Source organism: Geotrypetes seraphini, chromosome 16 (assembly GCF_902459505.1).
Source record: "Geotrypetes seraphini chromosome 16, aGeoSer1.1, whole genome shotgun sequence".
Lineage (NCBI taxonomy): Eukaryota > Metazoa > Chordata > Amphibia > Gymnophiona > Dermophiidae > Geotrypetes > Geotrypetes seraphini.
In genome coordinates this window covers 19,692,931-19,837,109 of record NC_047099.1, presented here as the reverse complement: position 1 = coordinate 19,837,109, position 144,179 = coordinate 19,692,931, and the positions used below count along the sequence as shown (strand labels likewise).

The 144,179-nt window shown below is 44.0% G+C and overlaps 1 protein-coding gene across 3 annotated transcripts; it reads right to left on the bottom strand.

The window, feature by feature from the left end:
- Positions 1-39,394: 39,394 nt before the first annotated feature.
- LOC117350154 (serine-rich adhesin for platelets-like) lies at positions 39,395-129,807 on the bottom strand. 3 transcript variants are annotated; one of them, XM_033924209.1, is made up of 12 exons: positions 117,521-129,807; positions 115,491-116,125; positions 113,770-113,958; positions 76,837-76,955; positions 72,328-72,386; positions 68,716-68,858; positions 59,400-59,462; positions 56,031-56,193; positions 54,213-54,380; positions 52,605-52,702; positions 47,258-47,334; positions 39,395-40,135 (listed from the first exon to the last, which is right to left on the bottom strand). In XM_033924209.1, the coding sequence occupies exons 1-12, from the start codon at positions 129,799-129,801 to the stop codon at positions 40,100-40,102; spliced, it is 14,031 nt and encodes a 4,676-aa protein (XP_033780100.1). In that variant the 5' UTR covers positions 129,802-129,807; the 3' UTR covers positions 39,395-40,099. The 3 variants fall into 3 exon arrangements, with proteins under 3 accessions (XP_033780100.1, XP_033780099.1, XP_033780098.1); XM_033924208.1 differs by having other exon boundaries at positions 115,491-117,704; positions 117,840-129,807; XM_033924207.1 differs by having other exon boundaries at positions 115,491-129,807.
- Positions 129,808-144,179: the final 14,372 nt, after the last annotated feature.

Below are 144,179 nucleotides of genomic sequence, written 5' to 3'. Positions count from 1 at the left end.
TTTTTTGTACACAAAAGTTCTTCAAACCAAATGCATGACCTTGCATTTCTTAGCAAATCTCTCGCTTGTGAATTCAGTCTAGCTAGTCTGAAAAAAGCAAGCACGTATTTGTGGAATGTGAGGATCCTCCCCTAAAATTCCCTCTCACAATCCTGGCAGACTCCTTGAGCTTGAATTTGTTTATTTTGTCCAGACTTGACAAAGATCGATCCAGATGGGCTAGATGGAGCTTCAATAGCTGGTCTCCCGCTTTCAGTAGATGGTGCTGAAAGTTAGGTGCCATTAGAAAAAAGAAGACTTCAGATAATCCAAAACACTGCAATAAAACTCATTCATAAAGCAAAAAAATTTGATCACGTTACACCGCTATTGATTAAGTCCCATTGGCTACCTATTAGCCACCGAATTACTTTTAAAATATTATTCTTGGTTTTTAAAGTTCTAGCTGCCAATGAGCCTCAATTCATGTCTAGAATGCTCATTCCTTATTATGCCCCTCGTTCTCTACGATCATCATCACATCATTATCATCATTAACTGTCCCTTCCTTAAAAATTGTGGGTAAAAGAAGAAATGACATGTTTTCTGTTACAGCTCCACAAACGTGGAACGCATTGCCACTTTACATCAGAAAAGAAAAAGATCTTATCTCTTTTAAAAAAACTTTTAAAAACTTTTTTATTTAACGATGCTTTTATCAAATAAACTACGAGACCCTTTATTAATTAAATGCAGAACTTAAAATTTTTTTTACCCTTCCCCGGGTTCTTTCCTCTTTATGTTTTTCTACCTGAGAGAATTGCAACTTTACCCCCCTTTTCCTTCTATATCATGTCTGTCTTTAAGCTACACGGATGAAGAAATTTATAATGTGTTATAAGTATTTTAACTTTTTACTTGTGTCTTAAAACTGTTTGTCTTCTAAAAAGTTGTTTTTTTAAAATTGTTCATCGCTTAGAACGTTTGTATAGGCGATTCATCAAATAATAATAAACTTGAAAACTTGAAACTTGATTATGATTCACGCTAAGATGGAATTCTGCTCAGTGTCCCTTCACAGAATACTAGCATGACAGGCTTCTCACGTCCAACATTGGGTGCGAGTTTTATGCCTGCCAAAAGCCGGATTAAATGCTTGTGCCCAACCGATGGCAGTTAGGGTCACAAATACTTATATTCTATAACATTGCAACTCTTTTCTGGGAACACCTAGACCCTTCCACCTCCTGTAGCCACATCCCCTTTTGAGTTGTAACCCCGTTTATTTGGGTATTAAACAGGGTACTCTAGATCGACGACAGTGGATACAGAATAAAGCGGCTAAACTTATAATTAGAAAGAGAAAGTTCGACCATGTATCCCCATTATTGAAAAAGCTTCATTGGCTTCCAGTCCATCATAGGATACAGTTTAAGTGTGCGTATGTTGTCTTTAAATTCCTCTATGGAATATTCGATCCTTCAATCCCTCTATGTTGGAATGCTATTAGATCCTGTCACACAAGGACTTCAACAATTTATAAACTATCATTTCCATCTTCTAGAGGACTTAAATGTGCCGGGAAGCTTAGTAAATCTATGGCATTTAAACTGGTGGAAATTTGTAATAAACTCCCAGATTCTTTGTTAGGTCAGTTACATCAATTTCGGAAAAATTTCAAAACATGGCTGTTTACGCAATAGTTTCCAACACAAAGTATATTTTATTTTTCAGTTTTTAAATATTTATCTAATCTTAACTAATAGCACTCTCTCCACATGTACTTGGAGAGACCTCCCAGGAAAGAGACTTGGGAGTTATGATCGACAAGTCGATGAAGGCGTCCATGTAATGTGTGGCGGCGGCGAAAAGGGCGAACAGAATGCTAGGAATGATAAAGAAGGGGATCACGAACAGATCGGAGAAGGTTATCATGCTGCTGTACCGGGCCATGGTGCCCCCTCATCTGGAGTACTGCGTCCAGCACTGGTCACAGTACATGAAGAAGGACATGGTACTACTCGAAAGGGTCCAGAGAAGAGTGACTAAGATGGTTAAGGGGCTGGAGGAGTTATCATACAGTGAAAGAGTAGAGAAACTGGGCCTCTTCTCCCTCAAACAGAGGGGATATGATCGAAACAGTCAAGATAATGAAGGGAATAGACTTAGTAGATAAGGACAGGTTGTTCACCCTCTCCAAGGTAGAGAGAACGAAAGGGCACTCTCTAAAATTAAAAGGGGATTGATTCCGTACAAACGTTCTTCACCCAGAGAGTGGTGGAAATCTGGAACGCTCTTCCGGAGGCTGTCATAGGGGAAAACACCCTCCAGGGATTCAAGACAAAGTTAGACAAGTTCCTGCTGAACCAGAACGTACGCAGGTAGGGCTAGTCTCAGTTAGGGCGCTGATCAGAGGGCCGCCACGTCCGCGGACTGCTGGGCACGATGGACCACTGGTCTGACCCAGCAGCGGCAATTCTTATGTTCTTATGGCCTATTATTATGTCACTTTCTTTTTTAATGAACTGTGACCGAATCGAGTTCCTTCGGGAAATGATCTGGTATATAAACTGAAGATTAGATTAGATTAGTTGTGTTCTGTGAAATTCTAAAATTAAGGTGTGGATGTTACAGAATAGGACACAGGACACATCCCTATATAACTATAAATTATTGCCATTTATATGATTGTTAACACCAGTTGTTGATCCGTGGCCAAAGACATCCAGTCTGCCCAATAGTCGCACGCATTATAAATTAATGATTAAGTTGTCTTTTTCTTTTTGACATTTTGGGGACATAGATTGTAGAAGTTTGCCCAGTATCGTCCCTAGGTTCCAGCTATTGGAGTTGCTGTCGAAACTCACTCCAGCCTATCTAGACCATCTCATCATTTACTGCTACAATTCCCCCCTCCGAAGTTGCGGTTTCAGTACCCGCGGATTCGGTTATTCGCAAATTTTTATTTTTTTTTTTTTTAATCAAAAAACTCTGTATCGGACCTTCCCCAGACCTTACCTGGTGGTCGAGCCGCGACGCGGGGCAGAAGCGTAGGAAAATCGATCCTGCCCTGCATCACCGCTAGTCCACCAGGTAAGGTCTGGGGAAGGTCTGGGACACAAGAGGGAGGCAGGGGTGGGTCAGAGCCAGCCCTAAAAATTATCCGGTTTTTCAATATTCGCAGTCCAGCTCAGTCCCTAACTCCCGCGAATATTGAGGTTCTGCTGTACTACTACTATTTATCATATCTATAGCACTGCTAGACGTACACAGTGGTGTATATTAAAACATTCGAGAGACAGTCCCTGCTTAGTAGAGCTTACAATCTAATCAAGCAAGCAAACAGGACAAGTAGGGGGGGTCAAGAAGTTTCTCAGGCTTGGGTGCTTTACAAGTAAGTGAGGGATACAGACCATAAAAGTCTGCCCAACATCGTTCTCACGTTCCAAATTAGTGGAATTCCCGTCAAAGCCCTTAACAGCCCATCCTAAACCAAACTGGTATATACAGGACACAGACCGACCTTAGTTCTTCAATTTATACCATTCATTTTCTAATTAGTGCAGAAAAAAGGTCTTAATCCAAAATGCATTAAAGAATGTTGCCGTATTTTGCCTGTTAGCATACGCTACACAGCACATTAGCTATTTTTCTGCAATATTTTTCCACGGGACAAGTCATGAGCAGAAAACATAAGGACATAAGAAGTGCCATCTCCGGATCAGACCTTCGGTCCATCAAGTCCAGCGATCCGCACATGCGGAGGCCCTACTAGGCGTACACCTGGCATAAATTGGCATATTTAGTCACCTAAATCCTTCTATGCCTCTCGTAAGGAGATGTGCATCTAGTTTGCTTTTGAATCCTAGGACGGTCGATTCTGCAATAACCTCCTCTGGGAGAGCATTTCAGGTGTCAACCACTCTCTGTATGAAGCAGAATTTCCTGATATTTGTCCTGAACCTGTCCCCCCCCTTAGCTTCATTCCGTGTCCTCTTGTCCATGTCAAATTGGACAATGTAAATAGTTTTTTCTGCTCTATTTTGTTGATTCCTTTCAGTATTGTGAAGGTCTCGATCATATCCCCTCGCAGTCTCCTTTTCTCAAGGGAGAACAGTCCCAGTCTCTTCAGTCGATCCTCGTATTCCAGTTTCTCCATACCTTTTACTAGTTTCGTTGCTCGTCTCTGCACCCTCTCCAGCAGTTTTATATCCTTCTTTAGGTTGGGAGACCAATGTTGGGTGCAGTATTCCATGTGGGGTCTGACCATTGCTCTATAAAGCGGCATTCTGACCCTCTCCGATCTACTCGTGATTCCCTTCTTTATCATGCCCAACATTCTATTTGCTTTCTTTGCCGCTGCCGCGCATTGTGCCGACGGTTTCAGGGTCCTATCTATCAGTACTCCCAGGTCTTTTTCTTGTTTGCTCTTACCCAGAGTTGCACCTGACATTCTATACTCGTGTTCCTTATTCTTAACATAAGAACATAAGAACATAAGAAGCGCCATCTCCGGATCAGACCTTCGGTCCATCAAGTCCGGCGATCCGCACATGCAGAGGCCCTGCTAGGTATACACCTGGCTTATTTTATAGCCAAAAATATCCAAAAAATCAAGAAAAGGATGCCCAAAATAAATCACAAAAAATTGCACCCTCCAAAATACAGGACAAAAAAGTCACCTTTCTTTACAAAAAGGGAGAAAAGACCTCAGTGTCTAATAGGGGCTCTTTAAGCTTCCCATATAGACAGGCTAGTTTTAAACAGAATTTAATCCTAGCAGACACATCCTTGGTCAGAAAAACTCCCAATTAGTAAGTGAACCTCTATTCTAATTTTCTAATAGTTTTATATATTTTCTACACCTGAATATCGAAGTGCTCAGATAAGTGACTTCTATTTTTGACAATTGTTGTTTGAAGAAAAGTTTTAAAAAATATATAAAACTATAAGAAAATATATAAAACTATTAGAAAATTAAAATAGAGGTTCACTTACTAATTGGGAGTTTTTCTGACCAAGGATGTGTCTGCTAGGATTAAATTCTGTTTAAAACTAGCCTGTCTATATGGGAAGCTTAAAGAGCCCCTATTAGACACTGAGGTCTTTTCTCCCTTTTTGTAAAGAAAGGTGACTTTTTTGTCCTGTATTTTGGAGGGTGCAATTTTTTGTGATTTATTTTATAGCCAACCATATCTTTATATGCCTCTCTCAAGGAGATATGCATCTAGTTTGCTTTTGAAGCCTAGGACTGTCGATTCCGCAATAATCTCCCCTGGGAGAGTATTCCAGATGTCAACCACTCTCTGTGTGAAGCAGAACTTCCTGATATTAGTCCTGAACTTACCCCCCCCCCCCCCCCTTAGCTTCATTTCATGTCCTCTTGTCCGTGTCAAATTGGACAATGTAAATAATCCTCTCTGCTCTATTTTGTCGATTCCTTTCAGTATTTTGAAGGTCTCGATCATATCCCCACGCAGTCTCCTTTTCTCAAAGGAGAACTTTCTGCCTAAATGCATTACTTTGCATTTCTCCACATTAAACTTCATCTGCCATTTCTCTGCCCATTTCTCTAACTGACACAAATCACTCTGGAGTTCCTCGCTATCCTTTGGGGATCTGATTGTCCGGCATAGCTTTGTGTTGGCTGCGGGCTTGGAACTATTAGCTAGCTAGTGGGTTCAAATTAGTACGCACTAAACCCCAAATTCTGTATCTAATGCCACACAGTGCATGCACAAATCGGTGTGTACAGCTAATTTGTGCACCCCACTTGTTTAACAAGACCAATTGATAAAATTGCTTTTCAAAAGTATTTCCCTGTAACTTCATTGGGTGTCCCCCGGTCTTTGTCGTTTTTGATGGAGTAAAAATTAAATTTACTTAGAAACATAGAAACGTGGAGTATGATGGCAGAAAAGGGCCGGCGGCCCAACAAGTCTGCCCACTCAAGAACCCTCCCTCAGCAAATTTGCCTACTATAGAGTAGAGAGTTGTGCGGGGACAGAAATCCCACCCGTCCCCGTCAAAGTCCCACCTGTCCCCGTGAGGAATCCCACCCGTCCCCACCCATCCCCGTGAGGAATCCCTCCATCCCCACCCTTTCCCGTGAGGAATCCCCTCAGTCCCCACCCGTCCCCACGAGGAATCTCCTCCATCCCCGCCCGTCCCTATAAACTTCAGAAATAGTTATTTCATTTAATTATGCTACTGAATTAAAGGCTCTGGTAGAAACCCATTTACAAATAAGCAAAGAGACTTTATTAATTTGGAAATATTAATTGGGAAGAATACATACTTTGTAAACGGGTTTCTACCAGAGCCTCTAATGTTTATAAATTTTTATCAGCACAACTAATAGTATAGGAACAATAGTATAGCCTCTCCTATTGTTTATTGTTTACTATATTAAAAAAAAAAAGAGGAAGATGGGGGGGGTTATTTGTGGTTTAGAAACAATAGTATAACCTACTGTTTACTATAAAACCTATTACTAAACAGAAACTACCTAGTTCCCTATTGCTCTGAAAATATAGCCTATTATTAAAAAAAATAATAATAAATAAATAAATAAAATAATAATAAATAAATAAAAAGAGGACCAAGTATGGCAGTGAAGACAAAGAGCACCAAGGCTGCAATCAAGATCAACCCCCTCGACTACAGAAGAGATACAGATGAAAGCCACAGTCTCCGTGCAAACTGAGGAAAATCCCCACCCCCGATGGACAGCGGAGATCTCTATACAGACCGAAGTTGAACCCCACACGATCTAAGTCTCTGTGCAGATGGAAGAGGACGACCAGCAACAGCTCAACGGTGACATCCTACAAGAACTGACAAGCCTGAGGGAAGAAGTGCAGCGGCTAAGAAGTATCCGAGAGAGTGAGGCTTTCATCGATGGAGCCCTCCTAGAACTATCCCAGGTCTCTGAGCAAGGGCAAGATGTCAGGCTCACAGCACTGGAAATATAGGCTGGGGTACAAGAATAGACTAGAGACGAGGACACTTGGCAACTAGTCACCTCAGCTAGTAATGAAAAAGAGTCTCGAGACAAGGATACCTGGCAACTAATCACCTCGGCAAGCAAACTCCTCTAGATTAATGTCTTCAATCAAGCACAACAACATCCTTACATCATCTTCAAGCAAGCGCAACAACAACCTTACATCAACTCCGCAAATCACCCTGAGCAACAGATATCAGCTCCTACAGGAAAGTCCCGCCAGCAGAACTCAAGAGAACATTCAGGAAGACATCCAGGAAACCCAGCAGATGGCCCCAAATCATGAAATAACAAAACAACACCCCCTCAAGAAGCGCAGAGTAGTTGTCATTGGGGACTCTATGCTGCGGGGAACTGAGGGACCGGTATGTAGACCTGATCTACAAGCTAGAGAGGTCTGCTGTCTACCAGGGGCCAAGATCCAGGATGTGAATACCTGCATAGGCAAAATAATCAAGCTCCAAGACCACTATCCAATGCTACTCATCCACGTTGGGACAAATGACACCGCCAGGAACTCCCAGGAGCAGATACAGGAAGACTTCAGAGCCCTAGGAGACAAACTGAAGCTACTGAAAGCGCAAGTGGTCTTCTCCTCCATCCTACCGGTGAGAAACAAGGGGATAGCCAGAGAGGAACGGATCATGAGGCCTAACGAGTGGCTAAGGGGTTGGTGCAGAGAGATGAACTTTGGCTTCCTGTACCATGGAGGGGCACTTCAAGGACTGCAGGGGCCTGATGGCCTGCACCTGACCAGTAGAGGGAAAAACGTCCTGGGATGATGCCTGGCTCACTTACTTCATAGAGCTTTAAACTAGGTGAGCCGGGGGAGGGGACCCACACTATCACAAGCTGGGAAAGTAACTCGAAGGCAAGAAACCGCGCCAATACCAAAGGAGATGGAGGGAAGGAAGAAGGAAGAGTGGAAGACAAGGACCTAGTATCTGGGGTAAGCAATAAAGTGGGTAGAATGGGGGAAAAAGGAAAAGACGGAGTCTCCTTCTTGGAGTCAGTGGGGAGAACTCACATGGACAGGACGTCAGGGGGGAGAAATCGCTTAGACACTGAAGGAGACCGAGACATCAGAAGGGGCGACAAAGGCACGACTGAAGGGGACAAACTATCTCTACCAGAAAACACTCCATACAAAAAGGAAGAATGGACAGCCATGTATGCTAATGCCTGTAGCTTAGGCAACAAAATACTAGAACTGGAAACAGAAATGAGAAACGCTGACCTTGATGTAGTAGCGATATCAGAAACCTGGTTCTCGGAGTCCCACGGATGGGATATGGTCATACCAGGTTATAATCTACTCCGTCGAGACAGAGAGGGCAAATCAGGAGGAGGGATAGCTCTATACGTTAAAGAAAACATCAAAGTTACTAAAATCACAGACATCAAGTATACATGAGAGTCCCTCTGGGTGAACCTGGCCAGGGGCAATAACAAATGCCTGTATCTTGGTGTTGTATATAGACCGTCTAAACAAAAGGAGCAAGCAGACGATGAGCTAATGGATGACATCGAGACCATAACACTGTGTGGAGATACAGTGCTAGTGGGAGATTTCAATATCAAGGAGCATGCCTAAAGCAGATGGTACTGGAACCCACTAGGGGTCAGGCGACACTGGACCTAGTGCTCACCAATGGGGACAGCGTCACAAAGGTATCGGTGGGAGACACCTTGGCATCCAGCGATCACAACATGGTGTGGTTCCACCTCAAGAAAGGAAACCCTAGGTCAAATACGTCGACTAAGGTACTAAATTTCAAAGGAACTAATTTTCAAGGCATGGGGGACTACATCTACAACATGCTGCATAATCAAAGCACAACAGACAACGTAGAGGACCTATGGTCAACTCTGAAAGCTACACTGCTGGAAGTAACCAACATATACATAAAAACCGTGAGCAAACGAAGCAGGAACAACAAACCACAGTGGTTCACCGCAGAGATATCAGAGCTAGTAAAACAACAAAAAAAAAGCATTTGCTACCTACAAACAATCGCAGCAAATTGAAGCTAAAGAATCCTATATGGCAAAATCCAGAATAGTTAAAACGACAGTCAGAGAAGCCAAACTCCGGATGGAAGAAAGCATAGCTAGGCAGGTAAAGAAGGGGGAGAAATCCTTTTTCAAATATGTTAGTGACAGGAAGAAGAACACGAGCGACATTGGGCACCTAAAGAAACCTGACGGTAACTTTACAGACTCAGATGCAGACAAAGCTGAAATACTCAATAACAACTTCTGCTTGGTCTTCACCTGCGAAGCGCCAGAATCCGGTCCTCAGCTACAGCCAAGGGGGGGGGGGGGCTTGAAAGACCCATTCCAGGACATGGAATTCACTGCAAGCGAAGTCTACCATGAGCTATCAAAAATAAACGTGAACAAAGCTATGGGCCCAGACAATCTATACCCTAGAGTACTTCGAGAATTGAGTGATATACTGGCAGAGCCAATGGCCATGCTCTTCAATCATTCCCTAAGCAAGGGAAAAGTACCCCTAGACTGGAAAATTGCAAACGTTATCCCGCTCCACAAAAAGGGAGGTAGGTCGGAGCCTGAAAATTATAGACCGGTGAGTCTCACATCAATAGTGAGTAAACTCATGGAAAAATTGATTAAGAACAGATTAGACGCGTTCATGGATGATGAACGATAAAGAGATCCCCACCAGCATGGCTTTACAACGGGTAGGTCCTGTCAATCTAATCTGATAAGCTTCTTTGATTGGGTAACAAAAAAACTGGATGAAGGCGAATCCCTGAACATAGTGTATTTGGACTTTAGTAAGGCTTTCGATAGTGTTCCACACCGAAGGTTATTAAACAAGATGAACTCACTAGGACTAGGAGAAACACTAACAGCATGGGTGCAAGACTTGCTAAGCGGAAGATCTCAAAGAGTGGTGGTAAATGGTATCCCCTCAAAAACGTCAAGATGTGACTCAGGGGCTCCGAGGCAAAATTACACTATTTGCCGACGACGCTAAACTATGCAGCGTTGTGGGCAGGGCCTCAGAACCTGATAGTGCATCAAGGCCCAACACTATGGAGCAAGACCTGCTTGTATTGGAAAAATGGTCCAGTACTTGGCAACTAAACTTTAATACCAAGAAATGTAAAATGATGCACCTTGGGAGTGGAAATCCATGCAAAACATACACCTTAAACGGCGAAAACTTAACATGAACTACTGCAGAAAGGGACTTGGGAGTTCTCATCCGGGATGATATGAAAGCTGCAAATCAGGTGGAGAAAGCTTCAGCGAAGGCCAGACAAATGCTGGGTTGCATCAGAAGGAGCTTTATCAGCAGGAAACCGGAAGTAATACTGCCATTATACAGATCCATGGTGAGACCTCACCTGGAGTACTGTGTCCAATTTTGGAGACCACATTATCAAGGGTGAGTCGATACAGAGAATGGCCACTAAGATGGTCTCAAGACTTAAAGGCATCCCATATGAAGAACGTCTGATCAAACTGCGCTTATATTCTCTTGAAGAACGCAGAGAAAGGGGGGACATGATAGAAACATTTAAATACATCATGGGCCACATCAAAGTGGAGGAGGAAATCTTTTTTCTAAAGGGTCCCACGGCGACAAGAGGGCATCCACTAAGACTTAAGGGAGGAAGATTTCATGGTGATACCAGGAAATACTTCTTCATTGAACAGGTAATTGATCGATGGAATGATCTTCCCCAGCAGGTGGTCAAAGCCAGTAACGTGCTCGACTTCAAGAGTCGATGGGACAAACAGGTGGGAGTATTACGGAGTTATGCTTAATCAATAGATACTCCAGGAAAGAAGGGTCCTTGAGCAAGCAGACTAGTTGGAAGGAGGGTTCTTGAGTGGGCAGACTTGTTGGGCCATTGGCCCTTTTCTGCCATCATGCTCTATGATTCTATGTTTCTAATATACTACTTTATCCTGAAGCAAAAAAAGAAAAAAAGAAATAGAATTTTTTTCCTACCTTTGTTGCCTGGTTTCTGCTTTCCTCATGTTCTCATTCAATTCCTTCCATCCACTATCTCTCTTCTCTCTGCGTCTTCCATTTGCTCTGTTACTGTGCCTCTCCCTTTCTCCCCCCTTCCAAATTGGTCTGGCACCCATCTTCTTCCCTCCACTCCCCCCAGAGTCTGGCATATCTGTCTTCTTCTCTGCCAGCGTCTTCGCCCCACTCTCTCTTCCCCATTTCCCTTCAGCATCTTCTCCCCACTCTCTCTCTTCCCCATTTCCCTTAAGCATCTTCGACCCACTCTCTCTTCCCCATTTCCCTTCAGCGTCTTCTCCCCACTCTCTCTTCCCCATTTCCCTTCAGCATCTTCTCCCCACTCTCTTCCCCATTTCCTTTCAGCGTCCTTCTCCCCCATCTTCCCCATGTCCTGTCAGCGTCCTTCTCCTCCCTCTGTCTTCCCCATGTGCTTTCAGTATCCTTCTCCCCCTCTGTCTTCCCCATGTCCTTTCAGCGTCCTTCTCCCCCCGTCTTCCCCATGTCCTTTCAGCATCCTTCTCCCCCCCCTCTGTCTTCCCCAGTGCTTTCAGCGTCCTTCTCCCCCCTCAGTTTTACCCATTTCCCTTAAGCATCTTTTCCTCTCCACTCCACCTTTCCTCCCTTTCTCCCTCCCTGCCCCTTACCTTTGTGGCGCTTCCCCTTGACCGACAACAGAACAGGCCCGATCCGACAAACCTCCCTGCCCTGAATCCAGCTGCTGTAAGAAGGTAATTTAGATTTGCGGCTACAGAGCAGGGAGGTTTGTCGGACCGGGCCTGTTGGTGGTTGGTCCGGGGAAAGCGCCATGAAGGTAAGGGGATCTGGCTGGCTCTGCACCCCCCCTAAGGCTGCCCCGGGGCAGACCTCCCCCACCCACCTCCCCCTTGATATGCCACTGCCTTGAATTTTTCCTACCTGCCCTGCCGCAGCACACAACCGACCGGAAGTCTTCCCGATGTCAGCGCTGACGTTGGAGGGAGGGAGGACTTTGTTTAAGCCCTCCCTCTGACGTCAGCACTGACATCGTGGAAGACTTCCAGTCGACTGTGTGCTGCGGCAGGACAGGTAGGGAAAAGAAGACGAGCAGGAACCCCGTGACCCTAGGGGGCATCCCCACGGGATCCCCGTGATCCGAAGGGGGAACCCATAGGATCCCCGCGGGTCCCGCGGGATTCCCGTCATCCCCATTCCCGTGCAGCTCTCTACTCTAGAGTCCCCTCTCCCACGAGTCTGTCTTTTAAGCATGACTCTGTAGTGGACTGTCCCAACGTATCTTGAAGTCGAGCACGTTACTGGCCTCGACCACTTGGCGTGGAAGACCATTCCATCGATATCATTCTACAGCACTCAGGATTTTGTAGACTTCAATCATATCACCCCTCAGCTATATGATTGTGTTCATGTCCTGAAAATTCGTCGTGGATGGGAAGGAAAGTCAACGTGATTTTAGTGGGCTACAACTGTGGACGCTTATTCATTGGGCAAATTGAATGGACCGTTCAGGTCTTTATCTGCTGTCATTTACTATGTTATTATGTTTGAATGCATACGTCCTTGAAACCCTTCCCTTTGTGATCTTCATAGAACTCCTAGACATGATCTAAAACTGTGCATATGTTTATTCATGTTTATTCCAATAAAATAATCTCTCAGAATGTTCTAGAAAAGTTGGTATTGATCAAAGGTAAAACAAAATAAACACACAGACATATACTGTGATCGCACAAGCCTCTCTCTTTTAAAAAAAAAATAAGCTAGATGTCTTTATTTATTTAAAAAAATTATCAACCGCCTATATCTATTTATTTTAAAATTTTATGTACCGTTTAAAACTAAACGGTTTAAAACTAAATGTAAACTGTTTAAAACTAAACGGTTTACATAATTTACATACACAATATTAAAGTGAAGACAAAATAAAAGCAAATGCATGATAAAATACACATGTAATAAAATGAATATACAAACAATCCTCAGGGAAATCCCATAATGTGGATAGTAGAGATCATAGATAATTCATCAATTTTAGCTGAAGTAACTAAAAAAAGGCATCTACAAATAGCTGCGTCTTTAATCATTTTCTGAACTTACCCTTTCCACAGCAATTTCGTATCTGACCCACTTCCATAACCTAACTCCTGCACAACAGAAAGTCCTTTTACCAGTTACTCAAGAGGGTTCAGAGCAGAGCGACACGTTGGATAGAAAACCTTTCATACGCTGAGAGATTGGAGAAGAGGAGACTTAGAGGGGATATGATAGAGACTTACAAGATCATGAAGGGCATAGAGAGAGTAGAGAGGGACAGATTCTTCAAACTTTCGAAAAATAAAAGAACCAGAGGGCATTCGGAAAAGTTGAAAGGGGACAGATTCAAAACGAATGCTAGGAAGTTCTTCTTTACCCAACGTGTGGTAGACACCTGGAATGCGCTTTCAGAGGACGTAATAGGGCAGAGTACGGTACTGGGGTTTAAGAAAGGATTGGACAGTTTTCTCCTGGAAAAGGGGATAGAAGGGTATTAATAGAGGATTACTGCACAGGTCCTGGACCTGTTGGGCCGCCGCGTGAGCAGACTGCTGGGCACGATGGACCTCAGGTCTGACACAGCAGAGGCATTGCTTATGTTCTTATGAGTCTTGGATTCACGGACATCTAGGCGGCATTACAATAATAACATGCACAGAATCTAACAAATAAGACTTTTACAAACATCTTAGATTACAGATGAATAATCGCATCTTAAATAGATCTTCAAAGTACAGTTCACCTTAATACCAGCATTCAATGTTTCAGCTTTATTGAAATGCTTCTAAAAATAATGTAGTCTTAAGAATTTTTTTAAAAGCGCTCTTAGTGGTCCAGTTAATCTGTTCCACTGTGTTACCCCCATGATAGAAATAGCAGATGTTCTTGTGTTCTCATAATGTATTTTATGCAGGAGAGGGTGGGAAGATAAAGCAACCTACTGTAGAGCTGATTCAGAATAAAAATAGCTTTTATGGCCCACACTATCTCAGATAAGTTGCTATTTTATGTATTACCGCTTATCTCCAAGTCAAATCCTTTCCTCAGTCCTCATATCTAAAGACGTACATAGGTTCTCCAGAGGCTCTACTCATTCCTCCCAGTCTCTGCTTGCATAAGAATTACTGTGAAGAAGAGGCCTCTTTCCTTATGGAGCACAGAACCAAAGGGCAAGGGGTGGGACAGGGATACTGAAGGCTTCATCATATCGATAAAGAAACTGTAGAATGCAATTATGACTCTAGTTGAGATTTTGCTGGCGTCACTGTCTTTGAACTCTGCTCTCCAGGTTACAGCACCTAGCAATCACAGCACTCTCCCTCCTTACGTCATCAATTGGGAATAAGAGCGAGGGAAATTGTCACCATCTCAGGCTTACCATATAGAAACATAGAAAAATGATGGCAGAAAAGAGCCAAAGCCCATCAAGTCTGCCCACTCCAGTGACCCTTCTCCCTGAGTTTGCTCACCAACCTCCTGCCCTTACCTCGTTAGAGATCCCACATGAATATCCCATTTATTTTTGAAATCTGCCACGCTGTTGGCCTCAATCACCTGCCGTGGGAGTTCATTCCAATGATCGACCACCCTCTCAGTGAAGAAATACTTTCTGGAGTCACCATGGCTCCAGAAAAAGGAGAACGGATCGAGACATCCAGGTTTTGCTTCCAAGGACATTAGTTAGATTGTGAGCCCACTGGGACAGACAGGGAACAATGTTTGAGTGCCTGAATAAATTCATGTAAACCATTCTGAGCTCCCTGGGGAAAACGGTATAGAAAACTGATTAAATACACGTCTCGATCTGTCCTCCTTTTTCTGGAGCCTACGGTAACCCTAGACAGGTGCCACACCAGTTTTCCCAGTTCTGTTTCCATGGGTTAACCTGGGACTCCCTGAGTGATGTATGCGCAGGGTGGCATGTTGGAGCCACCCTCGCCCCTACCAAACTTTTATATGCCATCAAACTGGGAAACTCAGCTCTGCACATGGCGTTGTCTGTAGCAGGCAGAAAAGAGGCCTAGACAATGGAGAAACTGATGCCGGTGGGGCCCAAAAATCAAACTCTGCGCCTGCTCCTTCTTTTCCACGGCTGCTGATGCTATCTGGGACAAACCTTTGCTAGGAGAAGAACTAAACAGACCAAAGTACAGTACATAAAGGTCCACTAGAAACAGGACGGAAGGAAAAAGAGGAAGACGGATTGAGACATCTGGGTTTTATTTCCATTGAAAGCAATGGAAGTAAAGCCCAAATGTCTCAATCTTTCCTCTTTTTTTCTGGAGCCATATGGTAACCCTAGAAAGAATTTGTTTAACTAGTTTGGTGAAACCACTGAAACACATTAGAGAGCTGCACAGGATCGGGGACGAAAGGAATCCCTCGGGTCCCCCCTTCAGGTCGTGGGGATCCCATGGAGACGCCCTCTCTGGTCTCAGGGATCCCGTGGGGACCCCTCTTGTGGTTGCGGCGATCCCACGGGGTTGGAGGCAGCTTGAGCTGAGTGGCTCGTCTTCTTTTCCTGCCCTCCTGCAGCGTGCAGCGCTCCCAGCACGCCACACGTAGCCGACCCGGAAGTCTTCCCCCGACGTCAGAGCTGACGTCGGAGGAAGGCTTCACGTCAGCCACATGCAGCGTGCAGGGCCCACTGCTCTGTGATTGTGAAGAAGTGATGCTCTGAGGCTGATGTCGGGAGAGGTTGTGAGATAGTTCTGTCGTGCGCACTCTCAGCTCTTGCGCCTTGCGTGCCACATCGCAGAGGAGTGGAAGGAAGGAAGCAGTGAGTCTTGCGGGAGGGGGGCAGAAAGGGCACTCATGTGTTGTAATTAGGAGGAAGCAGTTGGGACGTGGGAGGGGCCCAAACGCGGGACACAGGAGGGAGGGAGGGAGGGAGTGTGTTTTTGCTTTTTTGAACACATAAAGCAGGGAAAAGATTCCTAGTTAGCACTTTCTTTGAGAGGAGCAACATTAATGGAAAGAGGATAGATTGGCTACTTGAGTTGGGATTTTTTTTTTTTTGGAGAGGGGGTGTTCCTGTACATTGTACAACGAGGCAGGGAAGAAAGGTAAACTGTCTACAGACCTTTGCTTTTTATAGTTAGCTAGTTTTGACGTCCTTAACTTGTTGAATGGCATAAACCTGGGAGAGAGGACGGAGGAAGGGAGGGAAAGAGATGTTGAGGTGGAGAAGGGAATAGAAAGAGGAGAATTGGGTGTGAGTGTGCTAGTTAGAGGGAAAGAGAGATGGTGTACACAGGGAATGGAAGAAAGAGGAAAATTTTTGGTCTTAGGGAGGGAGGTACAAATGAGAGGGAAGAAAAAGATGAGAGGGAGAAATGTTGTGGTGGAGAGAGAACAGTGGGACAGATTGAAAGGGATGCAGGAGGGAGGAATGCTGGACATAGTGGTGAAGGGAATGAAGGGAGAGATGTGGCATGGTGCTGGAGAGGGGGTGATAGGAGAAATGTTGGGCGTGGGGCTGGTGGGCAGGGCGAAAGATGCTGCACATGGTCTGGGGGATGAGAGAGGGATAAATGCTGGACCATGGTAGGAGGAACCAATGGACAGCAACAGAAGAATTTGCAGAAGATGTGAAAGCAGAAAAAAGAAACTGTGACCAACTTGATGGAAAAATAAGTCTCCAGACAACAAAGAAAAAAACCAGAATTTATTGACTAAAATACGTTAGCTTTGGGAAATGTATATAGCAGATGTCTTTGTACTGTGTTCAAAAGAAAAGGAAATGCATTTCTGGTTTTATTTCTACAGTGTTGAAGTACTTGCGGTGGCTGGTGGGGTTCCCCAAGCCCTGCCAGCGGAGGACCTCCTCTAGAGACGGCCAGAACTCTCCTTCACCAAGCGCAGCCATTGCTGGCAGCATCTATGAGCCACTGAGGTGCCAGCATCTGTGACTCAGGGACGCTACTGCTGCCTGCCAAGCTTGGCAAAGGGACCCCCCAGACAACTGCAGAGGAAGTCCTCAGCTGACAGCATGGGGGTCCTCATCAGCTGAGTATTTATATTTTATAATTACATTAGAGCAGGGGTAGGGAACTCCGGTCCTTGAGAGCCATATTCCAGTCGGGTTTTCAGGATTTCCCCAATGAATATGCATGAGATCTATTTGCATGCACTGCTTCCAATGCATATTCATTGGGGAAATCCTGAAAACCCGACTGGAATATGGCTCTCGAGGACCGGAGTTCCCTACCCCTGCATTAGAGGCTCTGGTAGAAACACGTTTATAAAGTATGTATTCTTCCCAATTAATATTTCCAAATTAATAAAGTGTCTTTGCGCATTTGTAAATGGGTCTCTACCAAAGCCTTTAATTCAGTAGCATAATTAAATGAAATCACTACTTCTGAAGTTTATAGGGATGGGCGGGGATGGATTTGTTTCCACCGGGGACGGGCGGGGATGGATTTGATTCAAGTGGGGAGGGGCAAGGACGGGTTTGACTCCTGGCAGGGATGAGCAGGGACAGGTTTGACTCCTAGCAGGGGGGGACGGGTTTAATTCTACCGGGGACGGGTTTGATTTCTGTCCCCGCGCAACTCTCTAAAACACACCTTTCTGGTATTAAATGCCCCTGATGCAGCCCAGTTAGTGGGTAAAAAGTTGTGGCCACGTTGGGTGATTTATTTATTACACCCTCAAGTGTTGTTGAATTTTGGACCTCTCTGGTTTGCTTATTTCTTCTGCTGCTTTAGCAGCTGCAAACTGCCTGCCCTGTGCTGTTTTTAAACATTTGGTAAGGCCATGGCTCCTGTGGCCCATCCCTTTTAACTACTTGTCTGTGTTTTATATCTCTGCAATATAATTTGCTCAGGTATTTATTGCTTACATTGTGTAAATAGGGATTTGGGTGCTGGCAGTGTGTGGTAGAGGAGCACTAAAACATAAAGAAAGAACATTAATCTGCAGGGGGTTTTTTGCAACAGGGGAGCGGATTCTGATATTGGCTGAGTGTCAGTGTCTTGACCAGCAGTGATTTCAACCCCCCTCCCCATTTAAACCCCTGGATGGCCCTCTCTGAAGATCAGGTAGAAGGAGGTGTGTGTTGGGGGAGTGGTTAGAATGGATGGGTTTGAAGGCTCAGATAAACTTGTCGGGTTTTCAGAGTTTTTCTGAAAGATTGGTATGATGGGGAATGCAGGAGAAGGGGGCTTAGGGTGTTGCTCCAGATGGCTGCCTGAAAGGACAGTGTCCTGTCTAGGAACTGTTTTGTATCGACATCCCTTGGGAGAGGGGAGTGAGAATAGAAGTGTTTTGCGGGAGGGGCGGGGAATGTCCTGTAGAACGAAGTGATTCATGAGGTAGGTGGGCGAGATGCCAAATAGTGTCTTGTAGCAGAGGCAGCCGAATTTGAAGATAATTCTGGATCTCCCCACCCCCACCCCACACATACACTTGTGTGAAAGTAAAACTGGGTACAAACGCTGCTCAGTCTCCTGCGTTGATACGCTTCAAGTATAATAAAACCTCTATGAAGTTCTTAATCTGCTCTCCCAAAGAATCCTGTTTCCTTCACTGGCACAGTTTATCTGATATCTCTGAAGAGACGCTATAATTCTTATTGACTTCTTAATGCTTTATGATGTTCTCTACCCACAGGTTATTACTCATAATAAAATAGATTTAGGTGTCATAATTCCTTTTTAATCTGGAACATTCGCTATTAAAAGTACCAGATTGGCAGCTCCATAAACTGAAGTGCTAGTCTGGTGTGGGAATACCCAGCCAATTAGGTTTTCAGGATATCCACAGTGAATATGCATGAGGTAGGTTTGCATACAATGGAGGCGGTGTATGCAAATTAAGTTTATGCATATTCATTGTGGATATCCTGAAAACCTGACTGGCTGGGTATGTCCTGGGGACGGGGTTGAAAACCACGGCCTTTTAGTAGGAAGATTTTCAACTTTCACGCTTTATCGCCCATCTCCAGATTTTGTAGTTTCATAGAGAATGGCACGGAGACAGAATTTGTCCCTGTCCCCGCGGATAACCATGAGAAACCATCTCGTGCCATTCTTTAGTGTCTAACTCAACCTTGGTCGTTCTGCACCAGCATTCTTCAATGCAAGGCTTGAGGGTCAGTGGCTGAGCCCATTCATACTCTGATTCTTCCCTTTCCCCTTAAAGAATGACAAGAGGATGGTTTCCTGCAGTTAACCGTGGGAATGAGGACAACTGTCCCCACGTCATTCTCTTTGGCAATTCTTATGTTTTTATGTGAGTCAATTATAGGATAATGAAACCACTGTGGCATCACTGATGAAGTTGACTCTTAAGCATTTGTGGAAAAAGGCATTATGACATCACAATCTCAGCTCTGGAATGTTGCTACTCTTTGGGTTTCTGCCAGATACTTGTGACATAGATTGACCAATGTTGGAAACAGAATACTAGGCTTGATGGACCTTCAGAGAATAACATGGGGACAGAATGTGTCCTTGTCCCCACGGATAATGACGGGAAACCATCCCTTATCATTTTTTAGTGTTTATCTCAACCTCAGTCCTTCTACACCATCATTCTTCAATGCAAGGCTTGAGGATCAGTAGATGTGCCCATTCGTACTCTGATTCTTCTCTCTCTCCTTAAAGAATGATACGGGGATGGATTCCCGTGGTTAACCACAGGGACAGGGACAAATTCTGTTCCCATGTCATTCACTTTTGGAGGTCATAGAGAACAGTGGAAGCAGAGGCTAAAGTTGAGTGTGCTGCCTCTTGACTCCAATGCAGTACCCTGTCCAAACCAATATCTGCTACTATTAGGGTTACCATATAGCTCCAGAAAAAGGAGAACGGATTGAAACATCTGGGTTTTACTTCCATTGCTTTCAGTGGAAGTAAAACCTGGATATCTCAATCTGTCCTCCTTTTTATGGAGCCAAATGGTAAAACTAGCACCCATTATCATCCTGAACTGACCCATTATCATCCTGAACTGAAGCAACCTAGGTCAATGTGAATGCCTGTCCACTGGCTTGAGGTCATCAGGCACAGTCTGAGCTAGTCCTGGTTTTGTTTCTAGTTCCTCAGCTGGTCCATTGGTATCCTTGGGAGAGCTGGCATGAACTTTCAGATGTCAGAGACTTTGGTCACGGTTTGCTTTAATAGACTTGAAAGTCTATTGACTAGTGACACTATTTATATAGCACTAATAGATGTGCTTTCTCTGCCCCTAGTGGGCTCACAATTTAAATTTTTGTGCCTGAGGTAATAGAGTGTTAGGTCAATGGTTCCCAACCCTGTCCTGGAGGACCCCCAGGCTAATCAGGTTTTCAGGATAGCCCTAATGAATATCTGTGAAAGAGATCTGCATATAATGGAGGTGCCAGGCATGTAAATCTGTTCCATGCATATTCATTAGGGCTATCCTGAAAACCCGACTGGCCTGGTGGTCCTCCAGGACAGGGTTGGGAACCAATATTTTAGGTGATTTGCCCAGGGTCACAGAGAGCAGCAGTGAGATTTGACCCCAGTTCCCCAGGATCTCAGACTGCTGCATTAACTAGGCTGCTTCTCCACTCCCCTCCTGAGGGTGACAGAATTAAACTCTGAATATTCCCTTTCTTGTCAGTGAGTGGCTCTGAGTGCTAAGAATGAGGAAGACAGATTTAAAACGTCTTCCCCTCCCCCCCCCTGCTTTGGAAGATATTTGCCTTCTTCTTGAGAAGCTGCAGTTTATGTTCCAATAACCTCATCCTGAAGCTAGTTGGTAGACTTACCTGTAGTTGTGAGTCACTGGGTTTTGAGTGTTGATAGATGTTTAACTTAAGACATTTTCCAGTCTTCATGACTGCAGTATTACTAACATTTATTTTTTTCATCAAAAGGGGACATCTATTAATTGTCAGTCCCGCCCCCAATCCCGCCCTAGCCCTGCCCCAATCCCACCCTAGCCCCACCCCCCCAATCCTGCTCCCAATTTCTTCCATTCTTTTTCATGTACACATAATATCTTATTAATTCATAATGGGGGGCGCGAGAGCTATGGTGCTGAACGGTCACTGACTTGTTCAGCTCCTCCGCTGACTTCTGCTCTACTTCATTAAAAATCTACCTGAAACAGTTCAATCGGTAGATATAAGTGTTAGAACATCGTGCTGAATGAATTGAGAGAGGAAAAAGATATTATGGCGTCTAAATCCATGCGAAAAGAGAAGGATAAACTCAGAGGTGGGGAGAGTAAAATGGCGGAGGATTCAGCATCGGCTTCATCTTCATCTCAGTCGGGAAGTGCATGGACGGCTGCGGAGATCATGGTGGAGATTTCTGCTATTGTAGAGACATCCTTAGATCTTAAATTAAAGCCCTTCTGGATAAAATTATTGAAGTCGGGGATCGGGTTGCAATATTAAATCGGGACATGGTGGCAATAGGACAGCGCATTGATATACTGGAGACAGATGTATCTCAGACAAAGTTGGAGAACCAGAGACTAACAAAGATTTGTAAACAACTTGAAGAAAAAGTGGATGATTTTGAAAATAGGAGCAGGAGAAGAAATTTAAGATTAATAGGCTTACCGGAGTCTATTTTGGACAAAGATTTGCGGGGGTTCCTGGAAACCTGGCTGACTACTCAGCTGGAATTGCCCCAGGTTGCCTGCCCTTTCAGAGTGGAAAGGGCTCACAGATTGAGGGCACAGAGGGAGGTGAATCAACGGTCTCGAGTGGTCATTTTATGTTTAATGCACACTATTGTCTATTTTCTGTAAATCGCTTAGAATCCTAACGGAGTTTAGCGGTATATAAGAAATAAATTACATTACATTACATTACTTAATTATAACCACAAAGAAATGATAATGAGAACACTTTGGTCCGTTAAGAAATTGGAGTATCAGTCACAACGTGTTTTGTGTTTTCAAGACTATTCGAGTACGGTGGGATCTCAAAGTAAATCTTTTCATCAATTTGTTCACGTCTCGCTCGGCTAAAATTCAATTTGCATTACTGTATCCGGCTAAATTGCGATTAAATTATCTGGGCAAGCAACATTTTTTTGTCACACCATCGGATGCACTTAAATTTATTTATTTACATCGTATTTTAAAAGAAGAGGATTCGCAGAACAAAGATGGTCGTTAATGCTAATATTGATGAATTAAGCCGGTACATTTAACATATTTTGTGATGAAAATGAATTTTATTAGGTACTGAAGACGGTTGGAAGTTTTAATTCAAATATGACATTTGGAATGTTCCCATTTACAGCGCTGGGGCCATTGAGGCCACGGTTATTGCTGGTAGCTTGGTTGTACGCTGAGGAGAATGGCTTCTAGGCGTAATTGGTCAGCTACTAAACGAAAGCAGGCTGGAAATGACAGTTCTAAAATGGATTTCCTGAAGAACAAAACAGTGATTACTCTTTTCTCACTGTGTGCATGTTATTTCAAGAATGAATTTTATTCAGGGAGTTTTAATGGAGTGTAGCTGATTATGAAACCTTTGAGAGAGAAGGAAATGCAATGCTTGATCAAGCGTTTGTAGCTGTGCCCAAGGCAAAATGGAAACCATTTGCTCCCGGATATACACAAGTTGTTAACGGATAGGCGGGACTTGCTTTTGTTTGACTTCCTGAAGTACCTGTTACAGCTCTCAAGGATATTGGTGACCATTTGACTACCTTGTGTAGTACGGAAGCTCTGATTTTTGCAGATTGGCAAATATCGCCTAAAACAATTACTGAGACACTACAGATATCCAGGGAACATGTTGGGTGTATATTCCAAGAGCATCTGGGTATGCAGAAGTTGTCAGCCAAGTGGCTTCCAAGTTAATTTTGCAACATTTTCAGCTAGCTGGTGCCAATGTTTTGGAACGACTAGTTACTGTTGATGAAACATGTTTACACCACTATGATCTTGAGACAAGACAACAGTCCATGAAATGGCAGCACCAGTGGCGTACCAAGGGGGGGGGGGGCAGTCCGCCACGGGTGCACACTCCAAGGGGGTGCACAGGCAGTCAGGTCCAGAACCTTCCGCGCTGCTCTAAACGGCATCTCAGCGCAGCTGCTGTATTTATTCCAGAGCAGAGTTGGCAGCCGCATTGAAGTGCATGAAGGTCCCATGATGACTGCGTCTACCACCTCTTCTCCGGAAGAGGTAAGTGACGACGGAGGGGGTGGACCGGCAGCTGCAGTCATCGTGGGACCTTGCCACAATTCCCTACATCTGCCAGCCCCCCCCCTCCGACGTCACTTACCTCTTCCAGAGCAGAGGCAGCAGAAGCAGTCATCGTGGGACCTTGCTGATTTGGATAGAGAGAGAAAGGAGCATAGCAGGGTGGTGGAAGGAGAAAAAGGGAGTCAGGGTGGTATGGAAGGGTGGTGAAGGGTGAGAAAAGAGGTCAGGGTGGTATGGAAAGGTGGTGAAGGGTGAAAATGGGGGGTGAGGGTGGTATGGAAGGGTGGTGGAGTGTGTGAAAGGGGGTCAAGGTGATATGGAAAGGTATGGAGGGTGAGAAAGGGGGTCAGGGTGGTATGGAAGGGTGGTGGAGGAAGAGAAAGGAGGCAGATGCTGATGGGATTGGTATGCAGGGAAAGGGGAAATAGACATAAGGGGGAAGGATACTGCATGGAATTGGGTTGGAGGGAAAGAAAGGGGGCAGATGCTGATGGAAGTGGGGGGAAGGGAGAGGAGAGAGTGAAATGCCAGACCATGGGGGTGTGAGATAGGGAAGGAGAGGAGAGAGATGCCAGACCATTGGAGGATGGAAGGGAAGAAGATGGATGCCAGACCAATGGGGGTGAAGGGAGAGATAGAAGGGGGAGGCATAAAGTTTCTGGAAGGGGAATAGGAGAGAAGATACTATATAGAAGGGGCAGAGAGAGGGTAGACAGTGGATGAAAGGAAGAGAGTGACAACAAGATGAGGAAAGCAGAAACCAGAGAAGACAAGGTAGAAAAAAAAAAATTCTTTTTTTTTTTTTTTTTTTTGCTTTAGGGGAGATGCATCGCTAAGGTGACCATACATCCCGTTTTGAACAGGACAGTCCCTTTTTCAGATCCCCTGTCCCGTTGTCCCCACTCACAGCCAAAATGTCCCGTTTTCAGAGAGGGCATCTCGAAGCTGTGAGTAGGGACAAAGGGACAGGGGATCGCAGCCTGGATTCGGGCCCCGTTGACCCTCCTATCTGTCCCTCGCTGGCGAACCCTGCTGATCCTCCCAGCGAGATGTCCGAGCAGCAAACCTCCTTCCAGCAGCATTGGCAGCCACAGCACGCTAAACAGGCTGCTTTGCGGCTTTCTCCTGCCAGCGAGTCCCTCTGCCGCATCACTGATGATGTCATCAGTGATGCTTCACCGGCGGGAGAAAGCCGTGAAGCAGCCTGTTTAGCGTGCTGTGGCTGCCAACGCTGCTGGAAGGAGGTTTGCTGCTCGGACATCTCGCTGGGATGATCGGCAGGGTTCACAAGGGAGGGAGAGATAGGAGGGTCAGCGGGGGTTCAGCTGGGAGGGGAGAGAAGCGGTCTGCCTCGGATGCTCCAAGGCCTGGCGCCATGACCTTCTTTGGGCATCAGCAGCTTCAGGCCTTCCTCTCTGCCGGGTCCTGCCTACTTCCTGTTTTCATGAAGACAGGACCCGACAGAGAGGAAAGCCTGAAGCCGGCAACAGCAGTGAATTGTAAACACTGCTGCTTCCCAATGAAGTTCAGGACACCAGGCCTTGGGTGACAGGCAGTGGTGGTAACAGCTCCAACACTCAGAACTCTATGAGCGTCTGAGCTGTTACCACCGTGGCTAAAAACTGCACTATAGTTTTGTAAAAGGGGGAGGGGTTAGTTTGTGATTACATATTCCATACTAGGTGAAGGTGTGTTCTGTGTGTTCAAAAGACATGGTTTTCTGTTAGGATTGACTGTGTAGGATTGATCTGTAATAGTCTGGCTTGTTTAGTTTTACAATGTTGTACTGCTCACTGCAATATGTAAGATGCTGCTTTTTCCTAGGTACACTCTTGTGTGACATGTAGATTGTTACTAAAAATCATGTTTTTCATTCAGATGGGAGGGGGTGTCAAAAAATGATGGGCCCCGGGTGTCACATATGCTAAGTACGCCACTGGGCAGCACTCAGGTTCTCCAAGGCCAAGGAAATTCAAGACCCAAAAGTCAGCAGGAAAGGTCATGGCCACAGTGTTTTGGGTTTAGGAAGGTATTTTAATGATTGACTTTCTTACAATGGGACAAACTGTTAATGCAAAATACTACTGTAACTTTCTGTGCTGATTAAAGGAGGCATTGAAAGAAAAAAAGGAGAGGAAAGCTATAGAAAGTTATCTTTTTGCAAAACAATGCACCTGCTCACAAGGCTGGCAAAACGATGGATGTTCTGATGCTGTTGGGGTTTCAGTGCATAGACCATCCACCCTACTCACCAGATCTTGCTCCATCTGGCTATTTTCTGTTTCCAAACCTTAAAAAGAGTTTGAAAGGGCAACAATTTTTGAGTGATTCAGTGGTGATTGCAGCAGCGAAGCAGTATTTCAGTGACCAGATAGAGCAGTGTTTTTCAGCCTGGTGTGCCGCAGGGCCGCCATCAGGGCAGTACTACCAGTCCTGCATTCAGGGGCCCGGAGCTGACAGGGGGCCCGAGGCAGGGGCGCCAGTAGCTCGCCAAGGCAAAGTGAGTCGATCACCCAGGACTCACTTTGTCTTGACGATCTAATCTATCGAGCCGATAAGTCTTCTTCTCCCCGACGTCAATTCTGCAGTCGGAGAGGAAGTTCAGGCCAGCCAATCGCTGCCTGGCTGGGCGGAACTTCCTCTCCGATTGCAGAATTGACGTCAGGGAGAGCATGCGTCGGCGTCGGCTTTGGGGCCTGTTATCCATTGGTGGGTCCTGTTCCCCGATGGCAGCTGCAGTGGCAGTGGCTTGGGGAATGGCAGGGAGAAAGAAAGAAAGGGGGCAGGCAGGGAAACAGAAGGAAAGAAGAGAAACAGAAAAAAAGAAAGAAAGGTCAGGGAGAGAGGAAGAAAAAGTTGGGGGAGGGAATGAGGTGTGGAGGAGAGAAAGCATACAGGCTGATAGAAGGGAAGAAAGATTGGATGCACAGTCAGAAGAAGAAAGTGCAACCAGAAATCACCAGACAAGGTAGGAAAAATGATTTTATTTTAAATTTAGCAAAGTGGAGGCAGTATTACCACAGTTTTCAAAGGAATTTGCCCAAATAACTTAATAGTTAACTGGGTAAATTCCCAGAGATGAAAACTTCCCTTCACTTACTATGCACAGTTCTGAATTTATATCTGCTGTCTATATTTTACAATATGGTCACCTTTTACTAAACCGCAATAGTGGTTTTTAGCGCAGGGAGCCTATGAGCGTCAAGAGCAGCGCTGGGCATTCAGCGCAGCTCCCTGCGCTAAAAACTGCTATTGTGGTTTAATAAAAAGGATGCTATAAAAACCAAATACAGAGAGAGACTGAGAGCTGTTGACGAAGAGCTACGTGTGTGTCTTTCTTCGATTCCAGCCAGAATATCAGCTTTGTGTTCAGCCAAACAGGCACAGGTTTCGCACTGAATAAAGTATTTTATAATTTTTCACTATTCTGTTTACTTAATATTTCATAATAAAGTAATTATAAAATACTTTCTTTGTGTTTATTTGATTCCTATTCAAGAGAATTACTTTATATATAGTCAATATAGGCACAGAGTTAAATTTTTTAACATTTTCTAATGGTGGTGTGCCTCGTGATTTTTTTCATGAAACAAGTGTGCCTTTGCCCAAAAAAGGTTGAAAAACACTGAGATAGAGTACTTTTTGGAAGGGTTACAGAAACTTCAGACATGATGTGCCAAGTGTGTTGAACTTAGGGGTGAATATATGGAATAACTTTTAAGTTTCATGATGCCATGTCATTCCCTTCTTGGTTGAGCTGAAAACTTCTCAGCACCTCCTACTCAATGTATTGTAAACTACTCTGGGTGAATCTCTTCATGAGAAGGCGATTAATACATCCAAACAATAAATAAATATATAACCACTGACTGAATAGTTTACCCCTCAGTTTCCAGGGCAAGAACTGACCCTCCTGCATGAGTGACAGTAGTGAGAGGAGAAATACTTTGGAGCAGTGGCGTAGTAAAGGGAGGGGCACTGGCAGCTGTTCTCCTCTCCACTCCTTCTCCTCCCCCCCGCCCCAAACTACCGTGCACGCCCCTTCCCTTCCCCCATACCTCCTTAACATTCCTGACACGAGCAGCAACCCCCAACCTGCTGTTCGCACCAGTGTCAGTTCTTCCTCTGACATCACTTCCTGGACCCGTACCTAGGAAGTGACATCAGAGGAAGAGCCAAAGCTGGCGCAATCAGTAGACTGGGGTTGCTGCTCATGCCAGGCACGTTAAAGAGGTACGGGGAAAGGAAAAGGGGGGCGGGCATTGTAGGAGGTGGCGGGAAAGGAGTGGATGGGGATGCGGGGGAGGAGCATCACCATTTTGGAGAGAAATTTGGAGGTGGTATAAATACCAAATTCCAAGGCAGAGATGTTTGTCTTGGCTCTTTGCTCCCCTGGTAACTGCAGCATTTTGTAATGGGGAGTTTGTGCCTCACTAATAAGGAGCCCTAGAGCTTGTCTCGAAGGGCGTATGGTAACACGGGGCTGGGAGGCCTCGTGTTGCCAGAAAGGCAAGGTGGGGGGGGGGGGGAATAGGACCGTTAGTTAGGGAAACTTAGTAAAAGGAATTGGGGAGGGGTTACCGCCAAAAGACAGGGCTAGGATAGGGTGAAGTGAGTTGGAGGGGTGGGGCAGAGGGAATGAGTAGACCGGGACCCTGGAGGACTCGGTTCTTTCAGGTCCTCCAGGGCGGTTTTTCTCCCTCCCACCCTCCCGCGGTGGTGGCCTTGGTAGCTCAGGTAGGCGGGTCTCCCGAGCTACTGGGTGCTGGGGCTCATCAGGCGATGAGCGGGGGGCCGGCTGGGAGCCACGTCTTGGGGTCAGGTGACCCGGGTTAAAGGGGCATGAGGTCATGCCACCCCTCGGACGCTTGCTGTTTGTGGCGGGGTCGGGGGCAAAGGTTAATGGTTACATAGGGGTAGCTCGGGAGGAGCTTGCTGATGTGGTTTGTTAATAGAGGGTCAATATGTTTATGAGGTTATGTTATTCATGTTAATTTATTGTTATGGTGGATTTAATAAAGAGCTGCGGCTATATATTCCATAATGAAGTGTGCTGGTCTCATTTGGGGGTGGGTTATTGGAAAAAGGGAGTTGATGGGTAGCAATAGAGACTATCCAGATCCCGCTGTTACAGCCAGTACACAGGGGAAGTGAAGGAGTGTGGAGTCAACAACTGAGTCACTTAAAGATGTTGCACTGAGTCCAGGTGGAGGCTGGAACAGAAGCTAGATCATCTGCACTGCCTTCACAGGAGAAAAGAAGGAGCGGTAAGAACAGCCTGGAGGAGCTGGAAGGGACTGTACCTGCAACACGGATACCGAAAAGTCCCATGTCAGGAGAACCCCTACTGTACTAGATAGAACTTACAAAAAGCTGAGCTGCTGAGGAGTGACATCCCAGATAGTAGACAGCTGGAAACGAGACTCTGTTTGGAATGATATCCACCCAGAGGGTGCTCGGAACGGTCTACTAAAACAGTGTTTCTCAGCTTGGTCTTGGAGTACCCTCTTGCCAGTCAGGTTTTCAGGATATCCACGATGAATAAGCATAGACTTGATTTGCATATACCGCATACATTATAAATACATATTCATCGTGGATGAAAACCTCACTGGCAAGCAAGTACTCCAGGACCAAGTTGAGACACACTGTACTAAAAGATTGTGTGTTAAAAACATTATTTTTCACTTCACTAGACTTGTACATATTTACTGTGGACTCTTCTTCCAAACTGTGCTTGAAAATGCAAAGGTCCAGTAAATGTTTTGGTTTAGAATTTGCATACTGGCCTAGACGACCTTATCAAGAGAAAGGAGGGTGCTGAGTGAGTAGATTTACAGTGTCTTTCCACCTCCCAGTTTACCAGTCCTAGGGTGACAAGGTTACCCATTCCAGAAGGGAGACTTTTTGGCCAGTCCTGGATTTCTGCCAACCTCAACCAACCTGGTGCATTATGGGACAGAACAGAACAAGTTATTTCTATACCACATAACCGATAAGTTCGATGCAGTTTACAAAATTTAACAAATAATACAATCTAAAGAAAATTGATTAATTTGCAAACAAATGTGTCTTCAGTTGCTTTCAACTTCAAATACTACACTGCTTTGAGATGTAATTTTAAAACCAGGACAGGTCATAAAGTCTCCCTTCTGGAATGGATAATCTGGTCACCCTAACTGGTCCCAACCATAACCTCAAACCAGTGCAAAAATACATACAGTAAGCTGCCCTGATGTTCACTGGGCAAGTATAACTAATGTGACCATTTATTTTTTTCATCAAAAGGGGACATCTATTAATTGTCAGTCCCACCCCCAATCCCGCCCTAGCCCTGCCCCAATCCTGCCCTAGCTCCACCCCAATCCCACCCTAGCCCCGCCCCAATCCCACCCCCAATTTTTTCCATTCATTTTTCATGTACACATAATATCTTATTAATTAATAATGGTAACCATAAAATTTTTAAAAACTACAAAGCACACTATACGGAGAAAATGTTAATTATCATTTATATTTGGGGGGTTTCAAAGATGTCAAGGCAGATGACTTTAAAATATGCACTAAAAGAACAAACACTTTCAACAATGATGATGATAATGTCCAATAATATTAAGTGAGAATAGCATAGGCTATAAATTCAATCAAAAAAATGAAGGAAAAAGCCTCAGAAAGGGCCCTCCAATCTCAACCAAATGGTTTTTCAAAGAAGTGGTCGAGCGGTCACGTCACTGGCAAAAAACCTTCAATATGTATTAAAGCCTTATGCTGTGTTCTACTTCGCTGATGAAAATTAAGTGATAGAAGAAAAATTATCTACTTATCTTTGCTGATCGGTACACCGACGATGGCCAGCGTTTCACAAATATATATGCTGCCTCAGAGTGTATCCCGACCGATCAGACTTCTAAAACACAATAAAAAATGATGTGAATAAATAACAGTCTCTTTCTCTCTTTCTAAAGTGTCCTAGACAGTTTAAAGATTATATAGCATAGGTAGAGAGGACATACCTTTCAAAAGGAGTACGCCTAAGCGTCTCACGCATCCAAAATGGCTTTCACAGGAAGACTCTGGATTTGAATAGTCCCGGTGGTGAAACGTCAGCACCGGAAGTGCGTCAACAGTGGTGCTATTCGCTGAGACTGAAGAATGCTGTCAGTGTGTCATTGAATCATTAAAGGGGACGGGACAAACAAAAAATCTTTCAAAACTGTAAATAATACATCAAGCAAACAGCTTCAGTGTTAGTAAAACGCACTCCAATCTAATTTCTGGTTCAGACCCACAGGCTCCTCACTGTTTAAAAGATGAATCCAAAGTTGTTCAGCTTGTAATAAACGTAGCGGTCTATTAGCATCTTCCTTAATATAGAAACATAGAAGATGACGGCAGAAAAGGGCTACAGCCCATCAAGTCTGCCCACTCTGCTTACCCACCCCCTGTCTATGACACAACAGCGTAAATCACTGAAATGATGGTTGTGCTCCAAGCAGTGAACCACAAGTGGAGCTTGAATTTTATTGTTGTGTAGACAACTTTTGTGTTCCATCATATGTCTTCTAAGTGAGTGTGTGGTCTGTCCAACATAAATCTTTAAGCACGGGCAGATAATTACATAAACAACAAAAGTGGTTATGCAGGACGTCAGATGTTTAAGACCAAAATTTTGACCTGTGCCAGGATGTATAAAGTTGTTGGTTAACTCAATGGTTACTTCACAAGTCATGCATGCTCCACACTTGGAGTGCCCAGTTAATGGGTTGGTGGTCTTAGAAGAGCTTGCTTGTGTAAAACTTAAAATCTCCTTGAAGTTTTTCTGACGTGTAAATGCAATCCTAAAATGTGATTCCTTAAACAAAGGATGCAACTCCATGATCTCCCAATGTCTCCGTAAGATTTTCAGGATTGCATTCATTCTGGGAGAATATTGTAAAATACATGTGACTACATCATCGTTAATATCTTTAACTCTTGGAGTGAATAAGCGGTCCCTATTGAGAAACTTCGCCCTTTTATAGGCCTTCTTAAGTATTGGACCAGGATAACCTCTTGTTTTTAATCTTGCATATAGATGTTTACTCTTAGATCTGTAATCATTAAAATCTGAACGCAGGGGGCGATATCTGGAAAACTGAGAAGTTGGAAGGCTGCGTTTCAAAGGCAGTGGATGGTTGCTGGAAAAATCAAGAAACGTATTCCTATCTGTGGTCTTTCTAAATATCGTGGTCTTGATCATCCCTTCCTTCTTGGTGACTATTACATCCAAAAAAGATATCTGACTAGGGTGACAGGTCATACAAAACTCAACCGTTGGATATCTAGAGTTCAACCATATATGAAATGACTCGAGATCCTCTCTCGTGCCCATCCAAATGACAAATATATCATCTATGAAATGCAGCCATGTTAAAACCCGCGAGACGACTGACAAACCTCCTGGCTCCAGCCGCATCAGCAGCCGCAGCCCGTGATTCCCTCTGCTGCGTCACTGATGATGTCATCAGGGATGCAGCAGAGGAAATCATGGCAGTAGAAGGCCGCGAAGCAGCGTATTTATAGTGCTGTGGACGCTGCTGGAGCCAGGAGGTTTGTGGTCATCTCACGGTGGGAGGGCCGGATGGGAGGGTCAACGGGGGTTCGGGGGCGTCGGGAGGGGTGCCGGGGGGGTGCCGACGATGAACACGATGCTGCTGCCTAAAGCACCACACCAGCGTGCCAAGGGAGGCTTTTTTTTTTCACGGCAGGGACAGGAAGCAATCATTGTCCCCGCGCACAGTTTTGGGACACTGTCCCTGAAAACGGGACATTTCGGCATCCCGAAGCTGTGTGTGGGAACAACGGGACAGGGGATCTAAAAACAGGACGGTCCCATTCAAAACAGGACATATGGTCACCTTAAGTATTACTCACATAGTAACATAACAGAGTAACATAGTAGATGACGGCAGAAAAAGACCCGAATGGTCCATCCAGTCTGCCCAACCTGATTCAATTTAAATGTTTTAATTTTTTCTTCTTAGCTATTTCTGGGCAAGAATTCAAAGCTTTACCCTGTACTGTGCTTGGGTTCCAACTGCCGAAATCTCTGTTAAAACTTACTCTAGCCCATCTACACCCTCCCAGCCATTGAAGCCCTCCCCAGCCCATCCTCCACCAAACGGCCATATACAGACATAGACCGTGCAAGTCTGCCCAGTACTGGCCTTAGAAAACAAGGGAGCCATGGTTACACTGAAAGATATCCAGCTAACTCTATGATCCTTTGTAAGATTATTGGGGGCAGTGTTGCACCTCTATAGTTGTAATTTTTGCAAACCATAATAAAGATATATTTTTTAAGTCAACTGTTCACTTGCTAGCAGTTGAGTTAAATTTCAATTGCTGTTTGACTTTTTGGGCTCTTAATGGAATGTGAATGAAATATCTGGCTAATAGGATGCCTAGGCATTTGTTACATTTCCAGGATCATGGTAATTTGGTACCACCTGCTTCACAAGACTTTAATTTGCTAAGGGATCATTGTACTATGAAATGAGCTTAGTGCATCTTAAAGTGGGGCATTTCCACACACCAACTAGGGAATTCTATAAAGACACCTAAAGTTAGACGTTAATGGGGCACCCGACTTTCAGCACGGAATGCATTCTAATGGACGTGAGGTGCCAAACTGGGCCTGAAATGGCAGATTGCCGTGCGAACACACTTAAGCACCCAGTTATAGAATAGCATCTAAGGGCTCCTTTTACGAAGGCGTGTTAGGGCCTTTCAAATACTTTTTAAATGTATCCCGCGCTGAAATAAGTGGTAATTTTGGAAAGTTGGTCATCCGAAGATTGCTTCTTCTAATCATATTTTCCAACATTTCGACCTTAAAATTAAGGTTTCCACTATCTCTTACCCAGACCGAAGCCTGGGATTCTACTGTCTTTATTCTAATTTCATGTCCATCCACTTTAGTTTCCACACTGGATAATCTATTTTTCAATTCCAGATTTTCAGACACAACAGAAGTGTAACGTGTAGTAAGTTGCTGCATTTGAGTCCCCAAAGAGATTTGCAAACTAGATATTGCTTCCCAAATTGTTTCCATATTGAAAACCTTGGGCCTCTGCATTGGTGTCAGTTCAGAACCCAGACCCTCTGATGAACTTAAAAGTACCTGGAACTTCAACTGGAGACGAATTCAATATAAGGAAATCCTGAGGCAATTTCTGTTTCAACTCCTCCGAGTGCTCTGATATTGGAATTGGCTTCACAACTCCTCCTGCTGATTCGACTCCCGAACTCAGCCGGTCAGGAGAGGGAACACCCCGGGATATTTTCTCCTCCATCGACTGCTCAAACGTTCCTGTGTTGACCCCACATTAACCGATTAGAACACACCCATGTGAATGTGCTAGCTGGTTAGTGCATCCACACCCATTCCCAACCCATGCCACATCCCCTCCCAAAAAATAATTTGAAAAAATAAATAGTGCTCACTCAAACATAGAAATTACTGAAAGATGCTTTAAGTCGTCCTGTGACAAGCCCTTTTTTGCTCACTAAGCCCATTAATCCTCTAACATTTTTATAGCGTTTTTTTAGCAGTGTGCTGCCCACTTTCTGGAACAGTTTATCTGTGTTTTAGAAGGACATCTGAAAACCTGGCTTTATAGGTGCCAGCGAGCAAAGTGCAGATGGTTCCTTTTTTCAATTGGTTCATATGTTCATTATTTTATCTGGTTTCCCTTGCTGTTATATTTTCTTGATGCCTATAATCCCCCTTGAACTCTGAGAGGAGGGAAAAGGTAGAACATAAATGTTATCAAATTAAGTTAGAAGACAGAAAGGATGAAGCCAAAACATAAATCAAGATTCCACCAAGGACTAAATAACCTAAGTTGTTTATACAGTAAATATTTAAAGTACATTACATATGTATGTTTATTAATAAAGTCTTGAGACACAGACACACCACCAGAAAACAGCCATGTTGGGTCATCGTAACCTACTAAATGATTATGACCAATAAAGATTTTAGATTCTTGGTGAACTCTTGGTTTATGTTTTGGCTTCCTCTCATCGCTGATCCTTTCCTGTCGTGATCTTGTTGCTGCAGTTTTTGCTTTGTTTTAAATTCAATTATTCAGCCACCTTTTCTGGTTGAATTTTGGACAGCCATTTATGTACATAAAGCTAACTGAATCGTGCAAAATATTTGTGCTATTTTGTTAAAATATTGATACCAACCCCCCAACACACACCTTACCCTCATTATGCCTCCTGCCTTCCTCCAGTTATCAGATAACTTCTGGTTGGACATCAAGATGGCCACCCCAAAACTGTCCATTCAGATTATCAAAATTCTTTTACTAAGCTGCAGGAAATACTGGCTTTACAAGAAGGTGCTGAAAAGTTCTCAGTCCACCCAAGAAGGGAATGACATGGAGCCATGAATCTTACAAGCTATTCCACATATTCACCCCTAAGTTCAACACACTTGGCACGTTGTGTCTGAAGTTTCTTTAAACCTTCCAAAAATACTCTGATGTCTGGTGACTGAAATACTGCTCCCGCAATCACCTTCGAATCACTCAAAAATTGTCACCCCTTCAAACTCTTTCTATGGTTTGAAAATAGAAAATAGTCAGACGGAACAAGATCTGGTGAGTAGGGTGGATGGTCTATGCACTGAAACCCCAACTGCATCAAAATATCCATCGTTTTGCTAGTCTTGTGAGCAGCTTCCCTTTCCTTTCTTCTTTCAATGCCTCCTTTAATCGGCACAGCAAGTTACAGTAGAATTCTGCATTAACTGTTTGGCCCTTTGGAAGATAATCAGTCATTACAACACCTTCCTGATCCCAAAGCACTGTGGTCATGACTTTTCCTGCTAACTTTTGGGTCTTGAATTTCCTTGGCCTTGGAGAAGCTGAGTGCTGCCATTGCATGGACTGTTGTTTTGTCTCAGAATCATAGTGGTGTTGCCATGTTTCATCAATAGTAACTAGTCATTCCAAAATGTTGGCACCAGCTCACTGAAAATGCTGCAAAATCAACTTGAAAGTGTCCACGCAATGTCGTTTCTCATCGACATTCAAACATTTGGGCACTCACTTGGCTGACAGTTTCTGCTCATGAATTATAGTCAAATATATTTTATTGAGCAAACAAAAATGGAACAGTACAAGCAACAAAGTACAAAACCAGCTCAACAGATTTTGAAATGCCCCCGAAAGAACCCCCCATTCCCAACCCAAACCCCTCCCCCCACCTTCCCACCCCCAGGTCCTCCTTCCAAAACACAGTAACCAAGGATTAAAAGAGAATTAATACAGTAAACAAAGAAAAAGGAAAAATACAAAAGAAGAATCAGCAGTTAAGTATCCGGCTACGAGCCAGGGGGGTCAAGGTAGTCTAAAAAAGTTCCAAAGTACTCTGAAAAAAGCGGCCCTGGCGAGAAGACAGATCTTTCAAATCCCTCCTCTCCCACATCAGGAGAGAAATCATGCGACACCTCCACAGGGAATAGTCCGGAGCTTCAGCCTCAAGCCATTTCAACAATATGCATTTCAGAGCAATCAGGACAGTCCACTTGAGGAAAGTTGCAACTCCTTTAGAACGGGGGAAATAATGAGGAACAGTCCCAAACAAAAGCAGAGGTGAGCTGCGAATGGTAATGTGCCAAAGGTGCTCTACAAAAGTAAAGATAGCAGTCCAGAAAAGCTGAACCCTAGGGCAGGTCCAAAACATGTGTCCCAATCCCGCTTCCGGAGCCTGGCAACGTAGGCAGGCAGCGTTAAGACGGAAATGGGACAAATAAGCCCTTTTAGGAGAAATGTATAAACGAAAAATCAATTTAAAATGTTGTTCCCAAAAGGTAGTATATTTGCGAAAAGCAGGCAATCGACGGACAGCCTGAAGGAGCACATCCGAGGGCAAGTCAACAGCAAGATCGCGAGACCAAGCCTCTCGCATCTGCTCATGAATTATAAACCCAACACGTTCCCTGGATATCTGTAATGTCTCAGCAATTGTTTTAGCTGATATTCGCCAATCTACCAAAATCAGGTCATGGACAAGGTCAACAATTTCAGGAGTTGACACTGTTTAAGGCCTTGCTGCATCTTTGGACTAGAAATCTCCACCCTGAAAGTTTGCACACCATTTCTTCACTGTGGAGTATGATGGGCATTTGTCACTCAATGTTTGCATCATACAGTCATGGATTTCCTTTGGAGTTTTCTTCTGCAGGAATAGGAACTTTATAATGGCTCGGAGTTCCACACTTGAAAATTCCACACTTTTCATTGACATGGTTCAATCAATGTTCTGACAATGTCAGAATATAACATTATGATTCTGCAAATTGGTACTTTGCAGAATAAAATAACACTCTTTTCAGCTAGAGTAGCAAAATAACACTCAGAATTTAGAAAGTTAGTTGGGCTGAGAACTTTTCAGCACCTCCTCATAGTGCACCGCATCGGTACAAAGGCTGATTTTCTATTTTTTGGAATTAATGGCCATACGTTAATGTTAATTTAACAAAAGGGCAGAGAGGACCTGGTTTTCAAGCCAAATCAATCTTTAATAGAAACCACGAAAATAACATCAGGACTTGACACTGACCATGTTTCGTCTGGAAAGCCTTTTTTAAGAGTCCTATAATATACAATAAATAAAACATTCACAAAAATATATAAAACGTAATATACATAAAAACTATGAGACTTTGATTATGTATAAAATGTGAACACAAGGGTATAATGACATATGAAACTAAGAAACATATAAACTCATGTATGATCAAAAAGTGCATACCTGTAAACCATCCACTAAATAACTTGTGCAAAAGATGCCTATAAAAGTTAAAATGAAGAAAAGTTGAATAAAAATAGGCCAAAGTGAACCTGAAGGGAAACTATCTGTTATAGACTTGAGTCTAGACCTGAAAATGAAGAAAAAAAAGTATACGCTAAAAAAATAAACCATTTAGGTAAACGTAAATTGCACAATAACATATGGAAATTCTTATGACCCAAAATATTGAACATCGGAAAATCATCCGCATATAGAATACATGATAACTGAAATGGGAATCTGAATGACTAAAATATAAATGGCTGACCAAAATAAGCATAAGAGTGTATAAAAAAAGGCTAAAAGCAAAGATGCAATAAAAAGTGAATATCCCAAAATCTTAACTGTATTAAATCTCAAGACATCTCAATCAATCGTGTACACCGTTAAACACACATCGTTTTGTGGGTCTTCACTCTGTTTACAGGAATAGAGCGGACTTCAGCTGCGTTTACACAATGACAGCAAATGATATGAACAAGAACCAAGCAGGTGTGACATGTGCATCTCTCGATTTATCAAGGTATATGTATCTGCACTAAATATAAGCATGATAAAAAGGGTATTGAAGTCATAAGCAGTGCATAATTGAGCTGTAGAAACTCATGCTGAAGGATGTAGTCAAGGTCACCAATATAGCAGAATTCAAAAGAAAACTGGACAAATTCCTGGAGGAAAAGTCCATAAAAACTTATTAGATAGATAAACTCAGGAGAATATAAGCATGATAAAAAGGGTATTGAAGCCATAAGCAGTGCATAATTGAGCTGTTGAAACTCATGCTGAAGAATGTGGTCAAGGTCACCAATATAGCAGAATTCAAAAGAAAACTGGACAAATTTCTGGAGGAAAAGTCCATAAAAACTTATTAGATAGATAAACCGGGAGAACCTTTGTTCTATGAGAAATCCAATCTACTGTCTGGGATCTGCTGGATGACTGACATGAAGTGGCCACTTTCAAAGGCAGGATGCTGGGCTTGATGGGCCTTGGTGTGACTCATCATGGCTTTTCTTATGTTCTTATCACAAGGTTCCTAGGTCTCTGGTTCAGATCCATTGACACTAGGAATCAAGTCATGAAATGCTAAGAAGGAGATCCCTTTTCTCCAACCCAGCTGATGAGTGATTACTCAAGGACAATTTTCAAAATCACTTCTGTGGGCCTTGGAGCGAATTGCCAAAGAGAACTTCCCCATGGAGATTCCCTTGGAAAATCTAGGCGACGCGGAAGGGGAGGGGGAAGCAGGTACATTTCTACCCACGTGTTTTGCAGGTGTGAAATCACCACAGGTGCTTTACTGTCTGTGCCTCTAGCTCTTACCCTTTCCAGCATGGGTAGAAACGTGTACACTGTTACACGCTGCATACGTATTCAATAGTATAATGAGAAGCAATGTGAAAGCTTGTTTTATGCAATGAGCCATGTTAAATATTTTCAAAATTGCCCATTAAACAAGAAAATAATGGCCCTCTTTTACTCAGCTGCGGTAGAAGTTTCTACTAAGGCCCGGGGCGCTAAATGCTCCAATTCTGCTCTGACGCTCATAGGAATTCTTTTTTTTTTTTTTTTTTTTAATCTGCTAGAATGCATTTTATTTTGCTTTTCTTTTAATTTTATGTTTAATTTTCTTCTTGTTAAGGTATTAATAGATTCTCTTCAGGTCTTGGCTGGATTGAGAGGATCCTTGCCCTGATGATTACAAAGTCACTCTTTACCTGGGTCTTCTCTAAGGAACGGTTGGTAGCACTTTCGCTGTAGCTAGCACCAGCCAATACTTTCGCAACCAGCATTTCCAATATTATCCCCGCCACATGGACGTCTCAGTATCTTGCTGGTCCAACACCCAAAAACTCCATCTTGGGATCTGGCATCAAGTTACTTGAGTGCAATGCAGGAGTCGAGGACATGCTGCAGGCTCCTGATGACCTTTACTACGCACAGACAAAGGAGCTCAAGACTGGAGCTTTCTCCTTAGAGATTTCCAAAGACAGTCTTGCATCTTTCCTCCAGGCAGCTCATAGAGGAGGATAGAGTCGGTTCAGCGAACGGCCACCAGGATGGTCTTGGGGGCTCAAGGATCTCACGTATGAAGAAAGACTTAAAAAATTGCGGCTGTACTCACTTGAGGAAAGAAGAGAACGGGGAGACATGATTGAAACATATAAGTACATCACGGGACGTATCGAGTCGGAAGATGATATCTTCTGGCTCATGGGACCCTCGACCATCAGAGGGCATCCGCTGAAAATCAGGGGAGGGAAGTTTCATGGCGACTCCAGGAAGTACTTCTTCACCGAGAGAGTGGTGGATCATTGGAACAGACTCCCACTACAGGTGATTGAGGCCAGCAGCGTGACGGATTTTAAGAGAAAATGGGATACTCAAGTGGGATCTTTAAGGGAGTGAATTCATGGGGGGGGATACTTGGAATGGGCAGACTTGGTGGGCTATAGCCCTTTTCTGCCGCTTTTTTTCTATGTTTCTATGTTTCTACAGTGAAGCCAGCTAAGGTGTCTGGTTTTCATTCTCCAGCAAAGAACACGCTTCTCCACTCATAGGAATTCTATGGGCGTCAGAGCAGCGTTGGATAATTTAGAGCTCCAGGCCTTAGTAAAAACCTCTATTGTGCCTTAGTATAAGACAGGGGGAGGGGGGGAATATTAGTAAATGATAAAATGAGAGCTGCAGAGCTACCAAAAGTCTCAAAAGCTGTTGACACATTTAAGAAGACCAGGACTGAAGCTGGTTAGAGCGTCCTGCTGTGGAAATTTAGCATGTTCAGGCACTTTTCATCTTCAGCTCTCGCTTTTCCCTTCAGCGAGTCATTGCTAGAGAAGTCTTTCAGGCTCCGCCCCCCCTGACATCATCCAGACATCTGTCAGTCCATCGCCAAGCTATGAGTTTCCACCTTTCTCTGTTCTCTCATCCCATGAGGAGTTCCTGGGCTGCACTTGACAACTCCAACAAAGATGGATCCCCAGCAGAAGCTCCCTCCTACCATCACGGTCAAAATAATCTCAGGCAGAGACAGCAAAATCTCTCCACAAATCAGCAGCTGGATTTATCCTTCTCTCCGGCTTTCATAGGTTTGCCGCTTGGGGTCTTCCAAGCTTAATCTATAAACAAGGAAAAAAAAAAAATGAATAAGTAAATATTGGAGAAATAGCCATATCCGGAGAGTTTCTCGGAGGCCATGTTTCTATAACTCCTAACTTAATAGATTAATAGGCTTAATCAGTGTTTATATCGGTGTTTATACCAGTGTTATTAATTGGACTTAATTGAAAGTTAGGCGTTTAACTCTAAAAACCTGATTCTGTAAAAAGTAGGCGGCTAGCCCAAACCACCTACATTAATATGGGCATGGTTAGGGGCGGACGCAAAGGAGTGGAAAAGTCCAAAGAAGATTGGCGAACTCAAAGTATTTCACAAACACTCTTTATTTCTTCAATGAAACATTCAATGACTCGACATGTACAAGTTTCAGCCCAAAGGGCCTGCCTCAGGAGTCTCACAAATCTGTGTTGGAGTGAAAATGTTCACTTCAGATGACCCCATTCAACCTTGCACTAATAATTTGAAAAACTGGATTATGCTGTGAAAAAACGCCACCATCCACAAATGGGTACGACGAAAAAAAAAACATAGTTAGGAGCGGATCATGAGTGTGTTTTTCGAGTTAGGCGCCTCTTTGTGAATTAGATGCCTTTAGGCTTCGACATCAGCATCAAACTTTTGGTGAAGAAAACCCTGCCATAAATATGGCACACCTAAATGTTAGGATGCCGAGCACTGCCTAAGCACACTTTGGCAGCGCTAGACGTGATTCTAAAATGGATGTCTAAGATTTATATAATCACTACTACTTATCACTTATTGTATATAGCGCTGAAAGGTGTATGCAGCACTGTACATTTTGACATTTATAGACGGTGCCTGCTCTGAAGAGCTTACAATCTAACTTGGACAGAGAGACATGACATATAGGGTTGGGGATGCAGAACCCAAGGTGAGAGGAGTTAGGAGTCGAAAGCTCTCTCAAAGAGGTGAGCCTTTAACTGGGCCTTGAACATTGTCAGACGGATTCCGCCATAGGGATTCGGGCAGCTTGTTCCAAGCATACGGCGCAACACGGCAGAAAGGACAGAGTCTGGACTTGGCAGTTGAAGGAAGGGCACAGATAGGAGAGACTTACCAGCTGAGCAGAGCTCACGGGGGAGATCATAGGGGGAGATAAGTGAAGAGAGATAGTGAGGGGCAGCTGAGTGAGTACATTTGTAAGTCAGCCAGAGGAGTTTGAATTGTATTTGGAAATGGATTGGAAGGCCAAAAAAGTGACTTTAAGAGAGCGGCTCTCATGGAATACGAGTCATACAGCTGAATTCTGGATCTATTGGAAGGGAGCGAGATGGCAAAGCAGAAGGCCTGAGAGTAGTGAGTTGCAGTAGTATAAGCGCGAGGTGATGAGGGCGTGGATAAGGATTTTGGTAGTGTGCTTAGAGAGGAAGGGTCAGATTTTGGTATTATTATAGAGGAAGAAGCGGCAGGTTTTAGCGATATGTTGTATCTGGGTGGTGAAGGAGAGAGAGGAGTCAAAGATGACCCCGAGATTACAAGCAGACAAAACAGGAAGGATGAGAGTGTTGTCCACAGAGACGGAGAACGAGGGAAGCGGAGAGGTAGGTTTAGGCAGGAAGATGAGCAACTCAGGCCCGGATTCTTAAAATGGTGCCCGAACAGTGCCTAAGTTATGTGTTTTAATTGGAAATTAATTGTGCAGTACAGCTCTCCCTCCGTATTTGCGGGGGTTAGGTGCAGAGCTGGCCTGCGAATTGCCAAAAATCGCAAATAAGTTTTTTGAACGGCTCTGACCCTCCCCCGCCTCCCTCCTGCGTCCCCGGATCTTACCTGGTGGTCTAATGGTGACGCAGGGCAGGAGCGATCTTCCTATGCTCCTGCCCCATGCAGAGCCATCTTCAAAATGGCTGCCGTGAGTTCTCGTTGTAGTCTCGAGACTACAACGGGAACTCACGGCAGCTATTTTGATGACGGCTCTCCATGGGGCAGTAGCATAGGAAGATCGCTCCTGCCTCGCGTCACCGCTAGACCACTAGGTAAGATCCAGGAAGCTCGGACAGCCTAAAAATATAGGAAAACTCTTAGACAAAAAAAAAAAAAATCGCGAATAACCGAATCCGTGGATACTGAAACCATGGATACGGAGGGAGAAGTGTAATTGACCGCGCCATTAAAAACTAATTAGGAAAAAAATTAGGCGATGCAAGAAGCCTACAAAAAAAAGCACCTGAATCATATCTGCACAGATGCTTACCGGCACCAAATGTCAAAAGAGGCATGGTGAAGGGCAGGGTTGGTGTTCGACGCCACTAAGCATGATTCAGCGATGAAGGTAGGTGTTGGAAATGTAGACCTGTAAAACCTCTCCTACATTTCCAGCACCTATCTTCAATGCAGACTGCGATTCCCAAAACGACGCCTTAGATTGAGTGATGTGCAACCGGCGCCATTTTTTTCAGGCGCTGGCCGATTTCAGCACTGTTTTGAGAATCCGGGCTTCATTTTAGGTGGACTTTATAGAATCAGGCCCAGAATGTGTATATGTGTACCACTGTTCAGTGTCTCACAATAGGCGTGTGTTTGTCTTGGAATTTGGTTGGGTAACAATTATTAATTTGGGGTTTAAGTCACATCTTTTTCAGTAGCAGCTCAAGGAAGGACGAACAATAGATAACTTTTGTTCAGGCCTTTCTCATATCATATCAATTGCAACGTTTATGTCGGACCACAAAAATCCACATTATGTAGTTTGCAAATCCTTCATTGTGCTGCTCGCTTTCTTCATTGTGCTAAAAAATAGGATGGTCTTCTCACGTCTTCTATTTTCCCTTCATTGGTTTCCTGTTCAATACTGTATTCAGTTTAAAATTCTGTGTTTTGACATTCAAGGTGTTTGACACAGATATCGGTGGCCACCTATGAAGCAGCAGCAAGTCAATCATGCATTAGCATGCTATTCAGAATCATGTCTGTACACTCCCGGACAGACGCCTTAAATGTAGGTCCTTTTGCAGGCCTACATTTAAGGCATCTGATTCACGTCTAAGGAAATGCATACTGACGCTTAAGCCTGCCCAAGGCCATTTCCGATCGAAGCCATGCCCACACCCCATCTTGGGCGTGCTTAAGTGTGGTTAATCATCTGCATAGACACGCTACAGAGGCCTACAATGTAGGCATCCTGTTTTGAACACTTTAAAAACAAAAAAAAGTGTGTGCCAATTGGCTGCCACACAGCGATAGGATGCCTACTGCCACCTGTAATTGGGACGCACGTTTTGATAATCAGGCCCTGTCATAGCCTACCACTTTGGTTTTCCAGCCTATTTGTCTTTAGTAATTATCTATTATAGCTCCTCCCACTCTCTGCGATCTTTTGATAGGCAATCGCTTACTTCTCCCTGATCCAAACCTCCTTTCCCCCCATGAATCTATGCAAAAATCAGCTTTCTTTTTTTCCAGGCCCTTCCTGCCTACATAAGGTCTGAACTATCATTTACACCAGTGTTTTTCAACCGCTGTTCCGCGGCACACCTGGTGTGCCGCCATCAGGGCAGTACCACCAGTCTAGGGAGAGGGGCGGTCCGCCCCACGTGGACAGGAGAGAGCTGGACGGGGGACCCGCGGAGTTCAATACATCTCGAGCCGCGAGGCTCATCTTCTGTTCCTGCCTGCCCTGCAGCTAACATATAGCCGATCGCAAGCGTTCCCCGATGTCAGCGCTGACGTTGGAGGGAGGGCTTAAGCAAAGCCTGCCCTCCGACGTCAGCGCTGACGTCGGAGAATACTTCCGTTCGGCTATTTGTGCGCGGCAGTGCAGGCAGGAAGCAGAAGACAAGCCTCGCGGCTTGAGCTTCGTTTTGCTGAGAAAGTTGCAAAGATGGGCTGGGAGGCAAACACGGAACACAAAAGGGGGGAGGGAGTGCGTTTTGGACACAAGGCATGAACCTGGGAGAGAGGAAGGGAGGGAAAGAGATGCTGAGGTGGGGGAGGGAATGCGTTTTTGGACACAGAAGAAATGGACTTGGGAGAGAGGAAGGGAGGGAAAGAGTTGCTGAGGTGGGGGAGGGAATGCGTTTTTGGACACAGAAGAAATGGACTTGGGAGAGAGGAAGGGAGGGAAAGAGATGCTGAGGTGGGGGAGGGAATGCGTTTTTGGACACAGAAGAAATGGACTTGGGAGAGAGGAAGGGAGGGAAAGAGATGGTTGTGTACACGGGGAATAGAAGAAAGGATAATTTTTGGTCATAGGGAGGGAGTGAGGTACAGATAGTGGCATACCAGGGTGGGGGGGTGCGGTCTGCCCCAAGGGGGTGCACAGCTGGCCACCCTCCAGTGTTGTCCCTAGGCCGGCAAACTGCGGCTCTTTAGCCACTTGAGTGCCACCGCCGCCAACGGTGTTGTTGGCGATGGCAGCATTATAAAATACTTTCTCTGTGTTTATTTGATTCCTATTCAAGAGAATTACTTTATATATAGTCAATATAGGCACAGAGTTAAATTTTTTAACATTTTCTAATGGTGGTGTGCCTCGTGATTTTTTTCATGAAACAAGTGTGCCTTTGCCCAAAAAAGGTTGAAAAACACTGATTTACACAATTCAAGACCTGGTTTCAGTTGGTGTAACTCTTTGCGACCAAAGCTGAGTGCAGATCCCAGCACTAAGCACATAGCATGTATTGCCCAGATTAAGCTAAATAAATTATTGAATAGTTAAATAAAAATGGATATTAGAAAAAAAAGAGGAGATTTATGACTAATGATAGCTCTTAAAAAGTGAAACAAGGTAAGAAAAATCTAAACCCTGTTTCTTTGATCACTTGAAGTCTTTTCCTCCTTTATTAAATATTGCTTAAATTAGTGAATAGCCAATGTGATTTGTGTGGTTTAGTCATATTTGATAGAGAATTTAAGTATATATTACAGAGGCTTTTAATTCAATAGCGTGCCAATCCCAGAATGGCCATTATAGAATACCATTTAATGCTAATTTGGGGGGATTATGAGCGCCATTTTTACTCCACTGACTAGGATACCAGCGTAGGGGGGTCTCTGACCTTGTAAATAGTGCACCTTAATAGCTAAAGTCTGCAAGTAAAATACCATTGAGTTGTGTCAAATGCAAAGCAGCTCATTATTATGCAAAATAATTCAGCTGAATTATTCATGGAAAGTTAATAACAGCTCCAGAGGTGGTGCTAACTTTCTGCTGGGAGTAAGTTTAAAGGTCTCTGGTGAATTTTAAAATAACTGCTAATCTGTCCTGTTCCCTTGATCCATTAACAGCCCCTTCAGTCACACCCTTTTCCCCATTCCCAGTCCTATTTTCAAATAGCAGCCCCTCTCCCCACAAGAACATCTTCTTTGGAAGCCTGACCCCCTGGTGGTAGTGTCGTCAGATTTCTGCTTGGGGGTCTTCATACTCCAATTTTGCAAAAAGACAGGAGGATCGGGGAGGGGGGGTTCTGTTGCTTCCAAATTACCAATTTAAAAGATTTGGGCTTGAGCTGCGACCAGAAGCACACAAGAGCTGATTTTCAGACGTCCATAGGTAGACTAGCTACCTCCTGTGGATGGCAGCATACCTGAACATTCACTGTTGGGGTCATATCAGGTGACCGGTATTGAATTTTCAGTCTATGTTCGGCCGCTTTTGAAATAGCAGGCCAAAACCGATATTCATCAGTTATAGCAGCCAAAGATAGACCGTTGAAAGGGCTAGCTGCTGAATCTTAGCGATTAGCTGGCTTGGTTCTATTTAGCAGGACAGGAACTGTTCCTAGCCAACTAAATAACATTGAATATTTAGTGGTCAGCGAGGGTATTTATTTATTCAATTTTTTATACCATTCTCCCAGGGGAGCTCAGAACGGTTTACATGAATTTATTCAGGTACTCAAGCATTTTTCCGTCTGTCCCGACGGGCTCACACTCTAGGAGGCACCTGGGGTGGTGGCGCCCCCTATACCCTCCTCTCCAGCCCCCACCCCCACCCACATCAATCCCCCGCGCCCTCCTATCCGCCCCATGCTCCCTTCCGAGCCCCCATGCCACACTTGCGCTCTCCCTTCCCACCCCATACCTCTTTAAATCTTTGCCAGTGCGAGCAGATTCTCCAGCCTGCTGCCCGTGCTGGCATTGGCTTTCCCTCTGATGTCACTTCCTGGCTCTGTGATCCAGAAATGATTTCAGAGGGTACCAGGCTAGAGTAGTTGCTCGTGCTGGCAAAGATTTTAAAAAGATATGGGGGGAAGGGAGGACACGTGCATGGCTTGGGGGGGGGTGGAGAGATGCTGGCGCCCCCACCAAGATGGTGCCCAGGGCGGTGTACCCCCCTGCCCCCCCCTAGTCCACCACTGGGTCAGTGTTTCAAGTCACTTCCTCCTCTGCATGTAAATGTGGCTCATTAATTATCATTGTGGCTATCTGAAAACTTCACTAGCTCAGGTACTTCCAGGCCAGGGTTGGGAAGCACTGAGCAATCTATGATTCATTAACACATGATACTGAGGTATTGTAGGTTCATGCAGTAGCATAGCGAGGATGAGAGGCACCTGGGATGGTGGTGCCACTCCCCTGCCCTCATCTCATCTCCGCCCCCCTGCTCCTTTCCCACTCCTCAATGCTGTGCACACCTGCCCCCTCCCCTTTCCTTTAGTTAATGTTGTTCCTCATGGCAGTCAACCACGTGCTCCTCGCGACCCCCATCGGCTCTCCCTCTGACATCATTTCCTGTGCGTGACCTCAGCGGGAGAGCTGACGGGGTCGCGAGGAGCACGCGTTTGACCGCTGCGAGCCACAACTTCAACTAAAAGTACAGGGAAAAGGGAAGGGGGCATGCACGAGGGGAGGAGGCGAGAGAGCGGAGAGGAGGAGGGGTGCTGGCACCCCTACCCACATGACAGATGAGGCGGACCCCCCCCCCCCCCCATTACTATGCCACTGGGTTTGTGAAACATCTGAGTCACTTTTCACAATCTCGAGAATCAGGTGTGAGAAAACGCCTGATTCTTCCAAGGTTAAGAATTCCAAATTGCGGATGTCCCCCCTCCCTCCCCCATCATGACCTCAGATAAGGGCAGGCTGGTCATTTACCTACTGCAGCCATACGGCTTATGGTAATCATGCTTGATTTATATTTGGTGAAAAGGTTTGTATACCTGTGCAGAAGTGTCAACCTTATCCAGGGCTGGCCTCAAGAACTCTCTGCTGGAAGAGGATCCGCCACTCTCTGACCCTGCAAAATCCCCAACAGAGATACTCATTTAAAAAAATGTACTAACTGCGTCCCCGGATTGAAGCTGGCCCCATCTAAAGCAGAATGCATCCTAGGGGGGAAAAAGTGCACATTATCTCTTGGACTCTATGCAGGTCAGTGAAGGTTTGGCACTGGAATTTGCACGTGCAATTTAATGAGGGCATGAGCATCGATTGGCCATTTCATTCGTGCTAACTGGCGCTTGACTGAAGTCGCGCACGGATTCTATAGCTTGACCCCCTATCTTTTCCCACACACAACTCAAAAGGGGATGTGGCCAGAGGAGGGGCATAAGTGGGTTCTTGGGCATTCCCCAAAGTTAAGCGCAAGGTTACGGAACAGTGCTGATTTGTGCCTAACTTTGAGCACTGGATTTACACCTGTTTCTATCAGACGTAAATCCGGCACTCAAAACAAAAGAATTTGCCGCTGCTGGGTCAGACCAGTGGTCCATCGTATCCGGCAATCCGCTCCTGCGGCGGCCCTTAGGTCAAAGACCAGCGCCCTGAGACTAGCCTTACCTGCGTACGTTCCGATTCAGCAGGAACTTGTCTAACTTTGCCTTGAATCCCTGGAGGGTGTTTTCCCCTATAACAGACTCCGGAAGAGCGTTCTAGTTTTCCACCACTCTCTGGGTGAAGAAGAACTTCCTTACGTTTGTACGGAATCTATCTAGAGCTCAGATTGTGATGTCATAATGCCTCATTCCACCAATGCCTAAGCTCTGTCCTCATCTGCACAAGCCTCAAACGCTTTAAAATCATAAGTAGCAACATAGGATCATAAGAATTGCCGCTGCTGGGTCAGACCAGTGGTCCATCGTGTCCAGCAGTCCGCTCCCGCGGCAGCCCCTAGGTCAAAAACCAGTGCCCTCACTGAGACCAGCCCTACCTGCGTACATTCCGGTTCAGCAGGAACTTGTCCAACTTTGTCTTGAATCCCTGGAGGGTGTTTTCCCCTATAGCAGCCTCCGGAAGAGCGTTCCAGTTTTCTACCACTCTCTGGGTATGCCAGTATTCTACAAAGATTGGGCATCCTTTTATAGAAGAGGGGCTCAGGTGGATTTTATGGGGTGCCTAATTTTCAGCATTATATATAGAACTCCCCCTAGATGCACATAGGGCCTGATTCTATAAAAGATGACTTCAGTTAGGTGCCTAGGTCAGTGCGCCTAGCCAATCTAGGCACCTAACTTAATATTTGAACAGCGCCATGGCCCCCTGACATGTCCTCGAATCCGCTGCTGCATTCCGATGAGGATGGCTGCTGGAGGAAGATTCTCGGGCCTCACTTCTCTTCATGAAGTCTCTCAGTGCCCTCTTCCTTAGCTTGCGTGCACGTGGTGACATGTGCGCACAATGCAAGCCACACGGAAACCTTGAGCGCCGGATCCAATCAGTGGGCGCACAATTCATGAGGATCCAGTGCGTTCATCCTTCTCCTGCATCCCAGTCGTTTCTTTAGATGATTCAGGCATCTTCAAGGTGATGAGTAGAAAAGTTGTAATGGAGAGCTGTAGAAAATCCGACCAATGGGAACGGGCGGAAATTAAAGACTGGGAATTAGGGGAAAGCAGGGGGAAATGGGTAGGGCTCGGGCATGCCCAGTGGGGCCCGGGCACTGCACGTGCTCAGAGAAAAAAAAAAAATCTCTCTGAGCTATTGGAGAGCTTATCCGCAAATTGGGAGCTGTTGGGACAACACCCATAAGAACATAAGAACATATGCAATGCCTCCACTGGGTCAGACCCAAGGTCCATCGTGCCCAGCAGTCTGCTCACGCGGCGGCCCAACAGATCCAGGACCTGTGCAGTAGCCCTCTATCTATACCCCTCTATCCCTTTTTCCAGCAGGAAATTGTCCAATCCTTTCTTGAACTCCAGTACCGTACTCTGTCCTATTACGTCCTCTGGAAGCACATTCCAGGTGTCCACCACATGCTGGGTAAAGAAAAACTTCCTAGCATTCGTTTTGAATCTGTCTCCTTCCAACTTTTCCGAATGACCTCTTGTTCTTTTATGTTTTGAAAGTTTGAAAAATCTGTCCCTGTCTATTCTCTCTATGCTCTTCATGATCTTGTAGGTCTCTATCATGTCTCCTCTGAGTCTCCGCTTTTCCAGGGAGAAGAGCCCCAATCTCTCCAATCTTTCAGTGTATGAAAGGTTTTCCATGCCCTTAATCATTTGTGTCGCTCTCCTCTGGACCCTCTCAAGTATTGCCATATCCTTCTTAAGGTACGGTGACCAATACTGAACACAGTACTCCAGGTGCGGGCGCACCATTGCCCGATACAACGGCAGAATGACTTCTCTCGTTCTGGTCGTAATACCATTTTTAATAATACCCAACATTCTGTTTGCCTTCTTCGCGGCTGCTGCACATTGTGCTGTTGACTTCATTGTTGTGTCCACCAGTACACCCAAATCTCTTTCAAGGTTACTTCCCTCTAATACTAATCCCCCCATTTGGTAGCTGAACATCGGGTTCTTTCTCCCTATATGCATGACCTTGCATTTCCCTACATTGAAGTCCATCTGCCATTTATTCACCCACTCCTCCAGTTTGTTTAGGTCCCTTTGTAGGTCCTCACACTCTTCCGCATTTCTAACCCTTCTACAGAGTTTAGTGTCATCTGCAAATTTGATAACTTTACACTTCGTCCCCGTTTCCAGGTCATTTATAAATACATTGAACAGCAGCGGTCCGAGTACAGACCCCTGCAGAACTCCGCTCGTGACTTTCCTCCAGCCTGAGTAGTGACCCTTCACTCCAACCCTCTGTCTTCTGCCTACCAACCAGTGTTTGACCCATCTGTGTACGTCCCCTTCCACCCCGTGGTTCCACAGCTTCCTAAGTAGCCGCTCATGGGGTACCTTGTCAAAGGCCTTTTTGAAGTCGAGGTAAATGATGTCTACGGGTTCCCCTTTGTCCAACTGACTGTTTACCCCCTCAAAGAAGTGCAGTAAGTTTGTTTGGCATGATCTTCCCTTGCAGAAGCCATGTTGGCTCGCTTTCATCAGTGCTCACAGATGCTGTCCTTTATCAGTGCTTCTACCATCTTGCCCGGAACCGATGTCAAACTAACCGGCCTATAGTTTCCCGGGTCTCCTCTTGACCCCTTTTTAAAGATAGGTGTAACATTTGCTATCTTCCAGTCCTCCGGGATCTCTCCAGTTTTCAAGGATAGTTTGCAAACTCGTTGGAGTATTCCCGCTATCTCATTTCTTAGTTCTTTTAGTACCCTAGGGTGGATACCATCCGGGCCTAGCGATTTGTCGCTTTTCAATCTATCTATCTGTTGGAGGACATCCTCAAGGCTCACCTCTATTGTTGACAGTTTTTCTTCTTGGTCTCCATGGAAGATCACGTCGGGTTCTGGTACACCGGATGTGTCCTCGCTTGTGAAGACTGACGAGAAAAATTTGTTTAACCTGTTGGCTACCTCTTTTTCCTCCTTTATCACTCCCTTTCTGTCTCCATCATCCAAAGGTCCTCCCTTGCCGGTTGCTTCCCTTTAACATATCTGAAGAATGATTTGAAGTTTTTTGCCTCCCTGGCCAGCCTCTCTTCGTATTCTCTTTTCGCTCTCCTAACCACTTGATGACTTTTCCTTTTTGGCTTTTCCTGTGTTCTTTCCAGTTCTCCTCAGTTTGGTCCTTTTTCCATTTCCGGAATGATTTTTTCTTGTCTCCTATCGCTTTCTTCACCTCATTGTTTATCCATGTGGGATCTTTTGCTCGGTTTTTTTTGCACCCTTTTCTAAATCTGAGGATGTACATATGTTGCGCTTCTTGCACTGTGCACTTGAATAGAGACCAGGCTTGCTCTACGGTTTCTGCTTTTCTTGAGCTTTTTCTGAGTTTTTTCCTTACCATTTCTCTCATAGCATCATAGTTCCCTTTCTTGAAGTTGAACGTTGTCGCTGTGGTTCTTTTCCCTTTTGCTGTACCTACTTCTAATTTGTGGTTGACTCATCCTGCTTGTCCTAGGAGAATCCAGACGTAACCCTAATCTGGTCATACCAGACTACCTGAAAGTCTGTTGCACAAATGCATAGCTCGGTCTACACAGCAGTTTTATTCTGTCATCCAGCTTGCGACTAATGTTTCTAACTTGTGGTGTGGTGTGGTGTGGTGTGGTGTGTCCTTGCGCTCCGTCTTGTTGGCCTCGCCAACATGTCACTGAGTTAGAATTACCGGACGTCCGGATTTACCCGGCCATGTCCTCTTTTTAGAGGACTGTCTGGGAGTCAGGGTGGCTTTTCAAAACCCTGTACTTTGTCCGGGTTTTGAAAAGCTTCCCGCGTCGGGAGGGCCTCTGCACGTGGGTGGGATGTCACTGCGTCACATCCGCGCATGCGCACATGCCCTCCCGACGCAGCTCCAAGCATGAGAAGAGGTTGGAGGTGGGGCTGGGGCAGAATGGGGCGTGGCTTGGACGGAACCGGGCAGGGCTGGGTGGAGCTGGGCAGGCCTGGGGGATTTTACAATCGTAAAATCTGGAAACTATACACCGAGTCCTTGTTACAACCCACTGTGTGTTCCAAACATTGCAACTGAATTCTCTCATTCGCCCTAGTTCAGAAGTCGTTTTGTGCTTATATGCTTTCTTTACATGCTTTCTCGCTGGAAAAGCGACGACTTAGAGGAGACATGATAGAAACCTTCAAGATCATGAAGGGCATAGAAAAAGTGGACATGGACAGATTTTTCAAACTATGGGGAACCACAGGTACAAGGGGGCACTCAGTGAAATTGAGAGGGGAAAGGTTTAGAACAAACGCCAGGAAGTTCTTTTTCACCCAGAGGGTGGTGGATACATGGAACGCGCTACCGGAGGATGTGATAAGCAGAAGCACGCTACAGGGCTTCAAAGAAGGTCTGGACAGGTACCTGGAGGACAAAGGGATTGAGGGGTACAGATAAGAGTAGAGGTAAGGTTATAGGGATAGGATTAGAGGTAAATGGTAAAATTAGTCAGAGACCACTGTTCAGGCAGTGGGCCTGATGGGCGAGATGGACCTCTGGTCTAACTCAGCGGAGGCAACTTCTTATGTTCTTACTTCATATCTCATAGAACACTGTCCAGCTTTGTTATACATTGGAAGCCACTGATAATGGTTCATGTCATAATTTATCAGAACATTGGCTATAATGTCCATAAAGCATTTAGAATAGTTATGATGTCATTTGTGCTCAGGGGATTTTGCTTTTCTGGGGTCAAAAGTCTAAAGTACGGAGCAGGCCTTACCTCCCAAGGTGACTGCGTGCGGATTTCTCACTGTGAAGCCTTGGGGTACATTTGATTCCCATTCCTCCTGGTACCACCTTTCTTCTAGGTCTGGCACACTGAAAAAGCAAACATCAACACAACCCCAGTTATATATGAACATAAGAACATAAGCATTGATGTACTGGGACAGAGTGACGGTCCATCAAGCTCAATATCCTATTTTCAACAGTGGCCAATGCAGGTCGCAAGTATCTGGCAAGATCCCAAAGGAGTAAAACAGATTTTATACTGCTTATTCTAAAAATATGCAGTGGATTTCCCCAAATTAATAAAGACTTATGGACTCTTAGGAAATTAGCCAACCCTTTTTTAAACTCTGTTAAGCTAACTGCTTTTACCACATTCTCTAGCAAAGAATTCCAAAGTTTAATTATATGTTGAGTGAAGAAATATTTTCTCCAACTTGTTTTAAATTTAATACACAGTAGCTTCATTGGGCGCCCCCTAGTCCTTGCATTTTTTGGAAAGAGTAAACAAGCTATTCATGTCTAACTGTTCTACTCCACTCAAGGTATTATAGATCTTCCCCTCAGTCGCCTCTTCTCCAAGCTAAAGAGCCCTAACCTCTTTAGCCTTTCCTCAAGGGAGGTCAAGCCATCCCCTTTATCATTTTCATCGCCCTTCTTTGCACCTTGTCTAATTCTGCTAGAACCTTTTTGTGAGATACGGTGGCCAGAAATGGACACAATATTCAAGGTGCAGTTGCACCATGCAGCGATACAAAGACACTATCATGTTCTTGGTTTTGTTCTCCATTCCTTTCCTAATAATTCCTAACATTCTACTTTTCTTAGCTGCCATTAGAGCATGACACGGTGGATGTTACCCACAGCTAGCTGCGAGTAGCCACGGGTAACCTGCCAAAATGGTGGAGGGGGAAAGGTGCTCACCACAGGTACGGGGACAAGGCCATCCACCGCCCCGTGGAGCGGTGAATGGCCTTGTCCACGCAGTTAAGGGAGGGAACGCGCGCGGCCCCCCTCCCTCCTTCCTACCTACCCACCCGAATCTATCTATCTCCCTCCCTCCCCCTTACCTTCGCGGCGTGTTTTAAGGTTTCTGATTTGTTGAAAGCCGCCGGAGCATACGTGCAGTTGCGTGCGTGTGTGGGCAGAAGCTTCTCCTCTGACGCAACTCCCACTGAATACTGCTGAATACCTGGTTAGTTGCCACTTAACTGGCCAGGCCGTGGCCTGTTAAATGGTTTTAAATATTGGGTGATCAGTGTTAGCAATGACTCTTTGGTGTCGTGGCATGCCCAAGCATCCTGGCATACAAGAAATGTGACCATCGATGCTTGGAGAAGATCCCTCTGTAACCTCTGGCATTAGAAGATTTATCTGACAATTTCTGGCCTAGCAATAACGCTGTCTTTTAGCTCTGTAGACTGTGGCCAGCTCGAAGGCTTGGCAGCTGTCCAAAGAGGCTCAGAACCTTTCCATTGCAGGACGAACGTCAGTGATTTAATAGAAACCACCAAAACAGCTCCTTCACTTATTTAATTTCCATAAATTATCATACAGCTTATAAAAAAAGATACCACAAGATCGATAGTCCACCACTTACGGGTGACTTTGGTTCCTGTTCTTATTTCTGTACGCGAAAATGGCGAGGATGACGATGATAATCAGCAGAACAGCCAAGCCTACTGCGACCCCACCGTACACCCCCCTCTTGTTAATCACCACCTGACATCGGTCACCAGTGTACCAGTACAGATCTGAATACTCGCAGCTGAGGAAGAGAGAGGAGGAAGCATCAAAAGAATGACGACAAACAGTGACATCTGTATAAGATAGCATTAAACACATTTCACAGTCTCAACTAGTGCTGCCTGATTTTTCGATTTGATTCAATTCGATTCAGCCGGTTGAATTGATTTTTTGATTCGATTCAATTTCCTGCCCAATCAGACTGCTGCTTTTTTTTTTTTTCACAAACGTCCTGGCAGGTTTATTTTGTAGTCTTTCCACTCCCCCCCCCCCCCCCTTTTGCCCTCTCCAACCCCACGCTGGCGCTGTGGCATAAACAAAATAAACAAAAAATACTTTTCCTCTCTCTGTTAGGTCCTAGCTCACGCTCGCTGTCTAACACCAGTTCTGGCAGGATACACATTTCAAATCTGACATATTGTAATCACAAAATAGGAAATACAGTACAATTATTTTTTTCTACCTTCCACTGCCACATCCAACATTTGTTTCTTTCCCATCTCTCCCCCTCCCCTACCTGCTTTGTTCCTTGGGTCAAACCTCTCTATTCCCCTACATGCAGTATCCCTCCTTTCCTCCCCTTCATTATCATGTGCAACATTTCTTTCTCTCTCCACCTGTACCATCGCTCCTTGCCCTCCGCCCTATGTCCAACATTTCTCCCTCTCTCTTCTCCATGCATATCACCCTCCCCTCCATCTTATGAAGGATTTCTCCCTCTCACTTCTTTCTACCTCTTTGTTTCATCTTTCCCTTCTTCTCTTCCACCCCAACAATTCTTCCTCTTTCCTTTCTCTCCCCATGTGCAGCATCTTTCCTCCCCTCCCATCCCCCTGAGCAGCAGCTTTCCATCCTTCCCTCCCCATCCTCGTGTGCAGCAGCACCCCACTGACCCTCCCACCGCGAGACCTGACACACCTCCGAGGCCTCCTAAAGTGGTGGTGCTCTGAACGGGCTGCTTCATGGCCTGCCCCGCTAGGGCTTCCTTCTGCCCTGTCACTGATGATGATGTCATCAATGACACAGCAGAGGGAAGGCCCTGGCGGGTCTATTCAGAGCGCTGCTATTGCTGCTATTTTAGGAGGCTTCGGTGGTATGTCATACCTCACCAGTGTGGAGGTTGCTGAATCGGTGAGTCCGATTTTTTCATTCAACAAATTAGCAGCTGCCAGTAGTCTTAAGAGAGAGAAAGGTACTTAATCAGGCCTGTAAAAGTTACTTTGTAGATCTGAGAGAGAAAAGTAGGGTTACCAGATTTTTTTCTAAAAAAAAATGACATGTGGCTCCGCCCCATCCCACCCGGTCCCACCTACAACTTCACCTTATTCTGCCACAGCCCCACCCCCAAATCTTGGTTCCTCACAAACCTCATCTCTTCGGGACTTTGTCTAGAGGACATCTGCGCACGCACGAATGCGACGCAATGACATCACACGCATGCTTGTGACATCATCGCATCACATCTGCACATGTGCAAATGCCCTCCAGACGTGGCCCCGAGCTCAGTGGTTTTCAAAACCTGGACAAACTGCCGGGTTTTGAAAACCCATCCAGATGCCTGGACTCTCCTCTAGAAAGAGGACAAGTCCTGGTAAATCTGGACATATGGTAACCCTACGCAGATGGACACTCACACACATCACCATTAGCAGAAGAAATCTGTCTGACTTACAAGCATGTGGGTCCCTGGGCTACGACTAAGCACTCTCCTTGGTGGCAGTCGTAATGGTGCTTGCTGGTGTTGCTACAGTTGGAGACACAACTGAAGACATTGGACTCATTCAAAGCAACATAATATTGACTGTATCCAACCGGAACAACATGTGAACAGGCCCCTAAATGAATCCCAAAAGAGCCAAGATATCAATACATTCCATCCAAGCTAGATTGCAGATCAAGCCTACCTTCCTCCTCTGCTACGAATGGAAGGGAGCAAGAGCAATGCATCAAAAGCTTTCAAAGTGAAAACATAGCAAGACCGAGTGGCTCAATTTCAGAACCTGCCTATGAGCTGGGTTACAATAAGGCTCCACAAAAAGGCTTCATAGACAAAACCGCCGAAGACAAAGGCGCGTGCCGACAACTGAGCGCAAGACGGAAGCGCGCACCGAAGAAAAATAGTTTTATAGGGGCTCCGACGGGGGGTTTTGTTGGGGCGGCGGTGGCATTGTGGGGGGTTGTAACCGCCCTCATTATACTGGAAACTTAACTGTTTCCCTGTTTTTTAGGGAAAAAGTGAAGTTTCCAGTAAAATGTGGGGGGTTACAACCCCCCAAACCCCCCCACACCACCCCACAACACGGTGCAATCTGTATAAAGTAAAGTGGGGGGGGGTTCCCCCCACACCCCCCGTCGGAGCCCTTTAAACCAGTCATTTTCTTCAGCGCGCACCTCCACGTTGCGCTCAGTTGTCTGCGCGTGCCTTTGTCCCAGCGCGCTTTTGACCTGACACCCACAAAAAGGATGGATTGAGACATCCAGATTTTCTTCCACAATTTCAATGGTAGTAAAACCCGGATGCCTCAATCCGTCCTCCTTAGGATAACCATAGGATAGCCATAGGGTAACCCTGATTAAGAAACTCTTTAAGCTGCTTTTAGGATTAGACAGTAGAAAGGAAAATACAATCCCACATGTGACAGAACAAAACACAAGAAGTGGGGAAGGGACTTTATACATAACGTGACCATATGTCCCGTTATGAACGGGACCATCCCATTTGTAGGTAGCCTATCCCGTTGTCCCCAAGCACACCTTTGGGATGCCGAAATGTCCCGTTTTCAGAAAGAGAGTAACCCACTGTAATAATTTCAAAAAAGGCACTGTGCCTGGGGACAACGGGATGCGACTTTATAAGCGGCGGGCCCACAAGTCTCTCCCCTCCCCCGACATCAATTCTGACGTTGGAGAGGAAGTTCCGGACCAGCCAGTCACTGCCTGGCTGGCCCGGAACTTCCTCTCTGATGTCAGAATTGACGTTTGGGGGGGAGGCTTCTGGGCCCGCTGCTTGTAAAGTCGCTGTACGCACCTGGCCTGTTGCTGTGTTGGCATCGGGAAAGCAGGAAGAAATCGACGGCGGTGGCTTGGAGAAATCGGGGGGGGGGCAGGGAGAGAGAAAGAAAGGGAAGGGAAGGGGGCAGGGAGAGAGAAAGAAAGGGAAGGGGAGGGGGGCAGGGAGAGAGAAAGAAAGGGAAGGGGAGGGGGGTAGGTAGAGAGAAAGAAAGAGAAATAGCTACAATGTTATTACCTAAAAATTAGTAGATGTCCCGTTTTGAGGAAAAAAATAAATGGTCACGTTATGTATACATCAGCCTTTGGAACAATTGTAAATTTATTGAAAAAATTTAAACCATTAAAACATACAGTATACATAAAATGATTCAAGCCTAATAATGAGTCCTTAGTCCTTTCTAGGAGGACCCTGACACGGTCCGTGTTTTGGCTTCTAAATGAAAGCCTTCATCAGGGGTGTACTTGTAATCACCAGTGGATGGCGCTGGTGTAATGGAAATGTTAAAAGGATTGCTCTAGCCTTTTATGACCAACTAACTATCTCGCAATAAAACCCCCAAAATTCTCAGTCCCATATGCTGCTGGGACCGAGCATGGATTCTGGAATCTCTTGTTACTCTTTGGGATTTCAGAATCTTGCTATTCAGGATTCTGAATGGCATGTTGCTACTCTGGGTTTTTGCCAGGTACTTTTGACCCGTATTGGCCACCGTGAAGACGGGCTACTGGGCAAGATGGACCATTGGTCTAAACCAGTAAGGCTATTCTTATGACCTTAAGTGTGTGCAAAATCCACAACTGCAAGAAGGCATGGACCTGGGAGGGGCATAAGCAGGTCAGGGGCATGCCTAGCATTCAGGTTCTAGAATGCTAGCAGTTATCTGCCTGTCTCCCTACAGTTATGTGTGAGCATTTACACTGGCTTTTGAGCTAGTATAGGTGCTCACACAAAGTTACATGAACATATCGGGACAGACTGAAGGTCCATCAAACCCAAAATCCTGTTTCCAGCAGTGGTCAACCGAGGTCGCAATTACCTAGCAGAAACCCAAAGAGTAGCAACATTCCAGAGCTGAGACTGTGATGTCATAATGCCTTATTCCACCAATGCCTAAGAGCCAACCTCATCAGTGATGTCACAATGGCTTGATTGTCCTATACTCGGCTCACTTAAGAACATAAGAGTTGTCATACTGGGATAGATCAAAGGTCCATCCTGTGGCCAACCCAAGCAAGATCCCAAGGAGTAAAACAGATTTTGTTCTGCTTATCCTAGGAATAAGCAGTGGATTTCCCCAAATAAATCTTAATAATGGCTTTTTGGACTTTTGTTTTAGGAAATTAGCCAAACCTTTTCTAAATCCTGCTAAGCTAACTACTTTCAACACATTCTCCAGCAGCAGATTCGAGTTCAATTACACGTTGAATGAAGAAAAAATTTCCTCCGGTTTCTTTTAAATTTACTGCTTAGTAGATTCATCGCATGCTTCCTAGTCCTAGTATTATTGGAGGCAAAGAAGTGATTCATGTCTACCTGTTCTACTCCATTCAAGATTTTATAGATCTCTAACATATCTCCCCTCATTCATCTCTTCTCCAAGCTAGCCTTTCCTCATAGGGGGGGGGGGGGGGGGTTGAGCCATCCCTTTTATCATTTTCATTGCCCTTCTGTATACTTTTTCTAATTCTGTTATATCTTTTGTGAGATGTGGTGACCAGAATTGCACACAATATTCAAGGTGCTGCCACACCATGGAGCAATACAAGGGCATCATAACATTCTCATCTTTGTTTTCCATTCCATTCCCGATAATTCCTAACTGCAGACTTTACGCTAGTGTTCTATAATTGCACTTGTGTATAACACTGCCATCATCCTGGTGTCCAACCTTAGTCGTCCATTTGAGAATGACCCTACAGCAGCTTCCTGCCTACTCCCTGCACAGAACAAACGCATGCTGTGAGATCCTAAGCTGTGGGAAGAATTGCTAGTGGCACAAAACCACACCAAATAGATTCTCAGTCTTACCTGTTAAGTCTGGGGTGGACGAGTTGTAGACTTTGGTTAAAGTCTGGTTAAAGCACAGCTGTTCTAGAAGAGAAACATAGAAGAGCTTCATTACACTTTATAATTTTACTATAAGAATTTTATTTCTCTTGCCTTTGTGTCCAGTGGTGGGTGAGAAGCATCCAGGGCAGTGGTGCTCCTCCCCCGTCCTCTTCTCCACTCCCCCTCGCCTTCCCCCCCCCTCCCCGCCGCATGCGTCCACCCCTTCCCTACCTCTTTTAACTTCTCCAGCACGAGCAGCATCCCCAACTTTTTTTCACTCCGTCAAAAATTACAGAGACTAGGAGGCACTCGAGAATAGTTAAGCTCTGGAACGCAGTGCCAGAGGTTGTGGTAAGAGCGGATAGCGTAGCTAGTTTTAAGAAAGATTTGGACAATTTCCCGGAGGAAAAGTCCATAGTCTGTTATGGAGAAAGACATGGGGGAAGCCACTGCTAGCCCTGGAGCGGTAGCATGGAATGTTGCTACTCCTTGGGTTTTAGCCAGGTACTAGAGACCTGGATTAGCCAAGTTTCCAAGTTTATTTAATCTTTGATATACCGTTTATCAAGTATATACCTAGACGATTACCAATTATCAACGTTATTTTTTTTTAAAAAAAGAGTAAACGGGTTACTGGGCTTGATGGACCTTTGGTCTGATCCAGTACAAAGAACGCCTCGGAAAACTGGGATTGTTCACCCTCGAGAAGAGAAGACTGCGAGGAGACATGATAGGGACTTTTAAAATAGTAAAAGGATTTGACAAAATAGAGCGAGAAACATCGTTATTCACATTGTCAAATGTGACTCGGACAAGAGGTCATGGACTGAAACTGAGGGGCACCAGGCCCAGGACAAATATTAGGAAGTTCTGTTTCGCACAACGAGTGGTGGATGCTTGGAACGCTCTCCCTGAGGAGGTCGTGATGGAGACCAGCATTCTGGGATTCAAGAGCAAGTTGGATGCACACCTTCTTGCAAATCACATTGGGGGATACGAGTAAACAAGGTTTCTCAGCAGGGAACACCTGGCTTGGCCTCCGCGGGTGCGGGTCGCCGGACTGGATGGACCTAGAGTCTGATCTGGCGAAGCCATTTCTTATGTTCTTATATTTTAACTTGCAGTCCATGTCGAGTCAGCTCTCCCTCTGACATCGCATATTAGATGCAGAACCTGGAAATGATGTCAGAGGGTTGGTGTTGCTGCTCGCTCCAGCGAAGAGATAAGAGGGTGGGGGGTGGGGAGGGAGAAGTAAAGGTGCATGTGGTGGGGGAGAGGAATGGAAAGGAGCAGGGGGGGCAGAGAGGAGAAGGGGTGCTGACAACAGTGCCTGGGATGAACTGTCCCCCTACGCCCCCCCCCCCTCCACACACACACACACACACTATTTCTGTCTGATTTCTCCCTGTTGTGTTGTGACAGGATGAAATGGCTTGCAGAGATGGTGCTAAGGCTAAGGACAGCATCTTCTATGACTGTGCACCATACCTGTGTTTAGTAGGTGCTTGTGCACACACATATGTGCACTGGATTTGTTCCTTGGTGTTGTCAGATTGTATTTATGGGAATTTATCAGAAGGCTGACATGTATGACCTAAGGATTTAGAGTACTTGTCTTTTTGTGGTCTAACTCCATGATAGTGGCCAAATAAAACTGTGTGACCCCAGGAGGTAGGGTTACTAGATTTTCGGAAGTAGAAGCCTGGACACATGGTCCCAAGTCCCTTGTTGTTCAACCCCCCAGTCCCTCCTTGTTCCGCCTCCGGACCCGCCCTATTACGCCTCTGGCCCCAGCCCCACAAAGTCTCATCTTTCTTCTCCGACCACCGGGCCGCATATGAAGGGCCTCCAAACAGGTGCAGGCGCGTGTGATGTCATCCGTGCAGGCACAGAGGCCCTCCAGACAAGGCCGGAGGTCGGGGCTTTCCAAAGCCCAGACAAACTACCAGGTTTTGGAAAGTCCATCCAGACACCCAGACCTAAAAAGTCTGGGTTTTCCCAGACCTCTGTCAATCCTACCTGGAGGTGCAAAATAATGATGCACCTATGGAGAGCAGACCCAGGTCATGACCCAAAATGTGGGTTTTGTGACCCCTTTTGGGGTCCCAACCCACGTTTGGAAAGCTCTGATTTAGAAGGACCTTGTTGTATGCACTTCCATTAGCTGCTATGCCAGAATCTAGCTTTAGGGGTTAGCCAGAGTGGAAACTAGCCAGAAAATGCATCTTGAGCCATACTTTGGAGTTCTATAGTCCTAAAACTCTTTTCCTTCTCTAGCTAGCTTCTTGTTTCTTTCATATAAATTGAGTATAGTTGGGCGCTAGGATAGAGACTGAGAGGGGAGAGTGAGGAAAATCTTGGCTTGCTGCTGCAGTTCTTTCCCTGCCTTACATCTCTGATTGGCTCAGTCTGCTGTCTAGAACCAATCGACAGCAAAGGGCGGGGAAACACTTTATTGACTCCGGGACTAACTCCAAGGATCTGAACCCAACCTGAGCACCAGGATTTATATCAGGTTTCAGTTGACATAAGGCCTCATGCCCAGAGTTGGGCGCAAGAATCCACTGTAAGGGCATTCAGCCTGGAGCACCTGTTAGAGAATAGCATTTAGTGCCGATTTTTCCTGGCACTATGAATAGAATTTACCCCGAAGCATATTTGCCAGATTCTATAAAAGCACCTAAATTTGGTAGGTGCCTAGAAAATCAGCACCTACTACTTGTCAATCAAAATCATCACCTACTACGATGTGTAGAATCACGCCTAGTGGCACCTAAATTGTCTTAGATGCCAGTAGACGCATACTCCTAAGGCAACGGCATATTAAACCAATGATTTCTTGACCTAAAATATCAGCATCTAACTCAACCCACACCCAAAGTCTGACCCCCAACCATACCTACTTGCCAATATGCGCCAGTAAGCGCTTCGGTGTAGATGACTACATCAACATGGTAGACGCCTACTGAATTAGATGCCTACAAGCTAATTCGAGGGTTCTTAACCTGTGGTCCATGGATGGACCCCCTAGGGGGTCCATTGATTGTTTCAGGGATCCATGAGGGTCAGATAAAAATTAACATTTATATTCACCATACAGCCCGGTTATTACACGTTATGGAAATTGCGTACCATTAGACCCTATTTTGAGTTTTCTGCTTTTAAACCTCTGGTACAATCTTTGTTACTGAGTCTTTTGGATTATTGAAACACTATAAACGTAACAATCCCCAAGAAAGACATGGTCAGACTTACATTGATTCAGAATACAGCGGTTAGAATGATCTATGCTCTTAAAAAGTATGACCATGTAACTCCATTTGATAGAGAATTTCGATTGTTATTGCTCGGAGCTTGTTCTTATAAACATTTCAGAACCCAATTGAAAACTCATCTTTTCTCAAAATACTTGGTCAAATAATTTTCCTGCCATCATCAAATTGTCTTTAGTTTATAATCTTTTGTAAACCGCATAGAACTTATGGTTACGTGGTTAAGAAGTACGATGTTATGTTATGTATTGTTGATTTTTCTCACAGATAACGAGAGAATAGATGTAGTAGTAGTAGTAGCAATGGTAGTAGGAAACGTAGTAGTAGTAGATTTGTTTTAATTTGCACAAGAGGATTGTATTTCATAATTATAACGAAGGAGTGTTTTAAACCCTTCTAGATTGTTTACTTTAAAGTTTAAATAATACTTTGTGTATGTCATATATACATGAGACAATCAAATCTCGATAAATAAAGTACATTATATTCATTGCATGCAAAGTTGTGTTTATGTGACTATTTCTGGGGAAGGGAGTCCATAGCTTTCATCAGATTCTTAAAGGGGTCCGTAACCCAAAAAAGTTTAAGAATCACTGAGCTAATTTATTTTTCAGTTAAGTCTTTAAAGATGCTTTCAATTATAAGAACATAAGAACATAAGAATTTGCCGCTGCTGGATCAGACCAGTGGTCCATCGTGCCCAGCAGTCCGCTCACTATCAGGGAAGCAAGAATCCAAGGAAGACTATCTGGCCAAGTCAAAAGCGGTCAAAATGGTAGTCAGGGAGGCCAAACTCCAAATGAAGGAGAACCTTGCGAACAACATCAAGTAGGGCGATAAATCCTTCTTCCGGTATATTAGTGACAGAAAAAGAAACACAGATGGGATAGTACGCCTTAGGAAACCCGATGGGAACTATGTATAATCGGACTCCAACAAAGCCAAACTTTTAAATGAATACTTCTGCTCGGCCAAACTTTTAAATGAATACTTCTGCTCGGGATCCAGCCCTCAGCTGCCGATGAGGGAAAACTCAAAATTTTGAGTTTATGCCCAGCAGTGTCTACATGGAGCTATCAAGACTCAAGGTGAACAAAGCTATGGGACCGGACAAACTACACCCCAGGGTGCTCAGGGAGTTCAGTGACGCCCTGGGGAACCGTTATCCGCGCTCTTCAATCTTTCCCTAAGTACAGGAAGAGTCCCGTTGGATTGGAAAATGGCTAACGTCATTCCACTCCACTAAAAGGGATGCAGGACAGAGGCTGAGAATTATAGACCGGTGAGTCTCACATCGATAGTGAGTAAACTTATGGAAACATTAATCAAACGCCAATTGGATACGATCCTGAACGAGGAGAATCTACGAGATCCCCATCAACATGGTTTTACGAAGGGAAGGTCCTGCCAATCAAATCTGATCAGCTTCTTTGACTGGGTAACAAGAAAGCTGGATATAGAGGAGTCCCCGGACGTCGTGTACTTGGACTTCAGCAAAGCATTTGATAGCGTCCCACACCGCAGGTTATTGAGCAAGATGGGTTCGATGGGACTGGGTGAAACATTAACCACATGGCTTAGAGGTAGACTTCAGAGGGTAGTGGTAAACGGTACCCTCTCCGATATGACGGAGGTGATCAGCGGAGTACCGCAGGGCTCGGTCTTGGGCCCAATCCTTTTTAACATCTTTGTAAGAGACTTGGCTGAGAGGCTTCAAGGTAAAATTACATTATTCTCCGATGATGCCAAATTATGCAACATAGTAGGCAACCGCACAACAGATGAAAGCACAGTGCCCGACAAAAGCTCAATGCCCGACAGTATGACGCAGGACCTACTCCTGCTGGAGCATTGGTCAAAGACTTGGCAACTAAGTTTCAATGCCAAAAAATGCAAGGTCATGCACCTTGGCGGCAAAAATCCATGCAGGACTTACACCCTAAATGGTGAGATCCTAGCAAGGACTGTAGCAGAACGTGACTTGGGGGTGATTATTAGCGAAGACATGAAGACTGCCAATCAAGTGGAGAAAGCTTCATCCAGGGCTAGACAAATCATGGGCTGTATCCGTATAAGTTTCGTCAGCCGTAAGCCCGAGGTCATAATGCCGTTGTACAGATCCATGGTGAGACCCCATCTGGAATACTAAACTAAACTAAACCTTAGGTTTGTATACTGCGCCATCTCCGCAAGCGTAGAGCTCAGCACGGTTTACAGAGTTAGGATAGAAAGGAACTCCAATGAAGGGTTATAGGAAAGGAACTAAGAGGGTATAGAGGGGCCAGGGTACCAGAGAGGGGGGAGGTGTTACATTTTTGAAAAGAGCCAAGTTTTCAGGTGTTTGCGGAAAAGTTGGAGGGAGCTTGAATTTCTGAGCAGGGATGTAAGGTTGTTCTAGAGTTCTGTGGTTCTAAAGGGGAGGGATGTTCCTAGTTTTCCTGCGCGGAATATACCTTTTGTAGGAGGGAATGATAGTTTTAATTTTTGGGTGGATCTGGTGGAATTAGGGTTTGAGAAATTCCAAAAGAGTGGAATAACGGGAGGAAGGATGCCGTGTAGGATCTTAAACGCTAAGCAGGCACATTTAAAGAGGACCCTGGAGGGTACTTGAAGCCAGTGAAGCTTGGACAGTTGTGGAGAGACATGGTCAAATTTGCTTTTTGCGAAAATAAGCTTAGCCACGGCATTCTGAATTTGCTGAAGTCTATGGAGGTTTTTCTTAGTTAGGCTTATATAGATGGAGTTGCAATAATCCAATCTAGAGAGGATGGTGGATTGAACAAGGACGGCGAAGTGAAATTGATGACAGCAGGATCTCACTTTCCTCAGCATATGAAGGCTAAAGAAGCATTTTTTTACCAAGGAGTTGAGGTGGTCATTGAAGGAAAGAGAAGAGTCTATGATGATGCCCAGGACTTTGCTTGAAAACTCAAGCTGAAGAGTGGGACCGGAAGGCAATGGGATGGAGGTGGGTAAATGATCTAATATTGGGCCGAGCCAAAGTAATTTTGTTTTGGACTCATTCAGTTTCATTTGTACAGATTGGGCCCAGGATTGGAGATTCATTATACATGCAGATATGTTCTCAGCGAGGTTAGTTAGGTTCGAGTCGGTCTCGAGGAGGATAAGGATGTCGTCGGCATAGGTGTAGAGAGTTTCTAGGGGGGATAGTTGGAGGATTAGAGTGTACAATTCTGGAAGCTGCATTATCAAAAAGATGTGCGGAGAGTTGAGTCGGTTCAGCAAATGGCCACCAGGATGGTCTCAGGACTCAAGGATCTCCCGTATGAGGAATGATTGGGTAAGTTGCAGCTGTACTCACTCGAGGAACGCAGAGAGAGGGGAGACATGATCGAGACTTTCAAATATGTCACGGGCTGTATCGAGGTGGAAGAGGATCTCTTTTTCCTTAAAGGACCCACGTCAACAAGAGAGCATCTATTGAAAATCAGGGGTGGGAAATTTCATGGTGACATCAGAAAATATTTCTTCACCGAAAGGGTGGTTGACCGCTGGAATAATCTTCCACAAGTAATTGAGGCCAGCAGCGTGCCAGATTTTAAGAAAAGATGGGATTGGCATGTGGGATCTCTTCATGGAGGTAGTTAGGGGGTGGGCCATTAGTGTGGGCAGACTAGATGGGCTGTGGCCCTTTTCTGCCGTCATTTTCTATATTTCTATGTTCTATGTTTCTATGTTACCACTCTCTGCTTGAAGAAGAACTTCCTTACGTTTGTACGGAATCTATCCCCTTTCAAGTTTAGAGAGTGACCTCTTGTTCTCTCTACCTTGGAGAGGGTGAACAATCTTTTTTTATCTGCTAAGTCTATTTCCTTCAGTATTTTGAATGTTTCGATCATGTCTCCTCTTTTCAAGGGAGAAGAGGCCCAGTTTCTCCAATCTCTCACTGTACAGCAACTCCTCCAGCCCCTTAACCATTTTAGTTGCTCTTCTCTGGACCCTTTCAAGAAGTACCATGTTCTTCTTCATGTATGGCTACTAGTGCTGGACGCAGTACTCCAGATGAGGGCGCACCATGGCCCGGTACAGCGGCATGATAAACCTCTCTGATCTGTTCGTGATCCCCTTCTTTATCATTCCTAGCATTCTGTTCGCCCTTTTCGCCACCGCTGCACATTGCGTGGATGGCTTCATCGACTTGTCAATCAGAACTCCCAAGTCTCTTTCCTGGGAGGTCTCTCTCCAAGTACCACCCTCGACATCCTGTATTTGTGCATGAGATTTTTGTTACCAACATGCCTCACTTTACACTTATCCATGTTGAACCTCATTTGCCATGTCGATGCCCATTTCTCAAGCTTGATTATATTACAGTGCAGATCTTCGCAATCTCCCTGTGTCTTCACTACTCTGAATAACTTCGTATCGTCCGCCAATTAAGCCAATTAAAAAAATTAAATTAGGTGCCTGAATCTTTTCTGTAAGGGTTCTCAGAGAATTTCAGCACCTTCATATTTTGGCGGGAAATGGACGAGGCGGGAGAAATGGTTACAGGACATGTCATAGAATGTCATGGGACTAGTCAGTCAAGCAAGCCGGCTCACCTGTGGAAAAGTGATGTAATTCGCTTCGAAGATGCTTAAAAAAAGAAAATTATGGAAACATTTTGAAGATCCCTTGTAGAATCAGGGCCTTTGTGCATATAATAAAAATATGCACCAGGTAATCATGAGCTCATTATAGAATGGGGCCATATACCCCCACCAGTGCTGATTTAGGATAACATTCAGGTCAGTGGTGTAGTAAGGGGGGGACAGTCCACCCTGGGCACCATGTTGGTGGGGGCGCCAGCACCCCTCCTCCTCTCCACCCCATACCTCTTCCCACTCCTCTCCTCACCATGCGCGCGCCCCCCTTCCCTTCCCCGTTCCCTCTCGTTGTTCACCACTGCGAGCAACCACTTCAACGTGCTCCTCGCAACCACGTCATCTATCCCACTGATGTCACTTCCAGTGCCGCACATGGGATGGGACGTCAGGGGGAGAGCCGACGGGGGTCGCGAAGAGCACGTTGAAGTTCTCGTTGCTCACGGCGGTGAACTAGAGGTAAACATAGAAACATAGAAATAGACGGCAGATAAGGGCCCACGGCCCATCTAGTCTGCCCACCTTAATGTCCCTCCCCTACCTTTGCCCTGTGAATAGATCCCATGTGCCGATCCCATTTGGCCTTAAAATCAGGCACGCTGCTGGCCTCAATCACCTGTAGTGGAAGACTATTCCAGCGATCAACCACTCTTTCAGTGAAAAAGAATTTCCTGGTGTCACCTCGTAGTTTCCCGCCCCTGATTTTCAACGGATGCCCTCTTGTTGTCGTGGGTCCCTTGAAAAAGAAGATATCTTCCTCCGCCTCGATGCGGCCCGTAAGATACTTGAACGTCTCGATCATGTCCCCCCTCTCTCTGCGCTCCTCGAGCGAGTATAGCTGTAATTTGTCAAGCCGTTTTTCGTACGGTAGATCCTTGAGTCCCGAGACCATCCGGGTGGCCATTCTTTGCACCGACTCCAGTCTCAGCACATCCTTGCGATAATGCGGCCTCCAGAATTGCACACAGTATTCCAGGTGGGGCCTCACCATGGATCTATACAATGGCATAATGACTTCCGCCTTACGACTGACGAAACCCCTTCGTATGCAGCCCATGATTTGTCTTGCCTTGGACGAAGCCTGCTCCACTTGATTGGCAGACTTCATGTCCTCACTGACGATTACCCCCAAGTCTCGTTCTGCTACCGTTTTTGCTAGGATCTCGCCATTAAGGGTATAAGACTTGCATGGATTCTGGCTGCCCAGGTGCATAACTTGGGAAAGGGAAAGGGGGTGCGCGTGGCAGGGGAGGATGGGGAGGGAGCGGGGGGGGGGGGAAACGGAGGTGAGTGTGGGGGAGGGGTGCCACTGCCCCCGATTACCTCTCGCCACTGATTCAGGTGACTCACAGCAAATGAAGATCTGTCATCACGTGTCCCAGAAATTGTGGTGAACCTCTGTCACAACAGACATACCTGACGTGTTGTCGTTGGTGCAATTTTTTTGATGAATGTTTTCATTGATATGATTGTAAATCACTCCTAAGTCATTCTCATTGGTATAATTTGATAATGGCACTTGTATGATGACTCTGTGGTTCACGATGATACTGCCTGGCCTGGAAGGAAGAGAAAAGAAAGAGGTCAATGTCTGTCTCAAGTAAAATCAGAAGTAGATGGGGCCACCACTGCTGATATTTCCAACATCTGGATCCATGCAGAATAAGAAAATGATCTAGAACATTTAAAATATGTGAGTAATATCAGATTGATTTAAATCTTGCCCGAATGCTTCTTTTTTTAAAAAAAACTGTTTTTTAACATAATTTTGAAAGATTTTAAATTTGCCTCTAATCTCAAAGCTCGTGGCATCGGGTTCCATAAGTTTGGAACTGCAAAGTAGAACGCTTTATTTCGAGTAGACTCCCACCTAGCTCTATGAACAGAGGGTATTACCATTCTATTATCTTGAATAGATCTCAAGATTCTTAGTGGCGAGTAAGGAATGTAAATAAGCAGGCTGTAGAGAATAGAAAACTCAATGCACAAGAAATAGAGCTTTAAATTGGATTCTATAGCGAATGGGTAGCCAGTGATATTGCAAATAAAGAGGTGTTACCCTATCAAATTTTTCCCTGAAGCCTAGAACTTTATTGCACTGCAGACAGCAATTACATCAGGCTCCAGTCAGCTGCCCTGAAGCTTTCCCTCTGCTGCGTTCTTCCCACATGGCAACAGGAAGCTGCAACAGAGGGAAGCATGGAATATTGTTACTCCTTGGGTTTGGGCCAGGTACTGGTGACCTGGATTGGCCACCGTGAGAACAGGCCACTGGGCTTGATGGACCATTGGTCTGACCCAGTAAGGCTATTCCTTGTTAATACTAGGAATTGTTATCGATTCTTCACTTACATTTTAAGGACCAACTAAACTCGCTTATTAAAAAGTGTTTTTTCAGTCTCCGTGCCCTAAGAGTGACAGCACTTTTTCACCAACACTTCTCTGTATTGGTTCAATCAATCATTTTGTCAAGGCTGGATAATTGCAATGCAGTGTATTTGGGTCTTTCAAAGGTCAGTCTGCAGAGACTTCCATTAATACAGAACACTGAAGCTAAATTTATCTTCGGTAAGAGTAAATTTGATCACATAACCCCTTTGCTCAAGGAATTACATTGGCTTCCAGTGTATCTCGGAATTCAATTTAAGTGCATTTGTATTGCATTTAAAATCTTGTTTGGCCTTTTTGCCACTTTGATTCCTTTAAACTGGAATGTTCATAGATCTCATTTTGCCAGAAGTTCTCACAAATTAAAACTTACATTTCCCTCTCTCAGTGGTAAAAAAAAAAAAAAGAACCTTTAAGAGATTTAGTCATTCTTTTGCTGTTAAATTAACCAAATTCTGGAATGCTTTACCGCTTACATTAAGAAGTTTAGGTTTTTTTGCTTTATTCTGGAAAGTTCTGAAAACTTTTTTGTTTGCTAAACATTTTGGAAATTAACTATTTCAGTCTACTTTTCCTTGTCAAATTTATGTATTATGTTTACATTATTGTAAACCAAGTTGAGCTCCTCTTGGTTGATGACTCGGTCTATAAAACTAAGTTTTAGTTTAGTTTAGTTTATTCTTATGTTCTTATGTAAGTGACTTCAGAGAGAGAGCCAAGGCCAGTGCTAGCACCAGGTTAGAGATGCTACTCGCGCTGGTGAACAGTTAGAGATAAGGGGGGGGAGGGGAGGCGTGTACGCAGCGGGGCAGAGGTGGGAAGGCGTGGAGGGCAGAGAGGAGGAGAGGTGCTGGTGCCTCCATCAAGACGGTGCATGGGGCGGTCCGCCTGGCCCCTCCCCCCCACTCCTTACTGCGCCACTGCAAAAGACCACTTTTTTGAGGCAGCTTATAACTTCTATCTTCCACTCACTTGTAAAGTACCTGTATCTGCTTTATTATACCATAAGAAATTCCCTAACCCCTATTTGTCCTGTTTTAATTAGACTGTAAGCTCTACTGAGCAGGGATTGTCTCTTAAGTGTTTAATGTACAATTCTGCATACATCTAGCAGTGCTATAGAAATTATAAGTAGTAGTAGCATCCCGACTCTGAAAGATATAAAATGTAAGTCATCTCACAAGCAAATCTTTCTGCTACCAAATTGCAAAAGTGTGGAACTCACTTCCTATCAAAATACACACTGTTTCGCCATAACCTAAAATATGTTTTTCTTTTAAAGGACTCCCTACTAGGGGCTCAAAGAAGCACCGACTAATAATACAAAATACTTGGAATAAAGACAATGTTAATAATCAGCTGCTATTTTGATGTATTTATCTTATACAGTACTGCCTGTATACTTGATAACTACACTCATGCCAGCCCTCTCCTTAAATCACTTCCCTATCTGCCTTTGCATACAAGTCAAGCTCCTGTTGATTCTGCTGCCCCTCAGTATCTCTCCTCTCTCCTTATACACCTCCCAGAGAACTCTCTGTTCCTCAGATAAGCCGCTCTTAACTGTACCCTTCTCCTCCACTGCCAATTCCAGACTTCCTATGACTGGAATAAATTACTCAAGTTTGTCCACCAAGCCCCTTCCCTTGTTTGAAAGCAGACTGAAAACCCACCTTTTTGATATAGCCTTCAATCCATAACCCCCTGCCCTCCAACCCAGCCCGCTGATTAACCATTCCCCTTAACATAACTTCCAACACTTTATCCTGAATTTCTTCCTCACACTAGGTATCCACATTCCCTGTCTGCTAAAAATCCCTTTTTCATAATTGTATCATGATATTTCGCTGATGTTAGAATATTTTCAATTGTAAAATAGTTATTTATACATTACTTGTTGGAATATTCATATTTATCTCTATCTCTCTCTTTATATTTTTATCTTTACTTTTCATTAATTGTTTCTTCAGGTACTTTAGTTAGATTGTGAGCCTTTGGGACAGTTAGGGAAATTTCCAAGTACCTATCTTATTTATTTCTATTTATTGTATCTTTTTAATGCATCATTTTTGTAAACCGCTTAGAAACCTCACGGTTATTAGCGGTATATAAGAATTAAATTAAATTAAAATTAAATTAACTAAGGTTACCAGATTTAACTATTGTAAAACCTGCTATATAACTTGTTTAACCTGAAACAGAAATCTACATAATAATGCTGCTTGTAACCCACCTAGAACTCAGATTTATGAGGATTTGCCAGGCAATTGTCTTTTTCAAATCTGTGTTCAAGGTGAGTTGCCGATCAAGTACTCTAGGGCAGTGGTTCCCAACCCTGTCCTGGAGGACCACCAGACCAATCGGATTTTCAGGCTAGCCCTACTGAATATGCATGGAGCAGGTTTGCATGCCTGTCACTTCCATTATATGCAAATCTCTCTCATGCATATTCATTAGGGCTATCTTGAAAACCCAATTGGCCTGGCGGTCCTCCAGGACAGGGTTGGGAACCATTTTTCTAGGGTATTCCCCTGACCTCGTGGACATTTTAACGTTGTATCTGAGGCAAAGGTGAGTGAAGAGACTTGCAGAAGGTCACAAGAAGTGTTAATGGAAGAAAAAGGATTTAAAGATGCTCACCTCAACGAAATAATCTGCACACCTTGATATCCAGGAATGCCATGGTACACTAAGTTCATCTAGAAGAGAGCAGTCATAAAATTTGATGGAAAACCTTGTGTTTTTGTACTGTCTTCAGAAAATGACAGTTCCAAGGAAGCCCTTTGCATCAGGTTCCACTCTATACCCTGGGGAGAGACTGGGTTGATGTGACTGTGGGGATTGTGTGGCACTGCCCCATGTCCCTTCAGCTGAGGAGCTCAGCATTGAACTTCACAGATGTCGCAGCTCCCAGCCAGGTCCCATATTCAGCTTCTCTCATTCCCAACCACTTTCCCCATGTACAGCCAGTGACATAGGAAGAGCGGGGGGCCATCCACCCCGGGCACTCTCTTGGTGAAGGTACAGGCACCTGTCCTCCTTGTGGCCCTCCCCCCCCGCTCCTTCCCCGCTCCCCCATTGCCACACTTGCGCACAACCTCCCATCCACCATACCTCTGTAATGTTCCTGGCGTGAGCAGAAACCCCCAAACTGTTGTCATGCCAGCATTGGCTCTTCCTATGATGTTACTTCCTGGACCCACATCCAGGAAGTGACATCAGAGGAAGAGCCGACGCTGGTGCAACAGCAGCTTTGGGTTGCTGCTTGCGCCAGGAACATTACAGAGGTACAGGGGAAGGGAAGTGGTGCATATAGGGCAGGAGGGGGTGCGGAAGGAACGTGTAGAGGTGGGGGGTGAAGAGGGTGGGGAAGGGTGCCACTGCCCCAGGTGCCTCTCACCTTCACAACGCCACTGAGTACAGCACATTTTTTTTGAAACAATTTTTTATCAGGAGATTTAATCTTCCTGTATTGTCATGGTAATAATAATAATAAATTTTATTATTATATACCGCCCCTACCGCAAAGTTCTAGGCGGTTCACAACAAAGAGAACTGGACAATCAGTGAGAATACAAATCATATGGAAAAAAAGGATCAGATTACTATCAGTTAATAAATTTTTCAAATAAATGTGTTTTCAATAATTTCCTAAACAGATAGTATGGTGATGGAGCTAGCTTGGGAGTTAGGGGGTCTATAGACCAGAAGGATTCCTATGTTGTTTTGTGTGGAATTAGTCTTATCTTCCAGTTTGCAAGCAATGTATTCCAGATTGGTGTGAGAACTTGAGTCTATTTCCAAAATGACATAGACTTTTTTGTGAATAATTGCTAGTCCGCCTCCCCATTTGAGTTTTCTCGGGATATTGAATATGTTGTATCCTAGGGGGCAGAGGTGGGGGAGTTCTGGGCTACCTTGGTCTTTTAACCATGTTTCCGTAATAAATACTAGATCTATATCCTTGGTGGAGATCAGATCATGTATGAGGAATAGCTTATTGACCACTGATCTTGCATTCATGTACATGCACCCATTTCTCCAAACTATTTACTAGAGTATTATTTCTCAACCAGTCCTTGGGACACCCCCAGGCACTCAGGTTTACAGCATATCCACAGTGAACCAAAACCAGGAAATCAGACCAGTGGTTTGATAATGAATTGCTCCAACTCAAAAGACAGTGTAGAAGATTAGAAAGAAAATGGAGAAAAACTAACCTAGATCAAACAAAAACCGACTGGAAAAAAATCAACAAACAATACAAAAATCTACTAAAGGACAAGAGGAAAACCCACTACACTAATCTCATAGGCACGGAAACCCAAGATTCCAAAAAACTATTCCAAATCCTGAAAGATCTAACAGACACCAAACCCTACACAACCACCAATAACACCCCCCCTCCCTCAGCCATCCTCTTAGCAGAACACTTCAAGAACAAAATTACCAACACCAGAGCCACTTTCAACCTTACCCCACCCCATCAAAATACAATCACAATCCACCCTTCAGAAAAAGAGTCAACTGCAGCAGACAGAACATGGTCACAGTTCCCCAACACACAATGGTCCGAACTCAATAAATTCTACAAAAAATACAGCCATGCCTCCTGTGACCTCAACCACTGCCCCTCATATCTCCTTACTACCTCCAGTGTAAAATTCCGCACCATACTTCTACAATGGATTCAATCCACGCTCACAGAAGGCATTTTCCCTGATGACCTCAGTGAAATCGTCATCACCCCAATCCAAAAAGACCCAAAAGTACCACAAAACCACCCATCTAACTTTAGACCTATTGCCTCCATTCCGCTATTTGTCAAAATTATAGAAGGCCTAGTAGCCAAACTCCTCAACAACTACCTAGATGACCATAACCTACTCCACCCCATGCAATCAGGCTTCAGAACCAACTTCAGCACAGAGACACTACTAGGCTCCCTTATGGACACTGTCAGACAACACCTTAGTACAGGGAAAAAAATGCTTCTCATACAACTGGACCTAACTGCTGCATTCGATTTAGTAGATCACAACATCCTTCTACAGATCATAGATGCAATAGGCATCTCAGATAAAGTATACTCTTGGTTTGAAGGCTTCCTAAAATCTAGAACCTACAGTGTAAAATCAAACAAAGAAAAATCAGAACCTTGGTCAAACCCCTGTGGCGTACCACAAGGATCTCCACTATCCCCTACCCTCTTCAACCTTTACACTGCTTCTCTAGGAACACATCTGGACAATCTAGGCATAACCACATATAGTTATGCAGATGACATCACCATCCTCATCCCATATGATCATTCTAAACCTACCATGACAGACACACTTCACCGAACACTTGAAACAGTCACAACCTGGATGAAAGATCACAAACTTAAACTCAACCCAGACAAAACCAAATTCATCCTTCTCGAAAATGACAAGGTCCAAACCACAACCAACTTAGAACTCAACGCAACCAACTATCCCATCCAAACCACCATAAAACTACTTGGCATGACCATAGACAGATACTGCACCATGCAACCGCAAATAAACAAAACAATCCAGAAATCCTTCGCAATCATGAGAAATCTGAGACTAGTCCGGAAATTCTTTGAAAGAACACAATTCCAACTTATAGTACAATCCCTAATACTAGGTCTACTGGACTACTGCAATATCCTCTTCCTTCCTTGCCCTGTTACAATGATTAAACAACTTCAAACAATCCAAAACACAGCATTGAGACTCATCTACTCATTGAGAAAACATGACCATATCACAGAAGCCTACATCAACTCACATTGGCTTCCAATCCAAGAAAGAATCTAATTTAAATTCTACTGCATGTTATCTAAAACCCTAAACGGAGACAGCCCATCTTACTTGAACAACTGCCTCATCCAAGCACCCACTACCAGACACAGAAAAACGCACTCCCCATTCATACCTCCCCCAATCAAAGAAGTAAAACGATCAAAACTACACGACGGCCTCCTAGCCACTCAAGCCGCAAGACTGGATAACCAGATTTCCAACCTTCTGACGTCCACCCCAGACTACAAGACATTCAGAAAAGAAATAAAAACTATACTTTTCAAGAAATTCCTGAAGCAGCCATAACATCACGCACTCTTAATAACTCTAAAACTGACAATTGATCTACCCTTTACTTCACTAGTAATAACAACAGAGCTTCCATTGTGACCCACTTCTTAATTCTTTTGCAACCCGACTTATCCTTAACAACCTGTGAAATGTTTAAAAGATCTACTACTTACCTCTCTAGCTAATCAATAGTTCTCCCATTGTAACAACATTTTTATTAATCTTTTGTAATCTGCCTTGAACCGCAAGGTAATGGCGGAATAGAAATCCCTAATGTAATGTAATGTAATGTAATATGCATAAGAGAGAGTAACATAAAATAAAGCTATGCATTAAAGTCTATCTCAGTGTCCCTCAAAATTTTTGTAGTTTCGGTACACTAAACTCGGAGTCGCGGCTGGAGGCCATCCGGAAATACACAGATGTTGATGCGATAATGTCACATGCATGTGTGATGTCATCACATCAATGTCCACACATGTGCAGAGGCCCTCCAGATGGAGCCCTGAGCCTGCTATCACTATGCCGATGGGGGGGAAGCAGGAGGAGAGGTGATGGCACAGGCTGACTGACTACAGGATGTGCCTCTCACCTCAAGAGGCACGTCATGTAAGGCTGCGCCTCTACTCCTCGCTGGTGTCTTACATGGAATCTCGCCACAGCACACCATTTGCAATACACTGGTCTATCACAAGCATATTCACTGTGGATATCTTGTAAAGCAGAATGGCTGGGTTGAGATCCCACTGCTCTAGAAGATTCAATCCAGCAGGCTAGACTTATCTGCTACCTATCACTTCTATTGTAAGATCCAAAGGAATTTATAATTACAATTAAATACAATGCTTATCATTTATCTAGTGAAGCAATCCTCTTCTCCTCCCTGTCTACCTACCCCTCACCACATACAACCCACTCGATGAAGACAGGCAATACTGATCTCTTACAATGGATTCTACACTCATGGAACTTCCTCAAACTGGAAGTTTCTACTCTTCATGACGAAGTTCTATCCAATCTTACATAAATTATAAAGTTTTTCTCTTACCTGTTTGTGAAATCGTATTGAAAAAGTTCTGTACTCTATGGAAGAATGAACTTCCAGGTTCGAGCTAAAATTTTCATTCAGTACCTCCACCGTGACCTGTATAGTGATGTTAATATTTTCTGTGAAAAAGAAAATATGCCAGAATGATTACCTGGAGTTGATTATCAGACCAATAGGGTTGGAGAGGGGATTTGATACACAGTCTTTCTGTAGTTATAATTAAAGCAGTTTATCTTATTTTGGACATGGGGGAATAGAGGGTTAAGGGGCTTGCCCACAGTCACAAATTGCTGTAAAGGGTACTTTTCCTGTGTGTGGTTACAATCAAAGCAGTTTACATATTTTAGACAGATACTTATTTGGCAATGAGGAGTTAAGTGAGTTGCTCAGAGTCACAAGGAGCTGAACTCACAACCTCACGGTGCTGAGACAGCTGCTGTAATCACTAGTTCTTTTCTCTATTCCAAGAGTTTGCCTTGTCTTGGGTTCACAATTTCAGAAGGATTTGCATTCTGGGAGCTCATTAGTGGCTTGGAGGGGAAGCATTTCAATTACTTCTTTTAATTTGTTCGCTGTGCTACTGACAGGAATAAAGCTGAGCTGTTCCCGGAATAAATTTGTCTGGTTTAAAGCTGTAGAAAGCTGTGTTGTTAGGTGCCATCAATTTAGGGTTACCAGATTTTCTAGAACAAAAATCTGGACCATTGGCCCCGCCCCCAGGCCTGTCCAGTTCCACCTGGCCCCACCCTGTTATGCCCAAGTCATGCCCCATTAGGCCCCCAGCCCCACCCCCTCAACCTGTTCGCATGACGTCACCACGTTGCATTTGTGAATGTGCAAATGCCGTCCCAAATGTCGCTGCTAGCTGGAAGCTTTTCAAAACCAGGAGAAAGTGCCGGGTTTTGAAAAGCCGTCTGAACCCTCGGGCATGTCCTCGAAAAGGAGGACATGTCCGGGAAAAAGAGGACATCTGGTAACCCTACATCAACTCATGTTTGAGTCCTAGTGACTTGATGAATTACAGATCATAAGTACATAAGAATTACCAAACTGGGACAGATTGAAGGTTCATGAAGCCCAGTATCCTGTTTCCAACAGTGGCCAATCCAGGTCACAAGGACCTGGTAAGATCCCAAAGAGTAGAACAGATTTTATGTTGCTTATCGTAGGAACAGGCAGTGAATTTCCCCAAGCCATCTCAACAGTATATTCCATGGAATACATGATTCATTCTACTATTAAAATATTGGGTGTTACCCTTGATCAACATTTAACAATGAAAAATCAAGTCGATGCTGTGGTCTGCAAGGGTTTCTTCATGTTATGGAAATTGGGTACGCTTAGAGCTTACTTCGATGCTTTGGCATTCAAATCGCTGGTTCAGTCCCTGATTCTGAGCCAGCTTGATTATTGTAAAATAATACTGTATATCTTGTGAGTATGAAGAAAAATATCTTAAGACTGCGTATTATTCAGAATACTGCAATCAAACTCATACACAATCAGAAGAAATATGACCATGTCACCCCTTTGTACCGAAATTTACACTGGCTTCCTGTAGAAGCGCGTGCTATTTTTAAACTGGACTGCTTCTACTACAAAGTTGGTACTGGTTAAGCACCACAGTATTTGACAGACTTATTTGCTTTCCTGTTTCAACTTCACCACTGAGACACTACTAGGATCCCTTCTGGACACAGCTAGACAACACCTCAGCACAGGCAAAAAAATGCTGCTTATTCAACTAGATCTCACTGCAGCATTTGACCTGCTAGACCACGACATCCTGTTACAAATACTAGATACAATAGGAATCACAGGCAAAGTACACACATGGTTTCAAGGATTCCTACAATCCAGGACCAACAGAGTAAAGACAAACAAAGAAAAATCAGAACTATGGTCCAACCCCTGTGGCGTACCCCAAGGATCACCATTATCCCCAACACTTTTCAATCTCTACATTGCATTCCTTGGCACCTGCCTAGACAAAATAGGCTTAACCTCCTTTAGCGATGCAGACGACATCGCCATTCTCCTTCCTTTTGATCAGCCAACGCCCACCAGGACAGACACTTTACACAGAACTCTAGAAAGAGTAGCAATATGGAAACTAAAACTGAATCCAAACAAAACAAAATTCATACTTCTCAAAAAAAATAAAACCCCAACCATAACAAACCTAGTAATAAACTCAATCACAAACCCCATTCAACCCACTCTAAAACTTCTGGGAATGACGATAGACAGATGTTGCACCATGCAACCACAAATCAACAAAACAATACAGAAATCGTTTGCAGTCATGAGAAACCTAAAGCAAGTTCAAAAATTATTTGACAGAAAACAATTCCAGCTCATGGTCCAGTCCCTAGTCCTAGGTCTCCTTGACTACTGCAACATCCTATATCTCCCCTGCCCTGCAACAATGATAAAACAACTACAAACAGTACAAAACACAGCCCTGAGACTAATCTATTCACTAAGAAAGCACGACCACATCACCAAGGCATACCTCGACTCATACTGGCTCCCAATTCAAGCAAGAATACTATTTAAATTCTACTGTCTATTATTTAAAACCATAAATGATGACAGCCCAGCCTACTTGAACAACCGCCTAATCCAAACTACCACAACCAGACACAGGAGAACCCAGACACCATTCACATACCCTCCAATCAGAGACATTAAACAGAAAAAACTACGATGGTCTACTAGCCACACAGGTAGCAAAACTAGACAACCAACTCTCCAATCTACTAATCGCGACCCCAGACTACAAAACTTTCAGAAAAGAAATAAAAACCCTGCTATTCAAAAAATCCATGAAGACTAACACCGTATGAAACATTTCAATCCTCTGAAGCAACCCGCTCTACTCTGTAACACCTCTGGACATGTCCAGAAATCCTCTTCTGTAATTCTGAAATCCTCTTCTGTAATCTGCCTTGAACTACAAGGTAATAGTGAATAAGGACAGGTTGTTCACCCTCTCCAAGGTAGGGAGAATGAGAGGGCACTCTCTAAAATTGAAAGGGGACAGATTAAGTACGAACGTAAGGAAGTTCTTCTTCACCCAGAGAGTGGTAGAAAACTGGAACGCTCTTCCAGAGTCTGTCATAGGGGAAAACACCTTCCAGGGTTTCAAGACAAAGTTATATAAGTTCCTGCTGAACCGGAACATACTCAGGTAACATAGTAACATAGTAGATGACGGCAGATAAAGACCCGAAAGGTCCATCCAGTCTGCCCAACCTGATTTAAAATTTTTTAAAATTTTTCTTGTTAGCTATTTCTGGGCAAGAATCCAAAGTTATACGCAGTACTGTGCTTGGGTTCCAACTGCCGAAATCTCCGTCAAAACCTACTCCAGCCCATCTACACCCTCCCAGCCATTGAAGCCCTCTCCAGCCCATCCTCCCCCAAATGGCCATATACAGACACAGACCGTGTACATCGGCCCAGTACTGGCCTTAGTTCAATATTTAATATTATTTTCTGATTCTAGATCCTCTGTGTTCATCCCAAGCTTCTTTGAACTCAGTCACCGTTTCCTCTCTACCACCTTCCTCGGGAGCGCATTCCAGGCATCCACCACCCTCTCCGTAAAGTAGAATTTCCTAACATTACTCTTGAATCTACCACCCCTCAACCTCAAATTATGTCCTCTGATTTCACCATTTTCCTTTCTCTGGAAAAGATTTTGTTCTATGTTAATACCCTTCAAGTATTTGAACGTAGAACAAAATCTTTTCCAGAGAAAGGAAAATGGTGAAATCAGAGGACATAATTTGAGGTTGAGGGGTGGTAGATTCAAGAGCAATGTAAGGAAATTCTACTTTACGGAGAGGGTGGTGGATGCCCGGAATGTGCTCCCGAGGGAGGTGGTGGAGAGGAAACCAGTGACTGAGTTCAAAGAAGCAAGGGATGAACACAGAGGATCTAGAATCAGAAAATAGGGTTAGTCTCAGTTAGGGCGCTGGTCTTTGACCAGAGGGCCGCCACGTGAGTGGACTGCTGGGCACGATGGACCACTGGGCTGATCCAGCACCGTAAATTCTTATGTTCTAGAAACATAGAAACATAGAAATTGACGGCAGAAAAGGGCCTTAGCCCATCAAGTCTGCCCACACCAATAACCCACTCCCTGACTTTTATTCCCCTAGAGATCCCACGTGAATATCCCATTTTCTCTTAAAATCTGACACGTTGTTGGCCTCAATCACCTGCTGAGGTAGCTCGTTCCAATGATCGATTACCCTTTCGGTGAAGAAGTACTTCCTGGTATCACCATGAAATTTCCCTCCCCTGACTTTCAGCGAGTGCCCTCTTGTAACCGAGGGCCCTGTAAGACAGAAGATAGCATCTTTGACCTCTATACGTCCCGTAATATACTTAAAGGTCTCAATCATGTCTCCCCTCTCTCTTCGTTCTTCCAGCGAGTACATCCGCAGTTTTTTTAGCCTTTCTTCGTACGTGAGTTCCCTGAGCCCCAAGACCATCCTGGTAGCCATTCGCTGAACCGACTCAATTCTCAACACATCTTTCCGGTAGTGCGGTCTCCAGAATTGAACACAATACTCCAGATGAGGTCTCACCATGGATCTGTACAACGGCATTATGACTTCAGGTTTTCTGCTGACAAAACCCCTACGGATGCAGCCCATCATTTGTCTTGCCTTGGACGAAGCCTTCTCCACCTGATTGGCAGCCTTCATATCATCACTAATGATCACTCCTAAATCACGTTCTGCCTTGGTCCTGGACAAGGTTTCACCATTTAGTGTGTAAGTTCTGTGTGGATTTTTTTTACCTAGGTGCATCACTTTACATTTTTTAGCATTGAAGCTTAGCTGCCAAGTTGATGACCACTGTTCCAGCTGCCGTAGGTCCTGCGTCATAATGTCAGGCACTCTGCTTTTACCTACTATGTTGCATAGTTTGGCGCCGTCGGCAAACAGTGATACTTTTCCTCTAAGCCCTTGGGTCATATTTCCTATGAATAAATTGAATAGAATCGGCCCTAAGACGGAGCCCTGTGGTACTCCACTTGTCACTGCTGACGTTTTGGAGGGGGTACCGTTTACCATCACCCTTTGAAGCCTACCGCTTAGCCAATCCCTAACCCATGTAGTGAGTGTATCCCCTAATCCCACAGATTTTAGTTTGTTTAACAGCCTGCGGTGTGGGACGCTATCAAAAACTTTGCTGAAGTCCAAATAAATCACGTCTAATGTAATGTTTCAGAGGAACCTCAGAAAAACTCATGCTTTCTTTGTCTTTCCACCAGCTAATGGCTGCAAATACAAAAAATATCATGAGCGCTTGCTCTCTTTCCAAGCTGCTACGCATGATAGTGATCTCAGGTACTTGTTCGCTATATCCCATTCTTATCTTCATTTTAGAAGGCAATTAAAAACTCAACTTTTTAATAAGTTTATTGGTAATTAGTCCTGTCTCACTGTTCATACTACTCTTTTGTAAACCACATTGAACTGTTTGGTTATGAGGTCTAGAAATTGGTTTATTGTATTGTACTGTAATAATGGCCTATGGACTTCTCTTTTAGTAAATTATCCAAACCTTTTTAAAATCCTGTTAAGCTAACTGTTTTCACCACATTTTCTGGCAATGAATTGCAGACTTTAATTACATAAGAACATAAGTAATGCTTCTGCTGGGTCAGACCAGAGGACCATCATGCCCAGCAGTCCGCTCACACGACGGCCCATCAGGTCCAGGATCTGTATAGTAATCCTCTATCTATACCCTTCTATCCTCTTTTCCTTCAGGAAATCATCCAATCCCTTCTTGAATCCCAAAACCGTACTCTGTTCTATCACGCCCTCTGAAAGCGCATTCCAGGTGTCCACCACCCTCTGAGTGAAGAACTTCCTAGCATTGGTTCTGAATCTGTCCCCTTTTAATTTTTCCGAATGCCCTCTCGTTCTTGTAGTTTTCGAAAGTTTGACAAATCTGTCCCTCTCCACTTTTTCTATGCCCTTCATGATCTTGTAAGTCTCTATCATATCCCCTCTAAGTCTCCGCTTCTCCAGGGAAAAGAGCCCCAGTTTCTCCAGTCTTTCAGCGTATGAAAGGTTTTCCATACCTTTTATCAAGCGTGTCGCTTTCCTCTGAACCCTCTCAAGTATCGCCATATCCTTCTTTAGGTATGGCAACCAATATTGGACACAGTACTCCAGATGCAGGCGTACCATCGCCCAATACAACGGCAGGATAACTTATTTTGTTCTGGTTGTAATACGCTTCTTGATTATACTTAGCATTCTATTTGCTTTCTTAGCGGCCGCTGTGCACTGTGCCGACGGCTTCCTTGTCTTGTCCACTATTACCCCCAAGTCCCTTTCTTGGGTATTCTCACTCTCACTCAATGACAGTCCTCCCATGGTGTAGCTGTACCTCGGGTTTCTGTTTCCTACATGCAAGACTTTACATTTCTCTACATTAAACTTCATCTGCCATCTCGTCGCCCACTCCCCTAGTTTCTTCAGGTCCCTTTGTAAATCTTCGCAGTCTTCTATAGTCCTAGCCCCATTAAAGAGTTTGGTGTTGTCTGCAAATTTTATTACTTCACACTTTGTCCCTGTTTCTAGATCATTTATAAATATATTGAATACCAGCGGTCCAAGCACCGACCCCTGCGGAACACCACTCGTGACCCTCCTCCAGTCCGAGTAGTGGCCCTTCACTCCTACCCTCTGCAAAAATATATGATCACGCAACTTCAAATATATCAGCCCAGCAACTTCGGGCAGCGTGGGAGCCCTGCTCCGCCCCCGAATCTCCTGCGAGTTTCACCATTTCTTTCTCTCCAGGAGCAGCCCTCTGCCATCGGGTGCTGCTCCTCACTTCAACCCGAGACTCGGGCCGCGTGGGAGCCCTGCTCCGCCCCCGAATCTCCTGCTGACTTCACCGGATTTCTTCAGGAGCAGCCCTCTGCCATCGGGTGCTGCTCCTCACTTCAACCAGAGACTCGGGCCGCGTGGGAGCCCTGCTCCGCCCCCGAAACCCTACAGTTTCGCCTGACCTCCTCGGGAGCAGCTCCCCTGCCTTCGGGTGCTGCTCCTCACTCTCAGCCCAGCAACTTCGGGCAGCGTGGGAGCCCTGCTCCGCCCCCGAATCTCCTGCGAGTTTCACCATTTTTTTCTCTCCAGGAGCAGCCCTCTGCCATCGGGTGCTGCTCCTCACTTCAACCCGAGACTCGGGCCGCGTGGGAGCCCTGCTCCGCCCCCGAATCTCCTGCTGACTTCACCGGATTTCTTCAGGAGCAGCCCTCTGCCATCGGGTGCTGCTCCTCACTTCCCAGCCAGACAACTTCGGGCAGCTGCCCGTACCCAACTTTCTAACTGGCAACCTGTACATTTAACCTGACCCCCCTGGTCGGCAAATCCCTCCCCAAAAAAAAAAAAAAAAAAAAAATTAATAACCAAAAAAAAAAAAAATAATAAATTTATTATATACAAAAAAAAAACTAAAAAAAACTATTTATAACCGACCCCTGGACACACTCCTTGTCTTATCTTTAACTGCACTGCCTGTTTCTTTCAACTCTCTCTTCCCCTTCCCCTCCTCCTGGCAAATTCTCTAACCCCTTCATATTGGCCCACCTGACCCCAACCATGAAGCCTTCACTCTGGCCCCTCATCCTCCTTCTCCTCTCCCTCACAAACACTTCCCACTCTCAAAAACCTCTCCCCCCAAACTCTCCCGACACCACATTCATCAACAACACCTGTCCTGGCCTCAGAATCCCCACGCTAATACCCACCAGACCCCATCACTTCAAAAAACACCGAGGAGTTAACCTCACCTCCTTGAAACCTGTTCCCCCAGCAAACCTACCCAACCTTACCTCAGACTCTCTCACCCCAGTCCCTACCCTCTATTGTAACGCCAGATCCGTCAGAAATAAGACCCAAATAATAAGAGATTTACTCGAGGATCATGATCCGGGTTTTCTGTGCATCTCTGAATCATGGATCGAAAAAGATGACTTACTCACTCAAAATGAACTCTGTCCCCCAGGCTACCATGGTCTTTTCTCCCCTAGAATAAACCGGAAAGGAGGAGGTCTTGCCCTTCTCTACAAATCATTCTTTAATGTTGAACTTCTTGAAAAGGGCAGCCATCCCTCCTTAGAATTCATGTTAGCTTCAATAAATGACGAACTTCATCCCCACCCATTAGGCATCCTGTTACTTTACCGCCCTCCTTCCCCCTGGAACAAATCCTCCGAAATTGTTCTTGAGACTATAACAAGGGCCTATCTAAAATTCCAAAGACTACTGATCATTGGCGACATAAACCTTCACCTAGAGGACAACACCAACAAGGACACAACTGATTTCAAAGACTTCCTCATTTCTTTAGGCTTCACCGCCCCACCACCCACCCCTACCCACGAAAAGGGGCACTCCATCGACATCATCAGCTTTCTTAACCTGACTGAGCACAAAACCTCCACTGTTGAGACCCGTTGGGAATCTGTTCCCTGGTCTGATCACCTCCTAGGCCATTTTTGCCTCCCTGTCTTCATGTCAATCCTTGGTACCCCTACCCGAGCCTCAAACTCCATCACCTACCGCAAAAAAATCACTAGTGAACTATTCTGGTCCCAGTTCCTCAACAAATTCCCTCCTCTTCCCACTCTCATGGACCCAGACGCATTCTGGCACAACTGGGTGACTCTTTCGGAAACCACGTACCGTGCTCTTGCCCCTCTAGCCACTAAATCCATCTCCTACTCTCACAAGGCCCCCTGGTATCTCCCATACCACAGGGAACTAAAACAGAAATGCCGAGCCCTCGAGCGAAGATGGAAAAAATCGAAATCCCCTTCAGATAGGCAATCCTGGAGAGAAAACATCAAATCCTACAACTCCATACTAAAAAAAGCTAGGAAGATCTTCTATGGAGATAAAATCTCCAGATCAAAAAACCAAAACAGTACACTCTTCCACATCTGGCGAAACCTAACTTCTAAAAACGACTCCTCCCCCTCCCCCACCCTCCCATCTCCAAATGACTTAGCCAATTTTTTCAACGAGAAGATCTCTACCATAAAGAGTTCGTTCCCCCCAGCTATCTCTTACAACTCTCTTCCTCTGAAAGACTCCGACCCTATCCCTGCTGACAGATCATGGACTACTTTCGAACCTGTATCCGAGCCCCAGATCTCTAAACTCTGCCTGAAACTTAAATCCTGCAAGTGCATCCTAGATCCTTTCCCATCCTACCTCTACGAAAACATCCCAGCGCAGGCCATCTCTTCCCTTACAAACCTTATAAACAAAGCTTTACTATCGGGCCTGTTCTCCTCAGAAATGGGCCACATTGCCTTGTCCCCTCTTCTGAAAAAAGCCGATCTTGACCCTTCCTTACCATCGAACTACCGCCCCATAGCCAACATCCCTCTTTTAACAAAACTTCTGGAGACCATAGTCGCTACCCAGTTCTCCTCTTACCTAGAGAGATTCTCCATCCTCCAACACTACCAATTCGGATTTAGGCCCAACTTCAGCACCGAGTCCCTCCTAGTTTCCCTAATCTCAAAGGTGCAACAACTACACGCCCGAAACAAATTTGCTGTTCTCCTACAGTTCGATCTCTCCGCAGCTTTCGACGTCGTGCACCACGACATACTAATCTACCAACTTTCCGAGATAGGAATAGACTCCTTTGTCCTAAAGTGGTTCTCAAACTTCCTTCGCGCACGCTCCTACACTGTCAACGCAAACGGCTCCAAATCCACCTCGTGGACACCATCCTGCGGGGTCCCACAGGGCTCTCCCCTATCCCCTATCCTCTTCAACATGTATATGACCTCCCTGAAGCTTCTCAAACTATCCCCCCTTGAAACAATTTACACATATGCAGACGATATCCTTATCCTCCTCGAAACAGACCAGAACCTTACAAACCTCCAAGAGAACATCACCTCATGCATAATGAGACTTCATGCCTGGTCCCTCTCTGTTCAGATGAAATTAAATGAATCAAAGACAAAACTACTCTGGCTCGGCCCAAAGTTAGCACACCTGCCCACCCTCTTCACTCTACCCACAGGTCCCGCTCTTCGCCTTGAATTCTCAAGCAAGGTCCTCGGCATCATTATCGATTCCTCCCTCTCCCTAAACGATCACCTGAACTCCTTGGCAAAATCATGTTTTTTCAGCCTCCACATGCTTAGGAAAGTTAGATCCTATTTCCACCAAAAACACTTTACCGTCCTGGTACAATCCATCATCTTATCCAAACTCGATTACTGTAATGCCATTTACCTGTGCCTAACAAAAAAAAGTCTTCACAGACTCCAGCTCATCCAGAATACTGCGGCCAAATTGATTTTTGCTAAACGCAAATTTGATCATGTCTCCCCCTTACTTACCAAGCTTCACTGGCTCCCTGTACTTTCCAGAATGCTCCTGTCTAGCTTTCAAGATAATTCATGGCATCCTTCCGCCACTAATCCCTCTATCCTTCCTCGCCCAAACGCCTGCTACCACCAGATCCGCCCACAGACATAAACTATCCTTCCCCTCTCTACGTGGCATCCCCCACGCAGGCAAACTGGGAAGATCCCTCCTCTCCAAAATCACGGGCCTTTGGAACGATCTCACTATCCCGCTGCGAAACCTGGGCTCCCTCCAGCTGTTCCGGAAACAACTGAAAACCTGGCTTTTCTCTAATATATAACATCTCCTTCCTACTTCCCCCTTTTCATATGCCCTTGTAAACTCTCTCTCCCCTCTTCTTGTATTTTTAAGCTTTGTAAACCGTGTCGAGCTCCGCTTGCGTGGAGATGATGCGATATATAAACTTAAGGCTTAGTTTAGTTTAGTTTAGTTTACCCTCTGCTTCCTACCTGCCAAACAATTATTGATCTATCTGTGTACGTCTCCTTCCACCCCATGGTTCTTCAGTTTCCGAAGTAGGCGTTCATGGGATTGTGTGAAGAAATATATTCTCCGGTTTGTTTTAAATGTACTACTTAGTAGCTTCATCGCATGCCGCCTACCCTAGTCCTAGTATTTTTGGAAAGAGTGAAGGGAATACACTTAGTAGATAAAGACAGGTTGTTCACCCTCTCCAAGGAAGGGAGAACAAGAGGGCACTCTCTAAAGTTAAAAGGGGATAGATTCCGTACAAACGTAAGGAAGTTCTTTTTCACCCAGAGAGTGGTGGAAAACTGGAATGCTCTTCTGAAGGCTATCGTAGGGGATTCAAGACAAAGTTAGACGAGTTCCTGCGGAACTGGAATGTACGCAGATAAGGCTGGTCTCGGTTAGGGTGCTGGTCTTTGACCTGGGGGCCACCGAGGGAGTGGACTGCTGGGCACGATGGACCACTGGTCTGACCCAGCAGTGGCAATTCTTATGTTCTTATGAACAAGTGATTCACATCTACTCTTTCCACTCCATCAGTATTTTACCGACCTCTATCTTATACCCCCTGAGCTGTCTCTTCTCCAAGCTGAAGAGCCCTAGCCGCTTTAGCCTCTCCTCGTAGGGAAGTTGTCCCATCCCTTTTATCATTTTCGTTGCCCTTCTCTGTACCTTTTCTAATTCAGAGAAGGATAACAAAAAGAAATCGGTTTTGTGCTAGTCCAGTTAAATCATTCAGAATGAACCCCATGGTTGTTTTCAACATCTAGCCATCTGATTGCATGTCGCCCTCTTTGCCTGGTTCCTTCAATCTTCCCAAACAAGATGTCCTTCTTCAATGATAGCTGCAATTTGTTGTATTTTTAATGCGTTGTTTAGGAAAAGAGCTTGCCCCTTCTTCTATTAAACTGCGCTCGCAGTTTTTAGCGCCGAGAGCCGCGCTGCTCCCGACGCTCATAGGAACTCTATGAACGTCGGGAGCAGCGTGGGGCATTCAGTGCTGCTCCCTGCGCTAGAAACTGCTAGTTCAGTTTAATAGAAAAGGCCCCTGGTCTTTACTCCCAGTCATTGTGGGCCCCTAACAGATCAGGTTGTCAGGATACCCTTAATGAATATGCATGAGAGAGATTTGCATTCAATGGGAGGGGTAGATGTGCAGATCTGTTTTGTGCCTATTCATTAGGGATCCCTTGAAAACCCTGCCTGTGGTGGCCCTCGAGGCCTGGGAGTGAAGACTGAGCTCTTTGGTGGTTTACTGTTTTATCACTACAGTATTATTATTTTAAACAGCTCTTTTGCAATATGGATGGGTTTGGCCTTTCTTCTTTTGTGATTGAGGAACCACTCTTCAACTGCCAGTGAAAAGGAATTTAACTTGACATCTTTACTCAAATATTCCATTAACGTTCACACAATCAACTAGGGAGATATATTGAAATTCTGTGATGATGTATATCAAATTCCCACTATATCACAGCTCTAATAAGCATAATAATTAATTGAAGGTAAAGTGCTCAGACCCTTGAACCAAACTGTTTAGTGATATCACTAAACTATGACTGCCTTTGGGACCATCACTGCCTTTACTGTCCCATTGCCTTATTTTGTGTGTCATTTGGGAGACTTGTTGATTGCACATTTGGCAGCCATAGACTGAAACTCGTGCACGTGCTAGTGCTCATAAGTGAACGCAACTAAAAGCCATTTGAGTAAAATGGCCCCCCGACTCAAGTTTCGCACTCTTCCTCAGGAGGGGTCAAGCACAAAAAATTTACTAAACAGTTTGGTTGAAGGGTCTGAGCACTTTACTTTCAATTATTAAGTTTTTTTGTGTTTTGGGGGGCGCTAGCGTGCCGCGTGAGTAATGGCCGCTTGAACGCGACGCTCCGGCACGAGTTCTTAAAAAGAATCAAAAACAGCGCACTCAGCCACATTAATTAATTTTGATTGCTCACCGGCATAAAAACAAAAGCTATGGCTTCAGGGAAGACTGGAAAGCGCCGGAGTTTGGAGCCGGTTTCCCCCTCAAAACCGCCGCTCAAAATTGACGACATCACCGCGGCCTCTCTGCTGGAGGAACTGCGTGCTCTACGCTCTCTAATGGCAGACAACAAGACTGTGACAGACGAGATTCTCGTCGAAATTTCAACATTCAAATCAGAAATCGCTGATTTAAACAATCGGATGGACACAGCTGAGACAAAAATTGCAGTTAATGCAGAAAATATTAAAACTATCCAGCGCCAGATAAAGCGCATTTCCCAGCTAGAGAATGATCTGGAAGACCATGGAAATCGATCTCGTCGAAGCAATTTCCGTATATTAGGTTTGCCGGAGGCACGGGAGGGAAGAGATATGATAAAATTTCTGGAAGAAATGCTCCCTAAACTTCTATCATTGAACTTTAAACAGGCATTTGAAATAGAGAGAGCACATCGTATTCCCACTCAACAGCCAGTGCAACCTGATAAATACCCAAGACCAGTGATTGTGAAGTTACTTAGATACACGCAAGTGCTTGAAATTATGCAACAAGCTAAATTGCAGGCTCCTGTAAAATTTGAAAGTCATACTCTCCTGTTTGTACCAGATCTCTGCAAGCAAACTGCTAAATCAAGGAAAAAACTGTTGGAGTATCGTCCTAAACTGAAACAGCTGGGAGCCAAATTTGGGATGCTTTATCCAGCAAAAATGAGAGTTACTTTAAATAACTGTACTAAGGATTTCACAAGACCGGATGAATTGGCAGAATATCTTGAAAAACTGTCACCGAGCAGTATTGATAACACTTGATGAGTATATTACATTTTATACACTGCTTATATATGCAGCTGCTCAGAAATTGAATATTGATAAATATATATCACCTTATTTTGCATCTCTATGCTATCCTAGCTAAATGTGGTTGACTGTGTTGTTATTATAAATTTGCTGTTTTACTTGGCCGGGGATTGCGTTTGAGCTCATGCCACGTGCTCACTATCCCGTGTTTAACTGCCATCCATGTTTAATGAGTTGTTGTTCTGTTTTCTTCTTTGTACTTATTTCTCTATGCAGTTAGATGACAATGCATATGCTCTTACTCACATGTCTGAAAAGTATTGTATGCTGTATGATGCTACTCTCAATATGAGAATTCATTACCCACAATAATAATGCCTCTTCACTGTTTAACACTTAACGTCAAAGGTCTCAACAACCCAATAAAGAAGAAAAAGATATTTAACTATATCTCTAAACATCAAGCTGATATTGTATGTTTACAGGAATCACACCTAACGGAATCGGAGGCTAAAAAATGCTCTCTACCATGGGCTTTCCCGGTATTATACTCTCCTGCAATGGGGAAAAAGAATGGTGTGCTGCTGTTCATCAGGAAAAGGCAAGACATTAATATTCAATCTCATGTCACAGACTCACAAGGAAGATGGATAAAGGTATGCTTAGAAATAGCTGACACAAAGCTAATGTTACTCAATGTATATGGTCCCAATGTAGATGATAACAATTTTTTTAAAGATATTGCTGAGATATTAAATGACAACAGAGACAGACATTGCATAATTGGAGGAGACTTTAATGTTATACAAGATCCATTAAAAGATAGAAAATCTACTATTTCTTACAAAAAATCCAAAAACTGGTATGCCCTTCATGATATTATTTCTCAATTCAAATTAGTAGACGCTTGGAGAATTACTCATCTGGACGATACTGATTATACATTTTATTCCACACCGCATAATTCGTATTCCAGACTGGATTTTTTCCTGATTAGTCAATCCTTAGTGCGATTTGTTAAGTCTTCCATTATAAATGAAATTAGTGTGTCAGATCATGCCATGGTTCAATTGCAGTTGAATGCTTTTGGGAAAAATAACCTATCAGGACAGTGGAGACTTAATAATTCTTTATTACAAGAGGAGGATTTTATACGACACATTAGATCTGCAATCAATGAATACTTCACTAATAACTCTCCATCTGACACCAGGTGGCCCTTCATTTGGGATGCATTTAAAGCCTTTGTAAGAGGTATGATTATATCGTATGCCTCTGCTAAAAAAAAAGCAGTACTACATGAACTACTTGATACTGAAGCTGAAATCAAAACACTGGAGAGAGAACATTGTGCTGATCCCACTAATCTTGCAAAGTTGGGACAGTTAAGGGCTAAACGGTTTTCTTACAATGTCTCCCTGAGCAGGGTTTCTGCTAATCAAATTTATTCACAACATGCTGCTTATTATGCGACCACTAACAAATGTGGACACAACCTTGCCAATTATTTAAAAGGCAAAAGAGATAAAACAAATATCACTGCTCTTCAAACTGATGATAACGTCCTACTGACTGATCCTGTGGATATTCTATCAACTTTTCAAAACTTCTACAGTAAGCTTTACACGTCAGAACTGGAGTCTGAAGGAAAAATTGAGGAATATTTAGTTAACCTTCCACATAATACTACGAACGAAGTGGATAATTTGAAATTAAGTGAACCCATCTCTACTTCAGAACTGAGTGGAGTGATCAAGTCCATGGCGAAATCTAAAACCCCGGGTCCAGATGGATTAACGAATGAATTTTATCTTGTTTTCCAGGAACAACTGATCCCTCACATGATTGATTACTTCAACTATCTCATTGATACACATGATATCACTGGATCATTTACGGAAGCCACTATCATAGTCCTTCCTAAACCGAATAAAGATCCTCTGAAAGTTACCAACTATAGACCACTATCAATGATTAACTCTGATGCAAAAATATATGCCAAGTTGCTGGCTACTAGACTTCAACTAGTACTACCTAACGTTATTAATATGGATCAAAATGGCTTCATGTCCAATAGATTTTCAAGCGATAATACACGCACTTTCCTCAATGTCATAGTCAAAGCAAATGAAATAGATGTTCCCATGGCTGCTGTAAGTCTGGATGCGGAAAAAGCGTTTGATAGGATAGAATGGCCTTATTTATTTCGTGTCCTTGATTGGTTTGGTTTTCCTTCCCAATTTATTAACATGATCCGTGTTCTATATTTCTCTCCTCTCACTAGAATATACATTAATGGATTATTCTCAACTTCATTTAATCCAAAAAGAGGTACGAGACAGGGGTGCCCTTTATCCCCGCTTTTGTTTAATTTAGCTTTAGAACCCTTACTTATAAACTTAAGGGCTGCTTCTAATATCAAAGGCATCAGTATCGGCTCAAAGGAAATCAAAGTATCTGCATACGCAGATGATGTGCTTTTATACATTACTGTGGACTCTATCACTCCTGCTTTACAAGTAATAGATTGCTTTTCATTAATATCTGGTTATAAACTAAATCTTACCAAAACTGAAGTAATGGCTTTGAACGCTCCAGAGGCGTGCACAACAATTCAAAACCTGGGACTAAAATGGGCTGGAAGACAACTAAAATACCTGGGCGTAATGTTTGCCCCAACTGTTGATGAAACAATCCAACTCAATACGGACCATTTACTGGACACTATCACCAAAATGACGTCCCGTTGGTCACCTCTCAGGTTATCCTGGTGGGGGAGACTTGAAACTATAAAAATGATGATATCACCAGTGATAAATTATACTTTGAGTATGATACCGGTCTATTTAAAAAAATCCACCTACAAAATGATTGAATCTTTGCTTACCAAATTTTTGTGGAATAATGCTACTCCACGTATCAGTCTACAAAAGCTAAAAAGAGACAAGCTTGATGGTGGGGTTCGTTTCCCCAGCTTTCATGACTACCACACAGCCATGTTACTTAAACAGGGTTCTCAATGGATCTTAGAACCTACAGATGGAGATTTACCAGCCTGGGTCATTTTAGAAACTGAGACAGATACCAAGGAGAATATTTTTTATTCCACGTTTACGCAAAATGTCACTGACATTCTAAGGGATCCTGTATCTTCCACTAAATCTGCACTCAAGAACCTGGATACACTGTTAAAAACAAAATACAGTGATACAACACATATTTATCTTTGGAATAATCCTAAAATCACCATTCAGAATAAAACAATAAATTGGGCCTCTTGGAAAAGAGCTGGCATTGCATTTATAGCACATTTATATTGTGATAGTTCATGGATTCCCTTTGAAACTTTATGCAAACAATATTCCTTAACACACACACAACATTACAGATGGTTACAATTACGACATGCTATTGCTGCGGGTTATGAGTTGAATACCCTTACACAAAACACACCTTCAATTTTGAAATTATATGAACTGATGCAACTCAAACGTAAGGGTCATACAGCTGCATGGTATGCATTACTTATTAATCATAAGTTCAATAATGCTTTAGGGTTATGTGATGTTTGGGCACAAGATACTGGTGTCGCTATACAGACGAAAACATGGTCGAACATATGGAAAGATACTTTTACAACGCTTCACTCTGCATCTATTATTCAGTCTACTTATTTTCTGATGCATCGGGCCTTTTGGACACCCTGTAAATTGGCTAAGTTACCTAATTCGGATGTCACTTGCTGTTGGTCTTGCAAATCTGATCCTGGTAAATTAGATCACATGATCTTTTCATGTCCTGCCATACATACCTTCTGGTTGAGAATATGGAAAACTATAGCTGAGGTATTAGATATCAATGAACAGATAACCATTGCAGTTGTGATATATGGTGCTTATGGTCTAAAGGATATTCTTACAGGTACAAAAGCTAAATTACTTAAAAGCTTAATCATGATTGCATTAAAGCTTATATTCACGAATTGGAAAAATCCAGACACACTATCATATGCATTATGGTGGCATAATGTTTGCTTAATCATGAGATATGAACGTAGCTTTGCTATTAAACATGATGGTATCACTAGATATGATGATGTATGGCACCCACTGTCAGACTACTGTGACAATATGCTCAAACATACATGAACTCGATATGTATCTGAACTGATATTTTTGTGATGTATACTGTGTAAGATCTCTGTAAAAACCAGAATTCTAGTATTTGATTGTCATCTCATGTTTTTTCTTGTTCTTTAATTTTATTTTTATTATGCTTTAGAATGGCTCATTATATTACATAGACTCTGGCAAATATCTGTAATATTGTTTATTATTAAAACTAATAAAAAAACATTGAACTTAAAAAAGTTTTTTGTGTTTTTGTTTTTAAATTCTTTATTAATTTTCCAAACATCAACAGTGCAAAACACAAGTATGTATACATATAATAATTCAAGAAAAGCACATTCATCTTATTGACATACATGAGCAACCATTTTATCCCTCCCACCCACCCAATGACTAACAAGGAAAACACAAATACATGGATTCTTTCCATAACCTTTTCCAGTTTAAAATAGTAGTGCATTCCCACCCTCCTCCCGCCCACCCTGGATGTGTATACTCAAAGGGCCAAAATTAAAGATCAATTATCATTCTTTACAGAATTTTGTCAATGGTTCCCAAACATCCATAAATTTTCTGTAATGTCCCTGTTGTATGGCCATCATGCGTTCCAATTTAAAAGTGTGGCATAGAGATTCCCACTAGAAATTAAAATTTAACCGATCCCAATTTTTTCCAGTTCTTCAAAATAAGTTGTATGGCAACCCCTGTCATTATAAAGAGAAGTTTATTATTATGAGAAGATATTGGGCTTTTAGCCCTCATTAACGTGCCAAATAGCACGGTATCGTATGTCAATGCCACTTGACCCAAATCTCCAAATCTTAAGTATCAAGGGACGATAGTACAATAGATGATCCAATGTCCCTACATCGAGATGATAGTGCTAGCATCTATTAGAATTGGAACTATCCAATTTCCGTAATCGAACAGGGGTCCAAAATTAATTATTATGTTTATTAGAGCTGTGATATAGTAAGAATTTGACTCAAATATTCCATGACATTTATCGGATTTATTTATTTAAAATTATTTATAACCCACCTATCTACAAAACTAGGCGGGGAACAATACATACATACAAAATCAGCTGAAATTACAAACAATAAAATGCAGTAAAAACAAAAAATAAAATGCAATTTAAAAAAAGACCCTACTCATAGGGTGTTTTGGCGTTATGTGACGCTGTCACATAACATACACGCCAAAACACAGTTCAATAACAGTACAACCCTCTGCCTGAAGAGGAAAAAAAACTTCATATCCTCATACTATCGCATGACTTGTGCCAAAAGCGCACTCAAACAATTCAGTTTTTACTCCTTTTCTAAATTACCAAAGCACAGTCAATTGACGCAATGATAATGGTAAGGCATGCCACCGTTCCGGACCCTGAGCAGATAACATAGATTTATGGTTGCCAGTAAGCTTCACAGTTACCAAAGACGGAATCTCCAATGTCAAGCTGTCGGCACGTGAAAAAGAACGCCACCGGAAAAAGGGAGCGAACAACTGAAGGACAGTTGCTTTGAAACACCTTACACATCGGCCATAAGACCTTAAATTCTACCCATGCACTAATAGGCAGCCAGTGAAGTGCACGCAATATCGGATTGATATGATCAAATTTTGAGGCATGAATGATAAGGCGTGCAGCAGCATTTTGTGCCATCTGCAGAGCACCCAGAACACATTTAGGGAAACATAAATATATGGAGTTACAATAATCAAGCAGCATTGTGATCATTAACGTGACGACTGTGTGAAAGTTATCAACCGATAGATAATCACGCAACCTCCTCAATAAATGAACATAAGAATTGCTGCTGCTGGGTCAGACCAGTGGTCCATCGTGCCCAGCAGTCCACTCCCGTGGCGGCCCCTAGGGCAAAGACCAGTGCCCTAACCGAGACCAGCCCTACCTGCGTACATTCTGGTTCAGCAGGAACTTGTCTAACTTTGTCTTGAATCCCTGGAGGATGTTTTCCCCTATGACAGACTCCGGAAGAGCGTTCCAGTTTTCTACCACTCTCTGGGTGAAGAAGAACTGTCTTACGTTTGTACGGAATCTATCCCCTTTTCACTTCAGAGAGTGCCCTCTCGTTCTCCCTGCCTTGGAGAGGGTGAACAACCTGTCTTTATCTACTAAGTCTATTCCCTTCATTATCTTGAATGTTATGATGATGTCCCCTCTCAGTCTCCTCTTTTCAAGGGAGAAGAGGCCCAGTTTCTCTAATCTCTCACTGTACGGCAACTCCTCCAGTCCAACTTGTGGCACCCAGTTACAGAATTGCCACCGTTAAGTTTTTTTTTTGCAGGAAACACATCTGTCTTGCTCTACGCACTTACAACTAATGAAGAGCTAGGCCTGCCAGGTTCTCTCAGCTTCCTTAAGGCAACAGTGGGAATAACCAAATGGGAGAAGTGAGGTGATCACCATTTACCTCAAAATGCGCCCTAAATAGAACATTCAAGGGTCTTATGGGACACTGCAAGGCCACCCACACATCACACATACACCCACAGTCTGAAAAAAAGAAGAAACAGGAAAAAAGTGGAGAAAAAGCCTCCTATAGCTAAAAAAAAAAACCAAAACTCCACTTATGTCTCTTCACTATATCAAAACCAGTGGTAAAAAAATGAGGCACAGTAGCAGCAGCAGAAGTGAGGTGATCCAATATCCTTTATTTTAAGAAATACAAGTCTCAAAAGATGATTGCCACACTTCTAACATATGGTATCCAGACTCAACATGGGCCATTTGTGATAAAAGTCCATTGAAAAAAAATGTTGCTTTCGTATACAGTGGTGCCTCACACAACGAACTTAATTCGTTCCAGGAGCAAGTTTGTTATGCGAAAAGTTCGTTATGTGAAACGCGTTTTCCCATAACAATACATGTTAAAAAAAATAATTCGTTCTGCAGCATAAAATATGCTAAGATGACATAAAAAAAGATAAATTTGTCAAAATGGTGAAAATGGTGGTCTTGCTGAGGCCAAACTCTTTGACGAGGTCACACTGTTTTACCCCACATTCACTCCTAATTATTTCCCGTTTCATTTCAACAGAAATCACCTTCCTGCTTTTTTTAGAAGCCATGATATATAAAAAATATTGAGTTTATCTTAAAAGGACGACTGTATACAGTGAGAGAGGGCAGTTAAGCGCAGTGACTAACGACTGCCTGCAGTGCCTGCGCGGAAGGATGCAATACATCGGCAGCTCGGGCGACTTCGTTGTGTGAAACGAAGTTCGTTATGTGAAACGAAGTTCGTTGTGTGAAACGAAGTTCGTTGTGTGAAGTTCGTTGTGTGAAACGAAGTTCGTTGTGTGAAGTTCGTTGTGTGAAACGAAGTTCGTTGTGTGAAACGAAGTTCGTTGTGTGAAGTTCGTTGTGTGAAACGAAGTTCGTTGTGTGAATCAAGACATGAAGTTCGTTGTGTGCAGCGTTCGTTGTGCGAGGCGTTCGTTATGCGAGGCACCACTGTATTATCTAGTGAGCAACCAACCAACAAGTTACCATAAAAGCACAGCCCAACAAACTGAAAGCCGCAATGGTAATCATCTTTTGATACTTGCGTTTCTTTGTTTGTTTGTTTGTTTGAAATAATTTTTATTAGACAGAAAATAAGATGAACATACAAATCAGGCCAACATGGCACAAATGGTAGATGGAGATACAAGATCAGAAACAAAGCGGGCAAGGTAACTTGATGGAGGCCTAGGCCCCCCCCAGCCCTCCCCCAATACCAGTCCCCATCAATTCAAACACCAAACTAGGAACAAAGAACTAGGAACAACCAGTTCACCATTTTCCATTTTAAACAAATAAGGAGGGAAAAGACCCCCAAACAGAAACACCCAGCCATGCATCTATTCATACACACACACACACGCACAACTAGCCCCCCACCCCCCACTCGAGTGATTGGAAAGGAAAGAAGAGAAGGCGAAAGCCATTATAATAAATAACATTGGGTCACCTGGCGTTGTCTATATGGTCCTTCCCACTGTTGCCTTCCTCTTAAATTCAAGCACCATTTACATGTTTATAGAATGTTAATGCTACATGCGTAAATTCTAGCGCTATTCTATAAATGACACCCACAACTCAGTGCTGAAATGCAAGGGGGTGTTCACAGGGGAGAAGAATGGGCAGGGTATAGACGTAACCGACATTTATTCAGTACGCATAACTAACAGAAAACTGTAAGTTACACTCTAAAGTGACACATTTACACCTGCCCAGGTGCAGTTATAGAATTAGTGGCCAATGCGCTGCATCTAAGTGCTTAACTTAAGAACATAAGAATCGCCGCTGCTGGGTCAGACCAGTGGTCCATCGAACCCAGCAGTCCGCTCACGCGGTGGCCCTTAGGTCAAAGATCAGTGCCCTGAGTCTAGCCCTCCTGCGTACATTCTGGTTCAGCAGGAACGTGTCTAACTTTGTCTTGAATCCCTGGAGGGTGTTTTCCCCTATAACAGCCTCCAGAAGAGCGTTCCAGTTTTCTACCACTCTCTGGGTGAAGAAGAACTGTCTTACGTTTGTACGGAATCGATCCCCTTTTAACTTTAGAGAGTGCCCTTTCGTTTTCCCTACCTTGGAGAGGGTGAACAACCTGTCTTTATCTAGGCGAGCGGTGCCTGTCCTGAAAGGAGACAGATTCAGCGAATTTGACATGCAGGTGGAGAGAGTGAATATCTTAGACGAGTTGATGACCGGAGACACTGGATTTGGGGCTTCCGGTTTGCTGACAAAGATCGGATGACATCTGGAGAAGTTTCGCAGCCAAAGCAGTGAAGTCATTTCAAGCTGGACTTCAGTCTTGACTGTTTTGTTTTTATTTTTCACTTTCTTTTTAGTTTATGATATTTTATTTTTAAATCTCATTCATTGTTTTGCCACTTGGTTTTTGTTTCCTAGTTTATTATTTAAATTTCATTTAAATTTCCCAAGAATTCTATAGTTTCAACGGTTCTCCCTTCTGCTTCTATTTCCTATCTCCCCTCTTTTTTCAACCTTTCAAAGTCCTTTAGACCATTGTAGTCTTATTAGAATGTTTATTTCTTATTTTTTCTCATCTATCTCTATTTTATTTTTTCATTACTCTACTTATTGTCATTTTTCTAGGTACTTTAGTTAGATTGTGAGCCTTCGGGACAGTAAGGGAATATCTAAGTACCTATTTTACTTATAATTTTAATGCACCCTATTGTCTATTTTTTTCTGTAAACCGCTTAGAATCCTAACGGAGTTTAGCGGTATATAAGAAATAAATTACATTACATTACATTACTAAGTCTATTCCCTTCATTATCTTGAATGTTTCGATCATGTCCCCTCTCAGTCTCCTCTTTTCAAGGGAGAAGAGGCCCAGTTTCTCTAATCTCTCACTGTACGGCAACTCCTCCAGCCCAACTTGTGGCACCCAGTTACAGAATTGCAACCGTTAAGTTTTTTATGCAGGAAACACATCTGAATTCCTCTACGCACTTAAAACTAATGAAGAGCTAGGCCTGCCAGGTTCTCTCAGCTTCCTACAAATCAAATAAGAGAGAGCTGCAAGTCCAGCGCTTTCACTGTCAAAGATCCATTAGCAGGCAAAAACCGGAGCTGTTTGACAAGGGAAATGATGGCTTACGATTCACAGTGCCAAATGCAAATGTTCCAAACTCTAAAGTTGAGGCACTTTGGCAAGATTAAAACTATGAACGCAAGGCTCATATCTGTTTGTTTAGAAGGAGGTTTTAATTGTGCTGTCAATCCCGCGGCAGACCTGAGAATAATTAAGCAAGCCTTAGACTTTAAAATCCATTTTTGAAGGTTGGTGGGGGGTTTTATGCAACGTTATTTTTATTGAAATTAACCACCCCTTTTACAAAACCGCCAAAGTGTTTTTTATGCGCAGGCTGGCAGGCTGAATGTTCTGCGCTGCTCCCAAAGTTCATAGGAACTCTATGAGTGTTGTGAGCAGCACAGAGTCTTCAGATTGCCAGGCGACACTTTTGCAGTTTTGTAAAAGTTGAGGTAAAATTCCCATCCAATAAATACAAATGAATGAAAAGCAATCATAACAGTCTTAGATGAAGGGGAAAAAATGTAATCATATAATAAAACTAATATTTCAACACACAAAAAAAGAAGAACCAGAAACATATAAAGGAAACAATAATAATCTCAGAAATTTGCTTGACCTGTAGTCTTCCACTACAGGTAATTGAGGCCAGCAGCGTGCCTGATTTTAAGGCCAAATGGGATCGGCACATGGGATCTATTCACAGGGCAAAGGTAGGGGAGGGACATTAAGGTGGGCAGACTAGATGGGCCGTGGGCCCTTATCTGCCGTCTATTTCTATGTTTCTATGACCTCTTTGAAGGTGTGAAGAAACATGTGGATAAAGGTGAGCCGGTTGATGTAACCCCTCTTCTACGAAACCGCGCTAGCGTTTTTTGGCGCACAGAGCTGTGCTGAATTACCTGCGCTGCTCCCTACGTTCATTGAGTTCCTATGAGCGTCAGGAGCAGCACATGGGCCATTCAGCGCAGCTCCCCACGCTAGAAACTGCTATCACAGTTTCGTAGAAGAGGGGGATAGTGTATCTAGATTTTCAGAGGCTCCTGAGAACATTAAAGTGTCATGGGATAGATGGCAAAGTTCAGTTGTGGATTAGGAATTAGTTATCAGATAAAAAAAACAGAGGGTAGGGTTAAATGGTCATTTTTCTCAATGGAGGAGAGTAAACAGTGGAGTGCCGCAGGGGTTGTACTAGGAGTGGTGCTATTTAACTTATATATAAATGATCTGGAAATAGGAACAACGAGTGAAGTGATTATATTTGCAGATGACACTAAACTGTTCAAAGTTGTTAAAATGCATGAGAATTGTGAAAAATTGCAGGTGGACCTTAGGAAACTGGAAGACTGGGCATCCAAATGGCAGTTGAAATTTAATGAGGACAAATGCAAAGTGATGCACATTGGGAAGCATAACCTGAATCACAGTTACCGGATGCTAGGGTCCCACCTTGGGGATTAGCGCCCAAGAAAAGGATCTGGGTGTCATCGGAGACAATACGATGAAACTTTCTGCCCAATGTGTAGCGGCAGCCAAAAAAGCAAACAGGATGCTGGGAATTATTTAAAAAGGGATGGTTAACAAGACTAAGAATGTTATAATGCCCCTGTATCGCTCCATGGTGCGACCTCATCTGGAATATTGCGTTCAGTTCTGGTCTTATCTCAAGTGGTGCTAGAAAAGGTTCAAAGAAGAGCGACCAAGATGGTAAAGGGGATGGAAATCCTCTCATATGAGGAAAGCTCTTCAGCTTGGAAAAGAAACAGCTAAGGGGAGATATGATTGAAGTCTACAAAATTCTGAGTGGAATAGAACGGGTACAAGTGGATCGATTTTTCACTCCATCAAAAATTACAAAGACTAGGGGACACTCGATGAAGTTACAGGGAAATACTTTTAAAACCAATAGGATGAAATTTTTTTCACTCAGAGAATAGTTAAGCTCTGGAACGCATTGCCAGAGGTTGTGGTAAAAGCGGATAGCACAGCTGGTTTTAAGAAAGGTTTGGACAAGTTCCTGGAGGAAAAGTCCATAGTCTGTTACTGAGAAAGACATGGAGGAAGCCACTGGACACTTGCCTTGGATTGGTAGCATGGAATATTGCTACTCCTTGGGTTTTGGCCAGGTACTAGTGACCTGGATTGGCCACCGTGAGAACGGGCTACTGGGCTTGATGGACTATTGGTCTGACCCAGTAAGGGCTATTCTTATGTTCTTATCTCAAGTTTCAAGTTTCAAGTTTATTAAAATTTGATGGTTCGCCTATTAAAACTAAGCGAATTACATAATAAAAGAATTTTAGCATAGGACAATAAAACAAGTTATTTTACATTAAAAAAATTTCAGAGGGCTACGACAAACTGACAATACAGACGAACTAAGATACATAAGGAGAAAACATTAGGGAGTAAAAGTTACAAATTGTTGTTTCCTCGAGGGAAGAAAGGGGTATGATATGGGTAGGGCAAAATTATAAACTGTTGCAAAATTATAAACTGCATTTCTGCAAGATTTAAATTGTGAGCACATGGCTCATATCCATTTGGAAGGAGGTTTTACAAGTGCTCTCAGTCCCTTGGCAGTTCTGAGAATAATCAAGTTAGCCTTAGACTCTTTAAATCCATTTTAAAATCCAAAGAGGGTCATTTCAATAACAGGAGGTCAAATTGACCACCCCATCCCACTGCCTGTAATGCCAAATGCTCCGATGTTGCTCCAATGCTCATAGAATTCCTATGAGCGTCTGAGTTTTTAGTACCCTGTGCCACGGTAGATACCTCTACCGCAGTTTAGTTAAAGAGGACCTTAGGCAGTGGTGTACTTGGCTCACAAAGGAACATAAGAATTGCCATACTGGGACAGACTGAATGTCCATCAAGCCCAGTATCTTGTTCCAAAAGTGGCCAATCCAGGTCACAAGTACCTGGCGAGATCCCAAGAAGTAATTTATCCTGGGAATAAGCAGTGGATTTCCCCAAACCATCTCTTTTTTTTTTTTTTAATTCTTTATTCATTTTCAAAATTACATTAGGTGTAAAATATATTCATTCACAATAACAATAAATATATCACTTATAAACATTCATTGGTACATTATATATATTTTTATCCCTTCCCCTTTCCCATCCCTCCCATCCATATCTTCCATTATTATATAATATATGTAATAATAAAAATACCCCCCTCCCTATATCCTAAAACTGATAATTAAAAGGGAAATAATTTTTCTTAATCCTTACAATATTTTGTTAATGGTTTCCACACATCCTGAAATTTCTTAAAGTATCCCCTTTGTAAAGCAATACATCTTTATGCCCAAAACCATCTCAATAATAGCCTATAGGCTTTGGTTTTAGAAAATTATCCAAACCTTTTTTAAACTCTGCGCGGATGCCCTCCAGCTGTGGCCCTGCGCTCAATAGTTTTCAAAACCTGGATAAAGTGCCGGGTTTTGAAAACCCATCTGCATGCCTGAACAGTCCTCTAAAAAGGGGACATAGCCAGGTAAAGCCAGACGTCTGGTAACCCTACTCTGGAAGACTACATTGCAGACAGGAGAGCATGGTATAGTGCTTTGAACTACAGTCTCGGCACCCTGAGGTTATGGGTTCAAACCCACACTGCTCATTGTGACCCTATGCAAGTCACTTAATCCCCCATGGCCCCAGGTACTTTAGAAAGATTGTGAGTGCACCGGAACAGACAGGGAAACATGCTTAAGTACCTGAAAAAATTCATGTAAATCATTCTGAGCTCCCTTGGGAGAACAATATAGAAAATTGAATAAAAATAATAATAATAATTTTATTTTTTATATACCGCCATACCCGGCGAGTTCTAGGCGGTTTACATCAATTAGATTCGGATCTACGTTTTCAAGCAGATTTACAAACAAATAAACAATTATGTAACAAGTAAAAACCGAAATTGACAGAGGATGGAGGGAGGTTGTTGAAGATAGGGAAGAGAGAAGCTGTAAAGGGGGGGTGAGAGCTGGGGGGGGGAGGAAGGGGGGCGAGGTGATAATGTGAGCGGGTGGGGCCGCTAGGGGTCTTGTTTGCTGAATAGGTAAGTTTTTGAGAGATTTTCTGAAGTCGAAGTAGGAGGGGGCCTCGAGTATCATTTGGGCCAGCCATGGGTTGAGCTTGGCTGCTTGGTAGGCAAAGGTTTTGTATAAAAATATAGAGTAGTATACCCCAAGCTTCCTATTAACTGGCTATATTAAAGCAGGGGTTCAAAACATAAGAAGTTGCCTCCACTGGGTCAGACCAGAGGTCCATCCTGCCCAGCGGTCCGCTCCCGCGGCGGCCCATCAGGTCCGCGACCTGTGAAGTGGTTACTGACCATTTCTATAACCTACCTCAAGTTCTATCTGTACCCCTCTATCCCCTTATCCTCCAGGAACCTATCCAAACCTTTCTTGAACCCCTGTACAGAGTTCTGGCTTATCACCTCCTCCGGAAGCTTGTTCCATGTCCTTTAGACACACCTAGTGAGTCAAGTTATCAAAATGTCCACAATGAATATGCATGAGATACATTTGCATGCATTCAGTGGAGAAGGAGTACACTGCAGCTTCTTGTGACCCTGGGCAAGTCGCTTAACCCTCTAGTACCCCGGGTACAAAAACTCAGATTGTGGGGACAAGGAAAGCACCTGTTTATAAGATATATACTGCTTTGGTTGTACTACAGAAAGGCAGTATATTTATTTAGTTATTTTCATAATTTCTATACCCTTTTATGCCAAAACAGTTGCATACATAAAATGTTAAAACAAATGAAGACAAATACAAACAGAAGGATTCAGTTCTTGCAGCAAATCATCAAACAAGTGTAATCAATATTTCAAAGGAATGCATTAACAAATAATTGTGTTTTAAGTCATTTTCTGAATTGACACCTATCACTGCACTTCCGAATTTGCTCAACAAGGGAATTCCACAATTTTACTCCTGCACACGAGAAGGTCGTTGCCTTAGTTCCCCCATATTTTAGGTTGACATTTGTTTTCATCAATGAAGAATTTTCAGATTGCCATGATCTGTTGGTTGATAACTAGACATAATCATGACTGCTTTATATTGGATTCTAAATGCAACTGGCAACCAGTGCAGCTGTCGGAGATACGGTGTGATATGTTCATATCTAGGGTTACCATATTTTTTAAGTCAAAAAAGAGGACATCTGACACCACTCCCCCCAACCCCACCCACAGTGCCCTGCACCACCCCTGTCTCACCCCTAAACCGACCCACCACTCCCACAATAACTTCTCTCTCCAGCCCCCCACCCAGGCCACCCTGGAGTTGGGTATGGCTCTCCGAGTCTCCCCTGTCTCCAGTACCTCCTCCAGCGCTGCAATTTAAAAACTTCGGGCAGCCAGCAGCAATGGTGACATGATCCTGCTGCCATCAACCTGCTCCCAAAGTCTTCGCTCTGCAGCACTTCCTGTTGCCGCATAGGCGGGACACTGCAGAGTGAAGGCCTCCGGGGCAGGCCAACAGCAGCAGGATCTTGCTGTTAACGCTGTCGGCTGCCCAAAGTTTAGAAATTGCAGAGCCAGAGGAGGTCCTGGGGACAGGGGAGACTCTGAAAGCCATACACAACTCCAGTGTGGGGACTCAACTGGAGACAGTGAGTCCAAAACCTGGACAAATTCTCTCCAGTCCGGGAAACCATCTGGACACCCATTCAGACCTCTAAAAAGAGGACATGTCGGGGTAAATCAGACGTCTGGTAACCCTAAGTATATCACATGCATTACCCTTAACCCCGCTCCAATGTATGCAATCTATCTCATGTATACACATTGTGAATATCCTGAAAACTTGACTGGCTAGAAGTGTCCCAAACATAGGCAGCAAAATGCTGTTTGGTTTGGGGAGGCCAAAGAACTCCACCCTAGCCCCAGCGGAATCCTGCCCGTCACCAGCAACCGATTCCACTTCCTACCTCCTCCCAGTATTGTACTTTCAATCTTCGTGGCACCACTGCACAGCGTCAATGAGCAGGCCTGCCCCCGGAAGTAGAATGAAGGGTTCCGGGATAGGCCTGCTGGTTGACGCTGCTTGGCGGCTGCACCAAAGATTTAAAATACATCATCAGGAAATGGGTGGAGGGCGGGCACCAACCGGTAACCGCCAATTTTTGGGGAGGCCATAACCCATGTGGCTTCCCCAGTTCCGACACCTATGGTCCAAAAGATTTCCTCTATTAAAGAGATCACTGGTACAGATACAGAAACAATATGGAGCTTGTGTTACCCAATGCTGTACAACCTCAGAGCTAAAAAGACTACCTCAGAATTGTAACTGTTTTGCACTTAAGTTTCATAAAAAGAGTTGGAGCACCTCATTTCAGTGTCTGAATTGTCTTTTGGAGCATAGGCAGTGTAAAGTTTTTTCATTTGGGGGAGGGGACCCAAAGGCTCCGCCCTAGCCCCAGCAGGATCCTGTGGCACGACCTCTCTCTCCAGCTCCCGACTCTCCTACCTATCCCAGTCGCTGTAATTTTAAATCTTCCAGCAGCGGCCATGAAGTGTCAATGAGCAGGCCTGCTCCAGAAGTCTTCACCCTGCAGTGACAAGGTGGGTAGGGGAGTAGAGCCATAACCGATTCTTCTGACCGTCAGTTTGGGGGGAGGCCATGGCCTCCCCCATTCCGATGGCTATGTTTTGAAGGGACTTCTTTGCCAGGGCCCTTCCCCCACTGGAAAACCTGCTCTCTTGGAGAAGAGCACTTTTGCAAAACTCAGTCCATTTTTCGTCAGTTTTGAGCTCTGCGATTAATTTTGCTCATCAAGGCAAGAATAATTTACTGTAGCTTATTCCTGTGCCAGAACTAAGTAAGTCTTTGAGTTCTGGCACAGGAATAAGTTACAGTAAGAGAATCTTACACTGATGAATGAAATTAATCTCACAGCTCAAAATTGATGACAATTGGACTGAGTTTTGCAAAAGTGCTCTTCAATTATGGGAAAGGGCCAGAAAGAAAGAAATATCCTGTCAGGGCTTTGTGTTGTGAATCCATTGACAGATTGGGATACTGCAGGTAATATTGTTAAAGGCCACGTCTGCCAGAACTGGCAAACACTTTTAAACACGGAAATGCCCTTTAAAATAATCCCTCAGTCAATATTTTCTAAAGATTCAGAAGCTAATCCTGAATTTTTTTCTATTTGACATAGAGAAAGCATTTGATAAGATAGATTTCCTGTATTTGCTTAGTGTCTTATCTAAATTTGAACTCGAGGACAATTTTATTAGTTGGGTTTAAGCACTATCTCTTGCCCCTTTGGCTTCAGTAAAGGTGAGTGAGAAAACCTCTGCTTCTTTTAAGAACATAAGAATAGCTTTACTGAATGAGACCAATGGTCCATCTAGCCCCCGTATCCCATCTACACAGAGGCCAATTCAAGTCACAAGTACCTGGCAAAAACCCAAATAATAGCAACATTCCATGCCACCAATCCAGGGCAAAATACTACATGGCTATTTTTCCAGGGTTAATTATCAATCACAACATAAATAACTCCCAGATATTCAATTAAATGTTTTTAATTATTTTCTTCAGATCCTCAATAGGCTCTATCGAGGCTTGTGATGAAACAAATCACCACTAAAGTTCCATTCGTCATTGGACCTATATATTTTTTTCAATTCCTATTTCATATTTTAAATTCTTTAAATTATTATTTTATTTCAAACTGTATAATATATAATAGAAGCCACTTATTTGTATGGGCTAAATGCAAGGAGTGCCTCTCCTGACACGATCATGTTTCAAAGTACTTTCTTCAGGGTCGAGGCTCCTCCAGCACTCTGTTGCAAATACTTTACGAGTTAGGATTTTAACAATTTCATGGTAATGGGAGTATGAATACCAGACTTCTACGGTCTCTGTCCTGCCAATGGTAAGAGATGAATTTTTGGCAACTCCAGTATGTTAAATCATTTTATTGTCACTGAGAGTTGGGGTGCTGTACAGCTTAGGGGGGAAGGGAAGGCATCTTGACTGATAAGTTGAATACTGTCAGCAATACTTGAACTCTTGGTTATAATCATATATCATCCCCAGTAGCGAAGAGAGGGTGAGAAGCACCCCTCTCCCACCCTTGTCTCCACCCCAACCCGCTCTTTCCCTGATCCCGCCTGCCGCGTGCACCCCTTCCTTTGTACCTCCAGTTGAAGTTGTTGATCGTGGCAGTAAACAATGTGCTCCTTGCTATTCAGTCAGCTCTCCTTCTGATGTCACTTCCTATACATGGCACCCGGGAGAGCACATTGTTGACTGCCATGAACAACAACTTCCAGCTCATGGTCCAATCCCTAGTCTTAGGACTTCTAGACTACTGCAACATCCTCTATCTCCCCTGCCCCGCAGTCATGATAAAACAACTACAAACAGTACAAAACACAGCCCTGAGACTGATCTATTTGCTGAAGAAATACGACCACATCACCGCCACATACCTCGACTCACACTGGCTCCCAATACAATCAAGAATACTATTCAAATTCTACTGTCTACTATTTAAAGCCATGAATGGAGGCAGCCCAGCCTACTTGAACAACCGCCTTATCCGAACTACCACAACCAGGAAAGGAGAACCCAGACACCATTCACGCACTCCCCAATCAGAGGCGTCAAATGCAAAAAAAAATGTACAATGGCCTACTGGCCACGCAGGCAGCGAAACTAGATCACGAACTCTCTAATCTACTGATCACGACACCAAACTACAAAACTTTCAGAAAAGAAATAAAAACCCTGCTATTCAAGAAATCCATCAAGACAAACTAACACTGCAGGAAGCATTTCAATCCCCCGAAGTAACCTGCTCAACTTTGTAACACTTCTGGAAATGTCCAGATAACCTCTTATGTAATCCGCCTTGAACCGCAGGGTAATAGCGGAATAAAAGTCACTAATGTAATGTAACTTCAATTACAGGTATGGGGGAAGGGGGACGCGTGCATGGAGGGAAGGAATGGGAGGAGGCGGGGGGCAAAGAAGAGGAGGGGGTGCTATCTGGCCAAGTCAAAAGCCGTCAAAGCAGCAGTTAGGGAGGCCAAATTCCGCATGAAGGAGTCTCTAGCAAAGAACATCCAGAAAGGTGATAAATCTTTCTTCAGGTATATCAGTGACAGAAATAAGAACTCGGGCGGGATAGTACGTCTCAGAAAACCAGACGGAGACTATGTAAAGATGGACTCGGAAAAAGCCCAACTGTTAAATGAATACTTCTGCTCAGTCTTCACCTGCGAGGCGCCGGGAATCGGCCCTCAGCTACAGACAAGGGTTGAATCAGTTGACCCGTTTAGTGATTTCAAGTTTACACCCAGCAGCGTCTACTGCGAGCTGTCAAAAATCAAGGTTAACAAGGCAATGGGGCCTGACAACCTACACCCCAGGGTGCTCAGGGAGTTGTGCGATGTCTTTGCAGAACCGCTATCCGCGCTCTTCAATCTCTCCCTTAGTACAGGTAACGTCCCGATGGACTGGAAGACGGCTAACGTCATTCCACTCCACAAGAAAGGCTCCAGGATGGAGATAGCAAACTACAGACCAGTGAGTCTCACATCAATAGTGAGCAAACTAATGGAAACTCTAATCAAACGCCAATTGGATAGGATCATGAATGAGGAGAATCTACAGGATCCCCACCAACATGGATTTACTAAGGGGAGATCCTGCCAATCCAACCTGATCAGCTTCTTTGACTGGGTGCTGGATGTTGGGGAGTCCCTGGACATCGTTTACCTGGACTTCAGCAAAGCATTTGATAGCGTACCACACCGCAGGTTGCTGAGCAAGATGAGTTCTTTAGGATTGGGCGACACATTGACCAAATGGATTGGGAACTGGCTTGGAGGTAGGCTTCAGAGGGTAGTGGTGAACGGCACCCCCTCCGAAATGTCGGAGGTGATAAGTGGAGTGCCACAGGGCTCCGTCCTGGGCCCGATCCTGTTCAACATCTATATAAGAGACTTGGCAGAAGGGCTCCGAGGTAAAATAACATTATTCGCCGATGATGCCAAACTAAGCAATGTAGTGAGCAAAAGCATAACAGACAAAAATTCAATGGCAGACGACATGATGCATGACCTACTTCTACTGGAGCGCTGGTCTAGGTCCTGGCAACTCAGTTTCAATGCCAAAAAATGCAAAGTCATGCACCTTGGAAGCCAAAATCCATGCAAGATTTACACCCTAAATGGCGAGATCCTGACAAGAACTGAAGCAGAAAGAGACTTAGGGGTGATTGTCAGTGAAAATATGAAGACTGCAAATCAAGTGGAGCAAGCTTCATCCAAAGCAAGGCAAATCATAGGTTGCATACGCAGGAGTTTCGTCAGCCGTAAACCTGAAGTCATTATGCCATTGTATAGATCCATGGTGAGACCACACCTGGAGTACTGTGTGCAATTCTGGAGGCCGCATTACCGTAAGGATGTGCTGAGACTGGAATCAGTCCAGAGAATGGCCACCCGGATGGTCTCGGGACTCAAGGATCTCCCATACGAGGAGCGGTTAGGGAAGTTACAGCTTTACTCACTCGAGGAACGTAGAGAGAGGGGAGATATGATCGAGACATTCAAGTATCTCACGGGCTGCATCGAGGTAGAAGAAGATATCTTCTTTTTCAAGGGTCCCGCGGCAACAAGGGGGCATCCGTGGAAAATCAGGACTGGGAAACTGCACGGTGACACTAGGAAGTTCTTCTTCACTGAAAGGGTGGTTGATCGCTGGAACAGCCTTCCACTTCAGGTCATTGAGGCCAGCAGTGTGCCAGATTTTAAGGCCAAATGGGATAGACATGTGGGATCTATTTGCAGAGATAGATAGGGAGGGTCATTGGGGTGGGCAGGCTGGATGGGCCGTGGCCCATCTGCCGTCTATTTCTATGTTTCTATCCATTTCACCTACTCTGCTCACCTTTAGATCACTGTACCTATACCAGGTGCTACTTATGTTCAGCCTTTTGATAACTCTGTTAATCGCATCAAAGTACCAGGTATATAGCAGTATATTAATAAAATGTTATCTTATGTTACAATTAAGTGAGGGGAAAGATTAGTTATGCCATGGTGTTCCATCTCTTGTCTTTTTCTCTCCAGTTTTTGATTACACTGCACAACAAAGTTTTTGCTTCCTGAACACTGCTGGGTGTTTCTTATAGAATTTTGGGTGCTGATCATGAATATTACATCAAAAATTACCCATCACGTACCATTTCAGAGAAATCTTCAATTTTGTCGTCATTTTTTCTTATATTTGGATGCAAACAATTTTTTCTCCCATAAGTGTCTTATCAACAACGGTTTGTGCCGCCTGGGTATGTCCATGCATAAAATCTAGCCAGGTTGGAAGCTGTTTTATGGAAGATGACATCCTGGGCATGTCTGGGCAGGTCTGAACGAGCTTGCGCTGTCTCACCATGCTATAATGGTGGCTTCCATACACCGATCCTGCTCATTTGGTTAATATAGATAGTCCGTGTGTGTATATAGTATCAGTATAGTAAAGTATAGTAGTATAGTAGCTGTAGCAATATAACAGTAAGTAAGCTTGATGCTATAGACGTTTTGGTGTCGGGCAATATGTCTCGTCGGTGTCGTAACAGCCGCGACACATTCTGCTATATCTGTGGGGAATATACACTTACGCCTCAGAGACGTTCGATGACTGCCCTTGTAAAGAAAGCCTATCATCTGTATTTTGGCTGCAAAATAGGTGATCAAGACAAGCAATGGGCGCCTCACATTTGCTGTGCGACATGTGCTGTTAGTCTGAGAGCCTGGCTCAGAGGTACTCGAAAGACGATGCCATTTGCTGTTCCGATGATATGGCGAGAACAGAAAGACCATGTGACGGACTGTTATTTCTGTTTGACTAATGTGTCTGGTTTCTCTGCCAAAAACAAGAAGTCAATTGAATATCCTAATCTGCCTTCAGCAATGAGACCCATGCCACATGATGACAGTCTTCCAGTTCCGAAACCACCAGAGGATTGGACCTTAGACGAACCAGATGAAGAAACTGCAGTGCAGGGTTCTAACAGTGACATTGACCCGGATTTTGAACCATCCTCATCAGGCGATCCACATCTGATAACACAGTCCGAATTGAACGATTTGGTCAGAGATTTGGGTCTGTCAAAAGCAAAAGCTGAGCTGCTAGGTTCGAGACTGCAGGAATGGTGTTTGCTATCACCAGGTACGAAAATTTCTGTGTTTCGAGACCGGCATCATGATATAACCAAATTTTTTGCACAAGTCGACAGTCTCTGTTTCTGTTGTGACATTGAAGGATTGTTCTTGGTCTTTGGTTGTGATCACAACCCGGAAGAGTGGCGTCTTTTCATTGATTTGTCAATGTTAAGCCTGAAAGCTGTTCTGTTGCACAATGGCAACGTTTATCCTTCAGTACCTGTTGGCTATGCAGCACATATGAAAGAAACATATGAGAATATGGAAATGTTACTAAAGTATGTCCAGTATACCAGGTATAACTGGAATATCTGTGGAGACCTCAAAGTCGTTGCTCTGTTACTAGGACTGCAGCTTGGCTATACAAAGTACTGCTGTTTCATCTGCGAATGGGACAGCCGAGACAGAGAGTCGCACTATTCTAGAAAGAACTGGCCACTCCGTAAAAAGTTAGTTCCAGGACAGAAAAATGTAGCACATGAATCGCTTATTGACCCGACAAAGATATTTTTGCCTCCTCTTCACATTAAACTGGGACTCATGAAGAATTTTGTGAAAGCAATGAACAAGGAAGGGGAAGGTTTTCGTTATTTAAGAAAGATGTTCCCAAGAATAACTGATGCCAAGATCAAAGAGGGTATTTTTGTTGGCCCCCAGATCAGACATGTTATGAGTGACAAGCGATTTGAAGATCTGTTAGTTGGGCCGGAAAAAATTGGCTGGAAAGCCTTGAAAGACGTTGTTGACAATTTTCTGGGCAATTACAGAGCCCCAAACTACATTCAGCTGGTAGACAAACTTCTCAAAGCATACAAGAGAATGAAGTGCAATATGTCACTCAAGATTCATTTCCTCCATTCACACTTGGACTTCTTCCCCGCAAATCTCGGTGCTGTGAGTGACGAGTACGGTGAAAGGTTTCATCAAGACATAGCTACGATGGAGAAACGATACCAGGGCAATTGGAATCCGTCAATGCTTGCCGACTATTGTTGGATGCTACAACGTGATGCACCAGACACTGAATATAAAAGAAACTCGGGAGCAAAACACTTTTAATTCTGTTTCATTTAGTCGCTTGTGCGAAACGTAAACTTGACTATATATTTTATTGTCAGTAAACATAAAAATGTCTATTTCTCATAGTTCTTACGTGATGCAGTAAAACCAAAACCATATTTGAGCATACCAAGTTGGTACCTGTCATAATCACCAAAAACTTTTCAGGAATCAAGACTTAACCAAAAAATTGTTGTGCAGTGTTATTGGATGCCCTTAAAACTTCAGAACAAGAAAGGAGCGGGAAAGGAAACATTAAAGCTTACCAATGGTAATGGTATTCTCCACATACTGGCAGAAGGTCCCATAAAATCTGGGCGGGCACTTGCAGACATTGCCGATGGGTGTGCCTCCATTCTGACAAGGCGCAGGTGTCTGGGTGGTGGTCTTCTGGGTAATGGGCTCAGGTGTCTGAGTGGTGGTTGTCCGAGTAGTGGTCATTGGAGTAGTGGACACTGCATTTAAAAAAAAAAGATTATCAGATTCGGAGCTACCTCAGGTAGAAATTAATTCTGTGTTGCTCTTAAGTTTGTAACATTCTCTTTTTTGTCAGATCTGGAGTGGTTTGCAACACCAGTTAATTATACGTTAGCATAAAAATCACAATGGGGTCGATATTAAATGCAATTTAACCAGCTCCTCGCCGGTTTAATCACTTGTTCGGGCTAACTGGTCATATTCAGTGGCACATAACCAGACAATGGCACTGAAAATGTCCAGTTAGCACCCAACCCAAAACTGGCTATTTGGGGGATGTTCCAGGATAGAGTCACCACTCGGCTGGTTAAGTGCCAATATGCAGCACTTAACTGGCCAAAGTAACCACAGAAATAGCACGGCATAAAAGCCAGTCCTATCTTTATGCGGCTCACCATAGTCGGTTAAGGGGTGCTTCAGATGCTCATAGGAACTCTATGAGTGTCTGGAGCAGCGCAGAGCATTCACCGTGCCAGCCTGCGCTAAAAACCGCCGTCTCTATAAACCAGCAGTTTAGTGCCAAAGGCTGGACACAAGTGCAGCAAACAAACTGTACAACTTATAGAATTCTATAAGTTGCACATAACGTATCGGAACTCAAGCATAGTAACATACCTCTCCTTTTAGAAAACCACGATAGCTGTTTTTTGCGCAGGCCGGTGCGCTGCTCCCGACACTCATAGAGTTCCTAAGAGCGTCGGGAGCGGTGCTGAGCATTCGGCACACCGGCCTGTGCTAAAAAAAATGTGGTTTTGTAAAGGGAGGGATAGTAACTTGGAAGAGACTCTCACTTCAATCAGGTGCACAAATAAAAAATTTACGTCACCCAAATAAAAAATGACGCGTGAAAAAGAAACGTAACTAAGGCCCTCTTTTATTATGGTATGCTAACTGACTAGCGCGCGCTATACACTAACACGTGCATGTTAGTTTTTGGACCCGTTATCATTTAGCGTGCATTCATTTGATTAATGTGTGCTAATCAGTCAGCGCACCTTAGTAAAAGAGGGGGAAAGTTTAAGTTTCAAAATTTCAACCATTTTGTTTAAAGTTAAATCCTCTACTTAGTGGAGAGCTAAATGAATATAATCATATTATCTTTTATTGTTTTTAATTTAATAAACAGGAATTTGCATTTGTTTGACTATCAGGAGTAGGTAATTCCGGTCCCAACTTAAGAAAACCAGAATTTAAAAATCAAAATCATGAATTTCTCTACTAAACTACGGGTAACAATTTACATCTTTAAACGACGAATATTGCTGCTCAGATGTATAAAATATACATCTAAAGAGCATTATGGAAAAAATAGCACAAACCAGTCTTCATGACACATACATTCTTTGCAGGTAGGAAAATTTGTAAGAAATTATATCTTCAAAATCCGTGGAATCAAAAAAGGCACATGTGTGTCTTAAAAACAATGACCAGACCTCTAAAGTTTAGATTATTTAAAACCAAAAAGTAGAGTAAAATATTACAAACATTAAAAAAAAAAAAAAAGAAATACCTGATCTGGTTCTGGTGCTTATTGAAGATGTCCTGAATGTTTCGGGGAGAGATGATGCAGAATTGAGACTATTGGTTGTTCCACTAACAGGAAATGTAGCAAAAGGTCTGTAACTGCTTCCATCAGTAGACTGATTGACTGTGCCATAGGAGACAGGAACATGAATCTTGGTGGTGTTCCCTCTAGTGACAGGAGAAGTATTAATGCTAGTCTCTGTGCTGGTGCTAGTTATGACAAGGGAAGTTTTTATACTTGACTCTTTTGTGGTGACAGGTGTGCTGGTGCTGGTGACAGTTGGAGAAGTTTCAGTACTTGTCTCTGTGCTAGTGACAGTGGTACTAGAAGAGGTTTGAGTTGTAGGCTCTGTGCTGGTGACAATGGTACTAGGTGAGGTTTGAGTACTTGTCTCTGTGGTGGTGCTAGTTACACTTGGAGAAGTTTCTATACTTGTCTTTGTGCTAGTGACAGTGGTACTAGGGGAGGTTTGAGTACTTGTCCCTGAACTGGTGCTAGTTACACTTGGAGAAGTTTCAGTAATTTTCTCTGTGCTAGTGACAGTGGTACTAAGAGAGATTTGAGTTGTAGTTTCTGTGCTAGAGACAGTGGTACTAGGGGAGGATTGAGTTGTAGTCTCTCTGCTAGTGACAGTGGTACGAGGAGAGGTTTGAGTACTTGTCTCTCTGCTGGTGCTAGTGACAGTTGGAGAATTTTCAGTACTTGTCTCTGTGATAGTGACAGTGGTACTAGGAGAGGTTTGAGTTGTAGTTTCTGTGATGGTGACAGTGGTACTAGGGGAGGTTTGAGTTGTAGTCTCTGTGATGGTGACAATGGTACTAGGGGAGCTTTGAGTTGCAGTCTCTGTGCTTGTGACAGTGGTACTAGGGAAGGTTTGAGTACTTGTCCCTGAGCTGGTGCTAGTTACACTTGGAGAAGTTTCAGTAATTTTCTCTGTGCTAGTGACAGTGGTACTAGGAGAGGTTTGAGTTGTAGGCTCTGTGCTGGTGACAGTGGTACTAGAGGAGGTTTGAGTTGTAGTTTCTGAGCTAGTGACAGTGGTACTAGGGTAGGTGTGAGTTGTAGGTTCTGTGCTAGTGACAGTGGTACTAGGTGAGGTTTGAGTACTTTTCTCTGTGGTGGTGCTAGTTACACTTGGAGAAGTTTCAGTAATTGTCTCTGTGCTAGTGACAGTGGTACTAGGAGAGGTTTGGGTTGTAGTCTTTGTGCTAGTGACAGTGGTACTAGAAGAAGTTTGAGTTGTAGGCTCTGTGCTGGTGACAATGGTACTAGGTGAAGTTTGAGTACTTGTTTCTGCGCTGGTGCTAGTTACACTTGGAGAAGTTTCAGTATTTGTCTGTGTGCTAGTGACAGTGGTACTAGGGGAGGTTTGAGTTGTAAGCTCTGTGCTGGTGACAGTGGTACTAGGGGAGGTTTGAGTACTTGTCCCTGAGCTGGTGCTAGTTACACTTGGAGAAATTTCAGTACTTGTCTCTGTGCTAGTGACAGTGGTACTAGGAGAGCTTTGAGTTGTAGTTTCTGTGATGGTGACAGTGGTACTAGGGGAGGTTTGAGTTGTAGTTTCTGTGATAATGACAGTGGCACTAGAGTACGTTTGAGTTGTAGTTTCTGTGTTAGTGACAGTGGTACTAGGGGAGGTTTGAATTGTGGGCTCTGTGTTGGTTACAGTGGTACTAAGGGAGGTTTGAGTACTTGTCCCTGAGCTGGTGCTAGTTACACTTGGAATAGTTTTAGTACTTGTATCTGTGCTATTGACAGTGGAACTAGGGGAAGTTTGAATTGTAGTTTCTGTGATGGCGACAGTGGTACTAGGGGAGGATTGAGTACTTGTTTCTGCGCTGGTGCTAGTTACACTTGGAGAAGTTTCAGTACTTGTCTCTGTGCTAGTGACAGTTGTACTAGGGGAGGTTTGAGTTGTAGTCTCTGTGCTAGTGACAGTGGTACGAGGAGAGGTTTGAGTACTTGTCTCTCTGCTGGTGCTAGTGACAGTTGGAGAAATTTCAGTACTTGTTTCTGTGCTAGTGACAGTGGTACTAGGAGAGGTTTGAGTTGTAGTCTCTGTGATGGTGACAATGGTACTAGGGGAGCTTTGAGTTGCAGTTTCTGTGCTAGTGACAGTGGTACTAGGGGAGGTTTGAGTACTTGTCCCTGAGCTGGTGCTAGTAACACTTGGAGAAATTTCAGTACTTGTCTCTGTGCTAGTGACAGTGGTACTAGGAGAGGTTTGAGTTGTAGTTTCTGTGATGGTGAAAATGGTAATAGGGGAGCTTTGAGTTGCAGTTTCTGTGCTAGTGACAGAGGTACTATGAGAGGATTGGGTTGTAGTCTCTGTGCCAGTGACAGTGGTACTAGGGGAAATTTGAGTTGTAGTTTCTGTGATGGTGACAGTGGTACTAGGGGAGGTTTGAGTTGTAGGCTCTGTGCTGGTGACAATGGTACTAGGTGAGGTTTGAGTACTTGTCTCTGTGGTGGTGCTAGTTACACTTGGAGAAGTTTCAGTACTTGTCTCTGTGCTAGTAACAGTGGTACTAGGAGAGGTTTGGGTTGTAGTCTCTGTGCTAGTGACAGTGATACTAGGTGAGGTTTGAGTTGTAGTTTCCGTGATGGTGACAGTAGTACTAGGGGAGGTTTGAGTTGTAGTCTCTGTGATGGTGAGAATGGTACTAGGGGAGCTTTCATTTGCAGTCTCTGTGCTAGTGACAGTGGTACTAGGGGAGGTTTGAGTACTTGTCCCTGAGCTGGTGCTAGTTACACTTGGAGAAGTTTCAGTACTTGTCTCCGTGCTAGTGACAGTGGTACTAGGGAACATTTGAGTTGTAGGCTCTGTGCTGATGATAATGGTTCTACGGGTGATTTGAGTACTTGTCTCTGTGATGGTCCTAGTTATACTTGGAGAAGTTTCAGTAATTTTCTCTGTGCTAGTGACAGTGGTACTAGGAGAGGTTTGAGTTGTAGGCTCTGTGATGGTGACAATGGTACTAGGGGAGGTTTGAGTACTTGACCCTGAGCTGGTGCTAGTAACACTTGGAGAAATTTCAGTACTTGTCTCTGTGCTAGTGACAGTGGTACTAGGGGAGGTTTGAGTACTTGTCCCTGAGCTGGTGCTAGTTACACTTGGAGAAGTTTCAGTAATTTTCTCTGTGCTAGTGACAGTGGTACTAGGAGAGGTTTGAGTTGTAGTTTCTGTGATGGTGACAGTGGTACTAGGGGAGCTTTGAGTTGCAGTCTCTGTGCTAGTGACAGTGGTACTAGGGGAGGTTTGAGTTGTAGTTTCTGTGCTAGTGACAGTGGTACCAGGATAGGTGTGAGTTGTAGGTTCTGTGCTAGTGACAGTGGAACTAGGTGAGGTTTGAGTATTTATCTCTGTGCTGGTGCTAGTTACACTTGCAGAACTTTTAGTACTTGTCTCTGTGCTAGTGTCAGTGGTGCTAGGAGAGGTTTGGGTTGTAGTCTCTGTGCCAGTGACAGTGGTACTAGGAGAAATTTGAGTTGCAGTTTCTGTGACGGTGACAGTGGTACTAGTGGAGGTTTGAGTTGTAGGCTCTGTGCTGGTGACAATGGTACTAGCTGAGGTTTGAGTACTTGTCTCTGTGGTGGTGCTAGTTACACTTGGAGAAGTTTCAGTACTTGTCTGTGTGCTAGTGACAGTGGTACTAGGGGAGGTTTGAGTTGTAAGCTCTCTGCTGGTGACAGTGATACTAGGGGAGGTTTGAATACTTGTTTCTGAGCTGATGCTAGTTACACTTGCAGTAGTTTCAGTACTTGTCTCTCTCCTAGTGACAGTGGTAAAAGGGGATGTTTGAGTTCTAGTCTCTGTGCTAGTGACAAAGGTACTAGGGGAGGTTTGAGATGTAGGCTCTGTGCTGGTGACAGTAGTACGAAGAGAGGTTTGAGTACTTGTCTCTCTGCTGGTGCTAGTGACAGTTGGAGAAGTTTCAGTACTTGTCTCTGTGCTAGTGACAGTGGTACTAGGGGAGGTTTGAGTTGTAATCTCTGTGATGGTGACAATGGTACTAGGGAAGCTTTGAGTTGCAGTCTCTGTGCTAGTAACAGTGGTACTAGGTGAGGTTTGAGTACTTGTCTCTGTGGTGGTGCTAGTTACACTTGGAGAAGAATCAGTACTTGTCCCTGTGCTAGTGACAGTGGTACTAGAGGAGCTTTGAGTTGCAGTCTCTGTGCTAGTGACAGTGGTACTAGGGAACGTTTGAGTTGTAGGCTCTGGGCTGGTGACAATGGTACTAGGGGAGGTTTGATTACTTGTCTCTCTGGTGGTGCTAGTTACACTTGGAGATGTTTCAGTAATTTTCTCTGTGCTAGTGACAGTGGTAATAAGAGAGGTTTGAGTTGTAGTTTCTGTGCTAGTGACAGTGGTACTAGGGTAGGTGTGAGTTGTAGGTTCTGTGCTAGTGACAGTGGTACTAGGAGAGGTTTGGGTTGTAGTCTTTGTGCTAGTGACAGTGGTACTAGGGGAGTTTTGACTACTTGTCTCTGTGTTGGTGCTAGATACACTTGTAGAACTTTTAGTACTTGTCTCTGTGCTAGTAACAGTGGTACGAGGAGAGGTTTGGTTTGTAGTCTCTGTGCTAGTGACAGTGGTACTAGGGGAGGTTTGAGTACTTGTCTCAGTGGTGGTGCTAGTTACACTTGGAGAAGTTTCAGTACTTGTCTCTGTGCTAGTGACAGTGGTACTAGGGGAGGTTTGAGTTGTAGTTTCTGTGATGGTGACAGTAGTACTAGGGGAGGTTTGAGTTGTAGTCTCTGTGATGGTGAGAATGGTACTAGGGGAGCTTTCATTTGCACTCTCTGTGCTAGTGACAGTGGTACTAGGAGAGGTTTGAGTTGTCGGCTCTGTGCTGGTGACAGTGGTACTAGAGGAGGTTTGAGTTGAATTTTCTGTGCTAGTGACAAAGGTACTAGGGGAGGTTTGAGATGTAGGCTCTGTGCTGGTGACAGTGGTACGAGGAGAGATTTGAGAACTTGTCTCTCTGCTGGTGCTAGTGACAGTTGGAGAAGTTTCAGTACTTGTCTCTGTGATAGTGACAGTGGTACTAGGAGAGGTTTGAGTTGTAGTTTCTGTGTTGGTGACAGTGGTACTAGGGGAGGTTTGAGTTGTAGTCTCTGTGATGGTGACAATGGTACTAGGGGAACTTTGAGTTGCAGTCTCTGTGCTAGTGACAGTGGTACTAGGGGAGGTTTGAGTACTTGTCCCTGAGCTGGTGCTAGTTACACTTGGAGAATTTTCAGTAATTTTTTCTATGCTAGTGACAGTGGTTCTAGGAGAGGTTTGAGTTTTAGGCTCTGTGCTGGTGACAGTGGTACTAGAGGAGGTTTGAGTTGTATTTTCTGTGCTAGTGACAAAGGTACTAGGGGAGGTTTGAGATGTAGGCTCTGTGCTGGTGACAGTGGTACGAGGAGAGATTTGAGAACTTGTCTCTCTGCTGGTGCTAGTGACAGTTGGAGAAGTTTCAGTACTTGTCTCTGTGATAGTGACAGTGGTACTAGGAGAGGTTTGAGTTGTAGTTTCTATGTTTGTGACAGTGGTACTAGGGGAGGTTTGAGTTGTAGTCTCTGTGATGGTGACAATGGTACTAGGGGAGCTTTGAGTTGCAGTCTCTGTGCTAGTAACAGTGGTACTAGGGGAGGTTTGAGGATTTGTCCCTGAGATGGTGCTAGATACACTTGGAGAGCTTTTAGTACTTGTCTCTGTGCTAGTAACAGTGGTACGAGGAGAGGTTTGGGTTGTAGTCTCTGTGCTAGTGACAGTGGTGCTAGGGGAGGTTTGAGTACTTGTCTCAGTGGTGGTGCTAGTTATACTTGGAGAAGTTTCAGTACTTATCTCTGTGCTAGTGACAGTGGTACTAGGGGAGGTTTGAGTTGTAGTTTCTGTGATGGTGACAGTAGTACTAGGGGAGGTTTGAGTTGTAGTCTCTGTGATGGTGAGAATGGTACTAGGGGAGCTTTCATTTGCACTCTCTGTGCTAGTGACAGTGGTACGAGGAGAGGTTTGGGTTGTAGTCTCTGTGCTAGTGACAGTGGTACTAGGGGAGGTTTGAGTACTTGTCTCAGTGGTGGTGCTAGTTATACTTGGAGAAGTTTCAGTACTTATCTCTGTGCTAGTGACAGTGGTACTAGGGGAGGTTTGAGTTGTAGTTTCTGTGATGGTGACAGTAGTACTAGGGGAGGTTTGAGTTGTAGTCTCTGTGATGGTGAGAATGGTACTAGGGGAGCTTTCATTTGCACTCTCTGTGCTAGTGACAGTGGTACGAGGAGAGGTTTGGGTTGTAGTCTCTGTGCTAGTGACAGTGGTACTAGGGGAGGTTTGAGTACTTGTCTCAATGGTGGTGCTAGTTACACTTGGAGAAGTTTCAGTACTTGTCTCTGTGCTAGTGACTGTGGTACTAGAAGAGGTTTGAGTTGTAGGCTCTGTGGTGGTGACAATGGTACTAGGTGAGGTTTGAGTACTTGTCTCTGTGGTGGTGCTAGTTACACTTGGAGAAGTATCAGTACTTGTCTCTGTGGTACTAGGGGAAGTTTGAGTTATAGTTTCTGTCATGGTTACAGTGGAACTAGGTGAGGTTTGAGTTGTAGTTTCTGTGCTAGTGACAGTGGTATTAGGGGAGGTATGAGTTGTAGACTCTGTGATGGTGACAGTGGTACTAGGGAATGTTTGAAATCTTGTCTCTGTGCTGGTGCTAGTTAGACTTGGAGTAGTTTCAGTACTTGTCTCTGTGGTGGTGACTGTGGTACTAGTGGAGGTTTCAGATGTAGGTTCTGTGATGGTGACAGTGGTACTTGGGGAGGTTTGAGTACTTGTCTCTGTGCTGGTGCTAGTTACACTTGGAGTAGTTTCAGTACTTGTCTCTGTGGTAATGACAATGGTACTGGGGGAGGTATGAGTTGTAGTTTCTGTGATGGTGACAGTGGTACTAGGGGAGGTTTGAGTTGTAGTTTCTGTGCTAGTGACAGTGGTACTAGGGGAGGTGTGAATTGTAGGCTCTGTGCTAATGACAGTTGTACTAGGGGAGGTTTGAGTACTTGTCTCTGTGCTTGTTCTAGTGACACTTGGAGAAGTTTTAGTACTTGTCTGTGTGCTAGTGACAGTGGTACTAGGGGAGGTTTGAGTACTTCTGTCTGTGCTAGTTACACTTTTAGTAGTTTCAGTACTTGTCTCTATGCTAGTGACAGTGGTACTAGGAGAGGTTTGAGTTGTAGGCTCTGTGCTTGTGACAGTGGTACTAGAGGAGGTTTGAGTTATAGTTTCTGTGCTAGTGACAGTGGTACTAGGGTAGGTGTGAGTTGTAGGTTCTGTGCTAGTGACAGAGGTACTAGAGGAGGTTTGAGTACTTGTCCCTGAGCTGGTACTAGTTACACTTGGAGAAATTTCAGTACTTGTCTCTGTGCTAGTGGCAGTGGTACTAGGAGAGGTTTGAGTTGTAGTTTCTGTGATGGTGACAGTGGTACTAGGGGAGGTTTGAGTTGTAGTCTCTGTGATGGTGACAATTGTACTAGGGGAGCTTTGAGTTGCAGTCTCTGTGCTAGTGACAGTGGTACTAGGAGAGGTTTGAGTTGTAGTCTCTGTGCTAGTGACAATGGTACTAGGGGAGGATTGAGTACTTGTCTCTGTACTGGTGCTAGTTACACTTGGAAAAGTTTCAGTACTTGTTTCTGTGCTAGTGACAGTGGTACTAGGGGAAATTTGAGTTGTAGTTTCTGTGATGGTGATAGTTGAACTAGGGGAGGTTTGAGTTGTAGTTTCTGTGCTAGTGACAGTGGTACTAGGGGAGGTGTGAGTTTTAGTCTCTGTGCTAGTGACAGTGGTACTAGGGGAGGTTTGAGTTGTAGGCTCTGTGCTGGTGACAGTGGTACTAGGGGAGGTTTGCATTGTAGGCTCTGTTTTAGTGACAGTTGTACTAGTGGAAGTTTGAGTACTTATCTCTGTGCTTGTGCTAGTGACACTTGGAGAACTTTCAGTACTTGTCTCTGTGCTAGTGACAGTGGTAATAGGAGAGGTTTGAGTTGTAGCCTCTGTGCTAGTGACAATGGTACTAGGGGAGGTTTGAGTACTTGTCTCTGTGCTGGTGCTAGTTACAATTGGAGAAGTATCAGTACTTGTCTCTGTAGTAGTGACAGTGGTACTAGGGGAAGTGTGAGTTGTAGTTTCTGTCATGGTTACAGTGGAACTAGGTGAGGTTTGAGTTGTAGTTTCTGTGCTAGTGACAGTGGTATTAGGGGAGGTATGAGTTGTGGACTCTATGCTGCTGACAGTGGTACTAGGGGAGGTTTGAGTTGTAGTCTCTGTGATGGTGACAGTGGTACTAGGGAATGTTTGAGTACTTGTCTCTGTGCTGGTGCTAGTTAGACTTGGAGTAGTTTCAGTACTTGTCTCTGTGGTGGTGACAGTGGTACTAGTGGAGGTTTGAGTTGTAGGCTCTGTGCTGGTGACAATGGTACTAGGTGAGGTTTGTGTACTTCTCTCTGTGGTGGTGCTAGTTACACTTGGAGAAGTTTCAGTACTTGTCTCTGTGCTAGTGACAGTGGTACGAGGAGAGGTTTGGGTTGTAGTCTTTGTGCTAGTGACAGTGGTACTAGGGGAGGTTTGAGTACTTGTCTCTGTGCTGGTGCTAGTTACACTTGGAGAACTTTTAGTACTTGTCTCTGTGCTAGTGACAGTGGTACGAGGAGAGGTTTGGGTTGTAGTCTCTGTGCTAGTGACAGAGGTACTAGGGGAGGTTTGAGTACTTGTCCCTGAGCTGGTGCTAGTTACACTTGGAGAAATTTCAGTACTTGTCTCTGTGCTAGTGGCAGTGGTACTAGGAGAGGTTTGAGTTGTAGTTTCTGTGATGGTGACAGTGGTACTAGGGGAGGTTTGAGTTGTAGTCTCTGTGATGGTGACAATTGTACTAGGGGAGCTTTGAGTTGCAGTCTCTGTGCTAGTGACAGTGGTACTAGGAGAGGTTTGAGTTGTAGTCTCTGTGCTAGTGACAATGGTACTAGGGGAGGATTGAGTACTTGTCTCTGTACTGGTGCTAGTTACACTTGGAAAAGTTTCAGTACTTGTTTCTGTGCTAGTGACAGTGGTACTAGGGGAAATTTGAGTTGTAGTTTCTGTGCTAGTGACAGTGGTACTAGGGCAGGTGTGAGTTTTAGTGTCTGTGCTAGTGACAGTGGTACTAGGGGAGGTTTGAGTTGTAGGCTCTGTGCTGGTGACAGTGGTACTAGGGGAGGTTTGCATTGTAGGCTCTGTTTTAGTGACAGTTGTACTAGTGGAAGTTTGAGTACTTATCTCTGTGCTTGTGCTAGTGACACTTGGAGAACTTTCAGTACTTGTCTCTGTGCTAGTGACAGTGGTAATAGGAGAGGTTTGAGTTGTAGCCTCTGTGCTAGTGACAATGGTACTAGGGGAGGTTTGAGTACCTGTCTCTGTGCTGGTGCTAGTTACAATTGGAGAAGTATCAGTACTTGTCTCTGTAGTAGTGACAGTGGTACTAGGGGAAGTGTGAGTTGTAGTTTCTGTCATGGTTACAGTGGAACTAGGTGAGGTTTGAGTTGTAGTTTCTGTGCTAGTGACAGTGGTATTAGGGGAGGTATGAGTTGTAGACTCTATGCTGCTGACAGTGGTACTAGGGGAGGTTTGAGTTGTAGTCTCTGTGATGGTGACAGTGGTACTAGGGAATGTTTGAGTACTTGTCTCTGTGCTGGTGCTAGTTAGACTTGGAGTAGTTTCAGTACTTGTCTCTGTGGTGGTGACAGTGGTACTAGTGGAGGTTTGAGTTGTAGGTTCTGTGATGGTGACAGTGGTACTAGGGGAGGTTTGAGTACTTGTCTCTGTGCTGGTGCTAGTTACACTTGGAGTAGTTTCTGTACTTTTCTCTGTGCTAGTGACAATACTACTAGGGGAAATTTGAGTTGTAGTTTTTGTGATGGTGACAGTGGTACTAGGGGAGCTTTGATTACTTGTCCCTGAACTGGTGCTAGTTACACTTGGAGTAGTTTCTGTACTTCTCTCTGTGCTAGTGACAATACTACTAGGGGAAGTTTGAGTTGTAGTTTCTGTGATGATGACAGTGGTACTAGAGGAGGTTTGAGTTGTAATTTCTGTGCTAGTGACAGTGGTATTAGGGGAGGTATGAATTGTAGGCTCTGTGCTAGTGACAGTGGTACTAGGGGAGGTGTGAATTGTAGGCTCTGTGGTAATGACAGTTGTACTAGGGGAGGTTTGAGAACTTGTCTCTGTGCTTGTGCTAGTGACACTTGGTGAAGTTTCAGTACTTGTCTGTGTGCTAGTGACAGTGGTACTAGGGGAGGTTTGAGTACTTGTGTCTGTGCTAGTTACACTTTTAGTAGTTTCAGTACTTGTCTCTGTGCTAGTGACAGTGGTAATAGGAAAGGTTTGAGTTGTAGCCTCTGTGCTAGTGACAATGGTACTAGGGGAGGTTTGAGTACTTGTCTCTGTGCTGGTGCTAGTTACAATTGGAGAAGTATCAGTACTTGTCTCTGTAGTAGTGACAGTGGTACTAGGGGAAGTGTGAGTTGTAGTTTCTGTCATGGTTACAGTGGAACTAGGTGAGGTTTGAGTTTTAGTTTCTGTGCTAGTGACAGTGGTATTAGGGGAGGTATGAGTTGTAGACTCTATGCTGCTGACAGTGGTACTAGGGGAGGTTTGAGTTGTAGTCTCTGTGATGGTGACAGTGGTACTAGGGAATGTTTGAGTACTTGTCTCTGTGCTGGTGCTAGTTAGACTTGGAGTAGTTTCAGTACTTGTCTCTGTGGTGGTGACAGTGGTACTAGTGGAGGTTTGAGTTGTAGGTTCTGTGATGGTGACAGTGGTACTAGGGGAGGTTTGAGTACTTGTCTCTGTGCTGGTGCTAGTTACACTTGGAGTAGTTTCTGTATTTCTCTCTGTGCTAGTGACAATACTACTAGGGGAAATTTGAGTTGTAGTTTTTGTGATGGTGACAGTGGTACTAGGGGAGCTTTGATTACTTGTCCCTGAACTGGTGCTAGTTACACTTGGAGTAGTTTCTGTACTTCTCTCTGTGCTAGTGACAATACTACTAGGGGAAGTTTGAGTTGTAGTTTCTGTAATGATGACAGTGGTACTAGAGGAGGTTTGAGTTGTAGATTCTGTGCTAGTGACAGTGGTACTAGGGGAGGTATGAATTGTAGGCTCTGTGCTAGTGACAGTGGTACTAGGGGAGGTGTGAATTGTAGGCTCTGTGGTAATGACAGTTGTACTAGGGGAGGTTTGAGAACTTGTCTCTGTGCTTGTTCTAGTGACACTTGGTGAAGTTTCAGTACTTGTCTGTGTGCTAGTGACAGTGGTACTAGGGGAGGTTTGAGTACTTGTGTCTGTGCTAGTTACACTTTTAGTAGTTTCAGTACTTGTCTCTGTGCTAGTGACAGTGGTACTAGGGGAGGTTTGAGTACTTGTGTCTGTGCTAGTTACACTTGGAGAAGTTTCAGTAATTTTCTCTGTGCTAGTGACAGTGGTACTAAGAGAGGTTTGAGTTGTAGTTTCTGTGCTAGTGACAGTGGTACTAGGGGAGGTGTGAGTTGTAGGTTCTGTGCTAGTGACAGTGGTACTAGAAGAGGTTTGAGTTGTAGGCTCTGTGCTGGTGACAATGGTACTAAGTGAGGTTTGTGTACTTGTCTCTGTGGTGGTGCTAGTTACACTTGGAGAAGTTTCAGTACTTGTCTCTGTGCTAGTGACAGTGGTACGAGGAGAGGTTTGGGTTGTAGTCTTTGTGCTAGTGACAGTGGTACTAGGGGAGGTTTGAGTACTTGTCTCTGTGCTGGTGCTAGTTACACTTGGAGAACTTTTAGTACTTGTCTCTGTGCTAGTGACAGTGGTACGAGGAGAGGTTTGGGTTGTAGTCTCTGTGCTAATGACAGTGGTACTAGGGGAGGTTTGAGTACTTGTCCCTGAGCTGGTGCTAGTTACACTTGGCGAAATTTCAGTACTTGTCTCTGTGCTAGTGGCAGTGGTACTAGGAGAGGTTTGAGTTGTAGTTTCTGTGATGGTGACAGTGGTACTAGGGGAGGTATGAGTTGTAGTCTCTGTGATGGTGACAATTGTACTAGGGGAGCTTTGAGTTGCAGTCTCTGTGCTAGTGACAGTGGTACTAGGAGAGGTTTGAGTTGTAGTCTCTGTGCTAGTGACAATGGTACTAGGGGAGGATTGAGTACTTGTCTCTGTACTGGTGCTAGTTACACTTGGAAAAGTTTCAGTACTTGTTTCTGTGCTAGTGACAGTGGTACTAGGGGAAATTTGAGTTGTAGTTTCTGTGATGGTGATAGTGGAACTAGGGGAGGTTTGAGTTGTAGTTTCTGTGCTAGTGACAGTGGTACTAGGGGAGGTGTGAGTTTTAGTCTCTGTGCTAGTGACAGTGGTACTAGGGGAGGTTTGAGTTGTAGGCTCTGTGCTGGTGACAGTGGTACTAGGGGAGGTTTGCATTGTAGGCTCTGTTTTAGTGACAGTGGTACTAGTGGAAGTTTGAGTACTTATCTCTGTGCTTGTGCTAGTGACACTTGGAGAACTTTCAGTACTTGTCTCTGTGCTAGTGACAGTGGTAATAGGAGAGGTTTGAGTTGTAGCCTCTGTGCTAGTGACAATGGTACTAGGGAAGGTTTGAGTACTTGTCTCTGTGCTGGTGCTAGTTACAATTGGAGAAGTATCAGTACTTGTCTCTGTAGTAGTGACAGTGGTACTAGGGGAAGTGTGAGTTGTAGTTTCTGTCATGGTTACAGTGGAACTAGGTGAGGTTTGAGTTGTAGTTTCTGTGCTAGTGACAGTGGTATTAGGGGAGGTATGAGTTGTAGACTCTATGCTGCTGACAGTGGTACTAGGGGAGGTTTGAGTTGTATTCTCTGTGATGGTGACAGTGGTACTAGGGAATGTTTGAGTACTTGTCTCTATGCTGGTGCTAGTTAGACTTGGAGTAGTTTCAGTACTTGTCTCTGTGGTGGTGACAGTGGTACTAGTGGAGGTTTGAGTTGTAGGTTCTGTGATGGTGACAGTGGTACTATGGGAGGTTTGAGTACTTGTCTCTGTGCTGGTGCTAGTTACACTTGGAGTAGTTTCTGTACTTCTCTCTGTGCTAGTGACAATACTACTAGGGGAAGTTTGAGTTGTAGTTTCTGTGATGGTGACAGTGGTACTAGGGGAGCTTTGATTACTTGTCCCTGAACTGGTGCTAGTTACACTTGGAGTAGTTTCTGTACTTCTCTCTGTGCTTGTGACAATACTACTAGGGGAAGTTTGAGTTGTAGTTTCTGTGATGATGACAGTGGTACTAGAGGAGGTTTGAGTTGTAGTTTCTGTGCTAGTGACAATGGTACTAGGGGAGGTATGAATTGTAGGCTCTGTGCTAGTGACAGTGGTACTAGGGGAGGTGTGAATTGTAGGCTCTGTGGTAATGACAGTTGTACTAGGGGAGGTTTGAGTACTTGTCTCTGTGCTTGTGCTAGTGACACTTGGTGAAGTTTCAGTACTTGTCTGTGTGCTAGTGACAGTGGTACTAAGGGAGGTTTGAGTACTTGTGTCTGTGCTAGTTACACTTTTAGTAGTTTCAGTACTTGTCTCTGTGCTAGTGACAGTGGTACTAGGGGAGATTTGAGTACTTGTGTCTGTGCTAGTTACACTTGGAGAAGTTTCAGTACTTGTCTCTGTGCTAGTGACAGTGGTACTAGGGGAGGTTTGAGTACTTGTCCCCAAACTGGTGCTAGTTACACTTGGAGAAGTTTTAGTACTTGTCTCTGTGCTAGTGACAGTGGTACTAGGGGAGGTGTGAGTTGTAGGCTCTGTGCTGGTGACAGTAGTACTAGGGGTGTTATGAGTCATGGTCTCTAGGCTAGTGATGGTTGTGGTAGGGAAAGTTTCAGAAGTTCTCTCTGTGGTGGTTATAGTTGTGATAGTGGAGTTGTGGGTGCTGATGCTAGTTGTGTTAAGTGAGGTATAAGTGCTGGTTTTTGTACTGTTTACCGTTGTGGTTGGGTACGTTTTAGTAGTGGTCTCGGTGGTGGCGATAGTTGTTCTAGGATAGGTGGGGGTACTGGCCACAGTGCTTGTGTCATTTGTGGTAGAGGAAATTTTACTTCTGATCCCTTTGCTTATTACAGTTTTGGTAGGCGAAATGTAAGTGCTGTGGTCTGTTTTGCCAGGGGAAGTTTGAATGCTGGACTCTTTCGTGATATTGCCAAAGTTTGTTTTGTATCTTTGTGAGTTGTTACTTTCAAGCTCAGAAATTTCATTTAGATTCAGTATGTTTCTATAGTTGTTTCCATTTAAATCTCTCATTTCTCTCTGTACCTTGTCTTCTTTTTTCTCTGTCTCACTGATATTTTGTGGTACTTGTTGTTTTCTATAAATTTGTTCATTTTCTCTCCCTGCTTCTCTCAGTTGAACCAGGTATTCAGTGCTGTGGTGCCTTTTTGAGGTGTCCTGTGTAAAGGTTGTTTCTTTTCTCCACGTTGTAGTCTCCTCTCTTTCTGGATTTCTCTCATTATTGTCTCTTCCTGTGGAAGACATCAAGTTTAGACTTTTTTTTTTTTCTTTCTCGAATGTGGGAGACAAATGAATGTCTTTTTCTTTTTGAAAATGGACTAAGTCATTTTACCAATTTTTATGTTCCTATTTTAGTTCAATTTTATTCTGGTCTAATGTACCGTAAAACCTTCAATTGCAAGTAACTTGGTTTGCAAGTGTTTTGCAAGGCAAGCCAAACATTTGATTAAATTTTAACTTGATATACAAGCAATGTCTTTCAATATAACTACATACAGTATATACACATCACAAATGAGCCGATGGTTCCTCTCTCACTGACACTGCAAGAGTGTAGTGACTGTTCTAAACGAGCAAAGTCTTGCAATATGAGTACTTGCAATATACACACATCAAGTTCAAGTTTCAAGTTTATTAAGATTTGTTATCTATGCAATATCATATATTTCAATGCATATAACAATTTTTTAAAAAATAAAAATAAAAAGGGGAAGGACAAAACAAGACACTGTATACAAATTATATACGTTCTAATATAAACTGGTACAAAAGGCAAGGGGGATGAACTACAATCTTTAAAGAAAGAACATTTAGGGAAGAACACTTATGGTGGGAGCACATAAGAAGAAAATAAAGTAAAATAAAGAATAATTTGGTGACCTACTCATAAGATTCATTAAGGTCTAAAGATTTAGTACTTGGTAAGTTATGCTGTCTATGTTTTGAATGCGTCCTTGTACAGAAAGATTTTTAAGGAGCGCAAGAAGGTTCATTACGTAGCCGATGGTTCTTCTCTCTCTGACGCTTCAAGTGTAGTGACTGTTCTAAACAAGCAGTCATGCAATACGAGGACATACAGTATATATGCGTCACGTCGTCACAGCTGAGCCGATAGTTCTCTCCTGGACGCTTCAAGAGTTTAGTGACTGTTCTAAACAAGCAGTCATGCAATACGAGGACATACAGTATATACGCGTCACGTCGTCACAGCTGAGCCGATAGTTCTCTCCTGGACGCTTCAAGAGTTTAGTGACTGTTCTAAACAAGCAGTCATGCAATACGAGGACATACAGTATATACGCGTCACGTCGTCACAGCTGAGCCGATAGTTCTTCTCTCCTGGACGCTGCAAGAGTGTAGTGACTGTTCTAAACGAACGAGGTCTTGCAATACAAGTATGTATAGTATTTTATATTAAAGTTTTTGGGTTGTGGAACAAATCGTCTGAGTTTCCATTATTTCCTATGGGGAAATTCGTTTTGATATCCGAGTGCTTTGGATTACAAGCATGCTTCTGGAACGAATTATGCTCGCAAACCAAGGCTTTACTGTATTTCATTTCTGCTCTCCTTGTTGAGGGACTGTCTGAAGAATTGCCTTCAGTCAACAAACCAAAACATAATACAAATTTAAAACAATAAATCTCTTTTCATTTAGTAATGCAAAACTTTGCTTATTGCTTAGGTGACCAGTCGTCTAGATTTACTCGGACATGTCCTCTTTTTAGAGGACATATCCAGGCGTCTGGATGGCTTTTCAAAACCCGGCACTTTTTCCGGGTTTTTTAAAAGTTTATAGCTCGGGACCGCTTCGGGAGGGCATTTGTGCATGCATGGATGCAATGCGGTGGTGTCATGCACATGCGTACCTGCGTATGATGTCATCACATCACACCTGCATATTTCCCCCTACGTGGCACCGATCACGATAACAAGTTGATGGGGGCTGGGCTGGAGCGGACAGGGGCATGACTTGAGCGGGGCTGGGAGCGGAGCCATTGGTCCTGATTTTACAATTGTAAAATCTGGTAACCCTACTTATTGCAAGACTGTGTCTTTTTCAGGAAGTATGTGAAACCTTGAAATTTTGACCCTTTTCCTTAGTCTTTAACGCACAAATGCACCCCTTTTAATGTCAGTATTATCCCTAGTGGGCCATAAAACCCCCATTAATAAATGCGCAATATAATTCACTGCCACAAAACTCAATATGATGATAGAATAAACAATTATTACCCGAATGGTCAGTTACCATATACAGTGATACCTTGGAATCCGAACTTAATCCGTTCCAGAACCCCGTTTGAGTTCCAAAGCGTTGAGTTCCAAGACAATTTTTCCCATTGAAAATAATAGAAACTGGATTAATCCGTTCCTAGGTCCCACAAACTCAAATTTTAACAGAAAATGCACTGGATTTTTAGGTAAAATATTAACAAATATTCCAAAGCAGCATTCAGATTCTGGGGCAGAAACACACTTACAATTTGCAGGGTGTTCGGATTCCAAAGCAGAGTTCGGATTCTGGGGCAAAATTTACTGCAATAAAAAGTTCAGATTCCAAAGCGTTCGAGTTCTGGGGCATTCGGATTCCAAGGTACAATTGTACTGTCTTTCCAAACAGTTGTTAATAGTGTCAAACACGTCTTTTTCTATTGTATCCTTCAACCATTTTTGCCCGATGTTTTCTGCGTAGACGTCCCAAGATCTAATGGGCCACATAAATTTCAATATCGGGCTGTAGATTGCCCATTCCTTGCTTATCTGCTCAAGCTGAGATCATATTGATGCGTCTTTCTGACTTCACATGGAACTTTCTCTAAGCTGGATCCATTATTTTCTTTACTTCTGTTACTTTATCTTGCACTATCTGACTATATATTCCACTTCTACTTAAACACAGTGGTTTCCAACACATGGCCCTTGAAGTCCTCAAACAGTTAAGAACATAAGAAATTGCCTCCGCTGAGGCAGACCAGAGGTCTATCTTGCCCAGCGGTCCGCTCCCGCGGCGGCCCATCAGGCCTATTGCCTGAACAGTGGTCTCTGACTAATTTTATAAATTACCTCTAATCCTATCCCTATAACCTACCTCTACTCCTATCTGTACCCCTCAATCCCTTTGTCCTCCAGGTACCTGTCCAGACCTTCTTTGAAGCCCTGTAGCGTGCTTCTGCTTATTACATCCTCCGGTAACGCGTTCCATGTATCCACCACCCTCTGGGTGAAAAAGAACTTCCTGGCGTTTGTTCTAAACCTTTCCACTTTCAATTTCTCTGAGTGCCCCCTTGTACTTGTGGTTCCCCATAATTTGAAAAATCTGTCCATGTCTACTCTTTCTATGCCCTTCATGATCTTGAAGGTTTCTATCATGTCTCCTCTAAGTCGTCGCTTTTCCAGGGAGAAAGCCCTAGCTTTTTCAGTCTGTCAATATATGAGAGGTCCCCCATACCCTTTATCAGTTTAGTCGCTCTTCTCTGGACTCTCTCAAGTGCCGCCATGTCCTTCTTGAGGTACGGCGACCAGTACTGGACACAGTACTCCAGGTGCGGGCGCACCATTGCATGATACAGTTGGCCGAAATGCTCTTCAGATCCTATAAATGTGTTAATTTCAGTCTTGTCCACTTGATATACTAACTGAAAACCATCTCTTAAATGGGCTTTGGCTCACTGGTTGAGCTGCTGCCTCTGCACCTAGAGATTGTGAGATGAAATCCCGGTGCTGCTCCTTGTGGACCCTAGGCAAGTCACTTAATCCTCCAGTGCCCACCGCTTTGAAATGCCAAAGCCACAAGAAGGCAGTATACAAGGTTCTATTTTCTTCCTTACTCAAGTATCCCACGTATGGAATTTGCTACTGTTCACTATCCAAAACACAGTGAGTTTTTAAAATATTTCCTTAGTAAAATCAATAGTATGGTCAAGGCGGTTTACAAAAATAGTGGTGTGTGTTAGCTTGAAATCTTATAGAAACATGATGGCAGATAAAAGCCAAATGGCCCAGCCAGTCTGCCCATCCACAATAACCATTATCTCTTCCTCTCTCTAAGAGATCCCAGGTGCTTCTCCCACACTTTCTTGAATTCAGACACAGTCTCTGTCTCCACCACTTCTTCCAGGAGACTGTTCTACGCATCTACCTCCCTTTCTGTACAAAAGTATTTCCTTAGATTACTCCTGAGACTATCACCTCTTAACTTCATCCTATGCCCTCTCATTCCGGAGCTTCTTTTCATATGAAGGAGACTCGGCTCATGTGCATTTACACTACGTAGGTATTTAAACATCTTTATCATATCTCCCCTCTCACGCCTTTCCTTCAAAGTATACATATTGAGATCTTTGCATCTGTCCCCATACGCCTTATGACAAAGACTACGCACCATTTTAGTAGCCTTCCTCTGGACCAGTGGTCTCAAACTCGCGAACGCCAGGTACTATTTTGAGGCCCTCGGTATGTTTATCATAATCACAAAAGTAAAATAAAACAGTTTCTTGATCGTATGTCTCTTTAGCTAAAAATTACAATATTATAATTATGACTTAGCCAAAAGGAAAGATTTATAAACTATAAAGAGTTTTACCACATGCAAAATTGTCATTTCTTTAATAAGACATTAACTGTTTTTTTTCTGAGGCCCTCCAAGTACCTACAAATCCAAAATGTGACCACTGCTCTGGACCGACTCCATCCTTTTTATATCTTTTTGAAGGTGGGACCTCTAGAATTGTACACAATATTCTAAATGAAGTCTCACCAGAGTCTTATATAGGGCCATCAATACCTCCTTTTTCCTACTGGCCATACCTCTCTCCCTATGCACCATCGGCTTTTCAACCTTTTTGGCCGACTCATTCACACTGCAGCCCTTCACAAAAAGTTTGAGACACCTGTCCTTTGCTGTCTATAAAGATGTAGTAATGTGTATTGATTATGTTGACATTATGAGTAGCATGCTATGCTCTATTATGATAATAATAATAATAACAATTTATATACCACAGGACTGTGAAGTTCTATGCGGTTTACAATGATTAGAAATGTTACAGATTGAATGGAATAAACAAAGTAGAGACTTAGTGATTGATAGTTCAAGAGATCGTTTGTTGAAGACTAAGATTGTATAGGTTGGCTTCCTAAGTATTTCAGGAACAGATGTGTTTTAAGGCATTTCCTGAACTCCCCATAGGTAGTAGGCACGAGTAATTGTTCTAGGTCTTTACCCCACAGTGCTGCTTGATGTGCGAAAAGATGTTGGTGATGACTTAAATTTACAACCTCTAACCGGTGGGGAAACAAAGTTCGGGTGAGAGCTTCGCTTGTGTCTGTTGGCTGTGAAAGAGAAAAGGTCTGTTATGTATTTAGGGGCTAAGCCATAAAGTAACTTGAAGCAAAAACAACCAAACTTGAATTTCACACGTGCCTCCATCGGCAGCCAATGTAGATTATGATCTGTTATTTGAATTTTTTTTTTCTACTATATTTGTCTATTTCCTTTGTTTGGCTTATTCTTGTTTTACATTTTCTTGGATGAACGTTTTCAAAAAGGCATTAAATAAATCCAAATAAATAAATACCAAAAATAGTGGAATAATTCTTCTAAATCAATTAATAGTATAATTCCTCTTTAGGGACCCAATTGCAGTGGCGAAAGAGATGTTTTGGTTTGGGGGTTTTTCAGATAGATCACATAACTTGCTTTGGCTTTTAGATCTTGTGGATGAGGGTATCACAGTTCCCTGACTTAAAGTGTACAATTATGGGTTCATTTTTTATTTAATGCTGAAATATTATCTAGAACAGGGGTCTCCAAAGTCCCTCCTTGAGGGCTGAATCCATTCGGGTTTTCAGGATTTCCCCAATGAATATGCATTGAAAGCAGTGCATTCACATAGATCTCATGCATATTCATTGAGGAAATCCTGAAAACCCGACTGGATTCAGACCTCAAGGAGGGATTTTGGAGACCCCTGATCTAGAATTATTCTTGTAGTGATCTCAGTGACTCTAGTCTAGAGGTTCTGATTCTTTGTTATAATAGGAAAACTGATAAACCATCAACAATGGAGACATTCAGGTTTCCAATTATTACCAGTAAACCCAGAAATCAACGTACCTCGCCATGCTCAGATGATGTCATCCAGCAGTTGCCATTGTGGCTGGATGATGTCATCAGAGCAGGACAAGTCTCTTTACCCCTCTTCAATTTGCCTTCATCAAGAGACAGCTGCTGTGTTGAGCCACAGAAGTTGTTCTGATCACTGAACTTGTGTTGCTTCTCTTTCTATAGGAATACAGGCCTCACACAGCCACATTTTCTCAAATTACAGAGCCAGCACTGCATGTGAATGGAGAACACTGTTCTCCATTCACATGCATTCTTGCACCCAGAACTTGAGAAACTGAGTATGATGATTACAATTCAACTAAGAACATAAGAATAGCCTTACTGGGTTAGATCATTGGGTCCATGGTCCATCAAGTGCAGTAGCCCATTCTCACGGTAGCCAATCCAGGTCTCTAGTACCTGGCCAAAACTCAAGGAGTAGCAACATTCCTAGCAATCTAGGACAAGAAGTGGCTTCCCCCGTGTCTTTCTCCATAATGGACTATGGACTTTTCCTCCAGGAAATTGTCCAAACTTTGATTATACCAACTTTATGTCAACTGAAGGACAATTCTGTAATCTAGGTACCTGAATTTATTTATTTATTTATTGGGATTGTTTAGCTGCCTTTATAAAGAGATTCACTAAATATTATGGTTACCATTTTTCGGGACGAAAAATCCAGACACATGCCCCCTGCCCTGTTCTGCCTCCAGCCCCGCCCCATTCATCTCCAGTCCTGCCCCATTCTGCCTTTGGATCTGACCCATTCCACCATAGCCCCTCCCACTTCAGCCTACAGCCCTGCCCCACAAACCTCCTCTCTTCTTCCCCGACAAGCTCCGGCGACGTCTTGAGGGTCTGGAGCATGCGTGTGTGACATCATCCGCTCATTCTCAGATGCTCTCCTTATGTGGCCAGAGCTCATCGGGGCTTTCTAAAGCCCGGACAAACTATCAGGGTTTCGTGGAGTGGAGGGTTCAGGGGGTCATGTGTTCGGGGGTGCCGGCAGGAGGAAGTAAACATCCCTCCTGCCGGGGATGTTGGGGGGTGCCAGCAGGAGGGAGTGGGCATCCCACCTGCTGGGGATTTTGGGGGTAACAGCAGGAGGGATTGGGCATCCCTCCTACCAGGGGTTGTTTCGGGGGTTCTGGCAGGAGGGAGTGGGCATCCCTCCTGCCACAGACAGTGTATTTGGGGGGGGTTCGGGGTGGCAGCGGGAGGGAGTGAGCATCCTTCCTGTTGACCGACTGTGGTTGGGTTCAGAAGTTCCCTGCCACAACTGCTCAGCTGATCATGGCAGGGAGATTTCCTTGCAGCAATCAGTTTGGCGGCCATGTCTATTTGAAATGTAGGCCAGCATTTTGCTGGCCTACAGTTCAGGCGCCTATCACATCCCTAGGAAGGTGCTTAGGGCTACTTATGCTCGCCTAAGGGCACTTCCAAGCGAAACCACCTTCCTGCACCCGAGACAGACACCTACAATGTAGGTAGCCTGCCTCAGTGTTTTTATTTTAGAAAACAGGCGTTCCGATTGGCTGGTTAGACAGCAGCAGGACGCCTACCACTGCCTACATTTAGGATGCTGTTTATAGAATTTGCCCCTAACTGTCAAATCATGAACACCTCCTGAAAGGCCAAAATAGTCATTGTGAGATATTATGGGTACCACATATCTTCCAATAAGTTAATAAAGTTGGCTAACTACATATGCATTGGATCTGCGAGTTCCACCAAAAGATCCACTGAACAAAGAACATAAGTAGTGCCTCTGCTGGGTCAGACCATGGGTTCATCGCGCACAGCAGTCCACTCACGCGGCGGCCCATCAGATTCAGGACCTGTATAGTAGTCCTCTATCTATACCTTTCAGTCCTCTTTTCCTTCAGGAAAGCATCCATTCCCTTCTTGAGACCCAATAGTGTGCTCTGTCCTATCACACCTTCTGGAAGCGCATTCCAGGTGTCCACCACCCTTTGGGTAAAGAAGAACTTCCTAGCATTGATTCTGAATCTGTCCCCTCTTAGTTTTTCCGAATGCCCTCTCGTTCTTGTAGCTTTCGAAAGTTCGAAGAACCTGTCCCTCTCCACTTTTTCTGTGCCCTTCATGATCTTATAAGTCTTTATCATGTCCCCTCTAAGCCTCCGATTCTCCAGGGAAAAGAGCCTCAGTTTCTCTAATCTTTCAGCATACGAAAGGTTTTCCATACCTTTTATCAGTCGCGTCACTCTCCTCTGAACACTCTCAACTATCGCCATATCCTTCTTAAGGTACGGCGACCAATATTGGACACGGTACTCCAGATGCGGGCGCACCATCGCCCGATACAACGGCAGGATAACGTCCTTCGTTCTGGTTGTGATACCCTTCTTGATAATACCTAGCATTCTGTTCGCCTTCTTAGCAGCCGCTGCACACTGTGACGACGGCTTCATTGATTTGTCCACCAGTACCCCCAAGTCCTTTTCTAGGCTACTTTCACCCATTGCCAGCCCTCCCATCGTATAGCTGTACATCGGGTTTCTGTTTCCCACATGCAAGACCTTACATTTTTCTACATTAAAGTTCATCTGCCATTTATTCGCCCACTCTCCCAGTTTGTTCAGGTCCTTTTGTAAATCCTCACAGTCCTCCTTAGTCCCAACCCCACTAAAAAGCTTGGTATCATCTGCAAATTTTATAATTTCGCACTTCGTCCCGGTTTCTAGGTCTAACTAAAAATAGCCCCTATCATATTCAAATTCATTAAACTGAATCCAGATAAATCCAATGCTGTTTTGTTTTCTAGAAAGCCCAATGATATCCCTCCAGATTCATTTAGCATTTCTGGTGCCCTTTCTTAAATCGTTAAAAATTCTAGGAATAATTCTAGATGATGGTCCGTCATATTAATTATACATTTTAGAGCTGGTGGCTAAACATTTCTTTAATTGAAAAGAAGCCATTCAATATAGCTACTGCTAGAAAGGAAGGTTCACAAAACTCTCTGGTTCACAACCTGGACTACTGTAATGCCTTATGTCAAGGTCTTTTGGAAATAGACATTCAGGGTTTGCACTTGATTCAAAGCATCGCTGTGAAAACTCATTAAAGAGCCAGAAATTATGACCAAGTAACACCATCACTCAAGAATGAACATTACTTACAAGTATCTGAGAGAAAACTGTTCAAGATCTTAAAATTAGTTCACAGAATACGCCAGTCTAGCTTTATTTTTATCATGTCTACTGATCCCATATATTTCGCCCAGAGCATTAAGATCTTCACAGCAGAACCATTTTGTGGGCCCATCCTTCCAACAAATCTGATTGGACACTATATGGGATTCCATACTTAGCACAGTTGCTCCATTACTCTAGAAGTGGAGTAGAACGGGTAGTGATGAGTTACTTGTTTACTCTTTCCCAAAATACTAGGATTAGGGGCCATATAATGCAACTACATTTAAAACAAACGGGAAAAATATTTCTTCACTCAATTTAAATTCTGGAATTCGCTGCCAGAGAATGTGGTAAAAGCAGTTAGCTTATTAGGGTTTAAAAAAAGGGTTGAATAACTTCCTACGATGGATATGGGAAACCCACTACCTATTCCTAGGATAAGCAGCATAAAATCTGTTTTTATTCCTTGGGATCTTGCCAGGTACTTGTGACCTGGGTTGGTCACTGTTGAAAACAGGATACTGGGCTTGATGGACCTGCGGTCTGTATCAGTATGGCAGATCTTACGTTCTAATCTTTCCTTACACTTGTGCAGAGAATCATCATGCTAGAAACTTAAAGTGGCCCTCAAAGCTTACTCCTTTACTCAAAGTTTTTCTGATAGGATATCCCCTTGAGTTCAGTTCACAAGCTGTTCCTTGGCAGGGACAGTCAGTCTTTCTCCTGCACTCTGTAAATCCAATTGGAAATGTAATTCCCATCATTTTTTCTTCTTTCTTTCCTCCATTGGGGATATTATTGTCTCTTCCTGATTTTATCAACTATCTATAATAATAAAATGCTAAGCGCGCATGCACACTCTCACCGCATGCTTCCCTGATCCCTGTTCTGTCGCACTGTGCCGGCAAGAGTGTGCATGCGCGCTTACTATGTCACCACAGGTGGCGTAGGGAGCGAACGCGGAGTCCTGCCGTCGCCTTCCCGAGACTCAACCGTCAGTCTCCTCCTTCCTGCCCTCATCGGTACTACCGACCAAAGTTTATTTTTAAGTTTAAAGGTGCAGCAGCGGCTCCTCTCTCGATCCCCGCCTGCATCGGAAGACTTCTCCGACACAGGTGCGGCTTGAGAGAGGAGCTGCGGCGGCGGCTTTGAACTAAAAAATAAACTTTCTCCGTCAGCAAGAAACTTCCGTGAGAGGTGCAAGCGCAGAGCGCTCTTCACCCCGACATATGACCTCGCCGGCTATGGACGGTGCCTTTGCTGCTGTGCTTTCCGGTACGCCTCCAAGCCATGGCTCCTCTCCCCCCCCCCCCCCGTCCCCGCCCCTCTCCTTCAGGCTGCGGAAGAGAATGGAGTGTGGGGCTTGGTGGAAGTGTTTGTGTCTGGGTTGCAGGATGGTAAAACTGTGGAGCTGGCAACAGGTACACGTGCATGCATTTCTTCCCCCTCCCGGCCAAAACCCTGTAGATTAATGGCGGCCCTAAGTGGCGGAGGGAAATGCTGCTGCACATGGAGGGGGAAGGAATGCTGCGCACAGGAAAGTGGGGGGGAGAGAAATGCTGCTGCATAGGGGGCAGGGAGAGAGGCAGATAGAAAGACAGACAGCGGGAGGGAGAGAAACAGAAAGAAAGACAGACAGACATATTCTAGCACCTGTTAATGTAACGGGCTTAAAGACTAGTTATACTATATATGAATAATAAGTACCTAATAGACTTAGGGCTCCTTTTACAAAGCCGTGTTAGTGGTTTAAATCACGTAATAGCGCACACTAAACTGCCAGCCGCGCTAGCCGCTACTGCCTCCTTTTGAGCAGGCGGTAGTTTTTCGGCTAGCACGGAGGTTAGCGCGTGATAAAAAGTCACGTGCGATAAAGCCGCTAACACGGCTTCATAAAAGGAGCCCTTAATATGTATTTACTGCCTTTTTATAAAGAGATTCACCCAAAGTGGTTCTCTCGTACACTGAGTAGTAATCGGGTACTTGAGTATTTTTCCCTATCTGTCCTGACAGGCTTTTTTCCAATTGGATGCTGAAAAGTGGGGGTAAATTTATTGAGGCAAAGAGTTAAGGATGTAGTTTAGATCCCTACATCTAGGCAACGTTAGGATTTATCATTTTAGGAGTCTAAATTTAGATGAATTTTCAGTTGAAAATGTTTGGCTGAAAATGGGAACCTACACACCTAAGTTTGATTCTTAAATTTAGGAACTCAAGTTTTTGTGAGATTTTATTTGACTCTTACATCTCGGAGAATCTCGGACAGAGCGAGAGCCAGAAGGCCTTGAGCATGCGCAGATGCTCAAGGCCCAGGCAACAGGAAGGATCTTCTTTCACCGGCATGTCCTGTGGGCTGCGTGCCGGTGCCAGATGGGGTAAGGCTTCTCTTCGGGGGAGCTGGGGGGAGCGATGCCGGTTCTCGAGGGGGGTGCTCGCAAATCGAGTCCACGCTCATTTTGCCAGTCACGATTAGCGAGAATGTTTTGCTCGTCTTGCAAAACACTTGCAAACCACGTTACTTACAAACCGAGGTTTAACTGTATTTTAAACCGTTTTGGGTGAATCTCTTCATGAAATGGCAGTTAATAAGTCAAAGTAAATAAATTTTGAATATTGACTAGCATATATTTAAGCTGAATCATAGATTTTTCAGAAAACTCTTCCCACCGAGCTGATGACCTTACAGATGTTTGCTTGAAAATGGGATCCTACACACCTAAGTTTGATTCTTAATTTTAGGAAATCAAGTTCCCGGACGTCTGGTATCTCTACCATGGAGGAAAAAGAAACAAAAGTGGGTGAAATTAAATCCAAATAAAAAGGGGACTCACAGGCCCTTTCGTATTATTGTGATATATCGTGGCTTTAAGTATTACTAGAAGAAGGATATGATAGATGGGGGAGGGGGAGTTTTCTTGATCTAAAAGGTCCGTAGGTAACTAACTGAATCTTTAATTACCATAATCATCCTATTTATCTGAAGTCTCTGTGATAGCACTGTGCAAAAAAAAGCCGCCAAAATATAATAACTCTTGTTTTGAACTTATTAGACGTAAGACCACTAGAGCATAACCAATCAACAGCAATTCAGTCTGCTTTTAGGGAAGGGAAGGGGCCTGATGGACAAACTCGGGTAATTTATTCCAGGCATAGGGGGCAGCTAGATGATAGGAACGAAGTCTGGAACTGGCAGTGGAGGAGAAGGGTAACGCTGACTTATCTGAGGAACAGAGTTCTCTGGGAGGTATATAAGGAGAGAGAAGCGAGGAGAGATATTGAGGGGCATCAGAATGAACACACTTGTAGGTCAGCAATAAGATCTTGAACTGTATGCGATGGCAGATAGGGAGCCAGTGAAGTGACTTACGGAGAAGGGTAACATGAGCGTAGCGAGGTTGGTAGGAGATGAGTCACGCAGAAGAGGGGTTTTTTTTGCACAGATTGCAAGGGGGAGAGGTGACAATGAGGGATACCAGTTAGGAGCAGATTGCAATAATCCATGCGTGAGGTTACGAGAGCTTGGACAAGGGCGTAGTGTGCCCAGAGAGAAAGGGGCGAATTTTGGTGATATTGAAGAGATAGAAGCGACAGGTCTTAGCAGCTTGTTGGATATACGTAGAAACTGAAGACAAATCCAAGGTTGCGAGCAGAGGAGACTGGAACAATGACAGTCTCATTTACAGAGATGGAGAAAGGAGGAGGAAGAGGAGCTCAGTCTTGGCCATATTTAGTTTCAGATGAAGGCAGGACATCCAGGCAGCAATCTCAGCCAAACAAGCAGAGACTTTTTCTTGGACGTTAGGCTGAAATTTCAAGTGTAGAGAGATAAATCTGGGAGTCATCAGCATAAAGGTGATGCTGGAAGCCATGGGAGGACACCGAGGGAAGAGGTGTAGAGAGAGAAGAGCTCCTAAGACAGAACCCTGAGGTGCACCAACCGCTAACGGGGTAGCAACAGAAGAGGACCCACCAATACATACATTAACCCCCTCTTCTATGAAACTGCACTATCAGTTTCTAGCGTGGGGAGCCACGCTGGATGGCCCACGCTGCTCCCAACGCTCATAGAGTTCCTGTGAGCATCGGGAGCAGCGCGGCTCCAGAGAAGAGCGACTAAGATGGTTAAGGGGCTGGAGGAGTTAGCGTACAGCGAAAGATTAGAGAAATTCAGTCTCTTCTCCCTCAAACAGAGGAGATTGAGGGGGACATGATTGAAACATTCAAGATATTGAAGGGAATTGACTTAGTAGAGAAAGAGAGACTGTTCACCCTCACAAGGTGGGGAGAGCGAGAGGACACTCTCTAAAGTTGAAAGGGGATAGATTCTGTACGAACGTAAGGAAGTTCTTCTTCACCCAGAGAGTGGTAGAAAACTGGAACGCTCTTCCGGAGTCTGTCATAGAGGGAAACACCCTCCAAGGATTCCAAGACAAAGTTAGACAAGTTCCTGCTGAACCGGAACGTACGCAGGTAGGGCTAGTCTCAGGGCGCTGGTCTTTGACAAGAGGGCCGCCGCAAGAGCGGACTGCTGCGCACAATGGACCACTGGTCTGACCCAGCAGCGGCACTTCTTATGTTCTTATGTTCTCTGCGCTATAAACTGCTAGTGCAGTTTCATAGAAGAGGAGGTAAAGGTGCGTTGGGAAAGGTAGGAGGCAAACCAGGAGAGGACAGAATCACGGAATCCAAATGAGGACAGCATATCATATCATATCATTTATTTATTTAAAACTTTTTTATATACCGCTTACGAAAAAATTAAACAATTTACATCAATTATTAAAACATACATAACAACAAACCATATCACAAAATCAACGCAATTAAACAATTTCTTCTCCCTAAATGCCAACTGATAAATCACAAGAATACAACAGCAAACATGGGTAAGCAGATTCTTTTCTTCAAATGCCAAGTGATAAATCACACAAATGCAGTGACAAACAGCCGAGTTTTTAACTGTTTCTTAAACTGAAACCGGTTTTCACACAGTTGCAATTGGCCCACCAGAGCATTCCACATTTTAACACCAGCAATACAGAATACTTATCGCTCTAGTGCAGGGTTGTCAAAGTCCTTCCTCGAGGGCCGCAATCCAGTCGGGGTTTCAGGATTTCCCCA

What these genes read in the sequence shown, in the direction of transcription:
- LOC117350154 (XM_033924207.1), bottom strand. Translation starts at nt 129,801, where the DNA reads ATGAGAGATTTAAATGGAAACAACTATAGAAACATACTGAATCTAAAT. An exon ending in CAATACGATTTCACAAACAG is followed by an intron (nt 72,387 to 76,836) that starts GTAAGAGAAAAA and finishes GCTCTCTTCTAG; the next exon opens with ATGAACTTAGTGTACCATGG. An exon ending in GTGCAGATTATTTCGTTGAG is followed by an intron (nt 68,859 to 72,327) that starts GTGAGCATCTTT and finishes TCTTCCTTCCAG; the next exon opens with GCCAGGCAGTATCATCGTGA.